At 46.1% G+C, this 144,179-nt stretch overlaps 1 protein-coding gene across 2 annotated transcripts; it reads left to right on the top strand.

The window, feature by feature from the left end:
• The first annotated feature begins 40,263 nt into the window (after positions 1 to 40,263).
• LOC146869959 (ubiquitin-like protein NEDD8) lies at positions 40,264 to 113,957 on the top strand. 2 transcript variants are annotated; one of them, XM_085624112.1, is made up of 4 exons: positions 40,264 to 40,421; positions 94,561 to 94,608; positions 113,364 to 113,446; positions 113,548 to 113,957. In XM_085624112.1, exons 1-4 carry the CDS (start codon positions 40,404 to 40,406, stop codon positions 113,639 to 113,641), a joined length of 243 nt encoding a protein of 80 aa, XP_085480238.1. In that variant the 5' UTR covers positions 40,264 to 40,403; the 3' UTR covers positions 113,642 to 113,957. The 2 variants fall into 2 exon arrangements, with proteins under 2 accessions (XP_085480238.1, XP_085480239.1); XM_085624113.1 differs by lacking the exon at positions 40,264 to 40,421 and adding an exon at positions 65,282 to 65,461.
• The last annotated feature ends 30,222 nt before the right edge of the window (positions 113,958 to 144,179 follow it).

Below are 144,179 nucleotides of genomic sequence, written 5' to 3'. Positions count from 1 at the left end.
AGTAAAACACACTGACTTTCCCCAGCATGTTTCTTTTCAGTGTATAAAGCCTATTCCATGTCACCACCCAATACTGCATAAGTCCTGCCACACCATTCACTTTGTAGCTGCTCCTGGACTGCGCACGCTAGGAATCTCCCCTGCGCAGCCCGTACACGTGTGCACACGCATGTACAAATGTGTCTGCATGTAACCAGCCCAGTGTCCCCTACTCCAGCTGCTGCGCAGTGGCCTGGTCAAGCCAGGGGAACACCAGTAAAATCCCCATGCAGTCTCTTACATCCTGAGTTCACTGTGGGTGAGTCCCAACTTATGAGGCTCCCCCACAGTAAAAGCTCAACAATTAGGTGCTCAAAGAGCGAAAAATCCGGGTGGCCCATAGTGTCAGAACCACCTTCTAACACACGCCGCGCCCAGCTGATTCCTACAGGGAAGAAGTAGCCACTCTACATGGGTACACTTCCCGTAGTCAGCGATAACTAGTTATAAGGGGTTCTGACCAGACCCCCCTTACTGACCAGTTATCCGCTTAGACCACCTACTCCTCCCATCCATGAAATCTCCACCCATGACTGAGATCCCAGACTACCCTAAGAACCCTCCGGGCTCTAGGTTAGATACCTCTAGGTCACTCATGGTCTACATGGACTCAGCCTAACTAGGCTCAACTTTGCCCTTGGGCATGCAACACTATGCCTACCACTTCTCCGGACAAGGGTCCAGTGCCTCAGCACCGATGCGGTCTTCTGGGATAGGTCTAAATCCCATCCCCTGGGTCACTAGCTGGTCTCCCTTCCAGAGTTTGTTCCAACCAGTACCCTCTCTCCTTTTGGTCCTTGCACCCCAAAGATGCAACCTCTCCGGATCCTCACCCTCAGCCTGCCGCTGAGGTCATTCTGCTGCCACCACCCTTTCGGGATGACTGTCTTCCCTCAAGAAAGCACAAACACTTGTGCTTCCCCACACAGAAAAGCACCCTTTGGCCACTGGCCTGGCTCACTGATAGGACCTCAGACCGGCCTCACCACCACACTGGCAGTGCCAGGGAGGAACACTGAGGGTGCCTATTCAGACATCCTACAGCTCATTCCCGTCAGTAGCTCCACCCGGAAACTACTCCGGGAACCTAGCCCCTTTCCTTGTTCTCCGCTGCGAGAACAGGGCCTATGTACCCTTCCCTCCGAGAGGTGCGCTCTCCTCCCGGAGTACCCTTAGAGAGCCTGTGGGTCCCGAGTTAGCTAGACCCAGGCCCACCTCTCATGGCTCTCCCTGGTCTCCCTGCAGCACATTGGGAGACCGCCCAGAGACCTGCAGGGTCCCTGGATGGCCTGCTTCACCCCTTCTGAAGAGCAGGCTCCCTTCACTTAAGATAGGCCCCACCTGCCTTCAGGGTAGTACTACCACTCTCAGCCCGGGACCCTAAAGATCCCGGCTAGGCCTGCACCACCCCTTCGCGAAACACAGGGTCCCTTCACTTAAGATAGGCCCCACCTGTGTTCAGGGTGGTACTACCTGGCAGAAGTCCACCTCCTACCTCGAGCTAGGGGAACACCCCCATGCTCCTGGTCCTTGGGTGCAAGTCCCACAGGACCTACCTGACTGGTTACCGGCTAGGCATCGCCCCAGCCACCACTTCAGGTTCCCTCCACCAGCTCCTGGTCCTGGGGTTCAAGGCCCACCGGACCTACCGGACTGGTCACCGGCCACCCGACCCCGACACCTCAGGGTCCACCACTAACCCTTCCCCTGGAAACTAGGGAGCACATCGCCCCCACTCAGATCTCCACTGGGTCAGTTACCTAGCCCACCTAGGGTACCTAGGGGCTACCACTACACACCATCACTCAAGAACTACCCTCCTTGGGGGCCACCAGGGGCCACCCCTGGGTTGCTCACCTCCCCACCAGTTAACCTGGGGGACCTGCCGGACACTCAACTCTACCACACCCTCCTCCCACTGTGGGAAAGGTTTCTTGGGGTCCCACACCATGGGAACCCCTGGGGCGCTAATACCCGGGGTAAAGAAACCTCCTGCCCCACCCTTCCAGTGGTTTTGGCCTGCGCCATTAGCAAGAAACTTCCAGTGGGGGAAGGATATCTGGGGGCCCCTCCTGTGGAAATCCTCCCTGCCCTTAAAAAGCGCGGGAACCTCCCAGGACCCCTACTTCTCCTGTCCACCTTGAAGGTCAATCCACCCCTACACCCCCACCTGTGATGTAGGTATCAGTTGCTGTCCCTATCTCTTGAGGAGACACCCTCCTCATGCAGGTGTAGTGTATGTAGTGTTAGGGTTCAAAGGTGTACAATATGGCTTAGAACTTTTGTATGCAATCATTTCCTGGAAAGCACCATCCCGCTAGCACATTATAATCAACATAGCGCGGTCATATCAATACAGCTTACATTTAAACCATAATAACTTCACATAACACATATGGGCGCTGGGCTTTCCTTTCCCATACCTTTAGTTCACATAACCAAAACTTTGAACCCTTCTCAGAGCATTGCGCTCTTCCATTTGCTCATTGCTGCATAGGTAATGTGTGGCAAAACTGGACTTATCAAATGCTATAAATGCGCACCAGAATGGGATACTATGTTTCCCGCCGCTAGACACCAATGTTGGAAAACGAGGCAGCATCTGTGAGGCCTGCACAAATAACATGACTACATTTGTCCTTCACTGGGAACCAAACACCCAATTGTAGCGCCTGACTCTCAGAGGGTAGCGTTGCAGAGCAGTCTGAGGCTTACTCAAGGGAGGTGGTGTGGGCTAGTAATCGCCATTTGCAGGTGCACAAAAATAACACTCAATAATTGATTGTCCAGTCTGTACTTTGCTTTATAAAAGTAAGGGTACATTTATTAAACACACACACACTACTCAATACTATGCACCAATTTACAAATATACATAAGCTGTTGGAATTACTTTGTGACATTGCATAACATCTCCACCCCTCCCGCAAAGGGGGGGTGGGGTCTAGTACCACCACTCCCATGTATGCACATCAACTTGCTCCCAATGCAGATAGTTGAACATAACCTGGAGCGAGGGCCCTGCGCACTGGCACCATCCCAGTGGCGACCCACCCCATTACCTCAACAAGCATTAAAAAGGGGTAAACCTGCCTTGGTGACACATGACCCTGACTGAGCATCTCCTACTGACCATAAAGGATGCACCTCTATATCTTAAGGGCTAGCAGTCTGGGGACTTCACCTAAGCGCAGCAGCAAGAATCCATGTTTACGCACACTTTAGAATGACAGTAATCATCAACTTGGTTGATCATTTGAATGCATTGCAATTACAGCCCCTAAGGGCATCACAGATGAAATCACAGGATTGCGCATATACAGCCAGACACCCTAGCAGGTCTGTCTGGTAACATAGTCCCACTTGGCTTATGACATCTCCTTACACATGTGACTTACAGTCCCTTCAAAAGAAGTACTCCTGGCAACTACACTTCTCCTGCAGTGCGCCTCTTCACTTTAAAAGGAATCACAGGTAAAAGCATGGGATTACATAAATACAGCCAGTCCCCCTAGCAGGAAGGTCCAGCAACATAACTCCATTTAGCTTAACATCACCTTACACAGGTACTTCACTTTACACATGTGACTTTCAGTCCACCTAAAAATAAATAACCATTAGTAAATGCATTTCGGTGCAATTACACCACTTCACCTCCAGGGGATGCCCTTCTCCAGACATCCCCAACTCAGCCCTTCACTCCATGATGCACTTCATAGTACACCCTCAGCTGTAGAACATAAGTTCCAGCCTAGAAGGTGTTAAAGGCTGGCTGAGCCCTTGAGGGGTTATTCTTTCAGATGCCCAGTGAAACTTATGGGTGGACTGTTCTTCTTTATGCTGGGGGAGGCTGCGGTGCTCCTGCAGCCCCCCTGCACCCCTTTTCACACATGAGGGTGACCCCCTCCTCTGGGGGCCACCAGGCACCAAAACGGCAGATTTCTTCGTGCTGGGGGGGAAAGGCTGCGCTTCTCCAGCAGCTCCCCCAGCACCTTTTCACAAGTGAGGGTGACCCCCCTCCTCTGCGGGCCGCTAAGCACCAAAACGGCAGATTTCCAAATGCCTGGCGAGGCATTATGGGGCGCTTCATGTTCCTCTTTACCAGCCCCAGCCACTGGGAACCCTCTCCTCCGCCCTCGGGGTCTCTGATTCAGCAGGGTGCTGTCTTCACTGGCTCCCTGCGCCAGCCTTTCGCCTGGCTCTCCTCCGTGGCCTCTCTTCTCCCTGCGCAGAGGCCACTGCTCCTGCGCACCAGTCCTGAACTCTTCTTCTGGTGCTGTTAGGGTCCTGGGAGCAGTCAGGGGGTCTCTCCTTCCAACTGCCCATTGCGCCAGGCTCCAGCACCTTCAGCCTCAGCAGACCACACCCCAGAGAGAGCTTCTCTTCCCGTGCAAGCACTTTTTAAAAGTTGAGTAGGGGGCTGGCAGGAAGTCTCTGTTGGTCCTATCAAACAGCGACACATCACGTCCCTGCCCCTGCTCCCTCCTTCTTGTCCAGCCTCTGTGCTTGTTCAAAATGGCGTCGTCCAGGGTTTCTGGCAACATGCCTCTGAAGCCTCTTCCCCCACGCTGCCTTCCCTCCTTGGTGCAGCCTGGTGCCTTGCAGCCAGCGTAAGCGGTTGATAGATTGGCCTGTAGCCCCACCCATCTTCTCTTCGTGGAGAGGAGGCCCTAGCTTGTGGAAGAAAGGTTATCAATCCATCCAGCTGAGGTCAGCCCTCAGCCTGGGTCTGGTAATGGCTGGCTCAGAGAAATATGACAGTTCTGGATGACCCAAAAGCAGTACAAATATGACTTTGGACTCTGCAGAATACTTATTTTCACATTCGCTACATTGGACTTAAGTGCGTGTCTGGAATCTGTAGGCCTAACGGACGTTAATCTAGCAATGGGCCCCACATCCCCATAGGGGAATAATGAAGTGAAAACACAGTAAAACACACTGACTTTCCCCGGCATGTTTCTTTTCAGTGTATAAAGCCTATTCCATGTCACCACCCAATACTGCATAGGTCCTGCCACACCATTCACTTTGTAGCTGCTCCTGGACTGCACACGCTAGGAATCTCCCCTGCGCAGCCCGTACACGTGTGCACACGCATGTACACATGTGTCTGCATGTAACCAGCCCGGTGTCCCTTACTCCAGCTGCTGCGCAGTGGCCTGGTCAAGCCAGGGGAACACCAGTAAAATCCCCATGCAGTCTCTTACATCCTGAGTTCACTGTGGGTGAGTCCCAACTTATGAGGCTCCCCCACAGTAAAAGCTCCACAATAAGGTGCTCAAAAATCAAAAAATCCGGGCGGCCCATAGTGTCAGAACCACCTTCTAACAACCAGCCTTTGGAATGTGGCAGGTGCATTCTTCAAACCAAAGGGCATAACAATAAATTGATAATGCACACCAGGGGTTGAGGATGCTGTTTTTGGTTTGGCATCCTCAGCTAGTCTGATTTGCCAATAGCCAGCAGGAAGGTCAAATGTGCTTAAGAACTTGGCTGAGGCCAAGGTGTCACTGACAAGAATCTCATCTGCCCTTGGAATTGGATGAGCATCAGTCGAAGTAACTGCATTGAGTCCCCTGTAGTCAAAACAAAACCACATCTCTCTTACCACCCCGGTGTGAGTTTTTGGAACAAAGACCACTGGACTAGCCCAAGGGCTATCTGAGGGCTTAATTACTCCCAACTCAAGCATCTTTTGGACCTCTGTCCTGATGCAATCTCTGACATGGTCAGGCTGCCTGTAAATCTTATTTTTAACAGGCAGACTCTCACCTGTGCCCACTTCATGGGTATACCAGGAGGTTTGACTTGGAGTTAGAGAGAACATGTGCCTATAGTGATTGAGCACCTTTCTACAATCAGTCTGCCGTTGAGCAGTGAGGCTGCCTGCCAAGGATACACCATCAACTGACCCATCATCAGGGTTTTGTGAGAGGAGATCAGGGAGAGGGTCACTCTCTTCCTCCTGCCCCTCATCAGTTGCCATGAGCAAGCCCATGTCAGCCCTGTCTACAAAATGTTTGAGCCTGTTCACATGGAGCACCCTGTGGGGGCTCCTGGGGGTGCCAAGGTCCACCAAGTAGGTGACCTCACTTATTTGCTCAATGATAGTGTGGGGTCCAGTCTATTTATCTTGGAGGGTTGCTTGGGCCACAGGCTCCAACACTCACACCTTCTGGCCTGGCTGGTAAACAGCCAGGACAGCCTTTTGGTCATGCCAAACTTTTTGCAATTCTTGACTTGCCTCCAGGTTTTTACTTGCCTTCTTCTTGTACTCAGTCATCCTGGAGCGGAGACCAAGTACATAGTCCACCATGTCTTGTTTGAGAGGTAACTCCCATCCCTCCTTCACCAAACACAAGGGCCCCCTACCTGGATGGCCAAACAGAAGTTCAAAAGGGCTGTAGCCAACCCCCTTCTGAGGGACTTCTCTGTAGGCAAAGAGAAGGCAGGGAAAGGACATCCCATTTTCGCCTAAGCTTTTTTGGGACGCCCATGATCATGCACTTGAGGGTTTTGTCGAACCTTTCAACTAAACCAATACATTGAGGATGATAGGGTGTGGTGAATTTATAATTCACACCACACTCCTTCCACATTGCAGTAATATAACTGGACATGAAGTTGGTACCTCTGTCAGTTAAGACCTCCTTAGGGAAAGTCCACCCTGGAAAAAAGTCCCAAGTGGGCCCTTGCCACCACGGGAGCTGTAGTGGTCCTTAAGGGGAATGACTTCTGGATACCTAGTGGCATGGTCCACCACCACTAGAATGTATTTGTGTCCGGATGCTGTAGGAGGGTTCATGGGACCAATTATGTCAATCCCAACCCTCTCAAAGGGAACCCCCACCACTGGTAGTGGTCTCAGGGGGGCCTTTGTGATGCCACCTGCCTTACCACTGCTTGGCAAGTGGCACAGGAGCGACAAAACCCATTTGTGTCCTCAGACATGTGAGGCCAGTGAAAGTGAGGGACATGCCTGTCCCAGGTTTTACTTTGGCCTAAGTGTCCTGCCAGGAGAATGTCATGTGCTAGGGAGAGTAGGAAGCCCCTAAACTTCAGAGGTATGACCAACCTCCTGGTAGCACCAGGCTTGGGGTCTCTACCCTCTGAGAAAAGGAGTCCCTCATCCCAGTAGCTCCTGTGGGACCCACTGAAATTCCCAGCAGCCTCAGCAGCAGCTTGCTGTCTGAAGGGTTCAAGAGAGGGGCAGGTTTGTTGCTCCAAACTCAAGTCTGCCCTGGAAGGGCCCCCTGTCCCCAAGAACTCGGCCTGATCAGGCTCGAGTTAATCTTGGACAGTTCCTTCACAGGGATTTCGATCATCTCCCTTAACCCCTTCAGCGCGGCGCGGATTACCGCGCTGTGCTGAAGGGTTCGTGCGTGGGCGGGGCCATGACGGAGCGGTTCCATCATCCGCACAGCGCGACCGATGCGCATGACGGAACCGCTCCGTCGTGCGCATCGAAAGGGTTAAGAGACTGATCCTCACTCTGAGTCTAAGGGGAAGACACAGCCTTACCCCTCCTGCTCCTTTTCTTGGAAGGCACCTGGTCCATTGTTCCAGGATCCAGGGCCTGTTCAGTGGATGTCAGCTTGGCCTGTGACCTGGTCACAGCAAACACATCTGCAGAGATGCCCAACATTGCTGCATGAGTCCTAAATTCCACATCAGCCAAAGCTGAAGTTTCCAAATCATTGCCCAACAAACACTCTACTGGTAGGTCTGAACTTACCACAACCTTTTTAGGGCCAGTTACCCCATCCGAGCTGAAATTAACAACTGCCAAGGAATGGTCAGTCCTGACATTGTTTGCATGGGTCACATGGTACATTTCACCAAGTATGATCTGTCTAGGAGACACAAGTTTTTCTGTCACCACTGTGATACTGGCCCGTGTGTGGATTGTGACTCCACCCCCCCCCCCCCCACCCCTCCAGATGCAGGTATTTGGGGCCCTGATGAAGACGGCTCCTTATCTTTGCCCTTGTCACCACTCTTATCTTGAGGTTTTGAAGAATCTTGCTTCTTCTGGTCAACACCAGAGTTCTGTTTTTTCTGCTTCAACCTGGTCCTGACCCACTTATCTGTCTTCTTTCCCAATTCTTGGGGAGAAGTCAGATCTGAATATACCAGGTATTGATGCAATAGCTGATTTTGACAATTATTAAGGATCTGCTCCCTCATGATCAAGCTATACAATCCTTGATAGTAATGCACCTTGCTGCCAAGTAACCAACCTTCCAGAGCCTTAATGGCACTATCCACAATGTCTACCCAGTCCTGGGTCTGTGCTTTCTGGTGTCTCTGAACTTAATCCTGTATTGTTCAGTGGGTAAGCCAAACCCATCAATGAGAGAACATTTCAGGACTGAGTAGTTATCAGCATCCTCTTCTCTAACAGTGAGGAGCTTATCTCTACCATTGTCAGCAAAGGAGAGCCACAAGATAGCTGCCCACTGCTCTTGAGGGACCCTTTAAACTGTACAGGCCCTCTCTGAAGCATGAATGTCATCCCCAACATGGTACAGAGGGACAATCTTGTTCAGGTTCCTATGGTCAAACAAATGTTCCTTAATTCTAGGGACACTGTTGCTGCCACCATGGGACTCTAGTCCAAACTTTTTTCTAGCCCTCTGGACTTCTAGGGACTCTTTGTCAAGGGCCAACTGCTCTTGCCTCAGCCTAAGCCTAGCTTTCTCAAGCTCAAGAAGTTGGTATTCCCTATCAAAAGAGCTGTCTCTCTTGCTAGATACAGAAGTCCCTACTGACTGTCATGAGTGGTTAGACTCTGCAGAGGGAGATCTAGATCTCCTTGGTAAACTCTGCACTCTCTCAGCAGGAATGAAGGGGGGTCCTCAGGGCCCTCTGCATTATCTTCTGGGAGATCGGAGCTGTCCAGGTTAGGGTCAGCCTCAAGGTCAGATAGGTGTCCCTCTCCTACCCTATCTTCTGTCCCCTGCCCACCCTGCTTATCTAGCTCATCTGACCCACTGGCTTTCCTGAGGTCATCTAGCCAAATCAACTCCCTCAGCCATTGGGTGTTGGCAGTTCCTGTTTTCAGCTTTCTAGAGGCACAAGGGGTTTTCAGTTCTTGGAACGAAACCTCAATGTATCTAGAGGCTAGAGCCAATGGCTTCTCCTTTCAAAGACATACTAAGAGTGGTGGGGTGTTGCACCTATCTAACCTCGTGGGAACAAAACTCTCTGAGTATGGAGAAAGGGTGTACTAGACCCTTGACTTACCTAACCCTAGGTTCAGTAGAACTTACTATTCTAAGCTTGTGTTTATATGTGCCTAGCACTAGTGGTTTTTCAGTTAATCAATACAAAGATTTATCTGGTAAAACAATGCAGGCTTGAATCCCAACCGCTGCACACCAATGTGAGAAGCTGGCCTGGTATATGGTGTCGACTTATGTAAGTGGGCAACCTGCACCAGTCCAGACAACCCTTATGGTGATTTAAGAGGTCTCAGACAACCTTAGAAAACTATCCAAGTGGTAGCTGTGGAGAGCAGCCTTCAGGCTTAATATTGAAGGAGTGTAAAGCAGCTTGTTTCACCAGAATGCAATCTTATAGTATAGATCAAATGAAAGGAGAAGCACACAGTAGTTATAAAACAATATGTATTTATTATACAACACTATCTAGTATGTTACAATATTTCCCACACGGAGATAGACACAAAGCACACAATACTTTTGCAAAGAAATGACAGTAAATAGCACAAATGCACAGTGGGCCTCAGGGACGGACCAAACCATATACTAAGAAAGTGGTATAATAACCATGTCGCAGTTGGAATTTTAAAGGTTAGGGACCCTTCCCAGTGGAGCCTGAAGAAACCCTTGGAAGACAGAAGGTTGGAGAGCGACCCCACCAGTGGATACCAAGGTACCCAAGTTACCTATCCCAGGGAAGCCGGGTGCATAGGGGTGAAGTGGTGTTGGAAACCGCGTCAAACCCAATGGAAGACTTCAGGAAAGTGCCGCTGCTAAAAGAGGATAAAGTGTTTGTGGGTATCCAAACATGGATTCTTGAAGAGGAGCACCTGAAAGCAGAGGAGACAGAGTCTATGTCACTCGGGAATGACCAGGAGACTTGGAAGACGAATGCCCTCCGATGCCGGGTGCTTCAGGATAGATGAGGGTGACCTTGACTGCAGCTGTCGGGACCAGGTGATGCTGAGAACGACCAGGAGCTGGATACGAGCTGTCCCACTAAGGATGTCGAGTGCTGAGCGGTGGGTGTCTGGTGAGAGCACCAACAAGCCTTGGCAACTGCAACACACCCAGGAAGTCAAGAAGGTGCACGGTTGGGACCAGCAAGGTCCAGGGGACTCACCACAAGCAGGGGAGTTTAAGGCAGGCCCGAGTAATCAGGGAAGCCCAAGGAAAACAAAGGTGTCCATCAAATGGACCCACAGGACAACAGCACAGGAGTCGCAATCGGACCTCAAGCAGCTCACCAAAAGAGGCAGGCCATGATGCACACGATGGGGTGTGGCCAAAGGTTCTAGTCACTGGAGGTGCTCGAGGTTGGGGCGACTTAGAGCCCCAAGATCTTCTTGCAAAGATGTCAACAAGCCTGTGCAACTGCAAAGGTGACTGTGTACTCAGGGGTTTGGTTATTGCAACCCCCACAAGGACTACTGGCCTCCAACTTGGTCAGAGGGGAGAGCAGGCCTCGGGAGCTGAGGAAAACCACCACCTGAGTTGCAGAGCCCACGGAGTCCGGAGGAACTCGAGATCTGCAGACCGGTCATCTTCGTTGTGGCGCCTGCGAATGCAGGGGAGTGACTCCTTCACTCCAAGGGAGATTACTTTGGTTGTCCTTGATGCTTCACAGGCCTTGGAGGGTTCCTGTATGATACAGAGGCACAGACAATGCAGCAGACTGAAAGGGAGACGAAGTCAGACCAAAACGAAGTCCAGAGTGCCCAGACGGTAGAAGAGCAGTGGTTTCAATTCTGAATCTTGTCCACGACTAGTCTAGGGACCTACACCCAGGTACGCCCTTAAGTACCCTAGGGAAAGGGTTGAGAAGATTCAGGGAAACCTACCAGGGGATGGCCTGGACAGAGGGAAGGTTACTCCCATGTACTTTGTCCAGTTTTGTGCCAGAGCGGGAGCCAACGGTTCCAAGGACTGGTTTGAACTGGACTATGCACAGGGACACCAAATGTGCCCCTCAAGCAGACTTTCAGGCGCTGGCAAGCGCACCCACCCAGCCCCAATACACTAAATCCTGTCTGGGAGGTGGTCACACCTCCCTGTGACAGGATGCCTATTGTTCTGCCTTCCCCTGCTCGAGTTTGTGGGCAGAAACGTGTCTCTGGTCTGCATCAACCATTTTGTGCTGTCCGGGACTAGAAGGCTGGTACCGGGAGCACCAGGAACCCAACGGTGCCCGGTTCTGGTGCTTGGAACCATACCCCCACACCGCTAACTGTATGGGGGTATGATTCCAACATGTTTGATACCAAACATGATAGGATTCGTTGCAGCCATTTTCGAGATGGTCATCGCGTGGTCACTTAATGCCCCTCTATATAGTATATGGCTGCTTCACTGACAACCAGGGAGAATGGACTCCGCAGGCTGCAGGGGTGTCCTGCTCATGCAGGGGCACGCTCTCACTTAGAACCAAGCACCCTGCCTTCAGGATAGTAAAGGCCTGCAATAGGGGTGACTTATAGGTTTTAAGTCAGTCACCCTTAGATATAGTAAACCTATATCTTAAATAAGTGGTGCATGCACCAACTTACACAGGCTGCAATGGTAGGCCTGTAGTTCCATTTTGAATGGTCTCTCATGGATGGCATAATACATGCTGCAGCCCATGGGAGACCTCTGGGGTACCTATGCCCTGGGTACATGGGTACCATATACTAGGGACTGACAATGGTACCCCAGTATACAATCTCGGGTGTACCTAAGTACATAACACAACAGTTTAGGGAGAAAGCTGATAGACTGGGGTCCTGAATAGCAGGATCCCAGTCAGAGTAGTCGAAAATAGCATCACATTCAGCAAAAAGTGTGGTTAACCATATGAAGCAGAACCTACTTTCCTACAGGGACTCTGAATTCTATTTAAAATTTGGTAAACAAACTTCTATGCTAAAGCTCTAACCCTCTTGCGGATTTTGGTTTGGGTCAACCCAGAGGCAAGCTTAAATAAGGATATTATTAGCGACTGCCTGCAATTAGACAAAGGGTTCGCTATTCCTTAGGTAGCCTTTATAGAATCTCTTTTCAAAGTCATCGGTCGCCTGGAGTTGTTTCATTCACTATCATCCATCGGCAAGGAGAGTAAAGGTGGTTATGACACTACATTTTCTTATTAAGAGATTTGCGTGCAGGGAGATGACTGAGTGTCATAAAGTCACTATGTATAAATGTTTAAACCTAAAAATTAATTCTAGTATGGAGCCTTACCATACTTGGAAAATGAGCTGATGGCAGACGTCATTTCTGTTTCTTTTCAGGACAGGCACAGTCTGCCACCTGCTCCTTTTTCCTTTGGGTTTTGCTAAAGACAGTTGTTGGGATGCTTGTTCCTGTGACCCTTCCTTAGAGAACACTTTGCTCCACTTTATTTATTTCTGCAAATCGTATCTGTTTTATTCTAGGCCTATTTTGCTGCCATTTCTTAAGAAGTGTCAGTCTGTTCATTGCACAGTTGCCCTCATATTTTTGCAAATGTTAAGTACAGAGGAAGTCTGATTCCAGGTGGGCACCTGGAGCTGAAGCTCACAGTTCATTCTTGGAAAAAGTATGATTAATTGACCCTTTCAAGAAGTGAACTTTTGCATTGTTTTATGGTCCTCCCAGCTGTTGGTCATCTTCCATGATCAATTGATCCCCTTAGGAGCAAATGTTGACCGTTTCCTGGTCTGTTAACATATTGCCTCTCCTTATGGATAATGGATTATATTGTGCTGAGGGCTTCTCTGATCCTGTACTTCCACTCGTACTAGGATTTACAAAACTGGCAGAAGAAAACTTCCTGCCTCTGTCTACATTGAAGCCAGCAGCACCAAGACTTCTTAAGAAGTATAAAGTGGCAGAACAGGATCCACTTTTTATCAAACAGGAACTACAACTGGATTCTGTCATTGTTTCCACAGTCAGAAACACACCTTTGCACCAGAGACTTCAGTTACTACAGAGAGAGAAAGCAAGAAGATGGATGTAGGGAAAAGGAATATCTGCAGATCTTCAGCTATCAATACGACCAGTGAGTCTGCACTTCAAGGAAGAGAAGGAAAACAAGACTTCCTAGAAATTGTAAATAAAGAACAACTTGTTTCAAATCAGGTTTCATCACTTGTCTTTAAAAGAAAACAATAGAATCAGTTCCTTTGTCACAACAAGCATAGGATTTCTAGTCAAAATATTTTAGGAACCCAAAAAGGGCAGGAATTCTGACCAATATTGGAAATGAGACAGGCTAATAAATATATGACACGTCAAAAATTCAGGATGCACTGCAACAAATCTATCCCCAACTTATGAAAGGAGATGTGTGTGCTCTAAGAGGTGCTTATTTTCACATTCCAGTTGCTTTGAAACACAGAAAGTTCCTTAGATTTCGAATAGGCAAAGACCACTACCAGTACAAAGTTCTTCCTTTTGGCCTCAAATCTTCCCCAAGAATGTTTTTAAAATGCATGGTAGTTTTAGCAGCTTTTCTTCGCAGGAAGAAGCTTTTCATCTATCTCTATTTAGACGACTGATTTATTAGAGAGTCCAACAGTCATACAAGCACAAAAAGACTTTAACTGCGAATACTTAGAACTGCAAGTATATCTGGAAAAATCAACCACAACACCAGCTCAAGTATTTTCTTATCTGGGAGCATTTCTAAATTCTTTATAAATGTCTCCAGCGACTACATGCCACAATATCAACTGTGAGGACAGTTTCTTCTCTCCTAGGCTCCATGGCCTTGTGCATTTTTCTGGTACCCAACTCTCTCCTCTACATGAGACCTCAGAAACAGTGTAAAGAAGACCAATGGACACAAGATTAATGAAACTGGGACGACAAGATTTTTATGATTCAACAAGGGTGAAACTCCATCCAGTGATGGGGAAACAAGTTGAATCTAGTCAAAGGTGTTCAATTCCATCAAGATTATCCAACTCAGACTATGTTGACCGATGCTTCTCTCTCTAGCTGGGGAACTTAATTAGGAGAACTAATAGTTTAGGGTCAATGTTCTCCACAACAACATCTATGCCACATCAGTGTTCTTGAGCTAAAAGCAGCCCATCTCCCTCTACTAGCATTCTATCCAGCCCTATATTCGGAGTTATAGTACAAACTGACAATACCACAACAATTTACAACTTAAACAAACAGGGAGGAACAAGGCTAAGAACATTGTCATTAAAAACTCAAGCAATTTAGCATTGGCTACTGGCGCGAAACATATTACTTCAAGAAGTACACATACCAGACCTGCAAAATCAACAAACAGATTTCCTCAGCAGACAATTTCACAAAATCCATGAGAGGGAACTAGAAAACAATGTTTTGCAATCTATTTTGCTAGATTGGGGTTTCCCAGAAATAAATCTATTTGCAAACTAACAAAATGCCATAATTACAGGTCCAGAGTACGGGATCCACAATCAATGAGAAATTCCTTTTTGATGGACTGGTTGAACAGATTTCTGTATGCTTTTCCTCCAATACTACTGACACGACACTGATCATCAAATTCAAATACTGTTCCTTGACCATGATCTTGCTAGCCCCAGATTAGCCAAGACAATTGTGGTTTCCAGAACTACTTCACCTATCGCTCAAACCTGACGGGAAATTGCCATGCAACCACAATCTTATGATCAGGTGAGATGTAAAAACTTCCATCTCAACATACAATCCTTGAATTTGGAAGCATGTCTCCCGAGCTCATACAATATGGACATTTAAATTTACCTCAGGACTGGATGAAAATACTTAAAGAAGCTAAAAGACCATCTATCAGGAGTTCCTATGCATTTAAATGGAAATATGTGTACTTTGGTGTCTGAATAGAAATCGTGGTATTTCTTTCCAGCTAGAAGGCTTTCTCTATTTTTTGCTAACTCAAGTCTCTAATTTCCTTCAATAAAAGTACACCTGGCTTCTGTAACAGCATACCGAAAAAGTCCAAATCAAAGATCAAGATATTCTGGAAGGATTAAAGAAGGTATATCCTCTAATTAGAAGGCCTGCTCTCCTATGGGAACTCAATTAGTTTATTTCCAAACGTATGAGTCCCCCTTTCGAGCCTATTCCTAAAGCCACATTGCAGCATCTTTTAAAGTTTCTTTCTTAGTTGCAAAGAACATCAGCCTGGACAGTCGGTGTATTATAGGCTTTATCTTCCAACAAACCAAACTTAATTTTCCATCATAACAGGGTATTTATTTATTGTATTTATTTATTTAGGAGTTTTCAATTCAATTCAAAAATCTTTAATTCGGATACAAATATATCCATAAAAGCACAAGTCACATAACAGCATAATAGTACTCAAATCTTATTGATGATAAAAACAGTAAGATAAAATCAATTCATATTCAAACATCATAAAAAAAACAATTTCCCAATTGGGGCCCTTTGGCTTATGCCTGTACTTAAACGTGATGAGTGGTTAAGAAGACAGGTCTATAAAAAGTATCCATATATTTCACATTAATTGTAATTACAAAATAAATATAGAATCATTAAGAACAACCTTCATAAAGTGCACATCGTGTTACGAGCATGTACTGCAACTTTCAAAAAGGAGCCAACACGAAAAGATAATTCAACCTCTTCCAGTTTGAGGGTTTTCATGAAAGCTGCTTCAAGGTGGATAGGAGAATTTTTTAAAAAATAGTATCAAAAGCCACTTTGCATATTTAGAGTAAAAGTTACAAAAGAAGAGAAAATGAAGCATCGTTTGCCCGCTCCGGCCATCACAAGGGCATAGCAACAGATCTAAATTAGCATTATACCCCAAGGGGAAACAGAGTAGGAATTTTACTGTGCCAGCCCTTACACGAAAGAGGAGCCCTCTCTCCCAGTGGCCTATCGGTTTTAAAAGATAACTAGATGGCATATGAGAGGCATCCTCAATAGACCTATACCTGACGACGGTTGTTTTCTGGGCCTCCCTTTCATGTCTTGCTTTGCTATAATGTGCATATAGGGCCTCACGAAGGTTTTTTTTTATTCATGCCATCTAAATCAGTGGGATTTAAAAAGACCTCCACACGGTTCACGCTACTCAAACTCTCCCTCACTGCGGCAAGCCACGGTATTTCCCTTCCCTTCTCACACTTGAGACAATCTACTATTATCTCTCTGGTGAGGGCAGCTGCTGGGTTTTTCCAAATTGATAGCCAGAATACGGCAGGGCGAGCCACTATATAATCTTCAATGTAAAACAATTTCAATTCGCTATGGCAAACCTATTGTGATGCAGAGATCAGTGCTCCCAAGAGTTTTCGACTGAATCTATTTTCTTCGCACTGAATGCTGTTACACTTTGTGAAGCCCCAGACCTCTGCACCATATGTTGCTGTTGGAATACACTGGGATTTAAAAATGTTCCTAAAAGCTAAAACTACCCCTGTCCTTTTTGGCTGAGGGAGAACAAAGATTGAATTAATGGCTGTGGAAAACGTGTTCTTGCTATGCACCACGTGGTCGACCCAGGAACCATTAGCTGCGAATACCAGCCCCAAATAAGGAAAAGTGCAGGTGCGTTGTAAACTTTGGTTGTCTATGACAATGGAATTTAGGAGATACTATTTCGGCCCACAAGCCATTAGAAAAGATTTTTTTAAATTAGAACCTAAATCTAGTCTAGCCGTAAAATCTACAAAACTCCGCACTAAAATGTGTAAAGCATTGGGTGTGCGGCCCATTAAGACCGCATCATCGGCATACAATAGCGCGGGGTGTATATTACCATTGATTTTAGGGATATCATTGGAGAGTACTATCAGTGATTTATATAAATCGTTGATATATACAATAAAGAGAAGAGGGGCCAGGACACAACCCTGCCTGACCCCTCTACCGACTTCAGTGTCATTTGAAACCTCCCCACCCTTATTGATCCTCACCCGGGCTTTCAAATCCTTGTGTAAGTAAGCTAAAAAGTGAACTAAAACCTCATCCAAGCCGTATTCTAAAAAAATGGACCATAAATGTGACCGATTAACAAAATCAAAGGCTGAGGTAAGGTCCATAAAAGCCAGATATATAGGGGATTGTTAGGCTATGGTGTACTTTCCAATAATTAGGTTGAGGTTTAGGCACTGTTCAATTGTGCCTATTTTGCTTCTAAAACCTAACTGGCATGGTTGTAAAATCTGATCTTCCTCAGCCCATGTCTTGATCTTATTATATATGATCCTCCCTAAAATTTTCTGCACAACTGAAATGTGAATGGTGCCCCCCCATCCCTGAGCTGTCGCCAGGTAGAGGTGAGGTATCTTCTCCGTACACTACGGGTACGATCAGTATACCTAGAACTGAAAACAGTAGGATAATTGGTTTTGTATCTCATATACTTTTTTGAACACCATTCACATTTCTGTTGTGCAGCAGCATCTTCTTAGGTCCTGACGAAAGCCGTGATACCGTTTTGGGTCTCCCTGGCTAAAACATGTAGACCTGTTTTTTTGTTTGACACATGCAGTTTCAAATCCATACTGCAGATGCACTGTTTTTAACCCTGGCAGCGAGAACAAGTTAATAAAAGGAAAGATTTTTGTTCTCGTTATTTAGTTTTAAATCACTACCTACACAGTTATTTTTTTGCTGCACTGCGCCCTCACCTAAGCCCGCTTTTGTCACTCTCATCTGCTGGATTTAGAATATCCTAATTAGAGTAGGTATAAAAACATCCCTGAGCTCCTCCCTCTCAGAGAGGGAGTTGTAACCCTTGGCGGGACTAGGGATTTCCACCAGGAGGAGAATCCCAGATGATGAAGCATGTAACCTTTGGTGGGTGAGGGATTACGTCCTAAAAGAGATTATCCCACAGGTTTCCCTGTGTTATTTGTTGAGTGTCTCTGTCGGTTGGCCTTGCTATCACAGACCCAAGAATGTCTATGTTATTTTGGTGTAATTAATTGGGGATGTAATTCTCGCTTTCCCTCGGACTCCCCCTAACCTTTTTTATGGAGCGTGTTTAACTTTTTTGCCATAACACTTACCTCTGGCTAGTTCCTATGTGAAAACCAAAGGAAATGATGGACGGAGTGTTGAACATTGCAAGCACTCACCCCCAGTCAACTGATCTGGGTTTAATCCATCACCGTTCTTTAGCCCACTCTGCCACCCCAGTTCAGAGATGGCCATATGCAAATCAGTCTGACCCTGTGCCTCATGGGACGAGTCCAGCCCGAATTGCCAAGCCATGTCTTCCCTGGACCGGAAACAAGCTTCCTACGACCGGTTTCTGGCATTTCAGCCGTCTTCAGCCAGGCTTGCTTGAATCCAGTGGCAAAGTGAGCAAGGGACTCCCGTCTGAGTATACCCTGCCAATTTATGGCAAACAAAGCAAAAGCCAAAGGAAATGATGGACGGAGTGTTGAACATTGCAAGCACTCACCCCCAGTCAACTGATCTGGGTTTAATCCATCACCGTTCTTTAGCCCACTCTGCCACCCCAGTTCAGACATGGCCATATGCAAATCAGTCTGACCCTGTGCCTCATGGGAACAGTCCAGCCCGAACTGCCAAGCCATGTCTTCGCTGGACCGGAAACAAGCTTCCTAGGACCGGTTTCTGGCATTTCAGCCGTCTTCAGCCAGGCTTGCTTGAATCCAGTGGCAAAGTGAGCAAGGGACTCACGTCTGAGCATACCCTGCCAACTTATGGCGAACAAAGCAAAAACCAGAGGAAATGATGGACGGAGTGTTGAACATTGCAAGCACTCACCCCCAGTCAACTGATCTGGGTTTAATCCATCCATAGTTCCTATGTGAACCACACCTCAGAAGGTTGTTTTGTACACAGTGGGCGGTTATTTAATTGGTGCCAGATGCTCCCACTTTTGTAACCGAGCAACAGTAATGATCTGCGAATGCAGCAGCCAAAGGGAAAGAGGGATGTGTTGCAAGAGCCATAAAAAGCAAATTGGTCCACTAAGTGCACTGGATTTACGTCCAGCTGCGAAAACTGGTATAAAGCTGTTTATTGGTAGTATTTGAACCATTGGGGACCTAAATCGAACAGGGAATTGCAAAGTGCTCTAGTCACTTTGCTGGGAAAGAAGGGTTTTTGGAAAGAAAAGAACCAGAGGCAACGATGGGGTCAAGTAAGTGTTTGTCAGCTCTGCTTTAAAATTTTGCAAAGTTGCTTACTACATTAAAAAACTGCTTGTTTCACACATGAAACCTTAAGTAAACTGCACACTCGTCATGTCACTGACTTCATGCATTAAAACAAGCATTAGTAATGCCAAGTATTTTGTATTGTGGAACGTCCTATACTGAGCTTTACAACACAACAGAGGTACATTATGGACAGAAGCAGAGCAATCTTTCTTAACACATAGAATGAGGGACAGGTAGCACTAGCAGGAGAACCATTACACGATTCTCACACTTCTAGGACAGGAACAACACAGGTAGCTATCACACTAAAGAGGGAGTGGACTGTTATAAGCTCTCTGTCAACACAGATAAACTTGTAAGATGTACAAAACTCTTGGAAGAAACAGCCAAACCTCTTGCACGTACTCACATAGAATGATGAACCCACACCTGCCCAGTGTTGTATTCTTCAACAGTGGGTTCCACATCTAGCATTGGGAAGCATCCACGGGTTACGGTTTCCCTAGTTTGCATGTGGGGTTTTCTCTTATTCTGACATTTATGTTTGCCATTTGCTAAACTATCAGACATATATTAACATTGTGTGTGAATGAGGTAGAAATTATTTTACTGGTGTATCTCTTCCACAAAATTAAATACTGGAAGGTTGAACTGTGGAGTGATCTTCACTTTTCTGTCACTCAAATATTGCACATATGGGGTCATGTGCCTTCCTCAGGACTGCAGGTATTGAAATTTCACATCAAATATTGTGAAACAGCTCATAGGACATGTTCTGCAAGGGCATTCTATATGCAGTTTATGTTTTTTTACATATAAGATGGGGCAACACCAGCTGAAACACCCCTTTATAGAACAGGTTCACCTAGAGCAGCAGCACAAGCTTTTCTCATTTCATCACATGTGCAGATCAGGCCGCAGCACTGCAAGCTTCCCTGACTTCACAGAAGGCAGCAAATACAGTCTTCCATTCCCTGCAGAACATATTCAGTACAGCAGACGAATGCAAACTTTCATCTTAACTCACTGAAAAGAACATTTGCAAGTCCTCACACTATATGATATTACATGTCAACATCTTGAAAGTCCTGCTGTTGTCAGTTAGAGAGCTGCTGCTTGTATTGATGTATTGTTTTTCTCGCATTGAGGTGTAGCTGTTACCTAGAATGACGTTGTTATTTGAGGCAGATCAGCCACAGCGACTGTGCTCTAGAAAGGCATATAGGTGCCAGCTTCTTCAAAAAGGTTTTGAATGTGCGTGCAGAAGGCGCTGTACAACTCTATCACTGCACCTGTTAAAATTGCCCAGGGATACCATCAGGATCGGACCGGCCCATAGGACAATCAGCGCTGTCCTTAGCGACCTGTTGTATTTGGTTTGTATTTCCCATACCTTGCCATTGATTTTTATTTGTCTATGCCAGTGTCCTGTGGAAATCCTTGCTTCCTACTGGGTAATCCTTCCTCTGTTCCCTCCTTTGTGTTTCCACTTTTGCCACGGAACACTGGCCAAGTACTGTCTCCTTATGCCACACTTCATGTTTCAGCATGGCGCCTGCTTTCATGTTTGAGTAGTCTAATCTAGTAATTTTTTCAGCACAGCTCCCACTTCACGGACTCTGCGCTGCCTTCTTCAGTTGCGTTGTGTGAGTCAGCGTTGCACGGAGCTGGCGATTGCTGTAAAAAAAAAGATGCCGATGTTTGTTCGTGCGCACAGCACTGTTAGTCAATGTGCCTGCAGAGAAGTTGGCGCTTGCGAGTATTGTGAGAGGTACTGGGAGTTGTCGGCTTCATTATGAGTCATTGGGACCCCTTCAGAGTACTACGGTACACACTGCAATTATCCTGACATGTTTCCGACGCACAGGGTAAGTGAGCATTGCATAGAGACGGCGACTGCCCTGTCATGCCGTCTGGCTTTTTAGTTTTTTCCCTGGTCTCCTGTTCTGCCATTCACCGCTTCTTGTTTCTATCTAGACTGAACTGTCAACTTGTACTTCCTGGAACAGTTGTCACGAACTCTGAGACTCTAGATCTCCCGTGCCACTCTATCACCTTTTCTCTTCTACGTCCTCCCATTGTATCTTTCTTAAACCAATGGGATTCCATAACTGAGGACAAATGCCAACTGGGAGTAGCAGCTGCATGGGAAGGTTTACTCTCAAATAGTGCAATCCTCTGTGAGTGACATGCACAACACGCGATTGTGGCCCTGGTTAGTTTTGTTTACAATTGATGGTAGTCTGCCTAAAACTATAGATGTAGGTTTATCAGTCTAATTTCGTCACGGAGCAGTAGAAACAGGGAGAGAACCTGCAGAAGCAGATAAGCACCTCAGACCTCACAGTCTCGTAGTTGCCAAGTGGCCCATTTTCATATGTGTCACATTCACCCAGCCCAGGGAACCATACTCTGCTTGCTGTTCTCGTAAACCAGCTGCAAAGTACCTTAGTGGCTGTAATGCCTCGACTGCTTGAATGTATTACACTTGGCGTGAGGTGTCACTTGCCAACTATGTAACTTGTGCTTTCAAAAAAACTGATTTGCCTGAAGGACTGTCATTTCCGTGGATGGCATGGTCCACTTATTCATTTAGATTTTACCGCTCCTAATGAGGCACTGAATTGCTTTATGGACTGGTTGGACGCTACTCTGTGAGAATCCATCGTTTATGCAAATACAAGGGTTGCAGTTAGTGTAGGAAAGTAGGATCTGCTTTTATGGTTACCCCCACTTTTTGCCAGGCGTTATGCTATTTGACTAGTCTGACTGGGATCCTGCTAATCAGGACCCCAGTCTCTGTGCTTTCTCCCCTAAATTGGCATGGTAAGTACTTAGGTACACCCCAGATTGGCTACTGGTGTACCCAAGCAATCAACAAAGGAGTGTATCACATTAGTGGCAAAGCGAAAGAGCAAACTTGCAGGCCGAGTGCCACCCTAGTGTGCTGCAACGCCAGATTACTGCGGAGCTGGTAAAAAAAGTGTTTGAGTGAAAAGTGAATTAGGTGAAATTTAAACATAAAAAAACACTCAAAATAGATTCCGTCATGTATAGAGAGGAACCGAGTTTATTAAGAGGTGCAAAAGTTCTGAGCACCATGGGTCACGGGAGGGGGGTGGTGGCGAAATGGCACACCGCCTGCAACGCCAGGCACCCGTTCTGGACCTACGTTCACCCTCGTCTAAGCGGACCCCGACGTTTTTTGATGTTTTTAACACTTATAAACCCTTGGTTAGGGTGGGCCTTAGCGAGCTCATACCGCCGGGTTCTCACATCTACACCTTTGGTCCTGATGAAAGCCTGATTAACATTCATGTAGGCAGAAACATGTTGACTGCACTTTCAGGGGTAATACATGAACTTTTAATTCTAGTTCTTTATCCCACACATTTTTTTACCTATGTCTGATTGGCAAAATCAATAAAGTTCTTTTTGACACAATTTGGACATTTTTAAATTTCACCTAATTCACTTTTCACTCAAACACTTTTTTTACCAGCTCCGCAGTAATCTGGCGTTGCAGCACACTAGGGTGGCACTCGGCCACTCCTGGTGGGGCCCAATGATGAAGCATGTCACCAACCAGGCTGGTGAGTGAGGGCTTTTTTAAGAAACCAAATGGTTCTTTTCAAACAGTGTTAATCTAACGTGATTACCTGCAAGTTTGCTCTTTCGCTTTGCCACTAATTTGATACACTCCTTTGTTGATTGCTTGATTTATTTTGAGGGGAGTAGGAGTGTCTCTTCATTGTTCCCTTCCTCTCCTGTTGATTCCCGTACTGGTGTACCCATACAAGTCCCTAGTATATGGTACCAGGGTACCCAGGGCATAGGTACACCAGGTGTCTCCCATGGGCTGAAGCATATATTATGCCACCCAACCGAGACCACTCAAACTGTGACTACGAGCCTGCCATTGCAGCCTGTGTAAGCTGGTGCTAGCACCACTTACGAAATAAATATGTTTGCTTATATCTGAGGTCACTGCACTTAAAACCTATATGTCACCCCTAAGGCAGGCCTTTTAATCCTGAGGGCAGAGTGCTTGGTTCTAAGTGTGAAGGTGTCCCTGCATGAGCGGGACACCCCTACAACATTCGGAGTCCATTCTCCCGCGTTGTAAGTGCAGGGATGTGGAATTCCTATAGCCCGACGACCAGGACATACTGTTTGGGGTCAAGGGCAACAAGTTTTAATGTGCATTTTGTCCTTGGGACAAGAAGGCCAGACCCCCTGCAGTACAAACCCTCTGGCTGCTAGTTTGCAGTACCCCATTAAGGATTAGGGAAGGGCACTGCCTGCAGTTAAGTTAATATTTGTGTGCATATGATAATGCTGTTCAAACTTGTATTTATGGTTCATTAATTGAAAGCCTTTATTATTAGGGTGAGCGCTCTCAGTAAATATAAGTTCTGACTGCACTACTGACAGTGGTTCCAGTATAAAAATGTGTACTAACGGTTTCAAAGTTTAGCAATAAGAGGCTATGCATAATGCTCACAGAATGCTCTCTGATTGGATGTAAATTTTTGCAGGAGCTTGAAAGCAAGATTAGTGATTTTTTGCCTTCAATATAAAATGTTACTAAAAAATGAAAGTAGGAAACTTTTTTTTTGCTAAACTACTGTAAAATTTCAGGTACCATTTCTTTGCAGCATCATTTAGTAAAATGTGTTGATGCATGCTAGTATTTCCCCAAAATATTCATATTAGAAAATCAGTGTAACCAGTTTCAATAACATTTTGGGAAACATAAAAATAAACAAGCATTGGCAAAGCCAATAGGTCTGAAATGGTGGTCAGCTTTTTAGTTTTGGCAATGCGTGACCTGTTTTTGCATGGTTTTTGTAAAACCTTATTGATGTGAGAGCTGCCGGACCCTCACCATTATAACAAACATTGGCTAAAGCAAAAATTGTTTTTGGTCTCAAAAAAGCACACACTGCCACATTAGTTACTGGCACTGAACAAAACTAATTTGTGTGCCGATATGCTCCTTGTGAAAGAGGAGAATGCTGTCACTCACCGTGAAGCCAGCCTATACAGAGAGAGAGAGAGAGATCATTTTAATAAACACAAAAGGTGATGGTTAACGCAAGACCAAATTAGGGGCCCAATTATTAAAGAAAGTCTCAAAAGTGCACCCTTGGTATATGTCCTTGCTTTAAGGGCAGCAATATGGCTTTCGTGAATTCACAAGAATTTACAGCAGTAGGGCAAGAGATAGTACTCCTAGAAAATATTTGTGACCTGCATTTCAGCATGAACATATATGCATGTGTAGATTTGCTCATTCGAAAACCTGAGTGTTTGCAAGTTTATTTTCCCTTCAACCACTTTTTTCCCAACTCTGGAAGAAGGTTTACTTCTGCCATTGTCAGGAGTAAATTTAAAACATTTCTCCGTATTGGAAACGATTAGAGAAGAGTTGTTGAAAACCCTTAAAACATGCAAGTTAGTAGGTTTGTAGACTCAAAAGGACATTCCAACCCTGGAACTATTGTTTACCACTACCTTCAGTCCCAGTATGTAGATTTGCGGAAACGTAGCAACATAAAGGGATTGCTAGTATTCAAACACTACTATGGTATGAGCCCTGGCATAATCAAAGAGGCTATATAAGAGCTCTTATATAATGAGATTGCTGCCATTATGTGTCGCCGCACAACATGGTACCAAAGGGACAAGTGGATTTTGTTACAGGACAAGTAGATTTATGAAACAACCTGCCCGATGGGCAAGTAGCTATTTTAATAAATTCCACACCCCTGAAGTGCATCAGCTATTACGAAATTTAGAGTGGCCATGCATCATTACGCGATGACCATCTCTAAACTGGCTGTAATGAACCCTGTCATGTTTGGTACCAAGCATGTTGGAATCATACCCCCACACCATAAACGGTGTGGGAGGTATGATTCCATGCACTGTAAAAATCTCCTCCGGAAGGCCCTCATTGCTTCCGGGTACCAGTCTTCCAGAACCTGACAGCAAGCTAGGGCTGCTGCCGACCAGAGACATTATTCAGCTCTCCTGCTGCTGAGCCAATCTCGAGCAGGGGAAGGCAGAACAATAGATATCTTGTCACAAGGAGGTGTAGCAACCTGCCAGACAGGGTTTAGTCTGTTGGTCCAGCGCCACAGAGCTGCTTGAAGGGCACATTTGGTGCCCTCCTTGCATACTCAAGTTTAACCAGTTCAGGGAGCCGTTGCTCCTGCTCTGGTGCGAAACTGGACAAAGGACATGGGAGTATCCTCCCCACTGTCCGACCCCTCCTCTGGGAGGGACCCCTGAATCATCCCAACCCTTTCCTTAGGGTACTTAAGGGCTTACCTGTGGGTGGGTCGCTAGATTCGTCATGGGACAAGATTCAGATCAGACACCACTTCCTCTACGACCGTCTGGACACTCCGGACATCGCTAGACTCTGCTCTGGGCACAGAGACTGCAACTGGAAAGACTCCTGCTGCTCCTGGTCTCCTCGTCCTGCTCGTCTACTGCAACATCTGTGCCTGTGCTCCATACAGGATCCTTCCAAGGTCTGTGGACATCCAAGACACCTGAAGGAATCTCCCTTGAAGTGAAGGAGTCACTTCCCTACATCTGCAGGCACTGCAACAAAGCTGACCAGTCTGCTGCTCTGGACTCCCACGGACTCCGAAAGGCTTAGCACCACACGTGGTGGTTTTGCAACTCCCTTGAGGCCGGCCCTGTCTTCCAACCAAGTTTGAGGCAGGTACCCTTCGTGGGAACCGCCAGAACCGAACCACTGTGCACCACGTCGACTTGCTGTTGCCAAGGCTTGTTGGCTCTCTTCCTCAGAGATCTTTAGGCTCAAAGAAGCTCCAGCCTCAAGCATCTCCTGCAGCCAAGATCCTCACCTGCACCGCATCCCTTGCACCGTGGCCCTTCATCATTTAGTGAGCTGCTCGCAGTCTGCTTGCGACTCCTGTGCCACTGGCCCGTGGGTCCTCTTGAGGGTCTTCTTCGACTCCAGTGGGCTCCCCTGCTTGCTCGGAGCCTCCTCCAACTTACCTCTGCGTGGTTAGTCACTTGGACCAAGCTGGTCCTGACACATGCACCTTTTTTGCTTGCCACGTTGTTTGCCGTTGCTAAGGCTTGTTGGTGTTCCCGACAGACACCGACCCCTCAATTCTCAATATCTGACTTTGGACAGCTTGTGAACAGCTCCTGGTCTTCCACAACGTTGCCTGATCCACACAGCTACAGCTACAAGGTCATCGTCAACTCTCTTGCATCACCCGACATCAGTAGGCATTTGTCTTCCGTGCCTCCTGGTCACTCCTGAGTGGCATAGACTCTGTCCCCTCTGCTTGCAGGTACGTCTCATCTTGAATCCACCTTTGGGTTCCACTAGACACTTTTACCTTCTTCGACAGCGGCATCTTACTGAAGTCCTCCATTGAGTTTAACGGCAGTTTCCAACGCAGCTTCGCATCTATGCACCCGGCTTCCATGGTGTAGGTATCCTGGTTCCTAGGAGAGCCACGGGTGGAGTGGTTCTCCAAACTTTCTATCTTCCATGGGGTTTCTTTTGGGCCACTGGGAAGGGTCCTTCTTCTTTAAAATTGCAATTGCGACTTACCCATTGACTTGAATTGAGCATGCAGTTGTGTTCCCACACGGCCTCCATGGGGTTCCTAGGTACTTAACTCAGGTGGTTCCTTGGGTCCCCAGCACTTCTATGTCTTTTGGGTACAGTCCTGACTTGGGTCGTGGTTCGCATCCCACTATTTTAGTATAGTGTTTGGTCTCCCCTGGAGACCATTGTGTATTTTTGCTACTTACCTGTTTTATTTGCAAATTATTATGTGCCTTGTGTTATATCTCCGGGTAGGAGATATTGTTATGTGTTAGTGAGTGTCTTATAATAAATACCTATATTTTTATAAATACACTGTGTGGTTCTTTTTTACCCAACCTATAACAAAAAGGTTAAGATCTGGTAAAACAAGCTGTATTACACTCCTTCTGGACTAAGCCTGAAGGCTGCTTTTCACAGCTTTCTAAGGTTGTCTCAGACCACTAAACTCACCATAAGGGTTGTCTGGATTAGTGCAGGGTGCTACAGTTAGTCATGCTATTCTCATTCGGTGCTAACCAATTTGAAATATTGTTCTCTTGCACATTAGTACCAGCTGGTGTGGAGTCCATATGTAATGCTAATTTAATATGCTCGAGTTAGTAGGGTGCTTCTCACTATTACCATTATTGCAGTGCATTCATACATATGGATATTATATAAGCATGCCATTTGTGTGCAGTTTTTATTCCATTAATTTGGCATAGGATTTGTTATTTCAGGTTTAAAAAAAAAGGTGCAGTTCCAGTTTAATGTGTACGGGCATTTAATGCTGTATTGTCCTTTTCCAGGGTCACTCTGGATTTTTTTGCTGACTCCACCAAACATCCTCAGTCATGATTGATATTATACCCAATGCATTTCGAGCCATAAGTGGCCCTTCGTCAGGGGAATCTTGAACTACAAGTCTAATGATATTGTTTTTTATCCGTAGTAAAACCCCTGACGAAGGGCCACTTATGGCTCGAAATGCATTGGGTATAATATCAATCATGATTGATTGTTTGGTGGATTCTAGCGTGCCCACAAAAACGCCCGGATGGGCATATCTATTGCATGAGAAATGTTGTTGAAAACATCAGCATCTTACGTGTGTAACAATAAGAACATTAAATAAACAAATGATTGAAATTTATTGGAACAGTTGGAATGATTTATTCTTGAAATCGGAGAAAGGAACATATAAATGTGCGAGAATCTTCGCTCCATTAACTTTACCTCCTCCACTATTGACATCTGCCAAGATCAAGGTTTTTGCATATGGACAGTCCAAACCCCTGGCCATTAAAGAAAAGTTCAGAACCACCACAGCCTATGAGGAACAGGAAGTGGAGGCGCTGATCTACGTAATGGAGGAGGGACACGGAATGCTACTCTGGTGCAAATCCACTGAGGCCCTGGGCATAGTCATATTTGCCTTCGGAATACACCGAGAGGGGGTGAGCCACATAATAGAAGTGTTCCCGAAGGTATTCAATGGCATTGGGTGTCTAAGGGACAAGCAGATACACCTGCACATTGATCCATTGGTGCAGCCAGTGGCCCTTCGATACAGGCAAGTTGCTTTTCACTTGAGACCCCTGGTAGAAAAGGAACTGCACAAACTCGAAGAAACAGGAATTATTGAGAAAGTGAAGGGCCCAGCCCCGTGGGTATCACCCATTGTGGTTGCAAGGTTGCAACCTAAGCAACTGGGGTAGGTGAGAATCTGTGTGGATATGCGAATCACCAATACTGCAATCAAAAGAGAAAGGCATTTGACTCCGACCATCGATGACCTGAGAGGGGAGCTAAGTGGAGCCTGCTGGTTCTCAAAACTTGACCTCCGGGCCAGGTATCATCAGCTCGTCCTAGATGAACAGTCCCGATACATCACGACATTTTCCACGCATGTCGGATTGAGACGCTACAAGAGGTTAGGTTTTGGGGTATCGAGTGCGACGGAGGTATTTCAGAATACCATCAAAGAGCTGCTGGTAGACCCCCCAGGAACAGTCAATGTCAGTGATGAGATTCTGGTCTATGCAAAGTCAGTACAGGAGCACAACAACCGGCTGCGACAGGTGCTGCAGAGGATACAAGACTCTGGACTCACACTACACAGAGATAAATGTGAGTTCCTTCAACAGAAACTGCAGTTTTTTGGTTACATATTCTCGGCCGAAGGAGTGGCTCCTGACACCGAAAAAATAAGAGACACCAAAGAGGCACCAGCCCCCACTAATGTGACAGAGATGAGCACTTTCCTGGGGATGGTCAACTACTGCGGTAGATTTATCAAGGACTTATCCTCGTTGTCTACACCACTGAGAGAGATGACAAAAGTGTCTGTTCCATGGGTATGGGGCCGGGAACAAGAGACAGCTTTCCAAGCGACCAAAGATGCACTGTCAAGCAACACCACACTGAGATACTTTGATCCCAGGCAGCAGACACAAGTTGCAGTTGATGCCAGACCGAAGGTTCTGGGGGCTGTTCCCTTACAGCGGCCATTGGAAGAAGATGAACGGGCTCCCGTGGCATTCGCGAGCAGGTCATAAACAGCTACCGAACAAGGGTACTCCCTAATTGAAAAGGAAGCAATCGCAGTGCATTGGGGGTGCCGGCACTTCCACTTGTATGTCTACGGAAAACCGTTCCTGGTCACCACTGACCACAAACCTTTGGTTTCTCTGTTTACGGGAACGGCATCCAAACCTCCAACTCGCATAGAGAAATGGATGTTACAGTTATAGGAGTACAATTGCAAAATGTAATATCATTCTGGCACAAGTAACCCAGCAGACTATTTGTCTTGTCATCCCAGAGAAGCTACACTCAAGAAAAATGGAGATGCAGAAGAGACTGAAGAATATGTTCGGTATATAGCGGCTAGATCGCGCTTGTTGCCGATCTCACTGGTAGAGTTGTGCCAAGCTACTGGACAGGATGAATGTTTGCAAAAAGCGCTAGAGGCCATGAAGAAAAACAAATGGCATTCCCTGAGAAGTCAAGGGGCCACATTCACTCCTGCAGTCAGGAAAGTAATCGAGAGCCTGTACCAATTAAGGCATGAACTAAGTGCAGATCCGAATCAATGCCTGCTCCAAGGCCACAGGCTGTTGATCCCGTCAACGCTAGTAGATCGAGTCGTTGGTTTGGCCTATGCTGGACACCAGGGAATGGTGAAAAACAAAGGCCGGCTCTGAACGAAAGTCTGGTTCCCTCTCATGGATGACAAACTGGAAGAAGTGGTGAGATCTTGTCAGTGCTGCCAAGCGACAGGTGAACCAAATCCTCCAGCACCTATCGTAACAGAAAGTAGACCTGAGGATCCATGGCTGAGCGCAAGTATAGATTTTGGGAGCCTCCAGGACGGGAGACATTCAATGGTCATCATCGATGATTACTCTAAGTATCTAGAGGTAGAAGTACTGTCCTCCCTGAGGGCGGTAGAAGTAATCCCAAAACTGGAAAAAGTTATGGCCACCCATGGTCTTGTCAAAGAGCTTAGGGCGGACAATGGTCCACCATTTCAGGGACAAGAATTTGCATCGTACCTGATGTCTCTAGGAATTGTGCACAAAAAGGTAACTCCAAAATGGGCTCAAGCAAATGGAGAAGCCGAGCGCTTCATGAGAACTTTGAACAAAGTCATTCGCATAGCCGTAGCCAATGGTGATGCTGTGAAACAATCCATCTATTCCATCCTTAGGGACTATCTGCAGACGCCCCATAGCACCACGGGTCGAGCTCCAGGACACCTATCCATGGGGCGAGTAGTAGGTGATTCCATTCCTCTTCACCCCCGATAGGTCCCAGAAGAAGAGAACGAAAGAGCTGTGAATTGGAGGAGAAAAAGGGCTAACGAGCAAGTCAGCAAGCAGCGCTGAGCTGAAACCTCTCCACTCAAGGAAGGAGACCTAGTGCTTGTCCAAGACCAACACCCGGGCAGTAAATTCCGGCTGCCGATCGAGAAGGATTCATGGTGCATTGTTAAGATTCGTGGCATGCAAGTCACAGTAAAGAGAGGTATTTGAAATACTCACCAGAAATGTGTCAGCGTTTTAGAAGTATCATGGGTGCTCTCGCAGGGAGAGTGATCCTTGAAGTGAACGTTCACGGGACCTAGCCTGGAAAAACTGGTTGGAGCGTGATTTGGAGATGTCAGGAGCGAAGGGTGTAGAACTGTCTACACAATCCCCAGAGGCCAGACAAGAGCTGTTGGAGTCTTCGGTGATCACTGGAGAAAGCAGTGAAGGTCGAGAGAATCGTACTCAATATAGACTGAGAACAAACCCTGAACCGTCACGCAGACTAAGAGACTATCACTGCTGAAAGACCCCCTGTTGGGGCACAGAGGTCTGCAGTTTTCCAGCGTCTACTTGGATGGTAGGACTGTTTTTTCTTTGATGTGAAGATTTGGTTATATTTGTTGGGCTCTAATTTTGGGAAGGAATGTTATATCGCGTGTTGCGATAGTTGAGTTTGTGGGCATGACCACAATGTTGCGCGTACGCGGGGTGAGCTGAGAACTCTCCCCGCCTACGTCCTGAAAATGGTTTAAACCGCGTAGCGCGGGTCGTAGTTAATAAATGGTTGTGCACGTGCGTCCAGCGTTTAGAGCTGCGACATATGAGCACTATGCAACATCACGCTGTGTGTTTGTCTCACTTATTGCGGCCTACGGCACAATTATCTCTCTCAGCCACGTGGAGCGCATTATCCCCACGGCAAATATAGCGCAATCGGCTGATCCCAGCTGGGCCATAAATATACAACCCCAGACACAACATGGGCCTATTTATTTTTGTCTTGTCTGGTGGGACGGTTTTTACTGTTGATTTCTCTGATATTACTACACACATATGTAGCAATCATGTAGTTTCCTTGCAAAAACACCTATATAACATGTCCATAGCTGCCAATGTTTGAGATTGCTATGTGTGACATTTTCATAATTTCTGTGTAATTATGAGTGACATTTCAACGACTATGAGTGACACTGTCTCCTGAGCAAAATCAAGCAATGAAGACGAGGGCAAAATATAAATATCCGAAATTACACTCATTTGAGCAATGAGAAACTCTAAGAGGATCTTAAAACAGCTGCAAAGCACCAGAAATGGAAGGGAACTAATGTAGTACCCTTGTAACCTGATCGGACAGTGGCCACAGACAAGACAGCATCGGGCAAGCCTCAGAAGAGTGAGGTTGAAGCATACGTAGGTTACAGCCAGCCAGGGCGCTGTTGTGTGTAAAACGATATGTCCCCTTATGGGAAGATGCAAACATATGCCAGACGATGACAGACCAAAAGAGAAACGGTTAATGTTTGACACAGGCACCAAAAGGGATGTGCAGTTAAATTGTTTAGGTCTCGCCTGGCGTTGGAGCGTGCATGTGCTCCTCGCCTGCGATTGCTATAGTAAACAGTATGAAGAAGGGGACTTCAATCCACGCCCCTGTGTCCGAATCGTTTCTGATTCGCTTGCGTAGTAATTTATGTTATTTTCTCACTTTCGATTTGCTGGACGTCATTTGTGTTACCGCCCTTGCAGTTTTGTGATCCGCCCATTGTGACAAGCGCATCTGCTTTAACTCAGCCCAGACGCAAAGACAAGCGGCTGAATGAAAACAGATGGCGAGCGTTTTTTTTCTCTTTGTGCAAACACAGTCCGAGACTTTTATCTGTCATCTTTCTCTGGCAGCCTGCTGACATGCAGTAAATCACCGGTAACAACACGGCAAGTGCGCTGCACTCCCTCGTTGGCCCTTTGTGTGAAACCCGAAGCCAGGAGCCGGGGGAGGGGCCAAGAACTCTTTGTTTCTTGTGTGGCACCGTGTCTTAGTAAGAAGTTGCATCCTTTCTACTTCGACGCAACAACAGTACAGCTGCCGAGAGCATCTTTCTATGCTGTAGCTTTCCATTACAAAGCATGGTTCAGTTCAGTTCAGTGACTTTTAAACGGAACGACCAGGCTGGGCCAGCATCTTACGCGATTCCAACCCCATCAGCTCTCCGAAAAGTTAATAGCTACTTTAGGCAGCAGAAGTTGATCAGGTGAAGCATTCTGTGGTTTGTTGGATTCAGTACTGCGGTGTAGCCTGCGGCACACTTTTCTTACTGCTGATTAACATCATTTTGGTGGAAGCAAGACTTAATGCTGATTAACAGCAGTGTGTGGGTGCAGTGGCAGGGTGGATTCTGACGCGAAGGCGACTTAAAAGCACAGTGTATGAATTACAGTATGCCGTAGAGAGAGTGACCCGTGCCAGCAGCCTGCTGCGACCGTGGCTAAACACTGGTGTGTTCATCAGTCTGACGAACGTGAGCTGACACTCATGGGAACTTAACACCAGATCGCTATTGGGAGCACTAATCAACTTCTCAATGGACAGTGGCATTTAACACCTGTAAACACGAGGAAAAGCTGGCACTGTCTTCACGCTCTCAGATCAGACAGGATCCCATTCACTCCGGCACATGCTTTTACCGGCCAATTAATATAATAAGCTATAACTGCCAGTGAAATGCCATACAATTTATACAAATTGGGATGTGTCACTCTTTCTTGCCACACCTCTGACTCCGCCCACTGACCCAATTCTCAGTTTATTCCCACCCTCTGATTCTCTGCCCACAGTTCCCCTACTTTTTTTTTCACTTTGACCACTGCACTATACTAATTTAGCACTAATCCTTTATGGGTTCCGGAGTAGCGTGCTACTCGCCGAAAAAGTGCTTTGACGCCTCGTCAGGGGTAGTAAGCGCTATATAAATGCAATTACAATACAATACGTGTGGCTGAGGACTTCATGTGAGTACATGAACGCCACAGCTGTTAGTAGTTTTACCTAGATGGAATCTTGAAACATAGGAATGTCTGTGGTTTATTTTGATTTAAGCTCGCAAATAACCTCATCATATAAGATTAAAGGGATGCTCAACATTCTGCCATTACACGAAGCTCGCTTTCCTCCATAGCTGGACACGGTATTCGTGCGTTCTTACGCTGCTCATGGCTTGGTAGTCTCGCGTTACTTCTCGCCTGTGAGACGAGACATGCCGCCTGCGAGGAGTGGAAGGTGACTTTCATTTGCCGGGCTACGAGAAGCGGCCCTTAAGTATTGTTAACATATTGCTCGCCATGTGGCCACATTTCCGCTTTGATGCGAGATTGGAAGACAGACTGGGAATAGCCCTTGGCCCTCGAGATCTGAATGCTTCAGTCAGTCCTGTATCTGCTAAGGTTCTCTCTTGTGCCCCTGGCCTGCTCGTTTTAGTGACCTTCACTGGAGAGCAATTCCTCCTTAGGGCTCGCCTTCGCCTCTGTGCCAGCTGTGAGCGTGGAGCCCATAGATTCACCTGGTGGAGACATTGGACTCTTGAATCTCATGTCTGTCACCACAGTCTTAGCCCATCTGAAATTAAGGTGAACTGCTTAAATTTACCACCCGTGCTGCCAAGAGAGACATTCGTTGGCTGTCCATCCGAAACAGATAGCGTATTTATTGGCCTTTAGGCGGTTGCCAGCATGACACTCTGAAACTTCCTAGAGAACATGGTTTGGCGCAATATTAAACACATAAATAAATATGGCGCTAAATGCCAAATGTGGCTGGTGGAAGAAGTAATATGTTGGGCATATGTGTGCCTTTGTTCTATGTTTTGTAACCATAGGTGGGAGCTCAGTAAATCACTGTGGCTAAGATTTCAGGTCAGGGGGCGTTGGTGGTCTAGGTGATTTCAGGATGAGGACAGATTTGATGGTGTTAAAGTTTAGGTTTCTGTTTCAGAAAGGATGCAAGTTGTTTATCACTTGCAACAATGTTAGGTCGTTAATGATTTTACACAGCCTTTACTTCCACCATAATATTTATAGCAAACCTACAATCATCATTGGCACGAAGTTTTGACTCATTTTAGGAGGTGCGTAACCAGAGGCCAATCACTGAATGGACGAGTAGCATGAATGTTTTTTAGTCGCATAAGTGGGTTTGATGTACAGGGGTGTGAATTGAGAAAAGGTCTTTATTGTGGTGGCAGAATGAGAAGTTGGCACTGTTGCACTTTGTAAGGCATGTTAGGATCTGGACCTGGTAGGAGGTGTGGGCAACACTGTAAGAGGCTGGCACTGGTGAGTTATTTGAGAATCTGCCACTGATCGGTAGTAAAACAAGCATTTGCAATGCAATAGGTCTTGCATTTATACGGGTTTAAGCTATTTATGTTTAAAAAACTAAATCTAAATAAAAGGCATTGTCATTTACAATGCAAATAGCTCAAACTCGCGTAAATGTGAGACCTATTGCATTGCAAATGCTTGTTTTATTAACCCACCATACATTTTGGGAGAAGGAGCACTTCTTTATCAGTTTCCCTTCTCAGGACGGATGTCCTATTAATCCTAAACACAAAAGCCTGGAACGAGTATTACAGTCAGAAAGAGCAATGGTAGTAATATGGAAAGTGTCATGGCCATTACTAAATGACATTCCCCATTAGTAACCGCATTGAAGGGAAGTCATAAGCATGAAGAAAACTTTATATATGACTGTAGCACATAAACAGGTAAGCGCTGTCAGCCAGACTATCAATGACCGAGAGATAATAAAAGAGAGCTGCACTCGAGAGACAGTGAGTTCAGGTAACTGCAGGTCTGATGACTGATGCTGGGCTACAGTGCACTGTTTTAAATAGTTTCTTGCACACATATTTAGCAATAATTACTTTTCTAATTATATTGCTCAGCGACACTAATGCAGGTTACGATTTTTTGTGCTACAGCTTCAGGATTGTGAATGTAAAAGCAGAAGAGCTAAGTTGTGCTCTCTTACCTGTGAAGTGAATAAATACTTTATCCTGCACTTACCTTGCTTGGATCTTTTCATTTGGCTCACCCAACATGCTAATAAAATATAATATAGATCTTGCTTTGAATTAATTTAGGAAAGAGTCTTCTATTCACGAAAAAATAAAAACTTTACCCTCACAAAGCTCGAGGTTATCACATCTTAGTATCCACTTCACAATATCAACTACTTATGAAAAAATTGTCTTACCATCATCCAGGTGAGGTATACATGTAAAGTACATGCTGACGATACCCTGGACAACTTCAGAGGTGGTAGAAGGTTGGTTGCTGGCCTCCATTAACACTCTTAACCAAATCTGCCCTTGAACTTTTTGGCGCTCCATAAATTGCAGGCAGGCTCGGGGCGCCAGCCTCCGCGGGGGCCGTGGCAATTAAGAGTTTGCCCATCCCCCACACCCGGCCCACCTCCAGTGATAGCCGCCCAGGCCTGGGGACTGTCCTGTCACTCTTGCGAGTTCCAGGCAGGGCCGCCCAGTAACAGACTATCGCCCTAGCGGGACCTCCTGTGTCACCCACTCCTCTCTCTCGGCCGCAGTAAAATATTGAATTCTAAGGGGGGGTAGGTGGGAATAACAAGAGCTAGCCCATGGCAGACTGGGCCGCAAAGAGCCAGCAGCCGGCGCCATAAATATATTTAAAAGTCCCTTGGCAAAGATTATATGCCGCGCTGTGCCTGCCCACAAAATTGCCAGCTGCCTTCAGCTCGCAAAACATACTCCTGGCGCTTGGCAGCAGGATGTGACGTCTGGTCCCCCGCGATGACGTCAGGCTGGCTGACAGTAAGAGCGGAGCCCCAGCAGTTGGAATCACAATCTTGATACATTGTAAAAGCTGAGCTAAAGCTGCCAGCAGCCTTTAGCTTAGCTGTGAGCCCCAACACTGCTGGAGCAGTGCGCAAGCCACGGGCGGTGAGCTACCACAGACTCTGGGTTTCGGTTTTACTCAGGGCTTTTAGTGACAGCTGACAGTGACACACGCATAGGCGTGACAATGCATTTCAGTGCGGTAATGCGGAGTACCACACTGAAATGCGTTAGTCTAACGCCGGATGCGTGGCACTTCGCAGGACTGCATGTCTACAAGTTCAAGATTGCCTTCTTTGCACATATGGGTAGGGTGACCAGACGTCCCGGTTTTTCATGTAGTGTCCCCGTGTTCCGACACTTTCCTGCAAACTGAATAAATGTCCCAGTTTTTGGATAGGGGCTGGGATGAGCACAGAAATGTCCCGGTTTTTGAGTAGTGGCTGAGTGGGCACTGGTGTTAAAAAGATGTGCGCATCTGGATGTCACTCCAGATGAAGGTGTTGTGGGAAGGGAAATCCTTTAAAATGAGACATTTTCTCTTGGGATTTCCCTTCTCTTTCAAAAACGCAGCAAGAATGTCATTATGCCAGCCATTGTGGCAACAGCGTGTCCGAACCGCCAGCATGACCCTGTTCACTGGAGTCAGAGGTTACTGCCTGCACCAAGATCCAGCGACCCACCAGTGTAAACTGTAGTCCTACTTCTATGTTTATGACCTGTCCCAGTTTTTTAGGTCTCGGCTGCGAAGGCTGCGCTTGCGCAGTCTCGCTCCGAGATTTAATGACTTGGAGAAGAGGGGCTTGAACCCGCCCCTCTTCTCCCCTGTTCTCCATTGGCTGGCCTCGTAAATGCTGGCCAGCCACTGGAGAAGAGGTCAGTCACTCCGATTAGGCCCCGTCCTTTTCGGATCGGGGGGCGTGTTTTTTGCGAGAAGTCTCAAGGAGGAGACAACAGCAAAACACGCCCCCGAATCCGAAAACGACGCTGCCTTTCTCCGAGGCATTTCTGCTCTGCCTCGGAGAAAGGCAGTGGTGTGCCTTTTGCTCTGCCTTGTTATTTATTTTACTTGTTCCTGTTTTACGTTCTGTGTGAAAATAACAATTAGCTTGTTTCTCATGAATGATTTCCAAAGTAGCTCGACCACTGATCACTTCAATAGGGTTTTGGGCGCTCTCCAAGGGACTGAAATTTAACGGGTGCCTGCAAACAAATTGCAAATTATGTGTCTGTTGTTTTCTCGAAGTATGAGGTCTGTATTTTGACACGAGCGGCTCCGCTGGTGATGCTGGGAGCCACCGAGCACTGAATTTCATACGAGAGGCGTCCCGGGAGCAGCGCAGGCTGCTGGACGCTCTGAGTCTGACATCATTGGCAGTGCACCGAACTGGAACCTTGGTCCTAAGAATATCAAGAGACACACTACTTTGGTCTCCCTGCCCGTGTCATCTTTTTAAGAATGTTTGGTGGGGGGCAAGCAAGACGCATTTACACTCTTTTAGTGTGACCGGTTAAAGTTGAACATAGATTAAAGCTTAACATATACTTTAGTTTTGCGTACCATCATGTTTTAGTTGTGGCCCTACAGTCCTTGAAATGACGCCGCGTGGCCCGCACTTGCTGGACACAGCAAGAGGTCTGACCTGTCCATGGAGCATGGGCTGGGAGAGGCAGGAGTGAATGCCACAGCCGTCAGTATCTTTAGGTCAGAAGCAGTATCTGGACGATAATGTGACAATAATCACGTGATTTGGTGGGGGTGGGTGGGCTATTCCTAAGTAAATAACTTGGGGCTTATTTACAAGCCCCCTTGCGCCATTTTCCCCATGTTAAAAATGACGTAAAAGTGGCGCAAGGGGCTTGTAAATAAACCCCCTTGCACTTTTAATTGCATTTACATAGCGCTTACTACACTTGACGAGGGGTTAAAGCGCTGTACGGCGACTAGCACGCTACTCAGGGACCCAAGGAAGAATCTCCCTGCTTTAGACACAGGCCCTCGTGTGCACACACAACCACACGAGCACACATTTAGTGCATTAATTTGCACGTGTGCCGTGCTGCGACAAAGCGTGCTACGGATCACATTTTTGGCGCTAGCTCCGAGTGTGGAGCAGAGCCCCGGTCCGTGGACGCGCATCAGAAGTCCGGTCTGGGCGATGATTAACTCGGTGCTCTAATTACCCTCTGCGGAGATCTCTCTGGTAAACAGCCGCGACGGAAACTCAATGAACTTTAGGGTTTTCATTAAATCTTTAGTACCAAGAGAAGATGCCCGTGTGCATTCCCAGGCAGTAAGCCCCAAAGCGCTGCGAAACCAGACAAACTGCTAATGCCAGCTTCCGGAGGCGCAAAGTGAGAGGAAGTGGCCACCCCTCCGCTGTTTGGCCTCCTTCTCTTCCCAGATGAAAGACGGGCCTGAGATTCCAGAAACCCACAGATGTTCCTATTGCTGTTAACCTTATCAGGTAGTGTCTAGGCGCTTAGAAAGAAGTGACATTTAAGACAAAAAAACACTGATGTGGCAACGTGATACATCTGTCTTAAAATGACCCGTATATGTTTGAGCATCCTTCGGGGGTTGGACGGGGGCGGGGTCTGCCTGAGCTTTAGAACAGGACGTTATGTTTTGGTTAAAGTGGGCGGCCCAGGGCTTTAACTTAGACAAGCATTTACAATGCAATGGTCTCGGCATTGGTAAAGTTAGAGCTATTGGCATTGCTCATGACATTATTTTTGTTTATGTTTTTAAAACATGTAAAGAAACGGCATTGTCATGAGCAATGCCAATAGCTCTAACTTTACCAATGCCGAGACCATTGCATTGTAAATGCTTGTTGTTTTGGAAATCTGGTCACCCTACATATGGCCCTCTTTGTCAGCTATCTGATTTTACTAATGGTGGTTACTTTTGTTTTGGCGCCCGGGCCCTGCCCCAGTCAGACCTTGGTTGCCATTGGTCATATAAAATGCTGTTGTCGATGAATGACAGAAATCCTTGGAGTTCCGAGCAGGTGTTTTGGCGGGAAAGGAGGAATTAGTGGTGAACGAAGCGTGGCAGACCGGAAACCATCATAAGTAAAGGGATGCGCAAAGACATGAACCAAAATAGGACAGACGTGAGGTCTTCAAGGAGAACAGACATAGGGAGCGTGCACCTGGCAGCAGAGGCGCAACTAGAGCCAAATTTCGGGGGGGGCTGAGCAAAAATTTCGGGGGGGGCTGAACTTTAAACAATAGGCAGAGTGGAGCTGCAGGGGCTCTTAGAAGGGGTGAAACAACAGCAAGGCCTCATTAACATGCAAATGGTCTTTTAAAGACCTGTGAAGTGCTCGGGTGCGGCTGCTTTTTTGCCCGGGAAGGTGTCTCATCCCGGGCTGCCACACACGACGGGGGGGGCTGAAGCCCTGTGAGTCCAATGGGTGTTGCGCGCCTGCCTGGCAATCAGCAAACTTCTTATTGAACTGCACATGTGCTGATTAGCGGCCCAGTGGAAGAGCGAAGACAACGTTAACTGCGGCGATAGAACGCTCCTGGGAGGTGTGGTCCAAGAAGACACAACTTCCTGTATCGGAGGGGTGGGATTTATGGTAGGGTGAGAAATGCATACGTCTGAGTTCAGCGAAGCGTAGTGCGTGGTGACGCGTTTTGCCTGGTGCCGGGCTGCCAGTAGGCGGAAGTGAGGCAGGAATCGGTGCGCGGTCACTTCCTAAGTTGATGTGAGGCAGTGGGGACGAGGAAGCTAACGTTGGAAGATGCTAATCAAAGTAAAGGTGAGAGTGCAAGCCATTTGCGAGGGCAATTGATTTCGGGGGAGGGGCGGACGAGAAAACGGAACACGTTATCGTGATACGTGCCGAGAAGCGAGGTCCCACCCAATTATTAAATGGGCTAATGAACTCTAAACAAAAGTCGATGGACGTCACGATGAATGTTTCATGAAGCAGTGGTGTCTGGTGTGCCACTGGTATACGTATGCGGGGAAAACGTTCTATTTCCTGGTAGTTCTTCATTTCTGACACCGTGATTGCACTTGGGCTGTGATTCCATAGTGCCAGGTACGGCGTCGCTATTTACGATGAGTGATTGGCAGAGCTGGATTAACCATGTGGGACAATGCGAAACTCTCCGGAGGTTACGACCAATAGGCTTTCTTTAGAGTTGGGCGTGGGGAGGCATCCCCATGGGTATGTCTAGCTTGGCAAACTGATCAAGAAAACATTTAGTTTCAAAATTCTCCCATCCCACACAAAAATCACCCTGTAGACTTTCTAAATCACTTGCTACATCTTCTCGTAAACATAAATCACTTGCTACATCTTCTCGTAAACTTGACGTGGCCGTCCTTTATTTATAAGTGCAAAGACCTGGGCCGGTCTTAGGACTTGTGGCGCCCTGGGCGAAAGGGAAGATGTGAGGACCCTCTAATTTGCATGTGACATGACAAGTTACATCACAAGAAGTGACACCACAGAAAACCGACATCACAGGACTATTGATCTTCTTTGTCATTGCTGAAGAGACCTAGTGTTGATATCAGTAACATAGATTAAGCAACAAATATTCAAATGAAATACGTCCATCTATTTTAAAACTGTATTAAGTGGATTACATGAATCACATTGGATGGAAAAGCTAGACGCAGGTCTCACAAAGATGGCTATTATTACTCCAAGGTAACTGTTACCAGATTAGTGCATATTAATATTTAGAGAGAATGAGAAATGTCCTAGTTAGTACGAAGGAAAGTTTCAATTCTAATAAGGAGACGGAGGCGAGGATTATGCATTACTTTCCTCACTTTTAATGAACAGCAAGTTAAAAGACACAATATAAAAAACAAAAGACCACAACTCCCATGAAGCTCGGGAGTAACCGTGGCAACCAGTAGTCCAATCATAGCAACGATGTAGTCCATAAACAGTAGCACTCTCCGTAGTCCTTCCTCTTTCTCTGCTGCAGGAAGTTAAGCCCTGTGGGTCCTATTCCGTCTTGGAGTCGGAACCTAGGATGATATGTACAAGATATTGAAGGCTGCTACAAAACCATAACATTTAACAAAGTCAACATGCTACGCATGATATCAATACAATTGCAAAATCTTGTCAAAACAATCAGAAATAGATATATTACGAGAATGCCACAGTGTGATATAACATCAAACCTTGAAAATCATATGCATACAAAATACTGAACATCAGCAAGAATCATTGACAATAGAAGTCTCAAAAGGTTACTTCCCTGATACGAAACTCTGAAACACTCTGCTCTTAGAGCCATTACCAAAAAAGACCGAGGGTGGGAAGGCATAAGAGAAAACTTGCCTGGGGGGGGGGGGGGGATAATCCTCGCCTCCGTCTTCTTATTAGAATTGAAACTTTTCTTCGTGCTAACTAGGAAATTTCTCATTCTACAGCAGGAGCGGAGGCGAGGATTATGCATGTTCAAAGCCTCCTTACCACCAGAGCGGCCGCTTCATATATTGGTTTAAAGTAGAACTTTTTAAAAGTTGAATCTGAAGACCAATCCGCCGCATTCATAATGTCCTCCAATCTACCCCCTATCTGAATGGCCTTAGAAGCCATAGGTCCCCTGGTAGAGTGTGCGCCAAACTCAGTAGTGTCAATACCAGCCTCAGTCATAATCCACCTGACCCATCTTGCAATGGTCGGGGAAGACACCACTTTAAACGGTTTCTTACTGGCAATCAGAAGTTGCCGTTCGCCCGGAGGCCGTACCTCCAAAGTCATATCCTCATAGGCCTTGAGGCATCTAACCACACACAATTTCGGGGTATCCGGAAAAGCAGGATAAGTTACTGACCTCGTACTCTTCTTGGTTCTCCTCGAGATGGTAAAAGTGACCCCTTCCAGGGTAAAAATCCGTGCTGTGAGATCCAAAGCTCTGACATCTGACGCCCTCTTGCACGAAATAAGGCATAACAACATAGCCAATTTCGCTGAAATCTCCTTTCTAGACAGATACTGATTGTCTTGCCAGGACATTAGTAAACGTAGAACCAGGTTGACATACCAGAGGCCTGCACAACGAGGCTCAGGGGGCCGAGAAATCCTAATGCCCTTCAAGAGTTTACACACCCAGGGATGTCCTCCCACCGGATTGTTATCAATGGGAACATGGCCCGCCGAAATGGCAGATCTAAATGAGTTGATGGTACAATAAGCGAGCCCTTCCTGAAAAAGCTCAGTTAAGAAGTTGATGACCTCCGAAACGCTGGAGCCCACGGGATCCAGGTGTTTTGCCATACACCAACGTATCCATCGCCTCCAAGCTGATCTGTACCGTTTGATGGTCGCCGGGGCCCATGCTTGTTGGATGAGGAATTCAGCCTCCCGCGAAAGCGCTCCGTCCGACCAACGTCGCCTGAAATCCTCCATGCCATAAGATGAAGATGGCCCTGAAGAACCAGGGGATGAGGATTGCCCAGGGGGTCCACCAAGACCTCGTCGAAGAGTGGCAGATGGATTGGAAGGTCCCAGCTCTGCTCTAGTAGAGAAGGGAACCACTCTTGAGCGCCAAATCGGGGTTACCAGGATCAAGGAGGCTCTCTGCTGCCGAACCTGGGCCGCCACTCTCTGAATAAACAAGAACGGCGGAAAGGCATAAGCTGGTATCGATGTCCTGGAGAAAAGCATCCACCGCCTCTGCCCCCGATCCGGTTTCCAGCTGAAGTACCTGGGAAGCTGGGCGTTCCATCTGGAAGCGAAGAGATCCACCTGGCAGGGACCCCAGGAGGTCATCAGTGCGTTGAAGACTATCGCATCCAGTCTCCAATCGCTGGCATCCCGGGTTCTGAGCTCCCAGGAGGTATTCGGCCGTCACCGAAATCTGGCATTGAAGGCAGTAATTCCAGAAGTCTTTGGCTAGATCCACCAGAACCCTGGACCGCGTGCCGCCCAAGCGGTTGATGTATTGCACCGCCGTCGTGTTGTCCATCCGGAGGAGCACACAACAAGTCACTTTGTCCTTTGTGAAGGACCGAATAGCAAAGGACCCCGCCAGGAGTTCCAAACAGTTGATGTGCAGTACCGCAACGGGCTCCCCAACCGAGGCGGCTCGCGGCTGGCGTCCGACTCTATCACCAGATCCGGTTGCGACCCAAAGATCGCTCTGCCATTCCACGCCTCAATGTGGTCGATCCACCACTGGAGTTCCCCTCTGGATTCCTGATTCAGATAGATCAACTTTGAGTAGGTAAGGCCCCTCCGTAGATGGGACGCTTTCAGTCTCTGCAGGGCACGGTAGTGCAGGGGCCCCGGGAAGATGGCCTGAATCGATGAAGATAACAGGCCCACAATCCTGACCAACTGTCTCAAGGAGATCCTGTCCCTCCGCAAGACCTTCCTCAATTCTTTCTTGATCTTCCCAATCTTCTGTTCCGGGAGGTGCAGGGTCGCCGACCTGGAGTCTATCCTGAACCCCAAAAAGGTCATGTCCTTTCGCGGGACTAAGTCTGACTTCCCCTGATTGATGGTAAACCCCAAACTCTGAAGGAGGGAAATTACAATCTGTAAGTGGGAGCGTAGATGCGACCTGGACTGATCTATAATCAGGATGTCGTCCAAATAAATGATCAACCGAATGCCCCGAGTCCGGAGGTGCTCCATCCCTGGCTTGAGGAGCTTCGTAAAGCACCACGGAGCCGAAGACAGGCCAAAGGGAAGAGTCAGAAATTCGAAAACATGTGTCCTCCACCGAAACTGGAGGAACCTGCGATGTGGAGGAAAAATGGGGACCGAGAGGTAGGCGTCCTTGAGGTCCAGACGCACCAGCCAATCGTCCTGCAACAAAAGGTCTCTGAGAAGATGGATCCCCTCCATTTTGAAGTGGCGATAGACTAGCCACTCGTTGAAGTCCCTGAGATTGATAACGGGACGGAAACCCTTGTCCTTTTTTTCTACCAGGAAGATGTTGCTCAAAAACCCCGTGGGGTGAAGGGCTGATCGCCCCTTTGGATAAAAGCTCCTGAACCTCTTGGTCTATGAGAGACTCGTCCTGAGAAGAAAACACCAAGGGTCTGGGTCTGACTCCTTGAACCGGCGTTCCGTAGAACTCTATGTGAAATCCTCTGACCGTTTCCAGAATCCAAGGATCGGAAGTAATCTCCACCCACTTGTGATAAAACAGGGCGATTCTCTAGCCCCCCCCCCCCCCCCCAATCGAACCGAAGTTAACAAAGGCACGCTTACCGTTATATCCTCCGGCGTTGTTGTGGGCGCCTCCACGGCCTCGGTTGTTCTTTCCTCTGCCGCCCCGGAAGGGGTAGAAGGTCCCTTGGCGGCCGTCCTGCCATCCATTATTGCGTTTGGCTTGGGCTCTATTAGGGCCTTGATTCGATTGTCGGCCGGAGGAGCGACCCCTGCCTCTTCCGGCCCCACCGAAAACCTTCCCCGGGAAAATCTTCATCGAAGCCTGCACCTTATCCAGGGCCGAAAAAGTAGCCACAAACTTCCCTAACTCCTTGACGAAAGGATCGCCAAACAGGGAACCCTGGGCTATCGGACCTGCCTCCGAGGAAGAAAGCTCATCAAGCTTGGGGTCTATCTTCAGCAACGGGGAACGGCGGCGCTCGGCCGAGAGGGCGCAATTCGCATTGCCAAGCAGGCACATAGCCCGCTGCGCCCAACCCGCCACCTCTTCTGCAGGTAGGGGCTCCCCAGAATTTCGGGACCTCTCTGCTAATTCTATCACTTTAGTCAAAGGGCCCACTATATCTAAGAGCTTGTCCTGGCAAGCCCGCCATGATCTATCTATCCCTTTCTTGGGATTCTTCATATACTTAAAAAAGAAAGTACACAATCTGGGGTCAATCGCGGGGGTCAGAGTGACTCCGTTGGGAAGGGAGGGTCTGGGACATTCGGACCGAAGTCGGGCCCTAACCTCTTTATTGAGCGGTCGCTGAATTTTGTCTGCCACATAATCGGCTACTGTGAGAAGTTGGCCTGGTATATGCTGTTCACTAGTTCTAGTGACCACCTTGTACCATGCCAAGCAACCCTTATGGTGTGGTTGTAAGTCAACCTTTTCGGACTAGCTGCCCTAGTGGTAGCGTAGGCTAAGCAGTCTTTGAGGCTAAACTCGTGAAGCGTGTTAAGCAAGCTGTTTTACCAATAGTAACCCCCTTTTATACCAATGAAAGGACACCACACAGATATATATTCAAAATATATATGTATTTATTTCTCAAAGTAACCCCTAGTCTCTTTATGAGCACAGGAGCACAAATCGTCAAACAAGATTATCACCTAATACACAGAAGTTGCACTTTATATGGATAGGCCCTGGTGGCCACTCGAACCATATACTAAAATAGTGGTATAAGTACCACGAACAGAAAAGGGAAAAGGCCTAGGGCCTCTAGAATCGCTGGGCCTACAAGGAGCTAACGTCAGTTAGTGACCAGGAGGTCCACGGGTGGCGTGTGCAGAGCAAATAGTCACACGCGTGCTCCCATAGGTTTCAATGGGTGCGTAAAAAGTACAAAGTTACTGCAAAAGGAATCTTCCGGATGACCTAGGAACTTAAGATTTGGAACACAGGCACTAGAGATGTATTACTACACATGGGCACCGGAGTACCAGCTTTACCTCACCCACAGGAAGCGGGTGCATAGGCCTCAAAGTGCGTCGGGTTTCTTCTATCTGTTCCGTTGAGCCTGGGACAAAGATGCTGCAGGCGGTCGGTCGGGAAGAGATGCAGTGGATCCAAGAGTGGATCGGAGATGTTGAAGACCTGTAAGCAGAGGGGACAGTGTTCACAGTCACTAGCCAGTGACCAGCGTGGCACCAGGTGGGTACCAGGCGATGTCGGGTGCAAACAGGTGATGAGGGGTAGCTTGTCTCCGCAGCCACGTGGTCCCTGAAGGTCGACGACGTCCAGGAGTCGGCTCACGAGCTGTCCCACGCAGGCTCTCGCTGTCGGCGGTGTCGGCGACTTGATCGAAGCAAACAAGCCTTGGCAAAAGCAATTGCAGGAGGATTCGGAAATCAGCTGTTGGTTCTGACCAGCAAGGTCAGAGGGATTGCTCCTTTGGAGGGGAGCAAGGGCCAGTCTGGAGCAACCAGACCAGCGGTGTTTGTCGTAGATTTCGTCGCCAAGATGGCCACTAGCCAGCGGGCCAGCAACCGGTTAGGCGCGTCGAGTGGCAAAATGCAGAAGGGCCCCACGCAGATCGTGGAGATGCTGGAGGGCTCACCTTTGGTGCAGATGCTGCTCGAGGGTTGGGCTTCTCAGGACCCAAAGCACAACTTGGAGGGAGCCTCGGTTGTTGCACTGGTCAGCTTGTCGTAGTCGTTCCAAGATGGCTGGCTCCACGTGTCTCGGTGCCTCCACGGGTCTCCTCTTTGCAGGGACTGTGGATCGGGCGGTGAGAGGTCTGGAGGTCCAGGTCTTGTCAGTCTCTGGGCTCGGGCTCCGGCGGGAGGCGGCGGCAAAGCAGACGGTGATTCGCTGGATGGTGCTTGCGTTAGCAAGGTGGTCACTCCCTGACCACAGGGGAGATTTTCTTCAGTCTTCTGTGCAGCAGAATGTCGAAGTTCCCGTCTTCTTCTTAGTTTCAAGTTGATTCCAGGATGTCTGAAGTCTTAGGACACAGCTCCTACCTTTATTCGGATTCTAGGGGCCGGACTACCTGCTAGGTCCCTCCCTATGGGTGGGACCAGGAAGGGGGGTGGTTACACCCCCAATCCTTTGTCCAGCTCGCCCCAGGCCCGGGACTGGTGTGCCCCAGGACCGGTTTGAACTGGCATATGCACCGAGGCTCCTTGTGAGCCACAGGCATGTCTGGTTTCTTTCAAGCCCTACCTGACCAATACACAAAATCCTGTCTGGGGTGGTGCACGCACCTCCCCTGGCAGGAAACCCTTTGTCCACACCTCCCAAGCTGGAAGGACTCCCAGCAGCAGGAGGGCAGACTTGTGTCTGTGGTGGCAGCATCCATTTTGTGGAGCTGAGGCTATGTCTGATTTTACCCGGGTTTCAGGTACTGTACATGTCGTGTCCCTCTAGAAGGGTGGAATGCTAACCCCGTCGCCAGAATTGGCGAGGGGTTAGTATTCCAATTCGTATGACACCTTACTCGACATGTTTTGATAAAGCCAAACCAAAGATAGCATTTAACCGCGAGGTTCATAATGCACTTAAGAGTATATGGTATGACGATATCTGGAAACAGTAGAAGGAAGTTGTTCCGACCACTGCAGACAGGCTCAGCTCATGCCAGAGCACCATCTCACATGGAACCAAGCACTCTGCCTTCAGGATTGTTAAGGCCTGCCATAGGAGTGACTTATAGGTTACCAGGTGTCCCATTTAAGGTTAGGTATAGGTATACTACACCTAAGTAAGAGGTGATTACACCAACTTACCCCAGCTGAGTGATCAGCCAGTTGTGTCAAATTGTTAGGCCAAGCCTGGGGTGGCATAATACATGCTGCAGCCCTTGGCAGGCCTTGGGTACACCAATGCCCTGGGTACCTAGTGTACACTGGTACAGGGGCTGACAGGGTGATCCAACCAATTGGGTATGTACCTAGGGTACATGGAGTCCATTTTAAAGAGAGAACAGCCAGGCTGAGATCCTGAATAGCAGGATCTCAGGCCAACTAAGTCGAAAAACCAGCTAGACACTAGGCAAAAATTTGGGGGTAACCATAGTCAGATATCCACCTTCCTACACAACCCCCCCCCAAACGAAGGGAGATAAGGCTGACCTTGACCAGGTAAGCCTATATTGCCCAAGTGGCCATATAAGGAGGAACCAGCACTGGCATGGTTACCCCCTGTCTCATGGTCCACTAAGCAATCCCTCACCCTAAGGGTATCAGAGGGTCTCCACCATAGGGAATCTCTACCTTTGGTGTGTCTTGGCAAAGTAAAAGGCTGGTGTTGAGATGGAGTACTGAAGTGAGTGTCCTCAAAGTGAGGCCTCAGCTTCCTCCAATCCCCCTCCACCATGGATGCCTTTCTTTCCTTAACTGAGTTGCACTGTGCTCTCAGGGTCAGCCTCTGGCTACCTAAAGCTGGAGGCTGGGTCCCTTTTGTGGGCTTACTGGAGGGACAGGTCAGGTTTGGGGCCCTAAGGTCCCAGGTTTGCCTGTGCCCAACAGAATCCCTCTGGGGGAGGTCCCTAACTACCTGTAAAGGAGATCCCTCAGGAATGTTTTTACCCATCACCTGACTAGGGCTACTAGCCAGGCAATCCTCATTCTTTTGATGGGGGGGTTCTTGTGGACAGGGGCCCTCTGGGGGTCCACTGGCCTCCCTGACCTCTGCAGCCCTGGGCTGACTGAGGCAGGGTAGAGAGAGGCAGGCTACCTGCACCAGACTGGGTCCCACCTTGGAAGGGGCCACTGACATCAGAGGCTCTGCCAGGCCAGGCCTGGCTACCTCTGGGGCAGTTCCTTCACAAGGGGTGAGGTCAGATCCCTGAGGAGGCTGACCTTTTCCTAATGTCTGGGGAGAGGGAGACTTTTCTTCCTCCCCACTACTCTCAGTTTGTGTGGAGTGATCCATTGTTTCAGGCTTCACTACACCTATGTCAGTCTGAGTATAGGCTGAGACCATTACAGCCTTGCCAACCTTTTCAGGGGGGCACTCAGTTTGTGTTTGAGCTGTGACTGTCACAGCTCTGCCAGTCTCTACAGGGAAGTCTGTCTGTGCCTGGGCTGTGGCTACCACTGCCCTTCCAACCTTTTCAGGGAGGAAATCTATTTGGACAGGGGTTGTGAATGGCACAACCCCCCTACCCTTTTGTGACAGGCCTACCATTTTTGAATGGGTGTCTTGTTCAACTCCAGCCCAAGCTGAGAGTTCTAAGTCATTCCCCAGTAAGCAGTCTACAGGCAAGGTTGGGGACACTGCTACCCTTTTAGGGCCAGTGACCCCTCCCCAGCTGAGACATACCTCTGCCATGGGATGACTGTTCTGTTTGCCATCAATGTTAGTCACCTGGTAGGAGAAACCGGGCAAAAGCTGCTCAGAGGGAACTAGCCAATGGGCCACCATTGTGATGCTAGCCCCAGTGTCTCTGTAGGCCTCAGCTTTTGTACCATTGATGTAGGGCTCCTGTCTGTACCTACCCAAAGTGTTGGGACAGGCAGTGAAGTTGGCAAACCCCATGCCACCATCACAGACAAGAGTGGTTGCTGTAGGGGAATTGGCTAAGCCAGGGTCCCCCTGTGTTCCCCAAGTAAACCCACCCAGATTTCTGGGGGCACTCCCACCACCTGGGGGATTACTGCTGACAGTAATAGGTGGTGTGACAGGAGTAATTGGAGGAACAGTTTTGTTTTTAGCCCTTGGGCAACCGCTGTCAGTTTTCCAATGCCCAGGAGTTTTACACTCATGGCAGTAGGGCTTTTTAGCTGTGGTAGAGGAGGGAGCTTGGGACCCACCACCCTGTGTGGAGTTTTGGGGCCCTGAGGAAGGTTTCTCTTTTTCTTTATCCCCACCCTTCTCTTGAGGCTTGGTGGTATCTTTCTTTTGGTCACCACCCTGGTTTTTAGGCCTGATCCTGGTCCTGACCCATTTATCTGCCCTCTTTCCCAATTCTTGGGGAGAGGTCAAATCTGAGTCTACCAGGTGTTGATGGAGAAGCTGGTTTTGACAATTACTTAAAATCTGCTCTCTCATCATCAAATTGTACAATCCTGTATAATCAGACACCTTACTTCCCAGCAACCAACCCTCCAAAGCCTTAGTGGCACATTCCACATATTCAGACCAGTCCTGAGTCTGTGTCTTCTGGGTGTCTCTGAACATTAACCTGTACTGTTCAGTGGTTAAGCCTAACCCATCAACTAGGACACTCTTCAGGACTCTGTAATTTCTGACATCCTCTTCTCTAACAGTGAGGAGTCTATCTCTGCCTCTCCCCTCAAAGGAGAGCCATAAGATTGCTGCCCACTGGTCTTCAGGAACCTGCTGCACTTTGCAGGCTCTCTCAAGAGCAGTCATCCATTTGTGGATGTCATCCCCACTTTTGTAGGGGGGCACAATCTTGGACAGGTTCCTATTGTCAAAGACCCTATCTTTGTCCCTAGGGACATTGCTGCCACCAGTGGGTATAGACCCACTCTCTCTATGCTGCCTAGCCTTGCTCAGTTTTTCTTCCATCAGGGCTACTTCTAGCTCCTGCTTCCTGATCCTCAGCTGGGCTTCCTGCATTCTGGCCTCATGTTCCCTCCTCTGAGGGGTGGTCAGTCTCCTTCTGGAGTGACCTTGAGAGCCTCTAGAGCCATGGGAAGCATTGGAGTCACCTGAGCGATTCCTTTGCCTTCCAAGCCCTGTGTTAAGTCCACTGGGGAGATCCAATGTGGTGAACCCACTGTCAGTCCCCAATAGCCTTAGTTTAGCTGGGCCAAGTATAACACTTGGCACTGGGCTAGTTCTCCCTTCATCCCCACTCACATCTGTATCCCCATCACTTTCTTCCTCTGTGGTAGGCATCCCATCTAAGGGGTGACTATTGGGAAGGGGTACTTCAGTGGCATCTTCAGAAGGGGGGCCTCCTGTTCCTGTCCCTAAGGGGGCTAACTGGGAAGCTTTCTTGAGTGCTCTCTGATTCTCATCATTCTGTAAGAGCTCTCTGAGCTCAGCAGAGTTTGGGTTCTTGGGCTGTTTAAGGCCTCTAAGAGTTGCCAAATGCCTGAGCTCATTCTGATTAAGGGTAGCAAAGCTGGATGGTGCCCTCTGGGGGTCACTCTCAACAGAGATGGGTACAGTGGACCCCTCTGCCCCGGCCATTGCTCTTAAGTGTGGGTGGATGTGTTGCAATCTACCTACACTTGGGTTTACCTACTAAACCTATCTAGTAGTTGTAGTCAGGGTGTGCTACTCCCTTTGCTCTACAACAACTAAGTTCAGTAGAACTTAAGTATATCTAATCTTGTTTTATATGTACCTACAGGTACCTATGTGATCTTTCAATTGGTAACCAAGAGATTACAATGGTAAAACACAGCAAGCTCAAATCCAACCGCTGCTCACCAATGTGAGAAGTTGGCCTGGTATATGCTGTTCACTAGTTCTAGTGACCACCTTGTACCATGCCAAGCAACCCTTATGGTGTGGTTGTAAGTCAACCTTTTCGGACTAGCTGCCCTAGTGGTAGCGTAGGCTAAGCAGTCTTTGAGGCTAAACTCGTGAAGCGTGTTAAGCAAGCTGTTTTACCAATAGTAACCCCCTTTTATACCAATGAAAGGACACCACACAGATATATATTCAAAATATATATGTATTTATTTCTCAAAGTAACCCCTAGTCTCTTTATGAGCACAGGAGCACAAATCGTCAAACAAGATTATCACCTAATACACAGAAGTTGCACTTTATATGGATAGGCCCTGGTGGCCACTCGAACCATATACTAAAATAGTGGTATAAGTACCACGAACAGAAAAGGGAAAAGGCCTAGGGCCTCTAGAATCGCTGGGCCTACAAGGAGCTAACGTCAGTTAGTGACCAGGAGGTCCACGGGTGGCGTGTGCAGAGCAAATAGTCACACGCGTGCTCCCATAGGTTTCAATGGGTGCGTAAAAAGTACAAAGTTACTGCAAAAGGAATCTTCCGGATGACCTAGGAACTTAAGATTTGGAACACAGGCACTAGAGATGTATTACTACACATGGGCACCGGAGTACCAGCTTTACCTCACCCACAGGAAGCGGGTGCATAGGCCTCAAAGTGCGTCGGGTTTCTTCTATCTGTTCCGTTGAGCCTGGGACAAAGATGCTGCAGGCGGTCGGTCGGGAAGAGATGCAGTGGATCCAAGAGTGGATCGGAGATGTTGAAGACCTGTAAGCAGAGGGGACAGTGTTCACAGTCACTAGCCAGTGACCAGCGTGGCACCAGGTGGGTACCAGGCGATGTCGGGTGCAAACAGGTGATGAGGGGTAGCTTGTCTCCGCAGCCACGTGGTCCCTGAAGGTCGACGACGTCCAGGAGTCGGCTCACGAGCTGTCCCACGCAGGCTCTCGCTGTCGGCGGTGTCGGCGACTTGATCGAAGCAAACAAGCCTTGGCAAAAGCAATTGCAGGAGGATTCGGAAATCAGCTGTTGGTTCTGACCAGCAAGGTCAGAGGGATTGCTCCTTTGGAGGGGAGCAAGGGCCAGTCTGGAGCAACCAGACCAGCGGTGTTTGTCGTAGATTTCGTCGCCAAGATGGCCACTAGCCAGCGGGCCAGCAACCGGTTAGGCGCGTCGAGTGGCAAAATGCAGAAGGGCCCCACGCAGATCGTGGAGATGCTGGAGGGCTCACCTTTGGTGCAGATGCTGCTCGAGGGTTGGGCTTCTCAGGACCCAAAGCACAACTTGGAGGGAGCCTCGGTTGTTGCACTGGTCAGCTTGTCGTAGTCGTTCCAAGATGGCTGGCTCCACGTGTCTCGGTGCCTCCACGGGTCTCCTCTTTGCAGGGACTGTGGATCGGGCGGTGAGAGGTCTGGAGGTCCAGGTCTTGTCAGTCTCTGGGCTCGGGCTCCGGCGGGAGGCGGCGGCAAAGCAGACGGTGATTCGCTGGATGGTGCTTGCGTTAGCAAGGTGGTCACTCCCTGACCACAGGGGAGATTTTCTTCAGTCTTCTGTGCAGCAGAATGTCGAAGTTCCCGTCTTCTTCTTAGTTTCAAGTTGATTCCAGGATGTCTGAAGTCTTAGGACACAGCTCCTACCTTTATTCGGATTCTAGGGGCCGGACTACCTGCTAGGTCCCTCCCTATGGGTGGGACCAGGAAGGGGGGTGGTTACACCCCCAATCCTTTGTCCAGCTCGCCCCAGGCCCGGGACTGGTGTGCCCCAGGACCGGTTTGAACTGGCATATGCACCGAGGCTCCTTGTGAGCCACAGGCATGTCTGGTTTCTTTCAAGCCCTACCTGACCAATACACAAAATCCTGTCTGGGGTGGTGCACGCACCTCCCCTGGCAGGAAACCCTTTGTCCACACCTCCCAAGCTGGAAGGACTCCCAGCAGCAGGAGGGCAGACTTGTGTCTGTGGTGGCAGCATCCATTTTGTGGAGCTGAGGCTATGTCTGATTTTACCCGGGTTTCAGGTACTGTACATGTCGTGTCCCTCTAGAAGGGTGGAATGCTAACCCCGTCGCCAGAATTGGCGAGGGGTTAGTATTCCAATTCGTATGACACCTTACTCGACATGTTTTGATAAAGCCAAACCAAAGATAGCATTTAACCGCGAGGTTCATAATGCACTTAAGAGTATATGGTATGACGATATCTGGAAACAGTAGAAGGAAGTTGTTCCGACCACTGCAGACAGGCTCAGCTCATGCCAGAGCACCATCTCACATGGAACCAAGCACTCTGCCTTCAGGATTGTTAAGGCCTGCCATAGGAGTGACTTATAGGTTACCAGGTGTCCCATTTAAGGTTAGGTATAGGTATACTACACCTAAGTAAGAGGTGATTACACCAACTTACCCCAGCTGAGTGATCAGCCAGTTGTGTCAAATTGTTAGGCCAAGCCTGGGGTGGCATAATACATGCTGCAGCCCTTGGCAGGCCTTGGGTACACCAATGCCCTGGGTACCTAGTGTACACTGGTACAGGGGCTGACAGGGTGATCCAACCAATTGGGTATGTACCTAGGGTACATGGAGTCCATTTTAAAGAGAGAACAGCCAGGCTGAGATCCTGAATAGCAGGATCTCAGGCCAACTAAGTCGAAAAACCAGCTAGACACTAGGCAAAAATTTGGGGGTAACCATAGTCAGATATCCACCTTCCTACAGCTACCTTTTTGTCGGGGACCCATTCCGTGGACCGGGGTCTATAAATGCACAGGGGATTAAACATATCAGGAGAGGGACCTTCCCCTTCTCCAACTGAAGAGGCCGAAGACTGAGGATGCCAAGACCTGTCGTGCTCCTGGTACCCATCTGAGGAATCCCCATCATCCTCGCATTCCACCTCCCCCAATTCGGGAAACCCCTCTTCAGGGTCGTAATCCGTGGCGCCTTTGTCGCCGGTTTTTCCGGGTAAAACCTCCTCCCGGTAGGGTGCATCACGAAGCGTGCGCGCACTTTTCTGAAAGGCTTCCGCCAGACTGCTGAAGCCCTCGAGGTGCCCCGCGTCACGCTTGTGGGCCTTGCGCGGGAGAGACATAGGCACACCGCTAGGCCCGGCTTCCCTGTCCCCCAAAATACCTGTGCCCTTGAACACATGGGCGGACAAACTGTCAACGCTTTCCTGCAGAGGGGCAAGCGCCTGGGCGATGGCCGAAGAAAGGAGCCTGTCCACCTCTGCAGGTCTGCGCACCTGGGGCAGCCTGTCCTCCTCAGAGGACAAAGATGCGGTATAATCATGTTCCCTCTGGACACTCATCACAATAGGAGGTGAGGGCACCAATTCAAACGCCCCAAATAAGTTAAGGGGGGCTCTCCCCTCGCCGGTGCCCAGGAGCCGACACCCCCCTGGTCACTAGCACCACACGCGGAGGAGTCAGCCCAGTAAAATAAATTATAGGGCTACGCCCGTCAATCTTACCGCTAAAGCGGTGTCAGGCGAGGGGCAGGGATTACAAGCGAGTGATCGCTCGAAACACCGAGGCAGAAGCCTTACAACCAGCGCTTCACCGGCGCCTCAGACGGAGCGTTGTGCTAGAAGCGCGAAATAGCTACACCTAGCGGACTCGCTCTGAATCAAGAATAAATGCGCTCGGGTCGAAGCCTACCGCGCGACTCAGCACGAGAATAATAACCCGCTACAATATACAGTGGGAAAAAGGCAGAAACAAACAAGCCATGCGAGAATTACAGAAAGCCCATCCAGCCAAGACCCAAAACCACAGTTAGGAGAGAAGGGGCTTAACTGACGGGCCAGCAGTGAAGAAAGAGGAAGGACTACGGAGACTGCTACTGTTTATGGACTACATCGTTGCTATGATTGGACTACTGGTTGCCACGGTTACTCCTGAGCTTCATGGGAGTTGTGGTCTTTTGTTTTTTTTATATTGTCTTTTAACTTGCTGTTTATTAAAAGTGAGGAAAGTAATGCATAATCCTCGCCTCCGCTCCTGCTGTAGAATTGCAGAAAATAACTTGAATGGCATCAATGGTAAAAAGTATGCAGCAGGGTATAGCTAGATAAAGTTGAATTCCGATACATATACATTTTTCATTCTTATTTGAGAGCTTCATAAATCACAGACCTGAACAAAAAAATGGCAGCAGATAAAAGGAAACATTGCAATCTGACAATGAGGAGATGCGTATACTCGGGGCTTTAAGTGGGATGAAAAAACTGGGAGGGTGTCTCAAAGGGGTGTGGTCAATGTAATTGAGGGCGTGGCTTAAAAACACGTAAGCTAAAAATCTGTGTTTAGCAGAGTGTGCCGCCCGACTTGTATTTTGCTGCTCCAGTCATTGGGTCCATATATATGATACAAGTCACATCATACCTACAAGTGAGGACTATTGTCAATGGTTGCTAGTTGCATAAATAAATAAGCAGCAACTATGACTTGTATATAATATTAAAAAAACTTTCACTTAAAACCCTGGTGACACCATGACAATGTTGCTGGTCCTGAGTTTCAAAAAGAGAAGGGAAATCCAGAGAGAATATGACTCTTTTTTTAAAGGATTTCCCTTCCTCTACAACGCTCACCACACGCACATAATGTGCCTGCTGACTGTCACTGCAGTCTGGAAAAAAAGAACCGGACCGCCTGTGCCAGGGCCCAAACCAGAACCCGATAGAGACCCGTTTCGAGGCTCCCTTTTAAAAAAAACTGCCGGTGCTCTGACCTGGCCCACTTAAAGCCCTGCGTATACTACCAAGTACATTTAAAAAAAAAAAATTACATTCCAACATAAATAGAGTACATTTAAAGTTCTAGATTATTCTGGGGTGGCTCCCTGGTATTGATTCGTTAGGTAAAGTTTAGTATCTGTGTGTTTAAAATGAAGGTATACTGCAGGTTTAAGGGGTTTTCATACCAAGGCTTTTCATTTGGTGTGAGGATTGTAGAAAGTGGTAGTGGCAGAATGGCAGAATTCTGATGAAAATCCCTCAATCATCCTAAAAAGATAGTCCTATTGTTGTATATATTTCCAACTTTATGTGGTCATTCAACTTGAGAAAAATGGGGGTAGGGCAGTAAGATGAAAACACTTAATTTGTCATCTTTGTATCATGTCCTGTACACATCTGGAAGTTATTGGTAGAACGTGCCCTGTTTCGCCAACACCCTAATACAAACATATAACCGGTTATCAGAAAGCTCATTCATACCAAACGGAAATAATGCAAGGCAACAAAATGAGTGTTATACTTACTGTCTCCTTCAAATATTAGGTGGTGACGATCCTGAGTCGATCAGGATATTCCTCAAAACACTGGCAATCAGAAGTAAAGTTAACTTGTGGAGATACAAAAAGTGTTTTTCACAAGGCTCTCGGGACAGATAAGAGGAGTTATTTCAATGGGGCGGGGGGAACCAGGAGCGGTTAAATCCAGCATACAAATCCCTTACTATATGTAATGATCCAACAATTCTATTAAAAGTTATCCGGTTAAGTGCACCCATGTGGGTGTCCATTGGGCATTGCAGTACTGGTCCGACAAGGAGCTTGCCTGATGAAGAAGCACGACACTCCTATGGGTGTGTGAGGGTGCAGTGCTTAATGTGTGCCGGTGCTTAGCACCGGCACTTACTTATCAGGGCCGGGTCTACACATGGCGGCTTCTGCATGTCACATCGGCATGACTGCTTTCTTGCGCAAAGTGTTATTGTCTCCAAACTCAGTCCCGGTGAAGTATTGCGGCTGTGAGGGCTGCTGCCTAAGCCAAATTCATGTTATACGATGGAGGTCACGGCCCTTGGTTCAGTGTTGCTGGTGGGCGGGAGTAGGAACACTGAATTGGGCAGGAATCTAGATGTATTTAGTTCTGCAGGGCTGTGTGCTGCAGGCAGCCTGCGCAGTTTGTTTTCCATAGTGTCACGTGACGCCCTGACACTCCCCCGCGGCCGCACCCCACCCACGAGTCATAGTCAGCCCAACGGCGTTGAGAAGCAGAGGCATATCCAGTGAATAAGGCAGTGCCACGAGCCCCCACCACGAGTAAACCGTAAGTATACAATTGCCATACCAAAGCTGTTTTTATATTTTTTAGCTTGGTGGCGTGACGCCGGTCACCGTGGTGGTAGCTCGTCGGCTTCAGAGTCCATGTTGCACTACTGCAGTGCCTGCCCTGGCCTAGTAGAGGCCCGTGACTGTCGATCATACACATTATAATATCCAAATGATCTTGTGGAAGGCCCCCAAACACTTTGATCACTCGCGCCGGTAAAAGATCAGTAAAGAGTTATGCTGTCACGGGAGCCCGCGTTTCAAAGTGGCGCCATTAGGATTGTGCCGACCGTTGTGTAGTACACCAAGCTCACAGAAGGTGGTCCGTAGGAGGATTTACTACTGCTGCTGCGGAGGACGACACAGAACGGGTCAAGAGAGAAACCTTTAACTTTGCAGTGTCTCTCATTACCTGAAGAAATTATTTCAATTTTACAGTAAGCTCTTTTATTTAGGGGGATCGGTGCTGTGGAGGTCTCTCTGGCTGGCACAGATGGCAGCCGGGTGAACAGCACGCAAAAATGATGTGCCACTACCGGCCAGTCAGGTAGAATAAAGCACTTCTAAGCGAAAACAGGTGCTGCTTGGCAGGCTCCAGCGACGTCTTTTCAGGCACACTCTAACTGCCGCCAGGCCTGCTGTTGCTTGTGCCCTCTTGGCCCCCGTGCCCAGCCAACCGAAGAGTTCAGGCCCAAGACGAAACCAAGCAGTGAAGCGCTCGGTATGGAGCATATACTCCCCAGCGCCTGTTTACCAGCAGCAGTCCGGTGAGTCATTCATGCATTCTCGGTCTACAAACTCTGTACTGATCTCTGCAGCATTTGATTAATACTAGATCGCAATGTCAGTTAGTGCACACCATTCATTTCAGACTGAGCCTGGCAGTTTATTTCTTCACACACAGGACAAATTGTATTTATGTTGAAACTGCGATAAATTGTCAGTCAATATCCAGCGCAGAATAGCTGTAACCAGATAGGAACAGAAGTGTGTCCTTTTTGGCTCAGTAGTGGCTAGTTACTTCTATGTTACAGTGCTACGAGGACCCAGCCTGCGACTGTAGGTACATGAATTTTCACATTGTTTTACAGTATATGCTAGCCTACCACAACATTTACAGACATAGTTCATTATAAAGCAAGTGTAAACTTTCATTTTTGGGGTTTTGCTCCAGTTGCAAGATATTATTAGAACTTGTGGATAAGTTCTGATATTTATCTCTTTCCGTGCACCTCATTACATAGTTTTTACTCATCAGAAAGTGTCACTCGAAATGTCACACAGTTAGCAGTTAAATGTCATTCACAAGTCCACCAATACCTTCCATTTCTAGTGCTTCGCACCAGTTTTAAAATCATCTTAGACTTTCTCTTTGCTCAAATGGGTGTAATTTCTAATTGTGTGTATATATATATGTATGTGTCAGTCGGTGAAATGTCACTCATAATTACACTAAAATTATGCAAATGTCACACATAGCCATCTGAAACCTTGGCAGCTATGCAAATAGCAGATTCTACACATGGTTTTAAGCAGTGTCAAGGCCAAATAGGCTTGACGTTGGTTTGATTGATACTTTGAGAGGTCAGCGAGTCCATGGGTAAGTCCTGGTTCCCAAACAGGCACAGTAGAAGAAGTGTGATTTCATTTTGCATAGGCTCCCGTAGTATGTGTAAACTTAATTTAGGGCCGAGGAGCAGTTAACTTAAGGCCCTGCCAAGGGCTGGAATCTGGATAATTTAGTTCTGTGTGCGGCACGCAGCGTGTGCAGATTTGTTTTCAGATTGCCATGTCCTGCAATGATTTTAATTGTCTACATAGCCACTGTCTAGACCTTACAGTTAAATATAATCAATTTGCAGCGGGATGGTGAAGAGAACGTTCTCTTTACAAGACGAGCTCAAATCCATTTTATGAACATAAGACATTTGCAGCGACGTGAAAACACATCCAGTCCTATTTAATAAGGTCTCTTTTCATACTTGACTCCACTCATAAAGCCGCAGGAAGGTCGTACAATCTGAGAAGATAACTTTGAGAATTACAAGTGTAAAGACATGTCAGCACCCGGAGGGGCACAATTTTGAGGCATGGTGGGTGTCGCAGCCTTTTGTGATCCTGCAGTTTAACAAGTTTAATATTTTCATGTTAAAGTAATACCTGTTATTAACGTGATTTGAAGCCAAATGGTAAATACTATGACCATGTCATTAAGTACAGGTATTTCCTGCTCAGGCACTCCCTCCTCTAGGAATACACCACATGAAGATACCTTTAATGCAATTACAGTTGGAAAGTGGTCTCTCTTTGTCTTTCTCTGTCTCCCACACTTTGTTCACTAACTTTTTCTGCCCCTCCCTCTCTTTCCCTGTCCCTCTGACTCTGTTTTCGCTCTCTATTGCTCTTGTTTTTTCCCTCTCTTTCTTTATATCCTTTTGTCTCTTACATGCTCCATCTTGATGCTTCCTTATATTTTTCGTTTTCCGTCGAAGCCTTTACCTCTCTCTTTTATTACATGCTTGTCCTTCTCAGAACACCACAGTGTGACAGCATTTTGAGTAATCAAGCACTGACTTATATTTCGTTTTGATGAGAAAGACGATGTTGATGGAAATGGTGTAGCCCTCCCACGAGCCTGATAGTTTTTTCTGCAAGACATTATATTGAAAGCATGGCAACGTGTTTTTGTCCAAACTGGCACACATTATGTCACTTTATAAAAAAAAAAAAGATTTGTAATCTGAAGTTTGTATACATCATCCCAGAGGAAGGATATCCATAAAAAATTGCTGTGGCTTTCTCTTCCTAGATAGATAGATAGATAGATAGTTGTTTCTCAACCTACAGCTATGAATTTATTCTCATGTTCATGTTAGAACGTGAAAACCTTTATCTCGGTTTTCTTACAATATCAAAATCCTTGCAAATCATTTTGAAACAAAAGGTACTTGTGGGTTATTGTAGGGAGTGCAAAAATGGGTGCTAACAGTATATTTTGTACTACCTTTGCATAAGAACCCAAGAGCCGAGCACAGCCTGGGCTTACTCTGGTTTTGCACTTGCCTTTACCATCAACTATTGCTTTTTTAAAAGACTATACTAGAGAAGAATTGTTGCCCATAGCTTTTGTAAATGCACGCTTTTAAACGCAGTGTTGTACTAGCATATCAGGCATTGCCAAATCTCAGTGTGCCTGACAAGCCTGTCCAACTCTTTTTAAATATAGAACACCCATTAGAGGCAACTTTCAAACTCACAAGATATTTAATCGTATGCAGGCAAGTACGCCCTCACGCATTCTTTTTTATGGTATAATCCAAGTGAGCTTCAGAAACAGTTTTGAAAAACTCAGACATCACTATTTCATTGTTCATTACTTTCAGTAAAATTACGTTTATTGTTGCATTTGCTTATGAGGAAGGCTCCCTTGCTGAAATTCAGATCGGTTACATCTAACTTTTAACAGTGCGAGTTGCGGATGTGGGTGAAGCCAATAGACTAAGTGGGTGCAGCCGGTGGAGGAAGTGGGTGGAGCCGGAGAAAAGTAGGTGTGGCCTCCGACAAACATTTGAGCACCTGGACTTCATATTTTACAAATTAAGCACTGTGAGGGTGCTTGCTCCTATTGGAGCATATTCCTCCTCTGATAAATTGTACCTATACACACTTACTCGACAGTCTTTAAAATGAAGTGCATACTCTTGTTGGATCAGAGAAGAGCAGTGCCAAGATTGAAAAAATTGAGAACTACAAATCTGTACCATGATGCTCTTGTAGACAAAAAATGGAAGCAGTCTAATTTCTTCACATTGTGTCTTAATTACCTTGAAATGTCATTCACTACTAATAATGAAGGTGAACATTTCTGGGAAGAAATTCTTAAAGGTCATGAGGATGTTCCTCATGTTAGCTAGAACGAACAAGGGTACCTGGGATACAAGTAAAATATTGGGCTTGCATGGAGGGATGATGCAAGGCAATACGAGGCATCCCAATTTGCTCTTGTGCTCTTTGGGCAGAAACCCACCAAACACTTTGTCATACGCCCTTCCATGTGAAGGGTGCCAGTGTGGCTGGGGTCTGAGCCACAATCCGAAAAAGACCCGACCGAATGGTGATTACTTTTAATCACCTTTTGCACCTTGAAAGAGGCTTGTGGTGTGAAATCCTTTTTAAAATTTTGGCTTCCTTCGGGCCTGTAGAAGTAGGTGGAATTTGGATGTTTTAAAGTTTGTTCTTTCTGCTGAGTTTGCCAGGCGTGATTTCCCTTCGGCTTCCTTTCTCCTTCATCAGATCTATTTTTTAGCATTAGGCAGTATCTCTGCCTCTAAATAAATAAAATAGTGCATGACTACTGCTTCTGTCACCAATTACAATTTTGGCATCTTTTTACTCATTGAAAGCCAGTGCTGCCTGGCACACGTTGCCATATGGATTGCTGGGCCTTCTGTGATTACCACCCTTTTTGGGCTACAGGCACACAGCATTCCACTATTGCAGTGGCTAAACTGGGTATTCCTTATTATAATTACAGTTTGTGAGTCTACCTCTCACATGCCCACACTAATCACACCCCCTTGTGCAGCGTCCCATAACGTAAGCCGTACCTCGTTTGTCATCACGCACAACATAAAAACAAATTACATAAGCTCAAAACAACACCCTTCCAACCGTACACCCTACATGTTGTTTGCTATCTGTTAGTAAGTGCTTCAGCGCATCACATATGGGTAGTAAGCGGTATATAAATGCTACAATACCATATAGTATTTTAATTGGACACATCGAAGTAAGCCACACTTGAAAAGTTAAAATCCCATAAAAATGAATTAGAAATGCTTCCAAGTTGCTGCTGTGGATCACACAGCATTGAATATTCACCTATAAGGCTGCTTGATGGGGTAACATGACTTCTGTTGTGATCGGTGTGCAATCTCGAGCAGGCTAGGTGGCATAAGGGTGGCATGGAAGTTCAGACCTCTAATTTTTTATGTAGAATTTCATAATTATACCTATTTAAATGCTCACTTAACAGGCTGTCCAGCCTACGATTAACGTATCCTTAAACTGGGTAACCATAACATCTGCTTTTCACAACACTACAAATCATGTTTATCAGGGGTAAACCCTTGAAAAGGAAAGCTCAAAATGGCTGCCATCTTGCCAGTGTACCAAAACCAATGTCTGAAGATGGGGATTAAGGAATGAGTTAGTGAGCATCATTGCCACCCTTAGGCTACACCTTTACATGCAAGGCCAATTGGAACCCCTAGCATAATGTCCATCTTCCGTCTGATCTCTCTGTATAGTGGGCTTGTGCTCGGTACATGCAACAAAAAAATACGTGCAAGGCCTATAGTCTGTGTGTGGTCGCTAATAGTTGGGGCCTAGGATTGGATAGTACATCTGTTGACAGACAAAGCCTGGAGTGAAGGTAAGCACAGGCCTCGGTATATTCACAGTTGATAGCAGAATAGTTTTGTGAGCTGCTGTATAACTGCAGATCAGGAGTTTGAATCTATGCAAGGCGCAATCGTCCTTCCTGGGCCCATTATTTGTGTGTAATTAAATAAATTAATTGTAACTCCTTATAAAAAGTGGAATGAAACACTTTTATATGTAAGTGATCAAATGACAGCTAAAAATACCTTTGACACACCACCACATAGTTTAAAATGTGTTTATTGTGATTTTACATTACATATCACAAATTGACATCTTACATCATTATCATGCATTGACACATAACTGTAATTGGGAGCTGAATGATTGTAAGTAATGACATACATATTTTTACTGTCTCACAGCCATTATGAACTCAATACATTGAAAACTGTTTCTGGGAGGAACCCTCCTTCTGGTTTGTGCTTTCCAGTGACACACCACCACATAGTTATCGTGCTTTTCCCCACTGCGTTAATACCCAATCTGTTGTGTGCATGTTTTCATGCTAAATATAGGAAAAGGCTCAGAATAACATCACCGATAACAAGTATTGGCAAAGCCAATAAGGCTCGCCTATAAGAGCTATTGGCTTTGGCAATGTGCATTTGCCATGTTTTATACTAGTGTGGCTACTGTTCAGCATGGTTACAAGTTAGTGGCATGGAGTGTCCTTGAGTGGAGTGGTGGGAGTAGAGTGTCATATCTGGATTTGTTGGAGTAGAACGTCATAGGGGTAGTAGGGTGTCATATACTTGAATAGAGGGTAGTGGTAGAGTGGGGCGTGGTAGAGTGGGGTGGATTGGAGGAGATGGGTGGATTGGAGGGGGTTGGGTGGATTGGGTGGGGTGGATTGTAGTGGGGTGGATTGAAATGTGAGGTGATTTTGAAGTGGATTCGAGAAGGATGTATTGGTTTGGGGTGGGGTTATTGGATTGGGGGATTGTATTGGGGTGGTAAGAAGTGGAAGGGGATTGTATTGGGGTGGATTGTATTAGGGTGGGGAGGATTGAAGTAGATTGGAGGTGGGTGGGGTGGATTGGAGGTGGGTGGGGTGGTTTGGACTGGGGTGGATTGCAATGTGGTGAGTGTGAGGGATTGGATTGAGTGGGCTGGACTGAACTGGGGTGGGTGGGTGTATTGGATTGGGGTAGAGTGTGGTGGACTGGAATAGAGTGGGGTAGATTGGGATGGGATGGACAGAATGGGGTGGATTGGAGTGGATTAAAATGGGGTGGGATAAACTGGACTTGATTGGAGTGAACCTGGAGAGGGAGTGAACCTGGAGAGGGAGTGAACCTGGAGTGGAGTAGGCTGAATTGCAGTGATGTGGATTAGATCAGGGTGAGGTGAATTGGGGTGGATTGTATTGGGGTTGTGTACATTGGGGTGCAGTGAGGTGGATTGGATTGAGTGGGGTGGGTCAGAGTGCGGCGGATTGTCTTGGATTGGAGTTGGGCAGATTGTTTTGGATAGAAGTGGGGCAGACTAGAGTGGTGCAAACTGGAATGGGGCAGATTGTTTTGGATTGAAGTTGATTGGAGTGGGGCACATTGTTTCGGATTGGAGTGGCGCAGATTGTTTTGGGTTGGAGTGGGGCAGATTGAAAAGGGGCAGATTGAAGCGGGGCAGGTTGTTTTGGATTGGAGCGGGGCAGGTTGTTTTGGATTGGAGCGGGGCAGGTTGTTTTGGATTGGAGCGGGGCAGGTTGTTTTGGATTGGAGCGGGCAGGTTGTTTTGGATTGGAGCGGGGCAGGTTGTATCGGGGTGGAGCGGGGCGGATTGGTCTGGGGTGGTTTGGATTAAGTGGGGCGGATTGACATGAGTGAGGTGGGGTGAATTGGAGTGGATTGGGGTGTACTGCACGATTATGTGTTAAAGCTTCATTTCAGAAAATACACATAAAAAAAGAAACAATGTCGCTTCGGATTAAAATATTGCTCATCTTTTGAGAACAACACCCACAAGCAAAAACAAAAGAAAACGTGAGTCCAAAATAAAAGAAACTTAACTATAGAAAACCAATCTTTGCAATTTTGTTTGTCCTGCTGGGCACGTTTTTGCCAGTAATACTCCTTCTGTTTGTAGGGCACTAAAAGTTCAACAGAACAAAATAGTACCTCAATCATGTCGGGAGCAGCAGATGGGCACGGTTTACTTTGAATGAATCGGTGCTAGGTCCCTGCTCCACAAAGAGGAACGGAAAGTTAGGTCTGCCTTGACGAATTACGAGGCTGTAAAGAAGATTGCCACGCAAATCAACAAATGGTAAGCAATGGACAGGCTCCAAGCCCTTTTATGTATACAACAGTAGCTCGCAAGCAAGACGCATATGGTAGCGCATGCTGTCGCAGGCAGGACCCTAAAAAGAGTCCGAGTACCACTAAAAGATGTTCAACAATCACGTGCGCAGCCGCGTTTTGATCTCTTCAGAGATCGACAAGAAGAGCAAAAAAAGTGGGATGTTTAAGGACCCTCGTCGCTTTTCCTAAGGCACTGATTGGGGGCAGAGACCTACGGATAAAGGGTGGCCCTGATGAGAGTAGTTCATCCGAATACATCTATTCCTTTGCACATTACACTGGATAGGTTTTTAAATGTCTTTCCACTCGTCATATCAAAGAAGTTGCTTGCCATTTCTGCATTTGAAATGGCAGGTAAGGTTTCGTGGCTGCCGGCTGATAGTGTGTTGTGCTTTTTCACAGCGAGAAACCTTGTCTAGCTACAGCACTTCCCTTCTGTCTGCCTACGCACCCCACCCTCACTGCCCTGTTAAACAAGACCCAGGGGCAGCAGTCCCCATCAGGTGTCAGAACTGTATATATGAAATCTCCTACAAGTAATTAGATGGACAAGATATGGCTAATTGATATTGGGATACAAGTGGGGGACTCCAAGTGTGTCACGGAGCAGGTAATCTGCTACAATCATGAAAAGAGGGGCCACAGAGCTCCCTGCTGAGGAAATTGGGTGGTTATCAGGTTTTCTGCACCTAGCTGCATTTACTAGACAGCCAGTTTAGCACTTGTGGCCTGGGCTGGAAGGCAAACATGCTAATCCCTCTGTGGAATAAAACGAATAGCGCTGCGAGGCCAAGGACAGGGCCTCCCTGCACTGGTCCTGTCAGCACTACATAATGGCTACAAGACCCTGCGAAGGGGGCCCTACACCTGGACCTTGCAGCCTGATGGAGTGCTGTGAGGCCCACCTACCCTGGACTTCGCAGCACTGGATAATGGCCCAAGTCTCAGTGCAAGGGGCGCCACGCCTAAATCTGCAGCCTGACCCAGTGCTTCAAGGCCCATGGGATGGGGAACATTTACCCTGTGCCTCGAAGCTGTAGCGAGACACTTTGCAAAACACTGCCCTACTGTGCCAGTCTGATTTGATGCTCCCTCCTCCACCTCTCCCTACCTGTTAATGTCCCACTGGTCCTTGAAACAAAAGAGCCTTCTGTTGCCTGGAAACAGAATACACAAAGGGCAGACAAGACTTCAGCACAGGTATTTAACAGAGGTGCTGCCCCGCCCTTGTCACGGAGAGCCGACATAACTGCTGGCCTTGCTCCTGTTACGTCCTCCAACCAGTCTTCCCCTCCCCCACCACTGCACCCCCAGGAATGCCACCACGCCCTGACCAGCGAGTTCAAGACACCTCGCCTAATAAAAGTACATTAGCAATGTTATCGGGTTGGGGAGGGGGCCCTGGAGGAGCAGGTGGGCTGACTGTGAAAGCATGGCCTTTCACACAGAAGCAGAGCCCCATGTTTTTGTGCTGAGCGCAGGGCCCTGGGCAGCTGCCCACTCTGCCCATGCCTAGCGCCGGCCCTGGCAAAGACGTAAGAGTTGATATTAAAGAGGCAATTACTATCCATTGCGCCAGAAATTAATATATTCAGGGATTAGAATTGCCACATAAATAGCACTACGATATAAACTATGTATTCTGTCCCCCTCTCCTCCTTGCCCTACTTAGCTGTCAAGTTAGGGCCGTCACCATAGTCCTTTTTAAAGGCGGGCGAGCCACTGAAAGCTCGACCCGGAGTCAATTTGAGGTCCTCTTGGAACCTCTGTCTCACAATGAGCCAGGATTTCCCCGGAGCCGATATTGTCTAATGGCTACAGTTGTCATCCATGCAACATGTGGAACCAGGTTTGAATCTTGGTCTCGATTCACCTGTGAATCTGGCAAATCTACCTTGCCCAAAAAAGTGTAACATCTCTGTTCTGAAGCACTCTTGTGTCCTTGGGCAAGGGTTGTTCTATGTAAAACTGCTAAGAATAAAATATGGTTTCTGCCCGTCCCTTCACTCTAATCTCATCCTCCTAGAAATAAGGATACATAATTAACCTTTGTTGTCAGAAATAGAGAGAAATCTTTTGGCTGAATTGCATATTGTAAAACTGGGCAGTTTGAGATCAATCCTGTCTTCCCTGCTTGACCAAACTCTGTGATCCTAGGCAAGTATTTTATTTTACAGAGTTGCCTTTTTCTTCATTATCACATACAAGAGAACCCTCATATATGTGAATTTAGCTTTTCTGCTGTAAAAACAAAAGAACCCCTCTTTTGCTTGATTTAATAGACTAAACCTTTGCTCCATGTATAATAAAAATGTAGCCCACACATTTATGGAACACAAGACCCCTGACGTGCCTCTTATTTCACTAATGGTATTGTCATCAGAGCGGGGGCGGACCTGTTTCTCAGTTCATATTTAAAAACTCAATAATTTTATATTACTAAAGCATGATATGATAGTGCACTGTCATTTACAAACAGACTTTTTCCATTGAAATGGCCACAAAGTTTCCCTCTGACATGCAGTTTTATGGATAAAACTAAATAGCATGCAAGTGATAATGTGTGGAAATCGGACATGAGCAAATATTTATCATTTGCACATCACCAGGTAAAGGTTTCTGATTTGTTTTGATCCTATTAAAATCTTTGTTTCCATATCACTTAAGAAGTACAAAAAAGAGCTACAGAAATATATTTTGAATATTTGTACAGTTCATTAACAAGCTATTTAAATGTGTGCCCAGCTCAATTGTCATAAAGTTCACTTTACAAAATCCTCTAACTTTGCAATTAGAGAAGGAAAAGACCAATCTCTTGAATAAAATAAGCATGAATTGGTAAGAAAACATAAGCTGACATTTGATCTCTTTCTTTTAACGTACCGCAAATGTGACACAGTGATAAAAAGATTTCAAGGCATCTTCATTGCTCATTCACTTTCTGAATGAACAGTACACCTGTTATGTGCCAGCTGGAGCTCTCTCTCCAGCCCGGGCTAACAGACCCTAAAAATTGGTTGCCCTGATAAAATCTGACTCTCCATAGTGAATGGGCGAGTAGATATCTTGATGAAGAGCAGAGTCAAGACTGATTCGCATATATATGGCTGGATTGAAATTGAGGTGGCATGGTGAGCAAAAGAACAATGTGTTGGGATACTACCCAGAGCAATTGCCAGTGGTTAGACAAATTGCAAGCATTCCTTCCATCACCTTTTATGTGTTTCAGGTCCTCGGCCCCCGACTGTCCACACCCTCCATAGGCTATACTTGGTCCTGTCCGGACAATGGACTAAATTTGATTTCCCACTCCGCTCTTTCTCTTTTCATCATCACCATTCCTTGTATCATCTCTGCAAAGCTACTCCCAACTCCCTTGATGTAAGACTTTAGTTATATAAAACTGACCATAACCTGGAGAAGGCAGCAGACTAACACACTGAAAGAAGTAAGGGGGTGAGTGCCTTCTGTATTGGTGGTCCTCCTGATGCACATGTCTGCACTCCACTTCTTGTAACAGATTCAGAATTTCACTTCTCCTTGCAGAGTCTGGCTCCAGAGCCTTCTGATAGCGCTACGTCATAAGCACCATTGACCTTAAAGTGCTCATAGACTTCTCAGACCACACAGGCCTGCAATCGATAGGCCATAATTTGGACTACCTCTTCGCTCCTTAATGCTCTGGTCTTAAAAGGCCTCACACTACTCCTAAGAAGCATAATAGGCAAACACCACATACCTCAACATTTTTCCATAGCCGGAAGCTCTTGCAAAGAGCTTTTTTAATGAGGCGCAACTACGTGAGTCTGTGAAAGGTGGACGAATGTGGCAAATTGCTCCACTCAAGCCTGATCTTATCACCATCCAAAATTAAAAGCTTCTTGGAACAACCCAAACAGGATGTCTAACCTCCTTCTCAACACTCCTTCAACTAAGGCCAAGACATGCTCCATCAAATATTACTTTTTTTTTTTTTTTTGCAAGCACAAGAGATCCAATGCACTTGGCCCCACAGAACGACCTGCCCATCATTCACCCCACCACTAAGGGTGGTGGCAACAGTAACAATTGCACAAATCCACTGCTGCAATGAAAAAATAAAGGTTATACTGATGGTAATCCTCAGCCATAGACTCGCCAACATCTACAGTTAGGGACTTGACTAATACAGCTGTACCCGAAGTTTCGTTCTTAAGGACTCCATAATGACAATGGGGCGACTGGTCCCAACGACACAACTTGAACATCCACTGATAACTTTGTCTAGTTTCTATCAACGCAATTTTACTGCCGGCTAAAATTCCTCTAAAATGGCATTCGCACAAACTAGAATTTTAGATGGACTTAATACAATTCTTGGTTAACCATATAGCAAATTTTGATTTGAAATTCAGCAAATTGATATCCATCCTACTTCCAAAGTACCACCTACCGATGCTTGCACTCCAGTAGCAGATAAACTGGACATGCTTCTTGATTCGTTGAAACCTTAAAGATAAATGGCCTAAAATTAGATCCTGCTCCTCTTGACAACAGCTGTACATGACATATAGCCAACTCTAACATTTCTTCGGAGGCATCTGTTGCACAAGTCGGCGATCCCGTCTGAAACACTGGTCGACCTCCCCTGACCAACATGGAAACGTACAGATTCAAACACTGATACAGATCCAAACACTGGTATGATCACAGAAACCCTGGAAGACACTGCTCCCTTCCTGCCCCTCTGTGTGCCTCCGTATTTTCATCTTTAAGCAAACGGGTGATCAGAAGGGAAAAAGAACAAGCTGAAAAAATTAAATAAGCTAAAAAATAACTTCCTTAACCAGCTTGCATCAAAACGCTGCTCCAAATACAAACACAAAACCTAGCAAGCTCTTCCCAGTATACATGGGCAATGGTGATGATAACCTGACACCACTATGATCAGATTAAAGTCGAACATGGACATTAAAAAACAAGCATTTGCAATGCAATAGCTCTCGCCTTACTGAAAGTTTCAGCTATTCGCGTTGCAAATGATAATGTTTATTAGATTTTATTTTGTTAAAAAATATCCCAGCAGTAGCACAAGTAATAAAAGAAAATCCACAAAGCAATAAAAGGGTGCAGTACCACAGGCTGTTACTAGGTGTCTTTGTGGAGTTGTAAAGGGATATCTATTAGCCATATAAGGGACTGCACCCTTACTTATGCTACTGCTTGAATATTTATGTAACAAAAAAGCGATCAGTCTAGCATTAGTTTGAGTTAGAGCTATTGGCATTGTAGATGGCAACTTCTTTTACCTGTGTGTTATGTAATGTATGTATGTGGTGTGTAGTGGAATTATGTGGGTTGTATTGGATTAGTTGTGGAATTGTGTGGTGTGGATAGGATTTGTGTAGTGTAATTATGTGGCATAGTGTACTGTGGAATTATGTGGACAGTAATTATGTGCTATTTAGTTTACTGGAATCATGTGGAGTGGGATTCTGTGTTAAGGACTAATTATGTGGAATGGTATTTTGTGTTGTGGAGTGGTATGTAGTGGAGTTTAATTATGTGGTGCGCTGTGGAATTGTGTGGTGTGTACTATATATATGTGTTGTGTAATTGTGGTGTTAGTGGAATGTGTTGCGGAGTGGAATAATGTGGTTTGGTGTTGCATTATGTGGGGTGCATTGAAAATGTATGGAGTGAAACTGTGTATAGCGTTGCGTTTTTGTAACGAAAAAGAACAAATAGGAGCTAAGCTCCAGATCTGTGTGTTAGGGTGTTAAAAAAAAAAAAAGAAAGAAAGTAAGATGTTTTGGTGTTGTAAATATCTTATGTGTTATGGACTGTGGTGGATGTATGTGGTGCGTAGTGGAATTATATGGGTTGGATTGGAATTGTTAGTTGTGACGTGTGGTGTAGATTTGTGTTGTGGAATTATGTGGCATAGTGTGCAGTTGTATTATGTTAATAGTAATTTATTGTTTTTGACTGTTTTGGAATTGTGTGGAATGGCATCTTGTGTTGTGGATTGTTATGTAGTGGAGTTTATGTGGTGCGCTGTTGAATTTTTTGGTGTGATGTTGAATTCTGTGTTCTAAATTTAATGTGTGTGGTGTGTAGTTGAATTGTGCTGTGGAATAATGTGATTTGGTGTTGAATTATGTAGTGTGGAGTTGAATAGTGTGGTGTTGAGGGAAAATATGTTGAATGGAATTATGTGGCATGGCATGGTGTGGAGTGTATTCATGTGCATTGTTGTGTGTCATAGAGTGGATTTATGTGGCGTGTATTTATGTGGTATTGAGTAGCATGTAATTAGGTGGAGTTGAATTATGTGGTGTTAAGGGGTATTATGTGGATTGCAATTGTTGTGTGGTGTGGAATTGTGTGTTGTGTGGCATTGTTTTGATTTATGTGGCACTGAATGCTTGTTTATCTATAGCAGTGCTGACTGAGTACATATATAAAAAAGCCTTCCCTTTAAAAACTGTGAAAACATCTTGCAAAAGCTTCAGAAAAACAATGTTAACATTCGTATAATTTCTAGAAAGAAGGCTGCCCTGTTTATAGTTCCTGAGTAAGCAGTTGTTCAAGTAAAGGAGGAGTCTTTTTGTAGAAACCTGTGGGTTATGGTGGTTTGCTTATAACAACTAGCCCAGATGTATTGGTTACATCTACTATGCCCTGTTTACAGGTCTTGAGTTCCCTTGGAGTTTGAAGTATATTGTAGACACTTAAGAAAATAAAGAGATTAAAAAAGGAACATTTTTACAAAAGCACCACACTATCCCATATTAAAGAAAAAAAAGCCTTTGAAGATATCACGAATATGTTTTAGGATAGGCTAGTTGGGATTATGGCGTAAATGTTTGTTGAAAAAGGAATGGATGATTTCGACAAATTCCATGCTGTATCATATTATAGTAACAGAAAAGCAGCACATGTTTCTTGAAAACAGACATAGCCGTTGATTGCTGATCCTTATCTTACTAAGGCTGTCTCCTTCCTGGAGCACCCATAAAAAAGCTTGCTTAACTTGAACACTTAGCAATAAACTCTACTTAAGAATAACAAAAGACTGGCTCTCACAGAGCAGTGACATCTACATTTTCTAAAGCTGTTTTCTAGCAACTGAAATGTGTGCTATAGAAAAACACTCCTTTTGCATCAAAGCCAGAAAACTGCATTAAGTGACAGTGTTGCAAAGTCATCCTGTGCCCTGGGCACCCCACCAACTTTTTAGGTCTCGGCTGCGAAGGCTGCGCTTGCGCAGTCTCGCTCCGAGATTTAATGACTTGGAGAAGAGGGGCTTGAACCCGCCCCTGTTCTCCATTGGCTGGCCTCTTGAATGCTGGCCAGCCATTGGAGAAGAGGTCAGTCATTCACATTAGGCCCCGTTCTTTTCGGATCGGGGGGCGTGTTTTTTGCGAGAAGTCTCAGGGAGGAGACAACAGCAAAACACGCCCCCGAATCCGAAAAGGACGCTGCGTTTCTCCGAGGCATTTCTGCTTTGCCTCGGAGAAAGGCGGTGGTGTGCCTTTTGCTCTGGTTTCCCTCTCGTATACCACCACCTTCTCAGCATTCTTTCCTATGTTCAATATTCCCTCGCTACACCTCTTCCTCCTCCCCTCTTCCCGTCCATCCTTTCCCTCTTGTCTTCCCTCATTCCACCCTCTTTCTCGCCTCCCTTCTCTGGCCTGCTGTCTTTCACTAGTTCTCATTGCCGTCATCCCAGATGAGAGTCCCCAGGAATAGGTTTGGGTGAAAGCACTTAAGGGTCACGTGAGATTTCCCCATAGAAGGCAAGCACTGTATGTACCCCCGCCCCCGGATGGCAGGGTTCATGCGGCCAGACTCAGCAGGGTATGGCTGCATCTCCAGCCTGCTTTGAGAACGACCAATCGTCTGACGCCCACAGAGCTGGTGTCTTATTGGTGGGCGTGTTGGTGCAGTTAGGTGTGTGCAGATAGATTGACTCGTAGAAAGGCGGAGGGGGCGGACCCTGGTTATGTTGAGGGGCTAGCTACTGTACTCATTTGCATCACGTTTTCAGAGAACGGCTTCCTTACCCTTCCCATATTGCAGGGGGGCAAAATCTTGGAATTTCTTTAGTATATTCATGAACTGAATCACTTACCAATCTTCAAAAAGGTCTCCCACATCCTATTGTACGGTTCCCCCCTGCCGGAGTTGCTCGCATGTTTTGCTTTCCCATTTCATGAGGTGCAGGCAGAGTCACATGACGGAACCCGGGCCCTCCTCCCGGAGGGAAGCGTCAGATTCGGAAACCCGGGACTCGAGGGAGACTGCCACTCGTGGGGACCACAAGCCTTTGCCAGAGCTGCTTCTGTTCAGGACTCTACTGAGCATGTATCCACCCACCCACGTGCCCGACCACCAGAGCTAGCAGGCACTCAACCTACTGAGCTCTCCAGAGACACATTACTCAGCTCGTTCATCTCAAACTATGATCACAATTTATAATAAGGTTATTCAAACGTCACCACTAGTCACCGAAGCCCCCTTTACATGGTATCCGCTGTTTGTGTAATCCTCGGAATTATGGATGTTCATTTTGAACTCACAAACTAAAATCCAGCCAGGATTTCAGGATAGCTACAATGAATATGAATGAGGCTAATTGGTAGATCTGGGCGAAAAGACAGCGAAATTCCTGAATCTTTACGTTATGTGCAATCCACAACATTTCTAGAAATTAAGCATTACCCACTTTCATGTAACTTTTTCTAACCGAGCAAGCACCTAGCTAAAAATGTCTCGCAAGATACCAGCAAGAGACTGTAAATAAACAAAATGTTTTGTCAAAATATATTTTCTGCTCTAACTATTTTCCTGCCAGTATCTCGTGAGATTTGCATGCTTGGGTAAAAAAAAAAAACACGCAGTGATGCGGGATCCCGGCAAACCACATTTGCTAGGTAAAGCATGATTTCGCAAAATGTTCGTGAATTTCACCAGAGAAAAAGTTACGCGATTTCGTACACCACCACCGATTTACACTCACATAATTTAATTTGAGATGATGTGCATATAGAGAAGCTATTCAACTATTACCGTAACATCCTCCCAATGTAATCAATATTCATTATAAAGTGCTATGCATTAATTTCATCCCCAAATACGAGATCTTTGGCACATGGTGCTGGAAGTGCCGATCAGTCCCTTAGGCTGCCAGGCCTGCCGCCACGAGGGAAGGACACTACAAAAACACAACCCTACACTACATACATGTATGAGATAAACGTCAGTGTTTCTGACGGGTGCAAAGCGAATTGGTTTGTCCCCGTAACTTAATAAAGGACGTCAAATTCAAAGGTTGTATTTGTGTGTGGTCTCGCACGTGCAGGCATGTGTAAAATAGGTTTACAATTTTAGAACATAAAACAAACATAGGTGCTCTTGGCTGAAAGGTCGTCCCTCCATTCGGTAAGGTAATTGCGAATGAAACAAGCATTTACAATGCAACGGTCTCGGCATTGTTAAAGTTAGAGCTATTGGCATTGCTCATGACAATGCCGTTTCTTTAAATGTTTTAAAAACAAAAATAATGTCATGAGCAATGCCAATAGCTCTAACATTACCAATGCCGAGACCATTGCATTGTAAATGCTTGTTGCTCACTGGTACTGGTGGTAACTGACTGACTGACCCTGAGCATTGCCTGACCAGGGCCCTGCCTAACCAGGGCCAGTGCTATGCTGAAAACACTTAGAATACAGTGAAAACACCTACATACACTAGGGTACAATAAAGGGTTGGGGTACCCCTGTGATTGGCATAACCTACCCAATAGGGCCCTAGTACATATTAGTACAGGGGGATTGAAACTACCCATCAGTCCCTGGTATATAATAGGGCCTGGCAGTTTAGAGGCCAGCAGACCTTCCTTCACTTGCATGTGTGCACTGCTGAAGCCTAAGGTCGTTTTAAAAGTGGCTGTGTGTGGCAGGACTGCTTTTAAAAAGTAAATGGTGCCCAAACTCGACTTTTATGTTTGGGGCACTTCTAAATGGTTAACCTACAATGTTTGGGCATATTGGGCACCCCCAGGGTCTCCCCTAGGGGTCCCAGGGTTTGGGGGGGTGGTCAGGTATCTATAAGGTGGACTCTTATAAAATGAGTTTTATATGCCCTGGGTAAAGTGAAAGTGCACATTTCACTCCCCACATTGTGATAAAGTGCTGCCCAAAATGTACTTTGGTGGCAGGAGCACTGTGGAGGGAGGATCTGCAATATTTTTACATAGTCAGAACCCCTAAAGTCTCCCCTAGGTGTTCCTGGGGTGGGGGTCCTGTAGATAAATGTAGTTGACTTATAAAATGTTTTTATAAGCCCTGGTGCTGGAAAAATAGCTCAAGTCACTTTTCCCATTGCAAACCCCAATCCATAGGTTAACATTGGAAAAGGTTATTAGTTAATAACTGGAGAAAGAAAAGCCATAAAACTAGGATTAAGGACACAGTCGAATGGTAATGATAAATCCAACAATGTGGTATTGAATTTATTGTAAAATGTACAGACAAGAAGTTATAAGATATTTTTTTGTCTGTAAGCCAAAATTCAACCCTGTACTGCTCTAATTGGTCAGAGATAAGTGGGGGAGCCTGGCTGCTTTGAAGAGGTGATAAATGACCCCTGGGGTTAGGAAGCCTCTCTGGGACGAGAGGTTGCTGGGCATAGGAATGCCAGAGCAGGGGGAGGAGTCGTAAACCATGGACTTCAAACGAAGGGGAGGACCCCTGTTCACCTCCAGCCAGATGCTAGGATAAAGGAAGGAATGAGCAGATGCAAGGGGGAGAGACTATGGAGAATAGCCATCCTAAGGTGTATCTAGCCAGATCTTCTCTCCCTGATGAACATTCTCACATATTGAATTTTGGAAGAATAGTGTTTTCTGGGTTAGCATTTTGCCACACTCTGCAGGAAGTGGTCAGACCTTTGGGTGAAACCCTGCAGCTCATTGGACAGGAGTGCCCTCCTGCTTGACCCCAGAGAACACTGAATAAGTATCTTAGAGGGGCGGTGCCTCTCAGATCTGCTGAGTGAAACTTAAGAGAATTAGAAGGGTCTTCGCTGAAGAGTTTGATGTGTGTTTCCAAAGGCTTGCACTTTGAAGCTTGCGCCTTTCTGCACCATTTGAAACTACAGCCCTGTGGATCAAGCCTACTTCAAAAGGACTAAAGAGTGGACTCCCTGCAAGCTGCAGGTTAGCAGAGCTCACCTGGACCATCATCACAAAGAATCCCCAGCCTGGAGTACTACCATTGAATTTGTAAGGGTTTTGTCCAAGTGGATTCCGGAAATTGAAGTCTCATACTTTCAAGGACCCTCTTGGAGTTTCCAGAACCTTGGACACTTTGGGACCCGCAAGAAGAACTTCAGGAAGGAGTTCTAACTGGACCCAGCCTGCTGGAGGAGGCTGCACAAGAGGGGTAAGAGATCGTCCAGAACAATTGCTAAAGGGGAATGTGTCCCTGTCAGAGGCAACGAAATGACTAAAAGGGGCACTGTTGGTTTCTAAGCACTAGAAAGTGACTAATCTTTACAAATTCATATCTCTGGTTCTCTACGGTGGATTTTTTTTCTCGTTTTGGTGTCATTTAAAAGATAGAAATATTTCCTATTTTTATAAATTGATGTGGGATTTTTATTTTGTGTTGTAACCTAATTATTTACTGAATTGGTGATTTTAAGTGCTTTACAAACCTGTCTTTGAAGTTAACCCTGCCTGCTCGCAGCCATGTTACCAAGGATTGAGCATAGGAATAATTTTCTCTGTACTACCCTGATTGGTCATAGATAAGTGGGGGAGCCTGGCTGCTTTGAAGGGGTGATAAATGACCCCTGGGGTTAGGCACCCTCTTGGGGAGGAGAGGTTGCTGGGCATAGGAATGCCAGAGAAGGGGGAGGTGTCGTAAACCATGGACTTCAAACAAAGGGGAGGACACCTGTTTTACCTCTAGCCAGATGCTAGGATTAAGGAAGGAATGAGCAGATGCAAGGGGAGCGACTATGAAGAAGACGGTTACGGAATACACTGCGGACATTAAGTTACCATATGTCAGTACATGCTTGGCTGCCATGTTGCTGCGTTTGCACACGTTTCTACATGACTTTGCTTTCGTAAATCCTATGCTTGTGCTCGTTCACATGAGAACCGTCTACCTTTCACTTTTCGGGCTGTACTCTGTAGGCTTTTTCTGCACAGCGTGTTCAAGGTCAAAAAACAGTGTGCTCTGTTAATCTGCTTTGGTCAGTCCCACGCATGTTAGACATAATACTGCTACAGCTGCACTACTGAAAATCGAGTGATTTTAATATGGCATTGCATGCATGTTAGGCACTTGGAGAAAAACCTTTCAAGAGAGAACGAGCTGTGTTGTCCGGAGATGTAAAACTTTGCATCTAAATCTGGAGGTATGGGGTCCCCCTGACAAAGCCCAGAGGTCTTCTATAATTATTATAAAGTAGTTCCTAGCACGGGGAGGGTGGTAAGGCACAGAAGGCCTTTTATTCCCACTATCTTTATAAAATGATATCCCTGTTCATGTTTTATGGAATTGTAACATGCTCACTATATTGAGTTTATGCATATTGCTGCTAGTATTGGCTCGGGTGCTGCATTATAGAGCATGTTAGTTAAAATAAACATTTTAAACTATACTGTGTCCCTGATTACTCATGTTGTGGACAAGTATCAGTGAGTTGGCGAAAGAGTGGTCTTGCTCCCACGATTACTGAGAGAGTTTGAGTTACGTGTTCTAGGATGTCTAATCATTGGTAGATTAACTGTAGTACGGAGAACGAATGAGACACTATAGCTAGTCGGATAGGAATTCCGGGCACTGAGGTGGGTTGTTGGTACTCCACTATACACCAAGGTCCTGGTCTCCTGCGCATAGTTCTGTATATGTGCAGAATCCCTGCAACATGGCGCCCAACCTTTGGTCTGGCTCTGATCTGCGAGGCGCTTGAGTAGTACTTGTGCTTGTCCACAATTCCCTCGCTTCTGTTTCCGGAAACAGCTGTGACGGTGTAACCTCCTATATTGATTTCAAGCTTGATATTCTTCAAAGGTGTTTACTTTTCATAGTTAACCTGATGCGTGGCAACGCAATAAAGGGTGTTATACGTTCTTTGTCTTCATGGCTTTAGTTGAGATTCCGGCGCATAGCCGCGCTGCGCTCCGTCGTCATCTGACCAATTATAGAGTGCCAGACGCGGGTGTGGCCCTTATCTTTGTACTATTTACAAACAGTAATGGTGGTCTCACTGGTAGCACATCATTCTTTGTATGCATTCAATATGAATTGTGTGGTATTGGTGCCCCTCAAGGTTAGATATCTACACCCCACTACCTAAGGTGTCAAACCACTACGGTCCTAAAAGAACCCAGTGTCAATGTCAAACATGAAGATAACCTTGGCACTCTGATCAGTTCAATATTGTTACATATGTGGTTCACAGATCACTTTGGACAAAGACATGTTCAAGGTCTTCCAGAAAAAGGATAATCACTTGTCTATTTGATATTTCTTGCCTAGGACGGAAGTGGCAGCACAAACTTTCAATAGATCCAAATAGTTGCCTTGCCTTCATCGATGACCTACTCGGGACAGTTGCCACATACGAAGCGACTCCGCACAAACAGGGGCATATCATAGCCCTTTCCGTCATCTGCTAAAATTAAAGAACAGAAAATTGTGTAAATATATGAAACGATAAAGACGCAAGCCATCTTAGCCTCTGAAGGCAACTATTTGGATCTTAATTCCCGAGTTGACCGATAGTAACAATTGGGGTAAGGTGTTTGCAGCAGTATTTTATTTTAATTTTATTTTGACGGTTTTGTATAGCGCGAACAAGAACCTTGCGGGTATCGGAGAGCTTCACAGGGTAAATACAGGTGAATGACACATACATATAAAAAAATGAATTATGCTGATACGTGCTAGTCTCTAATAGTGACCAGTAAAGTATCTACAAGAGTGAATAGAAAGTTCAGGTGAATTTGGACAAGAGAATGGATTTCACTTCTGTTTTTTAAGAAAGCAGCGGATGGATTGAGTCTCGTTTCTGGGGGCAAGGCGTTCCAAATCCTGGGGGCCATTCCTGAGAAGGTACGATTGTATGTTTTTTTTCTTGGAGAAACATTGTGGTTTGAGTAGAAGATTATCAGAACTGCTAGTAGATCTCTTGCCACCCAATAGCACTAGCTTCTCCGCAAGGTATCTCTGGGTTTTGTGGTACAGTACCTTATGTGTCATACAGGCGATTTTCAAATGGATTCTGGCTTCCAACGGTAGCCAGTTGAGGGAACGAAGGTCCGGGGAAATGTGGCAGTTTCTTTTGGAGCCTGTGATGAGTCTAGCAACTGTATTGATTGAGGCTCTTAGCGGAGCGAATGTTGATCTGGGAAGGCCGCAGAGAGCGACACTCCCATAGTCCACTCTGGGAAATACTAGACTTTGAACTGCCTGTTTAAAGTAATTTGCGGGTATGAAAGGCTTCAGTTTTCTCAGGGTGTTCATCTGAAAATTAGCTCCTTTAGTTGTAGCGCTGATGTGTTTCTGCATACTTAGCTTATTGTCCAGAGTTATTCCTATCGATTTAGCGGAATCAATGATAAGAGGTTGACCGTCGAATGCAGTTAAGTGCTTCATCCACTCGCGGATTATGGTTGTTTGGTTGGGGGAGCGATTAAGAGGAATTCTGTTTTTAGTGTGTTTAGTTTAAAATGGTTCTTTGCCAGCCAGGATTGTGTTTTTGGGAGCGTTGAGTTGAGGGACTTGATGTCTTCAAGAGATAGGACCTTAATGTAGAGTTGTGTGTCGTCGGCGTTCATGTGATATTGGATGTTTGAGGAATTGAGAAGCTCAGGGAGTGGTTCCATAAACAGATTGAAGAGTGTTGGGGAGAGGGAAGATCCCTGGGGTACTCCCGAGGTGACTGGGGTGTGGTTAGATAGATTGGTTGATCTTGAATCTTTGTGTTCTGTTTTGGAGGAAGGAAGTGAACCATTTTAACACCGTTCCAGATAAACCCATTCTATGTTTCAAGAGGTCTAGTAGGTTGTCGTGTTTGACTGTATCGAAGGCTGAAAATAAGTCAAGTAGTATTAACAAACAGACTTTGTTTTGATCCAGTATTTGTAGTGCGTCATCTATTATGTGGGTCATGGCTGATTTGGTACTATGCCCTGATCGAAAGCCAGATTGGAATTTGTCGAGCAGGTTGAAGTGGTCACTAAGCTGCATGTGGACACATTTTTCGAGTAGTTTGGCCAGGGTCGAGATGTTGGATATTGGGCGATAGTTATTCAGGTTTGACGGGTCTGCTAATACTTTCTTTAGGATGTGGGATACCTGACCAGCTTTGAGGATGTCTGGGATGGTTCCTTGCAGAAGCGAGGTATTTATAATCCTGGTCAATATGGGCACTAGCAGTGGAATGAAGGTCTTTAAGTGGGTTGCTGGGAGTGGGTCAGTAAAATGATTGGAGGTATTCAAAGCTGTGAGCATGTTTAAGATAGTTTCTTCAGTGTAGATGTTGAAGGTGGTCCAGGAGGCGTTGTTCTTGAGGTCGAGCTTTGCAGAGCAGTTAAGCGAGGTCATTGGTGTGGTCAGCGAGGAGTTCATGTGTGGGTAGGTATGGGATAATAGGTCGTTAAGTAAGTCTGTCTTTAAGTTTTTAGTCTTCGTTGTGAAAAATGAGGCAAGTTCCTCGCAGTTGGGGAGTGTTTCCAGATTAGCTTGGGGGGGGAGTGGGAGACACCCTTAGATTGAGCTTTGATTATTTCGAATAGTTTTTTGGGGCGATTCTTAGCTTGGTCTAATTGTTTACATCTGAAATCAGCTTTTGAACGTCTTATCTTTCTGTAATAGGAGTTTCTGGTGGTTCTTAGTAATTTGAGGTGGGCAGTGGATGGAGCGGCTCTCCATTGTCTTTCAATTGCTCTGTGATCTTCTGTCTTCATTTAGCCTACCATCATACCAGGGGTTTGAGTCTTTTGTGCAGACTCTTTTCAATTGTAGGCGTGCTAGGTTGTGAAGTACCCTGTTCATAGAGTGGAAGTAGTGATAGGTCAGATCCTGTCCATCCGGTGGGGGCGAGAGGATGTGGCTAGCGGTTGCTAGTGCAGCAGAATTGAGGTTGTCTAGGTTCCTCTTCCAGATTTTCGTTCTTGTGGGTTGGACGGAGAGTAGTTTAACTACTTCCTTGATATGGAAAGTGATTGTGATGGCCGGACCAGTCGCAAGGGAGAATCCATTCCAACTGGGTAGAGTCTGCTTTGGAAATTACTAGATCAAGGTTTGAGCCTTTATCGTGGGTGGGGCTGTCACAGATTTGGGACAAGTTGAGGTCGGACAGGAAAGCTTTGAGGCTATTGACCTCTGGGTTGTTAAGATCCTTCCAGTGGAGGTTGAAGTCCCCAAAGAAGATTTGAGTATTCTGTGGACCTACATTTGTGGCTAGAATATCCATTATATGTTCGATGAAGGTAAGGTTGTTACCAGGAGGATGGTAGGATGAATGAAGTGAGCATATTGGTTTGTTGTTGCTCGTGATGTCTAGGCAAAGGTATTCACAGGAAGAGAATACCAGGGAGTTGGAGCGGGTCACAGAGAGTTTGTTTCTATGAATGCAGGCAATGCCACCCCCTAGCCTATCAACTCTTATCTAGTATTGTGATGTAATAGTTTGGGGGAACTAAAATGTCTAAGATGGGTGTGGATGATTCGTTTAGCCAAGTTTCAGTATATGCGAAGTGTTTCGGCACTCCCCCAATGACCATCCTCCCCTTCGTGATTAAGCGTGTTCAAGATGAGCACGGCCCAGAAGCGGCTGTTGAATTGGGGATGAGATTGGTAGGGGTGTTCGATGTAGCTGCCGATCTGATCCTTGCTAATGTCAAGGGTGTCGTGGTAAACTTTCAAGTAGCTAATGATTTGGCTTTTGTCCCAGAGCCTGACAGACCACGCGAATTGCCGAAGATTTTGGCCCAGGCTTATAGGACTATTGGCCGCAATAATTTGGATGCTAAGCCTTTTGATAAAACACCAGCTCAATCGCAAACACAACAGAAGTCTCAGTCTGATAAGGACGAGCGCCCAATCTTTTCTAAGAAAAATTGGAAAACTAAGAAACCGGGAAAGCAACAACAGAAACAGGGGTCCCGCGCCATGTCACCGACACCCGAGTCTTCTGAGCACACTTATGATTTGCGCGACCGCGCGAGAATTAGGTCTCCTGACAGATTTCAGGTTCCTGATCAGCATTCTCCTCGTTCTTTACAGGAAACATCAGGCTCACAAGCCGGTGGAGGTGAACGCCAGGATCACGGCAGAGGTCAAGGTGCCCCACAAGTAGGTGAGCAACCTCGTCAGACTGACGGCAATGGGAAACAAGACGATTTTCCTAGTCAGCAGCCATAGTTTCAGAAAAAGAAAGTTGCAGCGTTAACAGCTAGATATGCCACAGACGGTGAAGACCTGGCTCCAGAATTCAACGTGGACAGTAACGCTGCTTGACAGCGCAGCGGAAGTTACCATAGTGCTGTAGGCACTGTGTCCATTTCTGGAGGCGACAGCAACTGAGACTTTAATTACAGTCAAAACAGCTGACACTCGAGTGGCTCCCCCTGACCGACTATACGATACAGTCCTTTTAATTGAAGGTGACATACGAGTTGTTAAAGGGATTTTTGGGGAAAATCTGACCGCTTCTTATAACATTTTGGTGGCGAAGGCTGATTGGCCCCCACCTTTTGGTCTTGCTGCTCTGAGAGGGGAGGAGGTGATTCTTTCGGGTTTTTCACGTAACGTCTTCAAGGAGCATGCAAAGTCTTTTGCAGAAGAGTTTGCTTTGGTGCTTGCATCGGCTCTGTACCGTACCCATGTGGGCTGGGATAAAGACTCACCGCCCCATGAAATACCATTGCGGTCTATCCCACAGCCTCAACCCCAATATCCCCTCCGGCGGGAGGTAAAAGGTCCCATTTCGGTGATTCTGACACAGTCAAATCAAGGTGTCATTGAGTCATGTGCGTCACCGATGAATAACCCTCTTTTTACCATTACCAAACCCGATGGGTCTTACCGCATAGTTTTGGATTACCAGCATTAGAACTTTTCATTGTCGCACTTTTGCGGTACAGAATACCCATAGATCTGCTCTTGTAGACAGTCTTGTTCATAAAAAATATAAAACTACACTTGACATTTCCAATGGCTTTTTCAGTCCCAATCTGTCCCCGGCATGCAGTCAATGGACCGCATTTACCGCCGGCGGTAAACCAAAACAATTTTGGAGATTTAGCTATGGGCTATAAAAACAGCCCCGGAGTTTTCGCCGCCCATGTTGTCTCTTTGCTGGACAGCATAGACCCAGATGCGTACTCGTATGTTGATATTTATCTCACGGACGACGAATTATGGCCGCATCTCTGCCGAGTCGACCACATTATTGTTTTGTTTGCAGACTACGGTTACACGTTTAACTTTGCGAAATCACACAGTGTAGCTTACATAGTGTTGTTCTTGGGCTATGAGTTCAATAACAAAGGTAGAGGCTTGGCGCCTCACTTCCTAGAGCAATGCGCACGTTTGCGACCTCCAACAAACCTAAAAAAATTCAGTCAGTGCTGGGAATTTTGAACTTCGAACGTACTAACATTCCCGAATATGCCCAGTGCCTCAAGCCTTTTTATCCCTTGATACAACCAACATTTGCAAAAGCCTGCTGGCTTCCGGAACATTCAGCTATCCTGCAGTCTTTGCAGTCTGATCTTGAATCTAAATACTTGTTCACAGGTGATAACCACACCAGCCTGGTGATATGAATAGTGCCAGGCGAAGTGGGTTTCACTTACTTGACGTTTAATGAAGGTGACACAGTACCTATTGCTTACAAATCGCATTTATACACCTGCCGAATTGCGGTTTTCTAGTGTTGAAAAAGTCTTCACAGCTTTGCAGATGGCGATCCTGAAGGAGCGCGCTCTGGCACAGGGGAACCGATTTTTAGTGGTAACATCGTACCCTGCACTTCAAGCAGTGACAAAGACAAGTGTACCAAACTCAAAGGCTTTGCATCCTCGTTGGATACTGTGGGCTACTACTTTGACGTCTCCGGATGTCACCTTCATCTTTGACTCCTCGCTTCAGACACCGGAGTTCTTGCAGTATAAATTTGTTCATCCTCCTCCTCTGTCTATGCGCACACTTGATGAGTACGATTGTATCATTTACACCTATGGTTCAGCGCAACCGGCAACAGGTTCTAAGCATGCATATTCGGCTGCCTGTGCAATTGTGGCAGTAGGTAGGTACTAGGTGACTGTACCGCCCAATTGGCCAAGCTGCGCGCTTTGGTGCTTGCACTCCAGTTTGCAGATTCTAATGTGACTACTCTAATTGTAAGTGATTATTACTGTGTTCAGTCTTTCAATGACAACTTGTTCTTTTGGTCTCAAAATAACTATCGTGATTCCAAAGGCAGCGCAATTAAGCATACAATGCTTTGGGTTCGAGTGGCAGATCTCGAAGAACGTCTGCCACTCACACAGGTTATTTATACTCTTGGCCACCAACGTGTGGGAGCACACGCTGTCGGCAATAGTTTGGCTGATGAAGCAGCCAAATCAGGAGTAGCCACGTGTTCAGTTGCAGCCGTTACAAGATCCATGACTCAGATTGATAATTACATTTTGGCAGCAGTTGCTGCGACTGAGAAGGGTGGAAATTACCCTCAAGGGTTCCCTTCAAAGTACTCTTATCATTTAAGTCCCGACAGAGTTCCTTATGTAAGAATAAATAACGTTGGGGACAGATTGATCCCCAACGCGGACCGCAGACTTTCTTTGATAACGGCCGCACACAAAGGCATGGCGTTGGCGCATGCTGGAGTGCCTGCAACGGTTTCTATTCTGCAGCAACGTTACTAGTGGCGTGGTTATATAAACCGACCAGTAATTATGTACTTTCATGTGACATTTGTCAGCAGATTAAACCTTCTACACGTCCGCCACTGTCATAACTCTGCATTTCTATTAAGCCTTTTGGCTGTGTATATCTTGATCACTGCTGTCCATTTTCTTCAGATACAGCTTATAAATACATCTTAGTTGCAGTTGATTCATGCACACGTTTTTGCATGTGGCACCTTCCATTCTGACCAAGGTCCAGTGTTCGCCTCTAAGGCGTACGAGGATGCAATGAAGTCTTTGGGGGTGCAGGTGAAATTTTCGCCTCCATACAGGCCTGAGGGCAATTCAGTTGTGGAGCGAATGAACCGTGACTTAAAGCAATCCTTGACAGCTAGAGTCTTAGGTACTGGCAGGAACTGGCTAGCCCACTTGTATGGCGTGCATCGTGCACTTAATAATCCCCCTAGAAGATCTCTGGGTGGGCAGACACCATACGAAATGTTCTTTGGCATAATATTTTTTGTACCAGACATTGATGGTCTAGACATGGCGGTGGCAGCTGCAACCTTTGACGTAGATAATCATTCTACTATGTTACAGGACTTACAAGAGGCCTGTGACAGTCTAGCAAAACACCATTTGCCCTCTGCCACTGATGCTGCACTACAGATTCCGGTAGTTGGCTGGCTACCCAAAGTTGGAGATCTGGTCCGAGAGAAGGTGGAGAACAAAAAAGAATTTGGCCCCTCTTATCGTGCACCGGTTCCAGTGCTTGGTGTGAAGGGTACGCGTACAGTCATTTTACCACCCCTTCCTGGTCGCAAAGACAACAGATACATCTCAGTACACAATGTCAAGCTACAACATCTGGCCGATTCTGAATAGTATAACACCTGCTGCTTCATGTCCAGCAATTTCAAGAAATCCTGTGATTGGCGCATCGGACACTGCGCAAAACGACACTGCCATCGAGATGGACTCTGTTGCTAATCCCACCAGCTTCCACCTGCGATGAGGAAACTGAATATGCTTATCCAACAAGTGGGTTTTTGCTAGGTTTGCAGACCACTACACTCAACCAGTCACGTTTTTCTTTTGAGTTGACTTCCAACTCATCTGGCCCTACAAAATTCAGTATTGTTTTCTCTTGGTTTAAACAGACTTATTTGGTCCCTCCTTGGACATGCATCTGGTTGGTGCTGGTCCTGATTTTCCTGTTCATGTCCATTGGGTTTGTGACCGTTTTTTTCCTTCTTATCAATAGTCACTACCTACCAGAACGCTCTGCTGTTTAGTTGGTAACTGGAACTTTGGCTCCACACTCGTCTTCTCACATCTTGAAACGAGACCAGACTTTTGTCAACATCTCCGCCTTTCCAGTGGCTGATGGCATTGTTTGGGATGCGGTGGATTTCCAAATTCATGGTCCAACAGAGATTGTTAATGTACCAAATGTACTTTGTGTATCAATGGGTGATGTAGTGAAACAGAACATACGTTCAGATGATTGGGATGTGCAAGCAATTCAGTGTTTATTTTCAGATTTGAAGTATTATGCTGCCATTGATGCTGAAGATTTGTATTCAAATACTGCAAATTATGCCGATTTTGTTTGTTACCAGCATTTTGGTCACCACTACCTGCATAAGACTAATACATTAAGGAATGTTTTTAATTACACACAATGGGAATATTGCCCCACTCCATTAGAAGGCAGCTCCAGCACCCTATTAAAAAAGTTTACTTATTTTACAGATTTTGAGTGGTCCAACCCGGAGTCCTTTTATTTTAAATTAAACATTTCATCACCTAGCAAGGTAATTTTAACCCACACACAATTATTATATTCTAATGCGTTTATTGATAAATTGTCAGTTGGCGACTATGAACATTGGAAGGCCACCGTTGATTTAAAATCTGTGTGGGGGTTCTAGAGCCTGGGAGGTTTGTGGCACTGAAGCCTTACATCGCGCGTGCCTCATCTCAACACAAATTCTATTTTTAAATGATTCTATTTATCGGACTACCTGTTCTGGTTTAACCACTACAAAACAGATGAATGTCCCTACAATTCCTAAACTGGCTCAATATCAGAACTGGAGCATGCATACTGGTTATTCCATTGAGGAACTGCAAGCTTTCATTTAGAATATAGCTTTTAATGTCTCAAGTTTAGACCCGCTAGGATGGATAGTTTGGCAGACGACTGCTAATGCCTGCCAATTGTGTTTCCATAACACAATTCCTGGTTATAAACAAGATAGAATAGATCAACGTTTTGCAGATACACATTCGGTTACAACGTATTCTGTGGGTAAATTGTGTCAAAATTGGTTCCAACACTCATCCCTATAGTCAGTAAAACAACATTTTTCGCTGTTATCCAGTAACATTGATTTGACCGATTTTTATCAAAGGCCCTTCTGGTCATAGTACAAAAAGATTTGTTTACGCAGCTTACAATGAAATCTGGAAGCTTTCTCAAATTGAAGCATCACGCCTGAGGGAAATAGATCAGGCAGATCTAGAAAAGGTGCTTGCTGTTTTTGACAATAATGTTAACACACTGTCTTCGCGCATTTACACATTGGATAATATTGTTTCATCTGTGGTCGATGTTGTACAGGATGATGTATCTGTGTTGTATCATGGTCAAAATCAATTCCGTTCAGTAATGCAGTTTACATGGACTTTGCAAACGGAAAATGAGAAAAGTGCCATGGGATTATTTGAACACAACTGCTTTGTTTTTACCTTTTAATTTATCTTCTAAACAACAGTTTATGTCCATGAAAGATGCTACGTACACACTTTTACATATTGAGAAGATTGACCATTTACCTTTCTCCGTGGCGGAAACGGACTCTGCTGTCTGGCTCATCCACGGGGTTATCTCTTTACCGTTTTCTTTGTTTAAATTTAGCTCTTGCATGAAGCATTACCCGGTCGCTATGAACCCCTGGGCAGCACTTTCCTGCATTAAGTGTGGTCCTTGCCTTTCACTTCCAGATGACAAGGAAGTATACCTTACAGGGGAATCTCGTGACCCTATATTGGGTCGTTCCCTTGTCTGCAAAAACATAGTTACACGGGGCTTGTAGTGTTTCCGCCCCAAAGCTTGCATTTGTTTTAAACAGTATTCCAGTACCAGCTATAAAACCCACTTTTACCCTGCTTGCTAACGGTAGCTATCTTCTTTTAAATAATGAGGAATGTTGCGGTTTGCTGGCTAGCCTACTGTACATTGTAACCGTTTCAAAGCGTGTAGTTTGTTGTAAAAATGTGTTTTTCCCGCCCCTGCATGGGAACCTTGATACCTCGATTTGGCCTTGCATCCCAACATTGAAAGCAGACTTCAATAAGTCGAGCAGAATAAAAACGCTATTATTCCAGCAAGAGGTTCCGCTCACTTCTGCGCGCGAGACTTTCGTCCTCGAGATAACAAGTACAAATTCCGAAATTCAAGCCCTTTTTAAATACCAATCTTTGATCTGCTTATCAAAGCATCTTTCTTCTTCATGTGAATGTTGTGTCCTGAAGATGGTCTTAAAGATGGACAACATAAAAGACTAAACGTCGACGCGTCAACCCATTTTGTAGAAGTAATTTTGTTTGTAGGAAATCTATTTCCTATTTATAGGCAAGTTTTCACCAAGGTAATTATTTGAAATGGGTCATAGTACATTGGTGACAGGGACAAATTGCATTATGTGAATGTGGATTTCTGTCACCTTTGCACACGAGAAAAGCTTGTATCCGTAATTTTGTACTTCTGATTATGTTAAAAATGTTATGTTAAAAATATTTACAGAGCGCACATACACCAAATGGTTTATTAGCGCTAAATATAGACATAGCCTGCTGCTCATAGGTCATTTGTACGCCTGGAAAACAACCAGTTTTTAAAAGTCTCCTAAAAAGAGGGTAGCTTGTAGATGATCTGATGTTAGGGGGAAGCGAATTCCAAAAGTGGGGGGGCTTAGACCGCGAATCTAGAACCACCTGGTCTCTTCTGTTTGAAGGTAGGGATAACCAGGAGATTCAGATGGGATGAAGGTAGGTTGCGGACGGGCTATACCTCTGGGTAAGAGTAGAAACAAATTCTGAGCAGGTGCCGTGAACGGATTTGAAGATGAGGCATCTGATTTTAAATGCACAGCGTTGTGTAACTGGGAGCCAGTGTTGCTTCCTCATTAAAGAAGTAACATGTTACCTACGTGGCTGATGATAGATCAGCTGCCTGGTTTTGCACCAACTGTAATCTTTTAGTTAAAATACATTGGTAGACCGAAATAGAGTTAATGAGCATATTCGATGTGGGAGATCACCAGGGATAGAACCACCTGGATGAGAGCTTCCATGGTGAGAAATCTGCTAATTTTCCTGATCTTCCGAGGTTGGAAAAAGCAGGCAGAGACTACCGTTCCAATCTGGGTCTTCAGGGAGAGATCGCTATTGATTGCAACACCTAGACTCTTGTTGCATATCCTCTGCGTAATTAAAAGTGCACACATTTCTTTCTCCTAAAGACTGTCTTAGCGGCAGAAGATACAGATTAAACTGGTGCGGGGACAGCGAAGATCCCTGCGGCATGCCACGGGTCAAATTGATATTAGGAGCTGTGAATTGGCAGAGGCGTACTGATGTGAGCGTCCATTCCAAGAAGGACGTAAGCCATCTAAGGGCGGATACCTGTATTCCTGCGTCCTTGAAACGGCCCACCAAAATTTCATGGCTGACCGTGTCAAAAGCCGCAGATCAATCAAGGAGCACCAAGGATTGAGTGGGTCCCTTATCTGCTTCTTTCATCATTTCGTCTAAGACAGTCAAAATTACCGCCTCAGTAGAATGGGAGGGGCGAAAACCTGCTTGGTGAGTGTCAAGGAATTGAGACTGTTCAATGAAGGAGCAGAGACAGTTCACAACATAGGCTTCCAACAAGTTGGCAGCAGCGTGATGGGAGATTAATTCAGCGGGACCAGACGGTTTGCGCCAGTTTTCGTAACAAGAGGGACTATTGCTGCTTCTTTAAAGGTTCCGGGGACAAAACACAGATTTAAGAATCATTCAGGAGAGAAAGAGCAGGGTCAGGGTATACAGAGAAAGCTTCCCTCCAGCTGTCAGCAGGAGATCCAGACTTAACCTTAGTCAGCAAATTCAGAAAGGCTTTTCTGCTAATTGCAGAGAATTGATGCAGAGAATGAGGGTTTCTAAAGGCCGCTAACGCGGCATCAGAGGGGGGGGGGGGGGTTCATGGGTACACTGGCTTTAATAGTCGTGCTTTTGTCAATAAAATAACATTCAGCGAGTTAGAGTCACTGAGTGGGAGCTAATTTTGCTGTAACTGTCTGTATTAGATAGCTCATTAACAATCGCAAATATTTCTTTCGATTTTATTTGTAGATTTCAAGATCTTTTTGGAAAAATAATTGGCTTTAGATTGTAAAATGGATTTTTTGTGTTTAAGTTTAGCTTGGTAGATATTTTTTTTGTCTGGAGAGTAATTCTGTCTCCAGATACGTTCGTTACGGTGCAGGGCTAGATTTTGAAGTCAGCCACCAGCGAGTTACAAAAAGCGTTAATGTTTGATTCCAGTTATAAAATTTAAAAAAGGAATACACCCAGCTTCGTTGAGATTTATTCACTGTTGATTTGATTGAATTTATGTTTAAGATATTTTATTTTTTGAAGCCACGATTAGGGCATTCATCAAGAATATTGCAAAGGAATGAAATTGCCTGTTAAATAAAATCCCTTGTAGGTATATTTATCAAGTAGTTACTTTGTAAGTGGCACCTCAACATCTCCTGCTGAAGGTAATACAAGACCTCTTCGCTTGGTGAGGCTCTCCTCAAGTGGACTTAATTGCCTCCTCTGAAAATGCTCCATGCCAGCAGTGCTGTGTCCTCCAGTATTTTTTTGAGGGGCGACTTGGGGGGGCTGACGGGCGGGGGGGCGTCTCTGTTCAGGATGAAGTTTCAGCTGGCCCCACACCCTTGATTCCTCAAGTTTTGAGGAAGATTCGCCAAGACCGAACCAAAGTCATTATAACTCTTTGGATTGGCTAAGGAGGGAAATGGTATGCAAACCTTTGGTGCTTCTTCCTAAGTCAAATGGTCAAGCTGTCATTCATACAGGACCTTCTCTTCCAGTTGGGGGATGTTGCTGTGCTCTAACCTCAGAGGCCTCCACCTTCATACCTGAAGAATGAGTGGGGGCTTTTAAGCTCTTTTCAGCTGCGACCGGAGGTGGTCTATGTAATCCATTCAACTCGTTGCCCCTTCACAAAATCAGTTGACTCTGGGAAATGGAACAGCCTTGTTTCATGGTGCCCAGACAACAAGCATATACCCTGACTCAAATCCTACTATTTGCACTCTCCCTAGCCCTGAGAGGGTAGGTGGTCTGCGGTTGGAACTGTAAAGGGGTTTTTAACTGCTTTGTATGCGTTTCCTGAAGAAGTTAACTGTGTTGTATCTGCCAGCTCCCTTTGTTGTGCCCCAATGGAACCTTCTTTTGACATTTTTGATGTAGTCTCCGTTTGAGCCCCAACATAATTGCCAGTTCTCGATGTTAGCCTTCAAAGCATTGTCTTTGGTGGCAATCACCTCGACAATACAGGTCAGTGAATTACAGTCCTTGAGTTCCCGTCCACCATTCACCTCCTTTTTCCCTGACAAATTGATGTTTGGAACCAGTGCAGCTTTTCTTCTCAAAGTGTTGACCCCCTTTCACTTAGGTCTGTCCATCATCATTCTGACATTCTATCCGACAAAAGAGAAGGAGCAGCTTAATAGGTTGGGTTCTTATCAGTTTCTACCTGGACCACACCTAGGATGTACGACTGGATGATCATTTCCTCATTGGCTGCTGGGATTGCAAGAAAGGTAGAGCAGTCCAGAAGCTGGCGCTATCAAGGTGGATTATCCTCTGGTTAAAGACCTTATTCTCTTTGGTCAAGAAAGAACCCCCGGAAATGATTGGAGCTCATTCTACAAGGGCTAAATCTTAAACCTCTGCCCGTGCCAGAGGGACTCCTATAGGAGAGATTTGCAAGGTGGTTACTTGAGCATCCCTACACAGTTTCGCTAAGCATTACTGCTTGGGTTTGGAGTGGGTAGATATGGCCACTTTTCAAGATGCGTCGTGCAGGACTCCCTTATCTAACCATCAATCCTCCTCCAGGGAAGGATACTGCTTTGTAATCTATTCTACAGTTGAGGAATCAGCAGGTAAAAGTAGCCATCAGAAGAAAAAGTTACTTTACCAGTTGTAATGATTTTTCTGGTGGATACTCTATCTACCTTTAGATCCTCACCGTTCTCACCCACCTCCTAAATTGATGGGTGTGTTATATGGAAAGTTAATAAGATCCCAATTCAGTACTTGATGTCGATGCCAGTCCATTTACTTCCCTCGAAGGCTTAGAAAAAATGGATGGAAACTGATGTCATTGCACCTGGGTGAGCTCTCCAGGGCTTTGGTGACGTCATCCGGCATAATTTCCGGCTTAGATATGAATCCCCAGTATCCCCTACCGGCGACTTCAGAGCTTTGAAGATTCCAAATCCTATCAGACGCCTGAGAATAGTCTGCAGGTAGGGTATCCACCACAGGGCATTGACTCCAGCTGTTTTGCGTGAAGGTGCTAGGTTAATTACTTCTTGGGATTCTTTTGGCAGCATCATCATACATATGGGTTTTATCTGTTCATGTTGAAGAGCACGCAGTGAAACCTGATCTTAGTATTGCTCTATTGACCATGTATCTGTTTCCTTTCCATCTGTGTTGTATATAAATCAGATTTCCATGGTCTTAATTTGGTTTGCGCTGTTGTTTTATTGTATTCTTCTGTGTGCATTACATTTTTGTGTGTTTCATATCTGAATATTTCTCAACACACCTTTTTAAAAAAAAAAATATATATTTTTGTCAAATGGCTACAGTTTTAGTTTTAACCTCATTAGCAATCACTGGGATGAGGGATGTAAGGGTATGCCATGATTACTCCTATTTGTATGATGCTGTGCAAGATGAGGAGGTTGACAATTTCTGTGCTGTGTTTGGGATGAGAGCCTAACTTGAAGTTCAAGAGATCATTGCCGGAAATGAGTGATTTTACTGAAGTTGAATAAGTGTGAAACTGGTGGATTTTGTCCCCCCTCCCCTTTAAGGCAAACAGTCTGTCCAGATTTTAGCAAAGGCAGCACTGCAACTTCTTCTAGCGATAAGTTGATGTGCTTTCAAATTGGCGAGGCAATATTGTTGCCATTGGATTTTATTCATTTACCTGGAACAAAGGTTTACTGAAATCTACGATTTGAAATGTGTGTAGGTTTTTTGAAGGACGACCATTGTATTGTGATTCTCTGTATTATGCTTGAATGCGTATTAATTTGGGAGCCCCTTTTGGATGATACAGTGCGTGATAGTTATAAAGTACGCATTGGCGTGGCTTAAATCTTCATGAATCGGTTTTATGAAGTAGTTTCCTTAGGTGAGGAGAATTTGGTTCTTTGTGTTTTTCTTTTTTTTTGTCTTGGTACCGTTAAGGGTGCTGTGGTTTGGGGTTTTCTCAATAGTTTCCCCACTTCTGTCACAGCTCTTTTAGTGGTATTGACTTTTCTGGTCTATCCAGGGGTCTGAGTGCTTGTTTCTGAAGGATGTTTTTTGGGTGTGATGCTATTTAGTCAATCAGGGTGGTTCTTATATGGTATGGTTGTTTTGTGTAGAGATTTTTTTAGTTGTCTTCCAAGGATATTCCCTGGCTTCATTTGGCCTGTTTTGTATAGACATAAGGAGGTGGTCACAAACAATTTTGCATGCTAATTCATCCAGTCGAGTCTGTTATTCCGGGTGCATGAAATTTGTGGAGGAAAAGTAGTAATATCCAATGGTATTGTATTTGTCAGTACAGGAATCCGCTCAGCAGGGAATGTGGTAGGAAGGGATGAATGTTGAGTGGACCGGCAGGATACTTGGAGTTGTGTAAGAGGGGGGAGTAGATAGTAATGTGGTGGCTTGCATGCTTGTGATTCTTGGGCTGTAACATGCGATCTTAAGTGAACACATCTGCACACTTACCTAATAACTTGATCACTAGCTGTGACTTGCCTTTTTTTTTTGTGTTATTGCAGACGCTGACCGGGAAAGAGATTGAGATTGACATTGAACCCACAGACAAGGTAAGCACCTGTCCTTCAAAAGTCTGTGTGCCTGTAATACTTGAACCACAGGGATGTTTCTGTGGAAAAGTAGCTGCCCCTTACCCTCTTGACTTTACCTGTGCAATTGCTGCATTATTAAAATCACAAGCACTCAATGTCCAGCCAATCACATGCCATGCCAAGTGAGTTTTTTTGTACAACTGTTACACAACTCTGTTTAAACCGCAGCATGAGAGTATTGAATTGCAATCCAAGCCTGTGTACAGAGCTAGTGCTTTTACTGTATTTGTACAGCTCTTTGACCGTGGGTGGCTGGCTCTACACAATTTTGTCAATGGATAGTGACACTTTGGCAGCTCAGTTGAATAGTAGGTTCTGTAGAGCAGTATCCTTAAGCTACAACAACGCTGCTTGAGTGGTGGGTCTGTACTTCTCTTTCTTTGTGTTTTGAACAGTGTTTATGAATATTTTCCATCAATGTTATTTAGTTTGTGTAAATAACATAACCTGTATTTGTAAAGCGCATGTTCGCACCTTGGCACCGAATAGCAGATGTCTATCATGTCCCAACAAAATAGTACCCATGTGTTAGACTTGGCTTTTTCAGCGGGTTCACCCACAGACTTTTTGCTTTGGGGCCTCTTGTTTTTGACCTTGTCTTTGTTGGTTTTAGGACCCTGGTACTTTACAACTGCTATTTAGTGCTAAAGTAGATTTGCTGTCCATGTAGATTTTAATGGCTTGGTGATTCCATGATTGGCATATTTGATTTACTACTAAGTCCCTAGTTCAGTGCACTGTGTGTGCCGAAGCCTGTAAATCAACTGCTTCTAGTGGACCTGCGGCACTGATTGTGCCTCCCACACAGGCAGCCTTTCAAATGTGCCTCAGACCTGCCACTTCAGTGTTTGCGTGCAGTTTTTTACTGCCATATCGATGTTCGTGTACGGCGATAGGTTCTGCCATCAAATCTGCTAGGATTTTCTTGCTTTTTGACCACCTCATATGTAACTTTTTTACTGTGCATAAGCCCCACCACTGGTGGCTCGCTCACAGTAAATGGACTGTGCGTATTTACTGCTAGTGTCCCCATTTTAAACTGCAATGCAATAAGGGTAAGGTGCACCTGGCTGGTTACACGTGTGTGGGATACTCCTGTCACGAGCAGCACAGTAACTGCGCACAGGTAGCCTTACCCAGAAGGTACTCTGCTGGATTGGATATTGACCTAGGGTAGGCCTCATAATTTTAGAGTACACTCGTAGGGAAAGTCAGTGTGGTTTAGTGTCTTGTCTGCAGTGACACTTCATTATACAACTAAGGGGAAGACTGCCTTAGAGTGCAGCTTAGCTTCCCTTTGGCCTACAAAGACCAGTGAACTATTGTCTCAGATAACCATCATGATTAGCAAGGAGGCAATGGAAGTAGTGCCAAGAGAGAGAGATTTCTCTTCAAGGTTCTTTCCAATACGGTAAAAATCAGGGGAATACCGTCCTATTCTGGACATTTATCAGCTCAACAAGTTCCCAAAGAAACAATAATTTTGTATGGTGCCTATTCAGAATGTGCTGTATCTCTTAAATCAAGGAGATCATATGCTGGCCTTGGATCTTCAAGGGACTCATTTCCATATCCCTATTCACCCCAAACACAAGAGGTTTTTGCACTTCAAAGTGGCTGGTGCACATTATAAATTCAGAGTCTTGCCCTTTGGCCTACGATCAGCACCTCGAGTATTCCCCAAAGTATTAGCTCTAGTTGCTTCACATCTAAGACCAGCAGGGGTCCAGATATTTCCATATTTGGACGATTGGCTAATAAAGGCAAGCACATCAAGAGAAACAGGCAGGCATACGAAGACATCTCTAGCTCTGACCGTACCCTGGGGCTGTCACTCAACTGCCAAAAATCTGCTCTGTCTCACCCTACTACCATTACGTTTCTGGGCGCAACTATCGACATGCTGCAGGTAAAAGCCTTCGCCTCACAAGAGAGGATTCAAAACTCAGCACATCATCTCATTACAAAAAGGACTTTTTTTTATGTACCGAACTACAAGTCTCTGCTGGGAATGCTTTCCTCTTGCATTCCCCTCATGGTCAATTGCCGGTTACGCTTGAGGTCACTACAGGAGGAACTACTGGACAGCCAGTGGCTGCAGATCACCGGCTCCTTCGACGATGTCATTCGGATCACACCCTAGATGAAACAAGCTTTGTAGTTGTGGACACACATGCCAAACTTCTCCATCAGCTGCTCCTTCCTGATCACCGCCCCACCATATAACTACAATGGATGTCTCCCTTAAGGGTTGGGGAGCCCATTTCAGGGCTTGACGGTCAGAGGGAAATGGAATGCTCTCCAAACTGACCGCCGCCCACACAGGCAGCCTTTCAAAGTTTTCTCAGACCTGCCACTGCAGTGTTTGCATGCAGTTTTGTACTGCCATATCAACAGACCCAAACCTTCCCTTTTCTTACATGTAAGGCACAAGGTACCCCCGTGGGCAGGGTGTAGTGTATGAGAAAGGTAGGACATGTACTGGTGTGTTTTACATGTCCTGATAGTGAAAGACTGTGTATTTTGTTTTTCATTATTGCAAGGCTATCTGTCCCATAGGCTGACATTGGAGTTGCTTTGTAACATCTTTCAAGCATAACTTACAATTGGGGCAAGATGGAGAAATGAAGTTTGGGCTTCCTGAACTCCTGGTTTAAAAATACATCTTTTAGTGAAAGTGGGTATTTTCTTGTCTGACCATCCTGTGTGCCTCTGCCATTTGTGTATTCACTGTCTGGGTTTTAGACTGACAGGTCTGGTTTGTGCATTAACACTAGACAGAAACCCGTGAGGGGTAAGGGAGTGGGGTTTGGGGTGTTTCCTGTCTTTCCCAGGTGACTTCTAGCCAGGATGAATAGACCTGGCTGCAATTAGAGTAGCGGGAGGAGTTGTTGCTTACACCTGAATGGACTGTGTCAGTCTTCCACAATGCTGTCTTTACCCCCTGGAGTGAGCCTGGATTATGTATGCCAGTGGAACTTTGTTTGTCCCAACTTCAAAGGAAAATGTAGTATAAATATTGGGGCCCTGATCCCAGAACTTTAGATTACTGCTGGACTAAGCAACCTGCCAGGAAGAAGAGCTGTGAGGAGAGACTGCCACTATGCTGTGTGGTCTGCTGGGTTGGCCTGCAGTCACTGCTTCTGTCTTGGGCAGGGAAAGTACTGGACTGTTCTTTCTGCATTCTAAGTATCTCAAAAGGCTTGATGTAGAGCTTTCCTCCTGTTGGAAGTCTCAGGGAAATCAAAGACTTCAACATCTTCTGGAACTGGATGTTTCAGCTTCCACATAGGAGAAAGGTAACCGGACGCTGTTAACAACGCCACTGCGGGCTTTGTGACCTGAAGGAACAGAAGAGGGCACCACCGCACTTTGCACCGCAACCCTGGTCTCACCGATGCCGCCACCAAGCTGGTGCTTGCATCTTGACCTGTGGGCTCCGCACCACCTCGCTTCACATCGCCACCTTGGTATCCCCGACGACGCAGTAATGCTGTTACTGCCGCTGCCTGCACTGTGACCTGTGAACACCGCTCGTGGGGAATACGGGGTGTCGTCCCACTTCACACCGCAGCCCAGGTGTCCCTGACAAGGTCGCTTCAAGCTGACATCAACGCTGCTGCCTACACCATGGTTTGGGGCCCTGCTCGTAGGTTATTCAAAGCCCTGCCTCGTCCCACACCACAGGCTTGGCCCACCGACGCCAGTTCCACCGGCCCCAGATCGTAAACTGATGCCACTGCCTGCACCGTGACCTGTAGGCCCCGTACACTGCATTGCCCCGTCTCACACCGCAGTCTTTGGTCTACCGACGACAGCGCTTCAGCAATGACGACCGCTGCTTGCACCCTGACCTGTCAGTACCGCAACAAGCACTTCCCAACGCAGCCATGGTCTCACCGACCCCGCTGGACGACTGTCACCAAGCCGCTGCCTACACCGCGACCTGAGGGCATCGCACCGCTGTGCTTCGCACTGCAGCCCTGCCGGCAAGTGGCTGCAGATCACTGGCTCCTTTGATGATGTCATTCAGATTACACCCTAGATGAAACCAGCTTTGCAGTGGTGGACACACATGCCAAACGTCTTCATCGGCTGCTACTTCCTGATCTCTGCCCCATAATGGATGCCTCCCTCAAGGGTTGGGGAGCCCATTTCAGGGCTTGACGGTCATAGGAAAATGGAATGCTCTCCAAAAAACTCTGCTTATCTGTCTTTTAGAGCTCAAAACCCCCTCTCTTCCTCTAACATCTTTCCTATCCAAGATTTCAATAACATTGATAGATTCTGATTCAAACGACAACACTACAAGTATGCACTGCTTGAACAAACAAGACAGGTGAGATCCACTGCACTGTCCTTGCAAGCTCAAGGAATATGGACCTGGGCAGTTCAACACAATATAACTCTTGCAGCAGAACATGTTCCAGGCATATCAAGTTTGTTTGCAGACTCTCTAAGCAGAAGCAACTCAACATTCCACGAGAGGGAGCTACATCAACCAACTCTAGACCACCACTTTCTTCTCTTGGGCAACCCAAGTTTAAATCTTTTTGCAAACAGCGAGACCCGCAATTGCCAATACTTCGCCAAGTTGGATCTTGGGGAATGCATTTTCGATCAAATGGTCAAAGATTTATGCATACTCTTTTCCTCAGATTCCTTTAATCCCAAGAGTACTCAGAAAGTTTAAGAAAGAGCCCTGTTGGATCCTTCTCCTAGCGCCCAGGTGGCTCCGCCAAATTTGGTTTACAGAATTCCTCCTCCTCTCAGAACAGAAACCCATTCAGTTGCGATCAATACCAAACCTATTAACAGTGAACCAGGACTAGGTCTGTCATCCCAACCTGACATTTCTTCGATTGTCGGCCTGGCTCTCGAGTTCCATGAGTTTGCCAATCTAGCCATTTCATCTGATTGTCAGGAGGCCCTTGCCAATGCCAGAGCACAGTCCACAATCCAGAGATACAAACTCCAGTGGAAAAGGTCTTGTATCTGGTGTTCCAGTTCAGGGATACATCCGATCCATTTATCACCAGAGCAGATACTTCCGTAATTTCGTCACCTGGCAAAATCTGGCCATTCTCATTCGTCCATCAAGGTGATATCCAGCTATCCAGATTTAGATGAACCAGTCATCTCTCTGCTCCTCAAGAATCATAAAACAGTTTCTTAAAGGATTGTTTTGGATGTTTCCCCCAGTATGGCTACCGCCTCCACCTTGACAGATCAGCGTTGTTTTATCACAGTTAATGAGGCATCCATTTGAGCCCATCTCTTGGAAGACAGCTCTTCTAGCGCTTACATCGGCCAAACGAGTAACTGACATGCAAGCATTCACTATTAAACAGCCTTTCCTTCATTTTAGTAATGACTGTGAAATTCTCCAGACTATCCAAGATTTATTCCTAAAGTTCCCTCCGACTCATTTAAACAAGCCTATCATTATTTTCAAAATCCTCAAACGCCAGCAGAGAGGTCCTTACATTCCAGAGAGGTCAAAAGATGTCTCCAGTTCTATATGCATAAAACTGTCTGCGTACGCAGGGCAGGCCAGCTGTTTGTGGCATATTCGAAATCTCAGAAAATATTTCCTGTCTCAAAGCAGACTATGGCAAGATGGATTGCTTCAGCTAGAGGTTTGCCATCAACAAGTAGGAAAACGACAGTTACAGGTACGTAACTTATTTTCTTCTCCATTATTGGATCTTTCATATATTCACATGCTTGAATCAGAATAGTTGAAAGTGAATAATATATCAAAATATACATCAATATATATAACATAACCAAGTTTATAGGAAGGTGGGAAATAAGTGGCCCCCCTTATTGGAATAAAGGACGTAGAACTGCTTGTCCTACAGCTGCAACAGAGTTCTCTGTGGCAGCCAGTCAATATTGCAGAGTAAAAGCGTGCCTGCTGGACCAGGTTGCTGCTCTGCAAATCTGTTGTATGGGCACACCAGCAAAGAGAGTTGTTGATATGGAGAAAACTGTGGTATAGTGGGCCTTAGCTGTAGTAGACCATGGTTCTCCAGTATTGGTATCTTTTATATTCTCATGCGGCCCACCCTCCTCACCATAGAGGCTCCCCTGGGTTCTATTCTCATGTGAGGTATATCATTCTCACTTTTGCTAGAAGATCTGAGGGCCTGGAGCCTCTGTGGTGAGGGTTCAAAAAGGTGCTGTCGCCTGATTGGCGAACTTTGGGCCATTTCTAATGACCCTGACGCGCTATTAAAGCGAATCTTGTTTTTCTCCATTACCTTTAGTGTTAAAGTTTTACTTACTGCTTTATATGTACCATGGGACTCCTTCTTCAGGGAGTGATTCAAGCATGTGAATCTATGAAAGATACCACTGCTGGAGAACCACAGTTACAGGTAAGTAACGTATTTCTTAAACTGGATAATAGTTATTTACTATGTTTTGATGGCAAATGGGCAGTATGAAATGCTGTATAAAACCCTATTTAAGTACTATACCAGACATCTTCCCGTTGTGGCACAAAAAAAGGTAAATGCTCTCTTTATTCTCAGCATTGACCTAAATGGTGACTTGTTTTACGTAATGTGAAGCTTATAAGTGCTGACAATAAGTGTGTTACTTTAAAACTAAACATTTATCATTATAAAGACTTTTAGAAAGCAATGTGCTTTACAGGGCCATTCCAGTGTGCTGTTCAGATGCCCATTTTGGAAATGACCCAAATAAACCAGAGTGTAAACCCAGTATTCCTAGGTACTAGGGTAACTATAGGCATAAAAGTGCACAGTTTTCCTTCAGAATCTTCGTGTGCCGTCTTGATTAAAGGAAACCTATGTGAGAGCTTGCAGAAAATCCCACATATCAATAAATGATTATTTGAACATATAACAATGTGCTCCTATTGATGGCGCAATGGAAGGGAAGAAGTGACAAAGAATGCAAAAGCAATATATCTACAATTTTCACTGGTCACATAGACCGATTAATCCAGGACCTGACTTACAACCGTTCAGAGATGACATTTTTACAATCCATTGATGATCTGTTGGTGTTTCAACCCTCAAAATTACTTAAAAGGGTGCTTCTTAAATACAGAGTACAGGTGGCAACCTAAATAACAATGCAAAGTACTAGTATGACATCGCTCTTTTGCAAATCAAGGCAACATTTCTTAGACGCCTTATCGGCAAATTTATGGTTATGCAGACTCCTATACCACCTCTTTACTGGAAACGCAGTGCATTGTCTTTGATCATCGCAATGCACGGTCTCATTCATTGATAGGTAGGATTTTATGTTAGCACTCCTAGACGTTCCCGTTAATTCAAAGATTGCATTTGAATGAGTCTGAAGGAACACTTAGGGCCCGTGCATCATTCTAAATACCGGTAGCAAAGGGCCAGATTCAACAAAAATTACTTGCATTGCGAATGCATTTAGGTAATCGCAAATTGCGATGCCCTAAGTACAATGCATGATGCAATTTTAAATTGCGATTTCACAATTGGGGATCGCAAATTACCATCAATTTAAATTTGATGGTAATTTGTGAAAACTTTGAGAAATGCACTAAAGTGCATTTTTAAGTTTCATGTTATACAGACACATGCCCTTAAAGCATGTGTGCGCAACATGTGGTCACATGGCAATTTCAGGGGTGCATATGGGTGTCCTTTTGGCACCCTTGAAATTGTATGCGCAATATTCTCATTCATTCCTGTGGACCTCTAGGCCCATAGGAATGACTGGGAAGCTATTCCTTAATTGCGAGTCACAATTTGCGGGTCGCAATTCAGGAATGTGTGGGAACCGCAATTTTTTTTGCGATTCCTGCATGCATAGGGAATTGCGATTCCTAACCAAACACAATTTAGGAATTGCAATTCCTTCCTTTTTATGAAAGTGGCCCCATATCTTTAAGCACCAAATTGGAAATTAAGCATTTCCTCACCTTTTACTATAATTGTTCACCGCAAAATAAAGCAACAGCTTATTAACAATGCCACTCTCTAATGAACAAGCATTAGAAGAAATCCTTCATACATCCGTATTTAATTAGATCAAAACACTGTTGCAAGCATTTAGTGTGGGAGGAACGACTACCACAAATCTAGAAAAAAATGTTTTTTTGTTAAAACCAAAAGAAATACTACCTGTAGTTTGTGGTGTAAACTAATATGATGAAACAAGAGAAAATTCAAGATACACGATCAGCTGGCAGTTTGTCTTTCTTTGTGTCTCACAAATCCAAGCCTCAGTAAGAGAAGAAATCAGAGTTAGTATCTGTATCAACATGTAGCCACAAACACAGAGGCTAGAAAAAATAATAACATTTACACAGTTTAGTGAAGCAAGGCAAAGATTCTATTGCAATGTGGTATACCTTTCAGAAAAAGGAGCACATGCACTGTACTATCTTTAGACAAAAGTATTTTGCTCATCTGTGCATCGCAGCTGTGCAAGCAAAAAGAACATTTGCAGAGATTTGGTGTGTGTACTAATAATTCAGTTTTTTTCCCCTCATTGAATGTTCAAAAGAAGCTAGGTTCAGTTAAAATTATATGCAGTGCTGGATTTCTGATAATTATAACACTTGTATCCATTATATCGACAGAGGCTCATATAGTACATTTTATGCTGTTTTATTTTTTACTGCCCAGTTAAAAATGTGTACCTCATTTCATCAACATCAGTAGAATAAGATCCTCATAGTGTGTCTTTATACCCAGATGATCTCTTAATATACGTCCGAGACATCACTGCAGACCACACACCTCTCTGGGCCACACAACGATTTCGGGAGGGCAGCAGGTTTGAAAGTGAATTGGGCCAAGTCCACTATCTAGTCCCTTCGCCCAGACGCTCCCCATTGGGAGATAAGCAGGGGGGGGGGGGGGGTCAGGCTGGCATGGAATGGGAATGCCCCTAGGTATCTGGGAATCGGGCTATACCACACTCCGAGAGATCTCCTCGAGGGCAACCACTGAAGGGCCCTACGAGGGATTAAAGCCCTGGTCAACTTCTGGCGAACGCTTCCCTTAGCCCCCATTGGGTTGGTGGCTTTATCAAAGATGATAATGGTACCCCGTCTCCTTTACTATTTTGCAAACGTCCCAGTGATCCCCCTGCGGGCCTTTTTTCGAGAACTAAACTCCTTACTGCTATCGCTAATTTGGGGTGAAAGCAGCTGCAGAGTAGTTATGACTATGCTGGGTGCACCTTCCTTTGAGGCCTACTTCCTCGCAGCACAACAGCAGTGGCTTTCGCGCTGGACTGCTGGGCATCACCTAGAGGAAACAAACACAAGTGGGAATATTGTCGGCTCCAGAGATCAATCGAATGCTCCTCCCGGGGACCATACCTAATTCCTCCCACTCAATTTTAGTGAAGGTAGCCAGATCCTGTATGTTGAGGATCCACCGTCTTTCTCGAGCAACATCCATATACTCCCCACTATTACCACTGGCGGGTCTCCCTAGGGGACATGGCCACTACACATCTAGGGAATTACAAACCTGGACAGAATATGCACTCATCGAGGTGGAGACCCTGTTCACAGAGGGCCAGTTGTTCTCTTTTGAGGGCCTAGTAGAAGAGAGTGGGCTCCCCTCAGGACAGTTTCTTTTGCACAAACAGCTCATAGTGGACTGTAGGAGGACATAGGACCTGACGGAGGGAGAACCCAAAACACACCCCACACTGGACGCGATCTTAAATATGGAAGCAGGAAGACACCTTAACACTTGAATATATAAATCAATTACAGACGTCACAAGTGCGCCGCTAACGCAAATTAAGTGGGAGGAGGAATTTGGCCGGGTTCTACACGATAATGAATGGCGCGCCGCATTGGAGCTCCACAAAAAAGTGTTGCGTAACCAACGCTTCAAAAAAATATAAAATTCAACATACTACATCGCGCGTACCTCATGCCGCAAAGGCTCAAGCGCTACTTCCCCGCGACGCCCTTTGAATGCCCACGCTGCCATACACCCAACGCCACATTTGTCTATATGTTATGGTCCTGCCCCACACTGCAGCCCTACTGGACAGGAGTGCACGCCACGATTTTGGCGGTCACAGGTCTAGCGGGCCTTGCCACATGGGAGGCCAGCGCCCTGGGGATCTTTAAACGGAAAAAGCAGAAAAAGGTGCAGAATCGATTCGCGATACTGGTCCTACTCCTAGCTAAACAAAGCATCACACTACATTGGCGCTCTTCGAGCGGTCCCCCGATGGCAGCATGGAGGGGGGCGGTCAGGAAACTGGGAGCCGCCGAAGAAGCAGCAGTTAGGCTGGAGGAGGCGCAGGGAACGCGACGACGCCCAATATCCATGGAGTGGTCAATGCTCCTACACAGCTTCAAACCGATACATGACACCCCTGCGAACACCCCAACTGCCACTCAGAAGGAGCCTGATCCCGTAGCGCCCCGTGCCACGCAGGTCTCATCCGTCACACACTATTTCCACTGGAACACCTTACGTGCCCCGGTGAGAGAACAACACCCAGTGCCATTAGACCAGCAAGGGCCAATGCCCATATCCCCAGCCCCCTTTTCTATCTTTTCCTGAGTTATTCACCCTAGTTGGTTCAAATAGGATATCTTTTAGATAAGTAGAGTGCACCAACCAAGCCCAGGAATCAAATAAACCAGAATGAGACCCATTCTCACTAAACATACCCACATGTTTGGGAACACTATGCCCATCTGGACAAACTATCATCTTGATGTTTATATGTTATAACTGCAATATAATGCACTGAATGTTAAACAACTGTTACTGAAGCAATAAGATGTATACCTAATGCATATATGGAAAATCTAATAAAAAGGTTTACCAAAAAGAAAATCGGTAGAATAAGACCACTTTCATCTCAGCAGCAGGCATTTAACTCTGAGGTCTCTTACCTGCTTGCAGGTGTAGCATTTGTGAATTCGTTTGATTGCTTTATTATTTTTATTTTTTTCAAAAAGTTATGCATGCCATTGCTACTTGTGCATCATATGTGGTACTTTGCAGTTCAAGAAGCCCGCTTGTAAAGGACTGTGTTTTCTTTGTGTGAAAGTGGGAGGTGTGGGAGGAAGGGCTAGGTATGGCTGGAATATATATCTATAAATCCTGGTCTGATGACTTGGTGGACTAATGCATCTACTGTACGGATTGGTCTTTGATCCTGGAATCACAGGTTCAGATCTCAGCAGATTCTCTTATCCTTTCATCCTCCCAAATTCAATAAAATGTGTACCATTTAGAGGCAAGATGCATAAATGATGATCTTAGAGAGGAGACTTTCCCTTTGTAAACTGTGCCCGATTGATTTCAAATGTCTGTTCACACACAGTCAGAGGAACTGATCTTTGATTAAGAAAGCTTGTATGTAAATTACCTTTTATCTGACAAATTAAGGCATTGATGCATTACTCTCTGTGGCTATTTGAGATAGATATGCTATCCCCAAAAATTCACATCTTAGCATGGAGTTAAGATTGCCTTTTTTTATTTTTTTATTATTTAATCTTTATTTCGGCCGATTTGGCCATAAAAGATGTACAAAAGAAGCACATGAACATGTAAAACCATCAGAGAAAGTAATCGGGAAACACATCAGATAAAAGACCATACAATTAAAATTAGAACTTAAAATTAGGTGGGAGCCTGCGACTTTAAAATACGGGTGCGAATATGCCAGACATTAGTGAGAAATTTGGCTAGTGCAAACACAATTGGACCTGAAACATCAGTTTTTAAAATTCTATACACCGGGAGGTACTCCCTAAAACAAAGGTTTCTAATGAGTGGTAGGAGCCAATATTTTCTGGCGGCCTTGTAAGTTGGACAAAACAAGACCACATGCAGATCGCTTTCCTCTGCTCCCACACATGCCGGACATAGCTTGGTAGATGGCAGTGTTGACCAGGAGCAGGTGTAGGATCGCAGAGGCAATGTGCCATATCTCCATTGGAGAAATAGCTTCCTGGCCAACACTGGAGACATAGCGTCCAAAACCCTCTCCAGCCGATATGAGTCCTTACTTTGCACGAATACAAATGTTAAAGACCCCTCATCCTTGCAGTCTAAGGCCATAGATAATTTCTGCTCGTGATAAGCACTGACCAAAGCTCTTCGTGGGATCCTTAGTGAGGCATTAGCAGGATCCGACCACAGGTCGGGGAGCCCCAATCCCGTACAGGACTTTTTTATATATTTTATCCACGGGATCTGTAGAGCTTTAGGGTGGGTTAGAAACTCCCTCAGTTCCGCCCTATACGAAGAAAGTTCTTCGCTGCTCCATAGCCTTCGCCAGTAGACTATGGGTCTGAGACCTAGTTCATCTGCTAATGGTCTCAGCCCCAGGTCCATCCTCAGGGGGAGGAGCGGGGTACTGGACGGGAGTGCTACTATCTGTCTAATGAAGTTGTTCTCAGTTATAGACAAGCTGCAGGAAGCTGTGTGACCCCATATTTCCGCCCCGTACATCAGAGCTCCTCTTGCCTGAGCCTTGTATATCTGGATAAGCGGCCCCAGCGGTCGATATGTCGAGCTTTTCATCAACCGAACAATGCCGCCAGTGGTCTGCACTAATTTAAGATTAACCCTAGTCTGGTGGGTTCCCCAAGACATGGTTTCATTCAACGTTACACCTAGATATTCAAAGGTGGAGACTCTCTCTCTAAACGTGATGCTCCCAGTAAAGGGTTCGGGCGTGATCTTGGGTTCAGGACCATAAACTTGGTTTTGGTAGAATTAATTTCTAACCCCCTATCTGTGCAGAAAGCCACAAAAGAATCAAGGATCCTCTGTATCCCCATGGGAGTTTTGGACAGCAGCAGGGTGTCATCTGCAAACATAATTGCAGGCACCCTGCTGCCATTCAATTTTGGGGCATCAGTGTATTCAGTTCCATTGAGATGGGCGATTACCCCGTTGACGAATAGGCAGAACAGGGTCGGTGCCAATACACAGCCCTGTCTAACCCCCCTGTCAACGGGGAATCTGTCCGTTAGTTCCCCAAGTTTCCCGCACCTGACCCGGGCATAGTTATTATGGTGCAATCTCTTTAAAATTATCAGGATGTCTGGGGGGACCCCCATCTCAGCCAGAACACTCCAGAGTTTTCCTCTGGGCACGAGGTCAAAGGCAGCCCTCAGGTCCACAAATATAGTGTATAAACTACCCCCTTCCAATGTTGCTGCCCTCCAGTAGATAACGTTCAGACGGAAAACCTGATCCACTGTGGAGACTCCCTTTCTAAATCCCGCCTGGTACGGACTGAGGGCGCCTGTTTCCTCCACCCAGTCCTGAAGCCGATTCAGCAGAATCCTGCCAAACAGCTTCTGTGACACGTCAATTAAACTGATTGGTCTATAGTTGGCTGGGAGCAGGGGCGAGCCCTTTTTGAATATAGGAACCACCTCTGCCCCCAGCCAAGTACTCGGAATTTCCATGCCACGTAAGACTCCATTAAACACAGCAGCCAGATAGGGGGCCCATACACCGGGCTCCTGCTTGAACAGGTCCCCGGGCAGGCCATCCAGACCTGGCGCCTTTCCGCCTTTAAGTCCCATTAATGCTACCTTCACCTCGCCCACTGTTATCAAATCCCCGCCATACTCTGCCAGTCCAGTACCGATGTCAATCTTAGTTACTCCCAGCTCAGAACTGTAGAGAGACTGGAAGTGTGCCTGCCACACCCCTGCTGCAATATTTGGCTCTATTGCCGAAAGGAGGTTCCCCGACCCCCCCCGTTTACTACTCTCCAAAACGTTCGGTGGTCTCTTACTGCGAGGGAAGTGGTGAGCTCCTCCCACTGGTTCTCCTCCCATTCGGTTTTAGCATGGGTAACCAGTTTTTTATAAGCCCGTCTATTTTCTCGCAGCTTCTCTCTGCCTGTTCCCTCCTTGATGCTTCTAAGGAGTTCTCCCTTTGCCTTCCTGCAGGCATTGTACCATAGGGCCTTATGTTGCTGGGTCCTCCTCTGATTCTGAACCCTGCTAAAAAGCTCAGAAGCCGCTCCCTTTATAAGGTCCTCATGAGCCTGATATAATTTCTCATGATGGTCTGTATTGCCCACATCATTGGCTAGCTCTCCCACTTTTTCCAAAATAGGGATTAAACCTGCGTAGAGCTTCGAAAGTTTCACTTGGCTCGTAGCTAGTTTATCCCACCTGGTTCTTCTCCTATTATTATCTAATAGTAGTTCAGGGTTGAACTCCTCCATGGTTGTTGTGGAGGCCTTTAGCCCAGGATGGCTAAGATCGAGTTCAAGGGCGTTATGGTCACTATCCAATCTCTCCACAACCCTAAAGTCCAAGATAGAAGACCAGTTCACTATCTGCACAAGGGCATAGTCCAAGCGGGACTCTCTTCCCAGTCTGTTGTACGTGGTTTTGCTTGGTACATCAGACTTAATACGTCCATTGCAGGCTCTAATTCCATGCTTTAGGGTAAGGGCAGTAATCTGCAATGCCACAGGCGTCCATACCTTTGGGGAAGGTCCTACGACAGAGGGTACTGACCACCTGAACTCTTCTTCCATGGGAAATCCCTCTACGAGGCCGACCAGCGGCTCGAAATGGGAATTTAAATCCCCTCCCACTATATAAGGAATGTCTCTTGGCATTTCCGCTAAGTATACTGAAAGCTCCTCTATAGTGGGAGATTCACGCGAAGCTCCCACTGGCCTGGAGTAAATATTTATCAGGGCAAGTTTCGCTAGGTTCGGCCAGGCCAGTAAAACCACTAGGATATCATCTGATGGCACCGGTAGGCGTGAAGCCTGACATCCTAAGTGGGATGCCACCCAGGTTGTGAGTCCACCAGAGGGGCGGCCCTTACCCTCCCACCTAGCCGGGATGGAAAATGACTCGTAACCTTGGTGGTTGTAATCTTCCCTTGCCCAAGTCTCTTGGAGCATGGAAACATCCCCGGACTCGATGTAAGTTGTCCAATCTTGAGTGCCCAGTTTACTGGCAAGGCCAGCCACATTCCACCAAATTAGTCTCATGTGCGCTGGAGAAGCCACAGAACAGATTGCAGAGGTGGAGTGGGGGGAAGAGCCAGCACCAGAGCCAGAAACTACACCAATTGCTCTAACAGGGTCATTTTCAGAGGTGGGTTCAGCCGGATCAGGAAGTTTACTGGGACCGATACCCAAGGTCACAGGATTTGAGTCCGGGTTTGGGGGCAGTCAGTCCACACCATCCAAACCGTTCAGGCAGTTAAAATGATTGTGGTCCAAAAAGGGAGTCTCCAGAGGTCGATAAACTGGACGTGGAGCATATCCCCTATATCTAGATCTTCGTTCCACCCTTGTCCAGTTACCTTGTGACAGATCATGGTGCACGCGAATGGGAGGGAAAAAGAAGGAAACTGGCAAAGTCTGTATGGTAGAATCCAGTGATCTATTTGACCCAGCACAAATGTGTAGTACTGTTCCAGGGTCTCGAAAAGACACAATGATACAGTCCCCTGCTATTGATTTCCCCGACTTCCCCAACCATGGTACCCTTCTTACCATAATGATCTCATTGTTGAGGTGGGCTGGGAGAGGTCTGTTCCAATTCAACCATTTAATGGTTTTCCTCTTGAGTGAGTGAAAGTTCTCATTTTCACCCAGTTCTAAAGAAGGAACGCCAGCCAAAACCACCATGAGGCTGTTAGCCTCTGGTGGTAGGTCGGGTCCCCGTGGTCTAGGGGCAGGCTTACCAGGGAACAGGGGGGCAGTACCAGCATTATGTTGGACCCGAGGGTTTGAGCCAGTATCTATGCGTTGGAAAGCTGGGCCATCTGTCTGTGGTGGTAGGATGTTAGGATTGCTAGAAGGAATTGGAACTGGGATAGCCATAAGTGGCTGTAAAAGGGGAGCGGCAGTGGAGCCCAGAGGAGGCCCCGTGTGGATCGGTGCGTTTTGTATATTGTGGAAGGTACCTATTGGTAGATTGGACTCAGTGGTTCTACTCTGTTTGTTATCCGAGGTTTTCGTGGTGGTTAAGGTTGCCTCCAGAGTGGTCAGCCTGAGTTCTACTTTCTGCAAGCTCTCGCTAATGGGCAACAGGAGTGATCTAATTAGGGCTTCGATGCTCCCCAAGGAGATGCCAGGAAGTAATGTGTTAAGTGGGCTCTTCCCTTTGTCGCTGGTAGACACAGAGGTAATAGTGTTAGTACCCTTAAGGGGAGTAGCCTTGTGCACATTAGCTAATGGCCTATCCAACATAGATACGGACTTAAGTGACTTTCCAAAATCAGAGTGGGGGATCTTGGTCTTCCCCTGACCACCCCTCAACTTCCTTCTGCGCTTATTTGGTGGTGGGTCATGCACCTCAGCCACCACAGTTTGCTTTGGCTTGTTAATCCTGGTTTTAGCTCTGGTGTGCGTTTGGGTGAGTAAGTCAACTACCGTACTACTGGCAGCTAGTAGTGGAGTGATGTCCGTAGTTTGTTTAGGAAGTGGGCCAGGAATAGAAGAACTATCCCGTAGTAATAGGGGAACATCTTCTTGGGATAAAAGATCCTGGCTAGCATTAAGGGAACCTTCCTCTTGGGAGATAGGATAGGAAGTTATATCACTGAGGGGCCTATTTTTCATGTGTTCAATCGAGCGACGACGCTCTGCCCTACGCATCTCCAGACATGTTTCGTTTCCCCCGTCACCCTTTACCGATTTTAAAATAATTGTCCAGAGTCCCGGTGTTGCCTCCCCCCTCCTTCGCTGGTGTTCCGCCTAGGGCAGATGATGGCATACCCAGAACCTATTTCACAAACCAGATAGGTTCAAGGAAATGCAGGTGAAAGAGAGTGGGCCCAGCCCAGCCTCCTGCGGCCACAGACGGTCCCGCCCTTGTCCCGGGCTTATCCCCGGGCGCTCCCGCGCGCCCCCGCGACGCGGAAGTAGCTGTTTAAATTAGTAGGAGGAGAGTTACGCTGTGAGTGGGGCGGGGCTTGCAGGGAGAGCGGCCAGGTGGCAGGAGGCGCGGGATAACAGGACTGCTGGGAGACGTAGTCCTGTCCCGCCGCTCGCAGCCCTGCACTCGCCCAGTCCCTCACTGAAACAATCCGCAGGTTTGAACAAACGGCTCTCACGCCGCAGCGGGACCCGCGAAGCGGGTTCCGCAAGGAGTAGTAGAGGTTCCAGTGAGAAGCCAGCAGCAAGCAGCAAGTCCGCCAGGTATCCCAGGGCAGAAGAGCTCAGAAGGGCTTTTTCAAGCTGTGAGTGGGGTGGGGCTTGCAGGGAGAGCGGCCAGGTGGCAGGAGGCGCGGGTTAACAGGACTGCTGGGAGACGTAGTCCTGTCCCGCCGCTCGCAGCCCTGCACTCGCCCAGTCCCTCACTGAAACAATCCGCAGGTTTGAACAAACGGCTCTCACGCCGCAGCGGGACCCGCGAAGCGGGTTCCGCAAGGAGTAGTAGAGGGTCCAGTGAGAAGCCAGCAGCAAGCAGCAAGTCCGCCAGGATTGGCTTTTACAATCGACCTAGTTCTGTAATCTGTGTAAAAAAAAAAATTCTAAGCTCAACACTGAACTCTCATCCATCTTCATCCCCAAAGATTTACCTTTCATGTGTGGTAGGCTGCAATCGGCATTCTGTTTTTTAGAGTGATACTAGATAGCTTCCACGTTTAGTGTTACCCAATTTCTCCAGCTTTAATTAGTGGTTACTAGGAAGTGCAATGCTATGTGTTGACATTGTTACACATGGTTCCAAGATGTAATTTGTTTAGCATGAAACTTCATTGTTCCATTTCGTAAAAATATTTCACAGCTGTTTCCCAAAATCTCTTAATTATATTTTTTGTTCCCTAAAGTTAATGTCCTTGTACCTACTCAGCGCTTTTTATTTCTGTTAAATGATATTTTCTGTTTATTTTATTTGTTTTATACAGTATGACTCTCTTTGGGGTGGTTGGGCCTGTCCAGTTCTATAACTCAGTCGCTGATCTCTAAACTGACCCATCTTTGAGTTTAGATACTGACCTATCCTTGTGCACTGGGACTCTATAGTCCACTTGTTGAGGATTGAAATTCTGTGCCTTACAATCCTTTAGTGTAGTTTCTCTACAGTGTCGTGTTCTTTGGAGGTTGGCTCCGAATGTCACTCCTTTATGGGCAGAAAGGGGTTGGTACATCTCTCCTAGGCAACAAGGCTGTGCTTCACCTGTTCCTTTGGCAAATAGTTCAGTACATCTTCTTCGTTGGCCAGAGGAATCACCAGCCAGCCATCTTAGGGCAGTCAAACTGTGTGCTTTGACAATTGCCTCATTACGTTTTTCTGTGCCTTTGATGCATTTGTTCATTGGGCATAAAGCCATTTGCAGTGCTGTCTTTGGGCTTTGGATTTTACATAACTCAGTCCTTGGTTGGTTGAGCAATTCTATCCATGAATGGATGAGTTTGGTACAGCTCCTGTTGATTTGGCTGAGGGTCTAGTGCTCTGGTACAATGGATAGGAAGTTCTGTACTGCACCATTCATGGACACTAGGTTCTGTATAGTCCCATACTGACCTGCGTACAACTTTATCTGTTTATTTTTTATAAGTTGTATTGCACTAAGTGCATGTCTGATTCCTTCTTTGGAGGGCTCTAATCCCTTTGTCAGTAGTCTGTACCTTCAGTACTTGGGCAGGGAAAGGTTGTAGATCTCCCATTTTGAGAGCCATGGAGGTTTGTCCCCTGGTAGTAAGATGCTACTGCTCATTAATTCACACATTGTATTTTTGCTCCTCAGGTGGAGAGAATAAAAGAACGGGTGGAGGAGAAGGAAGGTATCCCACCACAACAGCAGAGACTTATCTACAGTGGCAAGCAAATGTGAGTGAGACTCTCGGGGCGAGTGTATCACATAAAGTGTAGGAACAATTTTTAGAGCTCCACATTAATATCTGTTTTATCCTGGTTTGCTTCCTGTCTAGGAATGACGAGAAAACAGCAAATGATTACAAGATCATGGGCGGCTCTGTACTTCACCTTGTGTTGGCACTCCGGGGTGGCACGGAAAGCCGGTGAGGAAGGCCGACACCCTGACAAACACCTCTGTTGAGTCCCAAATGATGCCACCACGCACATCCCCCAGAGCCAGTTCATGCCTGCTCTTGCAGAGACAGCTGGAGTAAAAACTAAAGGCCGGACTCTAGCTTGTTGGCACAAAAGGAATCATTTAGAATTTTCCTGCAGGGAGGTGTTGGCATGTCCTCTGAGTGCATTTTGTATGATAAGCATGTAGAGAGAGATTTATTTCGTTACATTTCATTTCCAGTGTTGTGAAATCTTGAAGATTTGACTCAAAGAATAAAGAGATTTTAGGTTGTTCTGCAATACCAAATAGATGTCTCTTATCCTTCCATTCTGAGTACCTATCTGTGCATGCTTTCCTTTGTGTGGTGTCCACGTTTCAGTGTATTCCTACCGGTCTTGTTTGGTTATGGGTGTTCCAGTTATAGGCACACTTGCTTTCTGTTTTGTTCCTTCCTGTTCAAAGAATCCTTACTCCTAAAGGTAGAATATTCCCGCCGGCGTTCGGGTACCCCAGAACACTTCTCTCCATTTATTTAACACACAACTTTCATTGCAAGTAGCCACTCTCAAATTCTAACTGTATTCGTGACCTAATAGTATAAAGCCAGTCAGCATTTGCTGAAATTATCTCTGCAATAGCAACATTAAATGGTAGAAAAAACATACATTGCAGCACCCAGCTGAAAAATGTACCCCTTAGTATAGGGAGCGTTAAACGTTTGCATTACAGTAGAGAGAAACGAAGGGGCGGGTCACCTTACTGGCTAAGAGTGCATTAGGTCGATAAAGATACATCTCACAGCACACATTGTACTGGCAGTTTGTCTCTCGGCTTCATTTTTTTGCTCCGGATTGTACTGGCTGGATCCTAGAAAGCTGCCACAAGCCCACACTGTATGGTCTGTTTACCATCTACTCACTCAGCAAATTCTGCAAAAAATGACAAGAAGATTGTTCAAAGTCAGAGAAAGGCTCCACCTGAGGGGACAGCGTAAGACCTAAAGGCTAAAGAGAAGCAAAAGAAACAACAAAAACGAGCTAGTGAGTGTGGGAACCCTCTTCTTGATTATTTTGTTTTCTTAGAAGGGACTCCAGAGAAGGAAGATCAAAAAGGAGGCATAGACACCATGGTTTATATTTCATTCTGAGAGTCACAGAGAACCAGTGGATGGAAAACCAGACTTCAGCACAGACCTGTTCGCCGTTGAGGAAGAGTTTAACATCTGCCTGCGTCGAACATCTGCATAGTGGCTGCCTTCAGCATTAGGATGCTCACTGTCGAGACATTAAATGTCAAAGCATTTAAGAGCGCAAATCCAAGTAGACTTTAAAATACCACATTTGAGACAATGTTCATTCCGGCCACCAACATATTCCGGGTCCTGTACCACCCTCTGAAATTATTAACAAGACCAGTGATCGTGCAGAGGAGCGCTTCCATGTCTCCAGTTGAGAAGATGGCAACACCTGCTTCACATGTTGTCCCATCCCTTTGGCCTATCGCACCAGCATGCCCTGAGAGACGAAAAAGGAGGTGGTCTCCTACCGATTGTCTATAATCTTCAAGAAATTCCTCCACTGATTCCCTTTAAACATATCATTGGCAGCTTCACCAGTAAACTGATCTGTGGTGGATAACGCCACTTTTCAAGAAATATTTACTAGAGGAGGTAATAACGTTTAGTTGGAGATTCCTCAAACAGGGTCTACGTGATTATGTAGACAGTCCAGCAGTGGTTAGCTCGGAGACCAATATTACAGTTGCTTTCAGGATTTTGTAAAATATCAGTTTCTCTAGCGGCCGTGGGGATGGCTAATCCCTGGATTCTTAAAAAGTACGAGTCCTCAAAACAAGATCTTTCATATTTATGCCAGGAACCAAAACCTGATTTAGTCATTGTATCAGCTTTACGAATAAAGGATGCATCCAAATAAGAAATGCCAGTGCCTCTAGACAAAGAAAGCAAACGGACAGATGCTGTTTTATTGCAAAGCCTGCAAATCTGCTGCAGTTGACCTCAAAAGAGTAAGTAACTCGGCTTTGTAAGGGATATACAACAGATCACTGTTGGAAACACTATGTTCCTTTGCTAATTTAGTGAGTGACTGCTGTCCAGAATTCCTAGAGGCTATACAGTAAGGACAGCTGGTATCAAACCAGAGTATCAGTGCAGCCATTGATTCTGCAGTTTTGGCTGCAACCTAGTTCTGCCAGGGGAATCTGACATCGCCCATGCATCCTTGTTGAAATTAACATCCTTGAAATTGGACGCACACATGAAAATAGTTAACCTTCCATTCACCAGGTTAGCTCTGTCTATCTCCCACACGGATGACAAAATGGACAGGATGAAGAAGGTTGTGGAGACCATGCGGTTGGGCTGGAAAAAATCTCAATATCGACACCAAGACAGACTGGGAGTTCAATCCCCTCAGTGGTTCTCTCAACAGAGCTCACAGGGACAATGCCACCAGAAAGCTTTATACCAAAGACGCCTTACTAGAGAAGAGGACAACAGCAACAATGTTCCTCGTCGGGAAAATCCATTACCTAGTCCAAACAATGAGGCCTCCTTTTTCTCTCCTTTGTTTGTCACTCTGGTGTGGAGGAGTGTTTCAAGATACGTGTCAAAGTGGAATCCAATAACTACAGACCCCTTTAAATTCAAATTTTCTCCCCCAGTGCCACCAAATTGTCCACTAAAACATTAAAAAAGGAGGTTACATCTCCCCTACAAAAACAAACCATAGAGCCCGTCCCTCCAGCACAAGGTAAAGGTATTTAATCAAGATATTTTTTGGTATCCAAGATCGATCATCCAATACTGGATCTGCAACAAACCAAAAAGTACACCAAATGACAAAAAAATGTGAATGTTGACTTTGCATCAAATTTACCCACAACCTGTGAAGGGAAATTGGTTGTACTTGATAGACTTGCAGAATGCCTATTTTCACATACCAGTGGCGGGGGGTTCGGAGATTCATTATGGGAAAGCTCACTACCAATATAAAGTGCTTCCTTTCAGGTTAAAGTCTGCACCAAGGGTATTTTCCAAATGCATGTCTGTCCGGCTAGCCTACTTTTGCAGGACAAAATCTACATCTGTCTGTACTGTGACACATTCATCAGAACAAGTTCCATCAGAATTTCAACACCACAATCTGACTACTGCATGGTCGGGTTCTTCATGTCAACTTTGAAAGTTCAGTGTTGACCCCTGTGCAAACTATTTGGGAGGAATTGCAAACCGAGAAAGGAGAAATGTATCCTTTGGAAGACAAAGTATCTGTCTTCTTTTAGAAATACCATTAACCGTTTGAGTCCTTCTCTCACTACACATCAAATTTAATCTGTGCTGGGAATGACGTCCTCTTGTACTCACCTAGTGCCCAATACATCTCTTCAGCGTACCTTCCAACCATGCATGGAGGATTCATGGTTCAATACTTAGATAATTGGGTAGACAATCCACACTTGCAGTGCAAACAAAATCTTTCAAATGGTGTTCCAAAACAAATAATCTAAAAGTAATTCCTTTTCACCAGAGCTTGCCTTCTTAGATCACAATTACGAATGCATCCTTGGTAGGTTGGGGAGCCCATTTACAAAATTTGTCAGTACAAGGGCTGTGGTCAGAAACACTAACGTTATCATAAAATGACCTGGCGATGAAGGTGGTGTATCATCTAGCACTCAACACATTTCTACCATCCATCACCAACAAAGAGTTTGCTAATTTCAAACAGACAGCATTACTGAAATGTAATATTTACGTTTTATCTCTGGAAAATCAGTAACTTGGCACTGGCAATATATGCATCAAGGTAGTTCATCTCCCAGGTACTCAAAATTGTCAGGCACATCTGTAACAAGATATCGCGTTTACAGTCACAAATGTGAGCAAGGGATCGTCATCTTGCAGGATATTTTTCAAGACTAGTGGTTTCCATTAGTAGACCTTTTCACTACCAAACAAAATGTAAAATGCCCAAGCTTTGCTTCAAGACTACCCAAACCAAAATCTATAAGCAGTGCCCTTTTGAAAAATTGGTCCAGCAAATTTCTGAACACCATTCCACCACTACCTCTCATTCCATCAATGCTAATGAAAGTAATCCAGACAAATGACACGATGATTCTGAATGTTCCGCTGAGGCAGTGGTGGATCTGAGAGATTCACCTGTTGATAAAACCACACAGGAAACTGCAGACCAAACAAATATGCTGTTGAAAATGCAGGAGAAGATACGTCACCCCAACATATAATCATTTTCCTTAGCTGCATGGCTCTTAAGGTCGTCTAGTATGGTCACCTAAATTTGCTTTAGAATTGCATGAACATTTCTAAAGAATCCAAACGTTCTTCCAACTGGCTCCATACAACTTTAAATGGGATTTATTAAGGATTTGATATGCTATGAGGGCGATGTATTCTACATGTAGGTAAATTTATTATGCAATACTGATCCATAAAGGTTCATCTGACTGCTGTCATTGCCTACAGAAACGATCTGATCCAAAGGTCGCTCTTCACCGTCCCAGTAATGAATAACTTTCTAGAAGCATTAAAGAAAACATTTCCCCAAAGACCGCTGCCTTCTTCCCCATTGTTCTCAACAAATTAATGGTTTCCCCTTTTGAACCTACCCATAAGGCCTCATTGCAGAATCTGACTTAGGAAGGCGTTTTTCGAATACCAATTTACATCTGCTAGTAGGGTCTGTGAACATAAAGCATTATCTGCAATAGAGCCTTACACTGTGTTCCACTACAGTAGATTAATGTTAAAACCCATCCAAAGTTGTTCCCCCTCATCCCCCAAAAGTAGTTATGAATGTTCATATTCTCCAAAGTTTCTCTGCCGGTGTTCTTTAGTAATCCTTCCATCCCTGCAGAGTGATCTTTCACTTGTTGGATGTTGAGAGTTTCGAGATTTTACTTTGATAGAACAAAAGATATATATATAAGACTTAGCTTTTTGTCATCTACTTACCCCTCTATACTGGAATGGTGCCTACTAAGCAAACCATAACTAGATGGATAACTTCCTTCATAATCTGCCAGCAAACCATTTCTTGGTAAACCAAAGGCGCATTCCATACGAAAAAGGCAACTACTGCTACTTTGTTGTAGGAGAGTAGGGTCTGCTATCCTATGGTCACCCCAAATTTTTGCTTTTTGCTTCACTGGTTTTTGACATATTGAGGCTGTGGGCCTGCCAATCAGACCCCCAGCCTGCTGTTCTCTCTAGTAAATTAACACTATGCACCCTAGGTGCATAACCAATTGGAAGTGGATCACCCTGTCAGCCCCTGTACCAGTGTACACTAGGTACCCAGGGCATTGGTGTACCCAAGGCCTGCCAGGGGCTGAAGCATGTATTATGCCACCCCAGGCTTGGCCTAACAATTTGACACAACTGGCTGATCACTCAGCTGGGGTAAGTTGGTGTAATCACCTCTTACTTAGGTGTAGTATACCTATACCTAACCTTAAATGGGACACCTGGTAACCTATAAGTCACTCCTATGGCAGGCCTTAACAATCCTGAAGGCAGAGTGCTTGGTTCCATGTGAGATGGTGCTCTGGCATGAGCTGAGCCTGTCTGCAGTGGTCGGAACCCCTTCCTTCTACTGTTTCCAGATATCGTCATACCATATACTCTTAAGTGCATTATGAACCTCGCGGTTAAATGCTATCTTTGGTTTGGCTTTATCAAAACATGTCGAGTAAGGTGTCATACGAATTGGAATACTAACCCCTCGCCAATTCTGGCGACGGGGTTAGCATTCCACCCTTCTAGAGGGACATGACATGTACAGTACCTGAAACCCGGGTAAAATCAGACATAGCCTCAGCTCCACAAAATGGATGCTGCCACCACAGACACAAGTCTGCCCTCCTGCTGCTGGGAGTCCTTCCAGCTTGGGAGGTGTGGACAAAGGGTTTCCTGCCAGGGGAGGTGCATGCACCACCCCAGACAGGATTTTGTGTATTGGTCAGGTAGGGCTTGAAAGAAACCAGACATGCCTGTGGCTCACAAGGAGCCTCGGTGCATATGCCAGTTCAAACCGGTCCTGGGGCACACCAGTCCCGGGCCTGGGGCGAGCTGGACAAAGGATTGGGGGTGTAACCACCCCCCTTCCTGGTCCCGCCCTTAGGGAGGGACCTAGCAGGTAGTCCGGCCCCTAGAATCCGCTTAAAGGAAGGAGCTGTGTCCTAAGACTTCAGACATCCTGGAATCAACTTGAAACTAAGAAGAAGACGGGAACTTCGACATTCTGCTGCACAGAAGACTGAAGGAAATTTCCCCTGTGGTCAGGGAGTGACCACCTTGCTAACGCAAGCACCATCCAGCGAATCAACGTCTGCTTTGCCGCCGCCTCCCGCCGGAGCCCGAGCCCAGAGACTGACAAGACCTGGACCTCCAGACCTCTCACCGCCCAATCCACAGTCCCTGAAAAGAGGAGACCCGTGGAGGCAACGAGACACGTGGAGCCAGCCATCTTGGAACGACGACGACAAGCTGCAAGCGCAACAACCGAGGCTCCCTCCAAGTTGTGCTTTGGGATCTGAGAAGCCCAACACCCGAGCAGCATCTGCATCAAAGGTGAGCCCTCCAGCATCTCCACGATCTGCGTGGGGCCCTTCTGCATTTTGCCACTCGACGCGCCTAACCGGTTGCTGGCCCGCTGGCTAGTGGCCATCTTGGCGACGAACTTCAAGAAATACACCGCTGGTCTGGTTGCTCCAGACTGGCCCTTGCTCCCCTCCAAAGGAGCAGTCCCTCTGACCTTGCTGGTCAGAACAATCAGCTTATCTTGTTCTCCATAACAATTGCTTTTGCCAAGGCTTGTTTGCTTGGATCAAGTCGCCGACAGCGAGAGCCTGCGTGGGACAGCTCGTGAACCGACTCCTGGACGTCGTCGACCTCCAGGGACCACGTGGCTGCAGAGACAAGCTACACCTTTCTTCCTGTTTGCACCCGACATTGCCTGGTACCCACCTGGTGCCACGCTGGTCACTGGCTAGTGACTGTGAACACTGTCCCCTCTGCTTACAGGTCTTCTACAACTTCGATCCACTCTTGGATCCACCGCATCTCTCCCGGACCGACCGCCTGCAGCATCTTTGTCTTCAGGCTCCACGGAACAGGTAGAAGAAACCCGACGCACTTCGACACCTATGCACCCGCTTCCTGTGGGTGAGGTAAAGTTGGCACTCCGGTGCCCAAGTGTAGAGTATCATCTCTAGTGCCTGTGTTTCCAATCTTGAGTTCCTAGTCCATCCGGAAGATCCTTTTTGCAGTAACTTTGTACTTTTTACGCACCCATTGAAACCTATGAGAGCACGCGTGTGACTATTTGCTCTGCACACGCCACCCGTGGACCTCCTGGTCACTAACTGAAGTTAGCTCCTTGTAGGCCCAGCGATTCTAGAGGCCCTAGGCCTTTTCCCTTTTCTATTCGTGGTACTATTTTAGTATATGGTTTGAGCGGCCACCAGGGCCTATCCATATAAAGTGCAACTTCTGTGTATTCTACTGTAATCTTGTTTGATGATTTGTGCTCCTGTGCTCATAAAGAGACTAGGGGTTACTTTGAGAAATAAATACATATATATTTTGAATATATATCTGTGTGGTGTCCTTTCATTGGTATAAAAGGGGGTTGCATTTGGTAAAACAGCCTGCTTTACACGCTTCACGAGTTTAGCCTCAAAGACTGCTTAGCCTACGCTACCACTAGGGCAGCTAGTCCGAAAAGGTTGACTTACAACCACACCATAAGGGTTGCTTGGCATGGTACAAGGTGATCACTTTAACTAGTGAGCATCATATACCAGGCCAACTTCTCACATTGGTGAGCAGCGGTTGGATTGGAGCTTGCTGTGTTTTACCATTGTAATCTCTTGGTTACCAATTGAAAGATCACATAGGTACCTGTATGTACATATAAAACAAGATTAGATATACTTAAGTTCTACTGAACTTAGTTGTTGTAGAGCAAAGGGAGTAGCACACCCTGACTACAACTACTAGATAGGTTTAGTAGGTAAACCCAAGTGTAGGTAGATTGCAACACATCCACCCACACTTAAGAGCAATGGCTGGGGCAGAGGGGTCCACTGTACCCATCTCTGTTGAGAGTGACCCCCAGAGGGCACCATCCATCTTTGCTACCCTTAACCAGAATGAGCTCAGGCATTTGGCAACTTAGAGGTCTTAAACAGCCCAAGAACCCTACCTCTGCTGAGCTCAGAGAACTCTTGCAAAATGATGAAAATCAGAGAGAACTCAAAAAAGCTTCCCAGTTAGGCCCCTTAGGGTCAGGAACAGGAGGCCCCCCTTCTGAAGATGCTACTGAAGTACCCCTTTCCAATAGCCATCCCTTAGATGAGAATCATACTACAGAGGAGGAAAGTGGTGAGGATACAGAAAGTAGTGAGGATGAAGGGAGAACTAGCCCAGTGCCAAGTGTTCTACTTGGCCCAGCTAAACTAAGGCTATTGGGGACTGACCATGGGATCATCCCATTGGATCTCCCCAGTGGACTTAACCAGGGGCTTGGGAGGCAAAGGAATCGCTCAGTTGACTCTAATGCTTCTCATGCCTCTAGAGGCTCTCAAGGTCACTCCAGGAAAAGGATGACCACCCCTCAGAGGAGGGAACATGAGGCCAGAATGCAGGAAGCCCAGCTGAGGATCAGGAAACAGGAGCTAGAAGTAGCCCTGATGGAAGAGAAACTGAACAAGGCTAGGCAACCTAGAGAGAGTGGGTCTATACCCACTGGTGGCAGCATTGTCCCTAAGGACAAAGATAGGGTCTTTGATAATAGGAACCTGTCTAAGATTGTGCCCCCCTACAAAAGTGGGGACGACATCCACAAATGGATGACTGCTCTTGAGAGAGCCTGCAAAGTGCAGCAGGTTCCTGAAGACCAGTGGGCAGCAATCCTCTGGCTCTCCTTTGAAGGAAGAGGCAGAGACAGACTCCTCACTGTTAGAGAAGAGGATGTCAGAAATTACAGAGTCCTGAAGAGTGTCCTAGTTGATGGGTTAGGCTTAACCACTGAACAGTACAGGTTAATGTTCAGAGACACCCAGAAGACACAGACTCAGGACTGGTCTGAATACATTGAATGTGCCACTAAGGCTTTGGAGGGTTGGTTGCTGGGAAGTAAGGTATCTGATTATACAGGATTGTACAATTTGATGATGAGAGAACAGATTTTAAATAACTGTCAAAACCAGCAACTGCATCAACACTTGGTTGACTCTGATCTGACCTCTCCCCAAGAATTGGGAAAGAACGCAGACAAATGGGTCAGAACCAGGGTTAAGCAAAAGAACCAGAACCAGGGCCAAGGGGGTGATCAGAAGAAAACAGACCAAAAGGGTGGAGATCAGAAACCTAAAGACCAGAAGTCTTCAACAGGGCCCCAAACTACTGCTAAGGAGGGTGGGTCCCAACAACAATCCAAGGGAAAGCAGAAAGAAGGTCAAAAGAAACCCTGGTGCAATCATTGCAAGAATACAACTCACTGGACTAGTGATTGTAAGAAGGGTGGAGCCCCCAACACTGTCGCCCCTAAGGCACCTGCTCCCAGTACTACTGTTAGCAGTGTTGGTCCCCAGACAAAGGGTGTAGTGGGAATCCCTATGGGAACTGAAGGAGATTCTGACTTAGACAGAACCCTGACACAGGCAGTCTTGATCTGTGATGGGGACATTGATTTGTCCCTGACTGTGAGCCCCAGTAACCTGGGCAAGTACAGACAGACTCCTTTAATTAACGAAAAAGTGGCTCAAGCCTACAGGGACACATGTGCCAGTGTCACTATGGTGACACCAGGCTTTGTGGACCCTGGACAGTACATACCAGGTGAGAATTACCTGGTGACCAATGCCAGCAATGCCACTACTTCACATAGTGTGGCAGTTGTTAACTTCTCATGGGGAGGGGTAACTGGCCTCAAAAGGGTTGTGGTTAGTGCAGACCTCCCAGTAGAATGTTTGTTGGGCAATGACCTAGAGAGTTCTCTATGGTCAGAAGTGGAGTACAGGACTCATGCAGAGATGTTAGGTATATCATCACATGTCCTTGCTGTGACCAGGTCACAGGCCAAAAAGTGCCTCACTGAGCCTCAGGTCTTGGATCCTGGAACAATGGACCAAGCACCTACCAAGAAGAAGAACAGGAGGGTCAAGGCTGTGCCTTCCCCCCTGCCTCAGAGTGATGATCAACCTTCCCAGGAAGCTGATCTAGAGGACCCTGAAGGAACTGTCCCTGAAGAGCTTGAACCTGATCAGGTTGAGTTTCTGGGGACAGGGGGACCTTCAAGGGCTGACTTGAGGCAGGCTCAGTTATCCTGTCCCTCTCTTGAACCCCTCAGACAGCTGGCTGCTGCTGGGAATGCTCAAGGTACCCATAAAGTGTATTGGGATGAAGGGCTCCTTTATTCAGAGGCTAGAGACCCCAAGCCTGGTGCTACCAGGAGGTTGGTTATACCTCTGCAATTTAGGGGCTTCCTTCTTACCTTGGCCCATGATATTCCTTTAGCAGGACACTTAGGCCAGAACAAGACTTGGGACAGGCTTGTCCCTCACTTTCACTGGCCTCACATGAATGAAGATACAAAGGAGTTTTGTCGCTCCTGTGTGACCTGCCAAGCCAGTGGCAAATCAGGTGGCACTACAAAGGCCCCCCTAATACCACTACCTGTGGTGGGGGTCCCCTTTGAAAGAGTGGGAATAGATATAGTGGGTCCCATGGATCCTCCCACTGCATCTGGGCACAGATTTATACTGGTGGTAGTGGATCATGCCACCAGGTATCCAGAGGCAATTCCCCTTAGGACCACTACAGCACCTGTTGTGGCCAGGGCCCTGCTGGGAGTATTCTCCAGAGTGGGGTTTCCTAAGGAGGTAGTTTCTGACAGAGGTACCAACTTCATGTCAGGATACTTGACAGCTATGTGGTGTCAACTACAAGTTCACCACCCCTTATCACCCACAATGCAATGGGCTTGTTGAGAGATTCAACAAGACCCTAAAGGGTATGATCAAAGGATTACCTGAAAGGCTCAGGCGAAGATGGGACATCCTTCTACCCTGCCTTCTGTTTGCTTACAGAGAGGTCCCACAAAAGGGGGTTGGCTACAGCCCCTTTGAATTGTTGTTTGAGCACCCTGTAAGAGGCCCACTGTGTTTAGTGAAGGAAGGATGGGAGTTACCTCTCAAAAAGCCTAAGCAAGACATAGTGGACTATGTACTTGGTCTCCGCTCCAGGATGGCTGAGTATATGGAGAAGGCATCCAAAAACCTTGAGGCAAGCCAGGCCTTACAGAAAGCTTGGCATGACCAAAAGGCTGTCTTGGTTGAGTTTCAGCCAGGACAGAAGGTATGGGTGTTGGAGCCAGTGGCCCCAGCAGCACTCCAAGACAAATGGTCTGGACCCCATACAATCCTGGAAAAGAAGGGAGAGGTCACCTACTTGGTGGACCTAGGAACTCCCAGGAGTCCCCACAGGGTACTCCATGTTAACAGGTTAAAAGCATATGTTGACAGGGCAGACATGGGCTTGCTCATGGCTACAGATGAGGGACAGGAGGAAGAGAGTGACCCTCTCCCAGACCTGTTGTCTCAGAACCCTGAAGATGGCTCAGTTGAAGGAGTGACCCTTGGAGGCAACCTCACTGCCCATCAGCAGACTGAATGTAGACCAGTTATACAATCATTTCAACATCTGTTTTCCCTAATACCTAGCCATCTGACTGGTGTACCCATGTGGTGGACACTGGTGACAGTCTGCCTGTAAAGAACAAGCTCTACAGACAACCTGACCACGTCAGGGACTGTATAAAGGCTGAGGTACATAAAATGCTGGAATTAGGTGTCATTGAACCCTCAGAGAGCCCCTGGGCTAGCCCAGTGGTTCTGGTCCCCAAACCTCACACCAAAGATGGCAAGAGAGAGATGAGGTTCTGTGTGGATTACAGAGGACTCAATGCTGTCACCAGGACAGATGCACCCTATTCCAAGGGCAGATGAGCTCATAGACAAACTAGCTTCTGCAAAGTTTTTGAGCACATTTGACTTGACAGCTGGCTATTGGCAAATCCGATTAGCTGAGGAGTCTAAGGCCAAAACAGCATTCTCAACCCCAGGTGGGCACTACCAGTTTGTGGTGATGCCCTTTGGTCTGAAGAATGCACCTGCCACCTTCCAAAGGCTGGTGAACCAAGTCCTTACTGGGTTGGATGACTTTTGCGCAGCATATCTTGATTACATTGCTGTCTTTAGCTCCACCTGGGAGGATCACCTGATCCACCTGAAGAAGGCTCTTGAGGCTCTGCAAAGGGCAGGCCTCACTATCCAGGCTACTAAGTGCCAGATAGGGCAGAGTAAGGTTGTATATTTGGGCCACCTTGTAGGTGGAGGCCAAGTTCAACCACTGGAGAGTAAGATACAATCCATCAAGGACTGGTCTCCTCCAACCGCCCAGACTCAAGTTCGAGCTTTCTTGGGCTTGACTGGGTACTACAGGAAGTTTGTTAAGAACTATGGGTCCATTGTGACTCCTCTTAATGATCTGACATCCAAGAAGATGCCCAAAAAGGTTCAGTGGACAGTAAGCTGTCAAAAGGCATTTGATGACCTGAAGGAGGCCATGTGCTCTGCACCTATCCTGAAAAGTCCTGACTACTCCAAAGAGTTTATTGTCCAAACAGATGCTTCTGAGTTGGGTGTGGGAGCTGTGCTGTCACAACTTAATGTAGATGGTCAAGACCAACCCATTGCTTTTATTAGCAGAAGGTTGACCCCCCGAGAGAAGAATTGGTCAGCTATTGAGAGGGAGGCCTTTGCTGTGGTGTGGGCCCTGAAGAAGCTGAGGCCATACTTGTTTGGCACTCACTTCAAGATTCAGACCTACCATAAGTCCCTCTTGTGGCTAAATCAGATGAAGGGTGAAAACCCCAAACTGCTTATGTGGTCCATTTCCCTACAGGGGATGGACTTTACAGTGGAGCACCGGCCAGGTACTGACCATGGGAATGCAGATGGTCTCTCCAGGTACTTCCACTTAGGACATGAAGACGAGACTGGTCAAGGCTAGTTTAATGTCCCTGTGTTTGGGGGGGGGGTTGTGTAGGAGAGTAGGGTCTGCTATCCTATGGTCACCCCAAATTTTTGATTTTTGCTTCACTGGTTTTTGACATATTGAGGCTGTGGGCCTGCCAATCAGACCCCCAGCCTGCTGTTCTCTCTACTAAATTAACACTATGCACCCTAGGTGCATAACCAATTGGAAGTGGATCACCCTGTCAGCCCCTGTACCAGTGTACACTAGGTACCCAGGGCATTGGTGTACCCAAGGCCTGCCAGGGGCTGAAGCATGTATTATGCCACTCCAGGCTTGGCCTAACAATTTGACACAACTGGCTGAACACTCAGCTGGGGTAAGTTGGTGTAATCACCTCTTACTTAGGTGTAGTATACCTATACCTAACCTTAAATGGGACACCTGGTAACCTATAAGTCACTCCTATGGCAGGCCTTAACAATCCTGAAGGCAGAGTGCTTGGTTCCATGTGAGATGGTGCTCTGGCATGAGCTGAGCCTGTCTGCAGTGGTCGGAACCCCTTCCTTCTACTGTTTCCAGATATCGTCATACCATATACTCTTAAGTGCATTATGAACCTCGCGGTTAAATGCCATCTTTGGTTTGGCTTTATCAAAACATGTCGAGTAAGGTGTCATACGAATTGGAATACTAACCCCTCGCCAATTCTGGCGACGGGGTTAGCATTCCACCCTTCTAGAGGGACACGACATGTACAGTACCTGAAACCCGGGTAAAATCAGACATAGCCTCAGCTCCACAAAATGGATGCTGCCACCACAGACACAAGTCTGCCCTCCTGCTGCTGGGAGTCCTTCCAGCTTGGGAGGTGTAGACAAAGGGTTTCCTGCCAGGGGAGGTGCATGCACCACCCCAGACAGGATTTTGTGTATTGGTCAGGTAGGGCTTGAAAGAAACCAGACATGCCTGTGGCTCACAAGGAGCCTCGGTGCATATGCCAGTTGAAACCGGTCCTGGGGCACACCAGTCCCGGGCCTGGGGCGAGCTGGACAAAGGATTGGGGGTGTAACCACCCCCCTTCCTGGTCCCGCCCTTAGGGAGGGACCTAGCAGGTAGTCCGGCCCCTAGAATCCGCTTAAAGGAAGGAGCTGTGTCCTAAGACTTCAGACATCCTGGAATCAACTTGAAACTAAGAAGAAGACGGGAACTTCGACATTCTGCTGCACAGAAGACTGAAGGAAATTTCCCCTGTGGTCAGGGAGTGACCACCTTGCTAACGCAAGCACCATCCAGCGAATCAACGTCTGCTTTGCCGCCGCCTCCCGCCGGAGCCCGAGCCCAGAGACTGACAAGACCTGGACCTCCAGACCTCTCACCGCCCAATCCACAGTCCCTGAAAAGAGGAGACCCGTGGAGGCAACGAGACACGTGGAGCCAGCCATCTTGGAACGACGACGACAAGCTGCAAGCGCAACAACCGAGGCTCCCTCCAAGTTGTGCTTTGGGATCTGAGAAGCCCAACACCCGAGCAGCATCTGCACCAAAGGTGAGCCCTCCAGCATCTCCACGATCTGCGTGGGGCCCTTCTGCATTTTGCCACTCGACGCGCCTAACCGGTTGCTGGCCCGCTGGCTAGTGGCCATCTTGGCGACGAACTTCAAGAAATACACCGCTGGTCTGGTTGCTCCAGACTGGCCCTTGCTCCCCTCCAAAGGAGCAGTCCCTCTGACCTTGCTGGTCAGAACAATCAGCTTATCTTGTGCTCCACAACAATTGCTTTTGCCAAGGCTTGTTTGCTTCGATCAAGTCGCCGACACCGCCGACAGCGAGAGCCTGCGTGGGACAGCTCGTGAACCGACTCCTGGACGTCGTCGACCTCCAGGGACCACGTGGCTGCAGAGACAAGCTACACCTTTCTTCCTGTTTGCACCCGACATTGCCTGGTACCCACCTGGTGCCACGCTGGTCACTGGCTAGTGACTGTGAACACTGTCCCCTCTGCTTACAGGTCTTCTACAACTTCGATCCACTCTTGGATCCACCGCATCTCTCCCGGACCGACCGCCTGCAGCATCTTTGTCTTCGGGCTGCATGGAACAGGTAGAAGAAACCCGACGCACTTCGACACCTATGCACCCGCTTCCTGTGGGTGAGGTAAAGTTGGCACTCCGGTGCCCAAGTGTAGAGTATCATCTCTAGTGCCTGTGTTTCCAATCTTGAGTTCCTAGTCCATCCGGAAGATCCTTTTTGCAGTAACTTTGTACTTTTTACGCACCCATTGAAACCTATGGGAGCATGCGTGTGACTATTTGCTCTGCACACGCCACCCGTGGACCTCCTGGTCACTAACTGAAGTTAGCTCCTTGTAGGCCCAGCGATTCTAGAGGCCCTAGGCCTTTTCCCTTTTCTGTTCGTGGTACTTATACCACTATTTTAGTATATGGTTTGAGCGGCCACCAGGGCCTATCCATATAAAGTGCAACTTCTGTGTATTCTACTGTAATCTTGTTTGACGATTTGTGCTCCTGTGCTCATAAAGAGACTAGGGGTTACTTTGAGAAATAAATACATATATATTTTGAATATATATCTGTGTGGTGTCCTTTCATTGGTATAAAAGGGGGTTGCATTTGGTAAAACAGCCTGCTTCACGAGTTTAGCCTCAAAGACTGCTTAGCCTACGCTACCACTAGGGCAGCTAGTCCGAAAAGGTTGACTTACAACCACACCATAAGGGTTGCTTGGCATGGTACAAGGTGATCACTTTAACTAGTGAGCATCATATACCAGGCCAACTTCTCACATTTGTTGAGAAAGGTTCATCTCGTGGATATTTGTAAAGCAGCCACATGGAAATCAGCTCTGATATTTACGAAACATTACTGCATGGATGAGGACGATGGGGCTGGCACAGTGGCCGGTCAAGTAACATTGAAAAATTGGTTTGCTTGACCTCTGCAAAGGAATACATTTACATGTTTTTTCTGTACGATGTGCTGGGTATTATAGACATCAGCATCTAGGAATAGCGTGCTATTTTATCCTATGCTTATGACAAACCTACTATACAGAGCAAAATGTTACTTGTAATCTTAATTTTGCATGGAAGAAATCCTCGCAGAAGTAAGAATAAGTCCTCCCTGGATAGCAATAATTCCATTAGTAATGGTCTGTTAGTGCATGCCAAGGCTTCTAAAAGAATTGAAGATGTGAGGCAAATTGCAAGTAAATGCTAGGAGGTGGAAGCTGCTGGATACTTAAAGGAGCAGTGTATCTTTTTAGCCTAATGCACTCTTAGCCTACCAGGCCCCCTCTCCATTGTTTTTCTCTGTGTAGCGAAGTTTTAAAGCAGCCAATGCTAAGGAGTTTCTTTTTTCACCTAGTTTCTGCAATGTAAGCTTTTTAGGTCTCGCCTGAGACAGCGCTTTAGCGCTGCTCTGGCGAGACTTGTAGTAAGCGAGTTTTGGAAGTGTAAACAGTGGCTTTTCAGGCCTCCAAATACAGTGCATGTGCGTCGGCCGGGCGCGCGCACCATTTGGAGGCCTGAAAGCACTCGTTTGCTTTCACTTTCGCGGGCCGCACGGCCGCTTTGATGTGATTGCGATTACTTTCAAACACGCACATCTTATCTGCCCCATCCCTTTTGCTTCTTGTCTCACCCTCGTACCCCTATCTGTTTTTTCTCCTGTCTCCCCCACCCCACTTCTTTATGTTTAAGCACTTTAATAGTGCTTCCTACTGGTTATGTTCCTATTACAATACCACCAAATGCAACTGACTGTATTCTATGTTGCTTTCCTCAACCCCCCCCCATACCCCCCTTCTCAATTGCGGCGGTTGGTTTAGCATCGCACTTGTTCTTTTTTTTTTTTTTTTTTTTATTTGCTTTCCTAAATCACGCGCTTCTAGTCAATTTGAAACCGAAAGGGATACTGCTCTTGGAATTCCCCAAATATCTGGCCTCCAGCCCTGATCACGTGATCACCAGAAGCAAACTGTTCTCTCATTTAGTTGCCCGTTAGACGTGCAGCTCGAGCCACGACAAACTGTTTGCATCTGTCATACAGGACGAGGTAAAAAACAGGAATGTGAGATACTGCAAGTAACTGCATGGAGAATGTCTTGCAGGCTCCCAACCCTGGTTTGCCTTTTCGCAGAGATGTGAATCAACATGTCTGAAATGTATAAACTTAGCTGTAGCGGCCCCTGAAAAACAGGCAGCCCCATTCTTGTTTGTTTTCTGAAACCATGCACGCAAGACTAACTTCCTTTAAGAATGTGTTATCTAAAAGCTTGTGCTCATTCTCTAATCATCAGTGAGTTAAAATAACATGTTTTTTTCATCTCTAAATTCGCTGGAACTGATAGCGCTTTAGACACGGCAAGATGGCCGCCGAGACGCCGTAGTGGATGGTCGCACCCTGTAACCCTCCTGACTGGGAAGATGAGGTGTACTACGTGCTCATATGCTTAGATTGCAGACTTGCAGATTCACTGATCTACTACCAAGCTAAGTTGATTTAATCTAATCTGCTGTGGAAAATTTGCCTTTCTTACTGGGAGAAAAGAGCACTCGATACTGATAAAAAGCGATGCTGAGAGAACTCACTGGCTTGCTTTTTTTGATATGTGACTTTCCACAAGAGAAAAAGTGGGCTCTGCAGAAATATCTGCACAAACACTGTTCAGCTTTGATTTCCCATTCGCCCCTACCTGGAAGTCGCTATTGGAAAGTTGCTTCAAAATCTATGGCTACAAAACCTGCACTTTACTCAAGGAAGAATCGTGACCGAGACGATTGGAGCCGTGACTCTGAGGTGGAGGAGGATATGGATAACCTCGGGGCCCCAGCGCTTAATTTAAGAGGGAAAGCACGATCTAAAGCGCAGCAAAGGCGAGAAGCGGCAAAGGAAAATAAATTAAAGAAAATACGTGAAAAAGAGGAAGGAGGGAAAAAAAAGAATGTGACTGTCCCAGTGTCAGCTATTGTAAGGGGAAGAGAGGAAGTAAAACTCACCGCTGGGGAGGTACTTGGAAAGGAAACTGCACTCCGCCAGATGACCATAGTTGAGACTTTTTTTGCCCGCAGCAACACCAGTAACGACTGACCAAACAACTTTGCAGTCGAATCTGCCACAGGGAGTGAGAGTCCCCACGTTGGTGAGCCTGTGCAGGATGTTGCAGCCTGCTGTGGAGAGGGAACCGTTTGAACAGGTAGGAGCAGATGGGGATGGTACCTGCATGCTCGAGGTACAGCCTCTAACTGAAGTTACAGAGGCAGCAGAAGGCGGAGACTTTTCTACTGCTGTGGAAGTGGGCGGACCCAAGCTCTTAAAGGAGAAAGCCACAATTCATTTGGCACCAGTGGTATCTGGAGTTAAAGGGCCAGGCGCAGAACAAAGCCTGGTGGAGGATACTGTTGTGGAAAAAAGTAATTCTGAGGCTGCAACTAACTTAATTGAAACAGAGCTAAGGGTTGATAAAGATATTAACTTGGATTTAATTAATAAGACGGATGCAAGCACACGCAAATTACCTGATGCACTTCCTGCCTCTCCCAGTGATGAGGTTTTTTTCACTGGTAATGACGAGGCGGATGATGAGGAAAGTATGAATGGAAGTCTGGGATCAACGACAGACACGGAGTCAGAGACGGAGAGTTCAGATGATGAAACAGTGAATACTGACACGGGAAGTAATGAGACTGTATCAGGGACTGATTCTGAAAACTCCTCAACTCCTATCAGTAGTGAGATAGAGCCTATTGATAAAGAATATAAGGATTCAGTTCAGAAAACATTGCAAAAAGACGTCTCTTCTAGATCAAAGACAAATCCTGAGGGCAGTATCAGATCTGTGGAAAAAATTAAAACTAAGAGCAAAAAAAGGAAGTCAAGCAAACGAAAAGGGAAATCTAGACAACAGAGATTGTCAAAGGAACATAGAGGCAATATGAAAACAGTAGTAAAAAAACTAAATTTGGATAAGAAGGCAGAGAATTCTGGAATACCGGCAGATGAGTTTGTAAATGGTGAAACTCTGGATTCTGCGGACCGTGGAGCGGATGGTGGTATGTCTAATTTTGAAGTCTTATTTACAACATTAAAACAAATGCAGAGTGAGACTCGCATTGAGAGCCAAAAAGCAAAGCGCAGGGCTAAACAGGCGAATAGGAAAATACAATCCTCCTTGCGTAAGGTCAGCAGGTTGTATGAGGAGATGGCTGAGAGAGTCTCTGAAGTAGAGACTAGAACCGGGAAATTAGAAGATGATATGGTCAAAGTGAAGGATGACAGAAAAGAACAAGATAAGACTACGGCCGACATGCTATGGAAACTCGAGGAATTTGAGAACAGACAAAGACGCAACAATGTTCGCCTGATTGGAATACAGGAAGGGAAAGAAGGAAGTGATGTTCGGGGGTATGTTGTTGACTTATTAAAGGGTGCCCTCCCAGAGTTGTCTACATGGGATCTTGACCATGAAATACAAAGGGCGCATCGTTTTCCTCTGATCCAGAAAGCAGCGCAGAGTAAGCCTCGCGCAATACTTCTATACGTGGGGAATTTTCTTCTGCGAGAAGAGATAATTAACAAAGCAAAGCCCCAAGCTAAATGCAAATACAACGGCGTAGAGTTCTTTGCACGTCCTGACTTTTGCCACACCACTGTGGAAAGAAGGTGGAGGATGAGGCAGCTCATTACCCCATTTCAAAACATAGGTTGTGAGGCTTACCTTCTGTATCCCGCTCGTTTGAAGATTGGAGTAAATGGGAACTTTAAAATTTTCTACTCTGAGATACTTGCACAAGAATATCTTAACTTTCTGCAAGACCAACGGAAAACAAGGCACAGGGAGAATGTTGAGAATAATGATCATGCAGTAGCTCTTAGGGATATTCCCCAAAAGAAACGAAGATAAATATAATATGGAAAATAGAGACTGTGTAAAGTAATTTTTGGGGATGAAAGCTACATATGAGGACTTATTTAAAATAATAGAGGAAACTGTTTGCTCAAGGTCTATGAAAAATTTATTTGATGTTTTACTCCTCTTTATCGGATGGTTTTCTTGAGTTGTAGCTTTTTCTGCTTCAATAAGTAAAGATTGGTATTAATATAAGAAGAATTGGGGTAGAGGTTAAGCACGAATAGGGGTGGTATTTGTTGGACATACACTGAGCACAGTAAGATGAAGGGAAAGTTAGGGGGGTTTACGGGTTTGACATCCAGGAGGCAAAAGTCGGCCAGACATAGGTCCGCTGGACCTATTTGCCTGTAGGGGGGGTGGGACTCTGAGGGTGGGCAGTCTGGGGTGGGGTTGGGGATGGGCAGGGAAATGGACAGGGCACAAAGGTACAAGACACTTAAGAGGATTTGACAAAAGTAATTTGTATCAACTGTATGATATGGGTAGTGACACTGAAGATGTGGAAGACAATATTGAAATTAACAGGGAAGTCTATTTATGCAGTGTGCTAGGCCTAGTATTGTATATCGTTTCTATAACATTAAATAAAAGCAAGCAGATAGGGTCTGAAGAGAACTGGCTGGGGGAAAAAAAAAAAATGAAAAATGTCTATTAGATTAGTGACATGGAATGTATGCGGCCTAAATGATGTAACGAAAAGGCAGAAGATAGGAATACGGCTACGGCAAATGATCGTAGATTTTGTGTTTCTTCAGGAGACACATGTAATGAGTACCCATGAGATATATCTTAATCAGCTGGGGTTTCAAATAATAGTTGCTTCTAAACAAGGAGTTAAACAGAGAGGGGTAGCGATTCTATCGAGGGATAAAAATGTAGTAACAAGGAGAAAGTTAAGAGATAATTGGGGGAGATGGGCGATGGCTGAGGTACTATTAGGGGGGGTGTGGACAACATTAGTTGCAGCATATGGTTCTACACAGGACGATCCAGAAATTCTGCAATTTTTGGATTCTGAGTTGGCAGACTGGGCCCCTCGAGTTATTATAGGTGGAGACTTAAATATTGACGGAGCGGAGGGTCTAGGATCAGGCTCAATGAGACAGTATAAGGGGAGGAAAAAAAAGGTCTACAAGGCCCTTACTGATCTTTTAGAAAATAATACATTGCGAGATGTCTGGGGGTCAATCAGATCGAAACAACTCGGTTATACATATTATTCAGCACCGCATCAGATATGCGTTAGGCTGGATTACTTCCTGGTTTCCAATGATTTAATTAGTATAGTGGAAATTGATAGACTTCCTCGGATACTTAGTGACCACAATCCCCTAATCCTAACGATAAAGCAGAGTGGGGGAACAACAATAAGAAGGGAGTGGACATTCGAAAGGGGATTGCTTTTAGATGATGACTATATAAAACATATGTCTAAATGGATTACTGAATTCTTTGAATATAATAGAGGAACTGCTGCAGTTGGCATAGTATGGGATGCCTTTAAGGCAGGAGCACGCGGTGAAACGTGCAGTTATAGCGCCTTCAAGAGGAAAACAGAAAGACTGCGATATAAGGAGAAAGAGGGAAAAGTACTGGAGGCAGAAGAACAACTTAATAACTGTGTAATAAGGGGAGAGCCGACTGAACAATTCGTAATAGAATTACTGAAGGTGAAAAGTGAGGCAGAGGAAGAACTTGCTAATAGAGCCGCAAAGCAATATACAATCAGAAGGGAGAGATGTTACGAGTTCAGTGAGAAAATAGGGCGAGTCCTTGCTATACGAACCAGACAGATAGCGGCGGCAGGGACGATTAAGGAAATAAAGGATGAAAAGGGACAACTACATTCAGATCCAGAAGAAATTCGGGAGGTCTTTAGGAAGTTTTACCAATCTTTATATGATGAGAAAGATCCCAGTAGTATCGATAGAATAAATGAATATCTCCAGAACATTGAGGTAAAAACTATATCCCCTGAAGATGCAGAGGAATTAGAGACCGTATTGAATGAAACTGAGATTAAAGAAGCAATGACTGCTCTACCCTCGGGGAAGGCTGCTGGACCTGATCAGCTACCGATCGAGTTTTATAAAACTTTCTGGGGATGTTTAGGTAATAATTTAACTCAAATGTTTCAAGCTGCACAAAGTGGGGTATCCATTCCCAAATCCTGGAGCGGGGCAGATATAGTATTAATTTTAAAAAAAGAAAAGCCCCCGAATGAACCAGGGTCGTACCGCCCAATAACATTGATGAATAATGACACCAAAATTTATTCAAAGGCACTGGCTGCAAGATTTGCAAGAATTATAAGTAACCTGGTTAGTGATAACCAACATGGGTTTATTCCTGGTAGAGGGACAACTCACCATATTAGAAAAGTTATAACTTTATTTGATGTGGCGGAAGTAGCAGGAGACCCGATGGCAGTTATGCTTTTGGATGCGGAAAAAGCATTTGATCGGGTCTCCTGGCAGTATTTGTGGCAGACCCTAGCTAGAGTTGGGATTAGAGGAGGCTATTTGAAAGCAATTCAGACTCTATATATGGATCCAGGTGCAGCATTAAGGATAAACGGGGGTATAACTGGTCAATTTAAAATCAAGAGAGGAACTCGCCAGGGATGTCCTTTCTCTCCCTTGCTATTTGCCATCTATATGGATCCCTTAATACGGAAGATAGAATTAGCACCAGAGATCACCCCAGTCAATACAGTTCTTGGGCCATGCAAGATATTAGCCTATGCTGACGACGTTGCGGTGATAACACCTTGCCCAACGGAAGCAACTACATTTGTAGAGGCCGAGGCCTTAAGATTTGGACAAGTCTCAGGGTACTCATTGAACGCGTCTAAAACCCAGATTATTAAAAACTCTTTTACACCTTGTGAAGATAGAAGAGTAGTGCCGGCAGGGAAATACCTCGGAATTAATATTATGTCTAATTTAGATAGTTTGGTGGATAATAATATTGCCCCAGTAATCGAAAAGGCAAGAAAAGATTTGGATCGTTATGAGAACTTACATTTATCATTAGTTGGGCGAGTTAATATTATTAAAATGCTGATCTTACCCAAACTGTTGTATCTTTTTAGGGCAATCCCTCTTCTAATTGAAAATAAGTGGTTTAAAATTTGCGAAAGTATGGTAAATCGTTTTATTTGGGCTAGAGGTAAAACCCGGAGCGCATTGAGGTATATGTCCCTTCCCAGGGAGAGAGGGGGGTGGTCACTGCCGGATCTAAAGGTATATTATTGGGCTGCAGCAATACAAGGAATGGCTGGATTAATTGGGGGGGCTGAGATGGATGGATGGGATAAGACAGGCTCGCTGGCTATATATGGTTTAGCTCTGGGTACAAATGCTGAAAATATTTTTTTAAGATTTACTGATGGAAGTTACTTTAAAAGAACACGTTTCAAGATAATTATGGCGGCCTACAGCATATGGAAAGGATTTTCCAAAAAAGTTGGAATAGGGAAATATAGTGTATATACTAGACTCAAAAATAATCCCTCATTACCTAGGGCTGTGTTCTCAGGAATGGTATATGAGGAATGGGAGAGTCAAGGTATAAGAATGATTGGTGATATGTGGGATGATAATGGCATCTTACAATTTATAGATTTGAAAAACAAGTATATGTTAAACACAAATCATTTCTTTAAATACCTTCAAATAAGGAGTTGTATATTAAATAAAAAAGGGGGAGCTCTAGGCTTTGGGAGGAGTATAATGATGGATCTCATACAAAAAGGTAATGACTGTACTATAAAAAGATTTTATTTAGAAATGACAAAGTTAAAAAAGGATGATCTTGACAAATGGATAATTAAATGGTCCTCAGATTTAGATATAGCTAGAGAAAGAGATATTTTCTCTGAATCACTTGAGATGGGATGTAAATTACTATGCTCAGCGTCTCTTCAGGCCCAGCACTACAAGAGTCTGTATCACCTGTATTATACGCCATGGAAAATTGCTCAATGGGGGGCTGTGTCGGGCATCTCGTGTTTTAGATGTGGCAGTATGGAGGCCAATTTGTTACATATTTTCTCTACTTGTCCACACTTAGATAAGATAAAACAAGATATCGGGAATTTTTTCCGGAATGCCTTAGACACAACAATAGAGTTGGACTCAGCAACTATTTTGTTGGGAATATCCCCCAACGGACAAATTAATTGTAAATATTTTCTGTTTGTAGCAATGTCGATTTTTAGACTGCTTGTGGCCTCAACTTGGTTAGATCCAAATCCTCCTACGTATCATCAATGGCTAGGAAAAACTTTGTCAATACAAAAATTGGAAACAGCTATTTACTCTAGGAAAGGGAGAAAGGGTAAAAAGCTGGGTATACAAATCTGGGGTCCTTTGATTCAATGGAAGGCTGGAACTGAATAAGGTATTTTGAGGAATGTATGTATTATGGAATGTTAACATATATTATTTGTATCCGTATATATTATGATAGGATCTGTATGTAGTATGTATATTGTAATATTTCACTTTCCATTTTTCTTTTGAATATGTAGTTGAGTATGTGGCTGCCTTATGAAACTTATTGTGCCTTGTCCATGTAATGGGGGAGGGGGGGGGGGAAATAAAATGTGGGGAAAAAATTTATCAATAAAAATATTTAAAAAGGAACTGATAGCGCTTTACCGCAGCTCTGCGTTATTACAGTGTCTAGTGACAAGTGAATTGTAAGGTTTGTACTTTCTGAGCCGTGTTCTCTGTGGAAGACGCGTTGTGCATTCAGCTTTTCATAATGCTTTACGAGGAGCGGTTTCACTCGCGCTGGGAAGGAACAGTGGCTTGTGGGGTCTGTTGAATATACATGCAGCTCAGAGAAGACAGATGTATTCAGTGAAACGAGTCAACATGTGCCTGGCGTACTAGATTGCCTCCTGTTCTAAGTTCCTATGATTGAGAGGAAGAGGGTGTGGAGTAACGGCCAAAGCTGACGTCTTTGGAGCTGCGGGACAAGGTTTGAGATACGGCTCAACATCCTGTCATTCTGGGCAATTCACATTAATCTCTCTACAAAAAAAGATGTAAAACAAGCATTTGCAATGCAATAGGTCTCGCATTAACGCGAGTTTGAGCTATTGACATTGCAAATAACAATGCCTTTTATTTTTGTTTTCTTTTTAAAAACATAAATAAAAGGCATTGTTATTTACAATGTCAATAGCTCGAACTCGCGTAACTAGGAGACCTATTGCATTGCAAATGCTTGTTCTTCTTTTTAAATTGGCTATTATAGAGTAAAAACTCAGCAAATCCTGACCTTTTTTTTGGGGGGGGGGGGGATACATTTTATTGGGTTTTGACAAAGATGTTATAGATTAAAACAAGATATCATAAACCAAAACAATGCTCCTCGTTCTCAGTCTGATTACCCCCCCCCCCCCCCCCCACCCAACCCACCATGCATCAAACCACATTAGATGGCATAGTACCCGTTGTGGAGGACAACCCATAGTAACCCCACCATGTACCCCAAATTTTACAGAATTTCTGTGGGCATGCCTGGGCAATATAAATCTGCTCCTTCTGCTTGGCACACCAGTTCATGCCAGCACGACACAGCACCAACTTCGGCTGGTCCGGCCATTTCCACGATTGTGCTATGTCTCTTTTGGCCACCAAGGCACCCAACCCCACCAGAGCCCTATCTCCCTGTGTGCCCCTCCCCCCGTCATCCATTATCCCCAACAGTGCCACTTTCGGAATCCATATGATTGCTTGGACTAGGATCGCAGAGAGGGCAGTTCTAATCGGGGTCCCCAATTTGCGGACATTGCCAGACCATATGAAAAACAGTCTGCCATTGGAGATTTGCAGTGGGTGCATCTGAGGTATCAAAGGATACCTGTGTAACCCAGTCGCTGGTCCAAGCGTAGACGTGGATTTATCGCTTGCTCCCTAGGAGCCATACATGCCTCTCGCCATTCAACTTCCTCTAATTCCCTGATTCATCCCTCCCACCTCTGTCAGAGCTGGTTTAGTGTCTCCAGGGTGTTACCTTTGAGGGCACAGTAAAACTGGGAGATACCCCACAGCCCAGTCTCCCCATTAATAATTGTGCCTCTAAGGGGCTAACGTCTGGGAGTTTCCGTAGGCGAGCATCATAACACCCGAGGGCATGACGCACTTGTAAATATTTATGGAACTGGGTGCAGGAGAGAGCAAACTGAGTCTGAAGATCGGCCAATGAATATGTGGTGGAATCACGCCATACATCCCCCAACACGGTAATTTCTATTAAGTCCCAGTGACTGAATCCCTCCAAACGCGCCATTCCTGCCAACGTCCCTTCCAAAGGGGAGTCTGTCCAGTCCAGCTCTGATCTGCTTTTTATTATGGCGATGACACCGTTGAAATTTTATGTCTATGAAAGTTGTTAAACAAATGCAGCGAAGTCTTCGGCGTCCCCACGCACTTGGAGGAATATTCTACATTTATGATTATCAGAGAGGATACCAAGTTTGACTTCAGTGATGATTCCCACGATGCAGCGCTAGTATTACAAGTAAGTAACCTTTCCTTACATTCTTCTGTCTCTGCTCCCATACTTCATATCTAAATGTCTGGTCGTCTAGAGGTCAAGGAAAAGAAATGCCACTCTTTCATGCCCCTTTACACAAAAGTTTAGGCTTGACATTGAAATGGAGTCCATGTTCTTTGTCACTGGAATCTTCTGATATCCATAAACAATAGAATATCTCTGCTCATGTGCAGGATCTCTTGAACAGTATTCTCAAAATTTGTCTGAATAACATGCTTGTAAGATACAGTATTTTCTGTTTATTTTCTGTTTCAAAAACAAATTCCAGTTAGCAAACGGTACCCTTGCACAGTACTGAACTACCCCGCTTTAAATCCCCAAAAATTAGATCAGTAGACACAAAACTTTTTAAGAAACTCTAGCATCAGTCAGCCTTCACAACATGCAGTACAGCGTCAGGGAGGCAGTTCATTTTTTCCTGGCTGCCCAGAGAAGATCCCTAAACACTGCTGCCTTCCTAAGGTGGCGTTTTGGCTGTAAACCTGCATTTCTTATAGTTTTTTTTGCAGAGTTTTATATAGCGCAAACTTGACCCGAATCTGGTATCAGAGCGCTTTACATGGCACCAGTTACATTACATGAGGCCACACATTCATTCTTGTTAGGCACGGGGAGATTAAGTGATTTGCCCAGAATCACAGGATGTTCAGCGTCATTGCCGAGACTCGAACCCAGTTCCCCAGATTCGTGGTCGACCGCCCTAGCCGTTAGGCCAACTCCTCTCCCCTGTTTTTTTGCTTCATTTGACCCTTTTTTGATGTCTCCTTAATTTCAGAATTTTTTTTTTTGCAGTCTGCGCCGTTTTACCTTCCCCCCCCCCCCACTTTTTCTCTTTACACCTTTTCTTTGAGCACCGTTCTGAAAGGACAAACAAAATTTGTCACATCTCACTTGCGCTCTCACTCAATTACAAGTTGTAGAATCTGCCTTGAGATGCAAATTCCTCATGTATAGGGAGTGAGTTTACCTTTGAGCTTACCAAAGGCAAGACTGCTGCTCTGCCTTGCGATCCACCAGCTGTAGAATGGCATGGGCATTTTCTACCTTCTCTTTAGCACCTGGTTTGATTCACCTTCAGGACCATAATGCCACTTTTGAAGTTGCGGGTGTTCCCAGTCGAAATATTTGATGTTGAGGATATCTGCAGGTTCCTCGTGAGCGTCTCGTGGTTCCTTTCCCATAAGATCTGTCTTCATTTGGTGACTATAAGTGTTATAAGGGATCCTCCCATCACTCCTACGGTACCAAGAGGCCAGATGCCAACATCCAGCTAGTATTTGAAATCCCAGAGGCATGATTTGGATACTCCCAAATATATAGAAGGTCTCTCCCTCCCCCTGGTTGCATAATTTGAGGATGATTCTCATCCACCTAGTGCTCCAGTGGGTCCCTTTAAACTTCAGCACTTCGTGTGTGGGTAACAGTCCTTCAGTGCTACCTCCTTCGGCTCCAAAACAACAAATGGAGAAAAGGATTGTTACTCTAAATGCAGTAGGTGGAAAAGCTGTAACAGGTTTCACAGATGTAGCGCGCTCAGCCCTCTTGAGAAGAATATAATCCTCTTCAGGAACAGATAGGAGTGTGCTTTCTGTCTGGTCTCTAGACTCACCACCTTTGAGAGTATGCCCAATGGATGATTGTAGGAGAGTAGGGTCTGCTATCCTATGGTCACCCCAAATTTTTGCTTTTTGCTTCACTGGTTTTTGACATATTGAGGCTGTGGGCCTGCTAATCAGACCCCCAGCCTGCTGTTCTCTCTACTAAATTGACACTATGCACCCTAGGTGCATAACCAATTGGAAGTGGATCACCCTGTGAGCCCCTGTACCAGTGTACACTAGGTACCCAGGGCATTGGTGTATCTAAGGCCTACCAGGGGCTGAAGCATGTATTATGCCACCCCTGGCCTGGCCTAACAAATTTGACACAACTGGCTGATCACTCAGCTGGGGTAAGCTGGTGTAACCACCTCTTACTTAGGCGTAGTATACCTATACCTAACCTTAAATGGGACACATGTTAACCTATAAGTCACTCCTATGGCAGGCCTTAACAATCCTGAAGGCAGAGTGCCTGGTTCCATGTGAGATGGTGCTCTGGCATGAGCTGAGCCTGTCTGCAGTGGTCGGAACAACTTCCTTCTACCGTTTCCAGATATCGTAATACCATATACTCTTAAGTGCATTATGAACCTCGCGGTTAAATGCTATCTTTGGTTTGGCTTTATCAAAACATGTCGAGTAAGGTGTCATACGAATTGGAATACTAACCCCTCGCCAATTCTGGCAACGGGGTTAGCATTCCACCCTTCTAGAGGGACACGACATGTACAGTACCTGAAACCCGGGTAAAATCAGACATAGCCTCAGCTCCACAAAATGGATGCTGCCCCCACAGACACAAGTCTGCCCTCCTGCTGCTGGGAGTCCTTCCAGCTTGGGAGACGTGGACAAATGGTTTCCTGCCAGGGGAGGTGCGAGCACCACCCCAGACAGGATTTTGTGGGGCTTGAAAGGAAACAGACATGCCTGAGGCTCACAAGGAGCCTCGGTGCATATGCCAGTTCAAACTGGTCCTGGAGCACACCAGCCCCAGACCTGGGGCGAGCTGGACAAAGGATTGGGGGTGTAACCACCCCCTTCCTGGTCCCACCCTTAGGGAGGGACCTAGCAGGTAGTCCGGCCCCTAGAATCCGCTTAAAGGTAGGAGCTGTGTCCTAAGACTTCAGACATCCTGGAATCAACTTAACCACAAGAAGAAGACGGGAACTTCGACGCTCTGCTGCACAGAGGACAGAAGGAAATCTCCCCTATGGTCAGGGAGTGACCATCTTGCTAACGCAAGCACCAACCAGCTATTCGACATCTGCTTTGCCGCCGCCTCCCGCCCGAGCCCAGAGCCCGACAAGACCTGGACTTCCAGACCTCTCGCAGCCCGATCCACAGTCCCTGCAAAGAAGGAACCCGTGGAGGCACCGAGACACGTGGAGCCAGCCATCTTGGAAGACTGACGACAAGCTGCAAGCGCAACAACCGAGGCTCCCTCCAAGTTGTGCTTTGGGTCCTGAGAAGCCCAACTACCAAGCAGCATCTGCACCAAAGGTGAGCCCTCCCGCATCTCCACGATCTGCGTGGGGCCCCTCTGCACTTTGCATCTCGACGCGCCTGCCCGGTCCCTGGCCCGTTGGCTAGTGGCCATTTTGGCGACCTAACTTGAAATCAATGACGCTGGTCTGGTTGCTCCAGACTGGCCCCAGCTGCTCTCCAAAGGAGCAGCCCCTCTGACCTTGCTGGTCAGAACAATCAGCTTACTTCTCTTTCCACGACTCCTGCCTTTGCCAAGGCTTGTTTGCCACTTTCGAGTCGCCGACAGCGAGAGCCTGCGTGGGACAGCTCGTGAACCGACTCCTGGACGTCGTCTACCTTCAGGGACCACGTGGCTGCAGAGAAAAGCTACACCTCATCACCTGTTTGCACCCGACTTCGCCTGGTACCTACCTGGTGCCACGCCGGTCACTGGCTAGTGACTGTGAACACTGTCCCCTCTGCTTTCAGGTCTTCTACAACTCCGATCCACTCTTGGATCCACTGCATCTCTTCTGGACCGACCGCCTGCAGCATCTTTGTCATCAGGCTCCATTGAATCGATAGAAGAAACCCGACGCACTTCGAGACCTATGCACCCACTTCCTGTGGGTGAGGTAAAGCTGGCACTCCGGTGCCCAAGTGTAGAGAAACATCTCTAGTGTCTGTGTTTTGAATCTTAAGTTCGTAGTCCATCCAGAAGACCCTTTCTGCAGTAACTTTTTAAACTTTTACGCACCCATTGAAAACCTATGGGAGCCCGCGTGTAACTTTCCTCACTGCACACGCGACCCGTGGACCTCCTGGTCACTAACTGAAGTTAGCTCCTTGTAGGCCCAGCGATTCTAGAGGCCC

Source organism: Triturus cristatus, chromosome 1_1 (genome assembly GCF_964204655.1).
Source record: "Triturus cristatus chromosome 1_1, aTriCri1.1, whole genome shotgun sequence".
NCBI lineage: Eukaryota > Metazoa > Chordata > Amphibia > Caudata > Salamandridae > Triturus > Triturus cristatus.
The sequence above is the reverse complement of the archived record's forward strand: the minus strand, read 5'-3'. Positions and strand labels throughout refer to the sequence as shown.

Excerpts from the sequence above, each read along its gene's own strand:
- LOC146869959 (XM_085624112.1), top strand. Across the intron at positions 94,609-113,363 it reads ACATTGAACCCACAGACAAG|GTGGAGAGAATAAAAGAACG; the intron begins GTAAGCACCTGT and ends TTTGCTCCTCAG. Across the intron at positions 113,447-113,547 it reads ATCTACAGTGGCAAGCAAAT|GAATGACGAGAAAACAGCAA; the intron begins GTGAGTGAGACT and ends CTTCCTGTCTAG.